General features: G+C 35.0%; 11 protein-coding genes across 13 annotated transcripts in view; 5 read left to right on the top strand and 6 right to left on the bottom strand.

The window, feature by feature from the left end:
• LOC125841564 (nucleolin 1-like) overlaps positions 1–1,453 on the top strand; it is a 4,059-nt gene extending 2,606 nt beyond the window's left edge. The window contains exons 3-4 of one of the 3 annotated variants that reach the window (XM_049520715.1): positions 315–489; positions 729–1,453. In XM_049520715.1, coding sequence (XP_049376672.1) covers positions 315–489; positions 729–1,114 — 561 coding nt within the window. In that variant the 3' untranslated portion in view covers positions 1,115–1,453. Of the gene's footprint in view, positions 1–245; positions 490–728 lie in introns of all 3 variants that reach the window. The other 2 variants (XM_049520716.1, XM_049520714.1) reach the window with 2 other exon arrangements.
• A 7,405-nt stretch (positions 1,454–8,858) lies between these two features.
• On the top strand, positions 8,859–61,181 carry LOC125841559 (protein TIC236, chloroplastic). The gene is made up of 24 exons (XM_049520708.1): positions 8,859–9,023; positions 9,947–12,146; positions 12,561–12,759; positions 12,896–12,955; positions 13,677–13,781; positions 14,120–14,260; positions 14,966–15,028; positions 18,518–18,748; positions 18,825–18,908; positions 21,782–21,939; positions 23,168–23,696; positions 29,288–29,455; positions 29,537–29,596; positions 31,126–31,248; positions 39,315–39,590; positions 39,734–39,799; positions 39,933–40,064; positions 40,660–41,484; positions 41,684–41,964; positions 48,497–48,753; positions 52,097–52,335; positions 52,493–52,684; positions 53,604–53,876; positions 60,777–61,181. The coding sequence occupies exons 2-24, from the start codon at positions 10,054–10,056 to the stop codon at positions 60,921–60,923; spliced, it is 6,702 nt and encodes a 2,233-aa protein (XP_049376665.1). The 5' UTR covers positions 8,859–9,023; positions 9,947–10,053; the 3' UTR covers positions 60,924–61,181.
• Positions 61,182–62,290: 1,109 nt separating this feature from the next.
• Positions 62,291–77,440, bottom strand: LOC125841566 (psbP domain-containing protein 5, chloroplastic). Its single transcript, XM_049520719.1, has 11 exons — positions 77,289–77,440; positions 77,042–77,199; positions 74,438–74,546; positions 68,774–68,823; positions 68,424–68,491; positions 68,237–68,335; positions 67,459–67,518; positions 67,270–67,332; positions 67,134–67,188; positions 63,893–63,942; positions 62,291–62,809 (listed from the first exon to the last, which is right to left on the bottom strand). Exons 1-11 carry the CDS (start codon positions 77,363–77,365, stop codon positions 62,711–62,713), a joined length of 888 nt encoding a protein of 295 aa, XP_049376676.1. The 5' UTR covers positions 77,366–77,440; the 3' UTR covers positions 62,291–62,710.
• On the bottom strand, positions 65,144–66,602 carry LOC125841567 (uncharacterized). Its single transcript, XM_049520720.1, has one exon. It carries the CDS (start codon positions 66,226–66,228, stop codon positions 65,542–65,544), a length of 687 nt encoding a protein of 228 aa, XP_049376677.1. The 5' UTR covers positions 66,229–66,602; the 3' UTR covers positions 65,144–65,541.
• A 2,974-nt stretch (positions 77,441–80,414) lies between the features above and the next one.
• LOC125841568 (uncharacterized) lies at positions 80,415–84,703 on the top strand. Its single transcript, XM_049520721.1, has 4 exons — positions 80,415–80,659; positions 82,571–82,676; positions 84,027–84,175; positions 84,267–84,703. Exons 1-4 carry the CDS (start codon positions 80,519–80,521, stop codon positions 84,360–84,362), a joined length of 492 nt encoding a protein of 163 aa, XP_049376678.1. The 5' UTR covers positions 80,415–80,518; the 3' UTR covers positions 84,363–84,703.
• A 925-nt stretch (positions 84,704–85,628) lies between these two features.
• Positions 85,629–90,198, bottom strand: LOC125842446 (uncharacterized). Its single transcript, XM_049521742.1, has 8 exons — positions 90,072–90,198; positions 89,886–89,969; positions 88,624–88,704; positions 88,197–88,336; positions 87,976–88,090; positions 87,825–87,900; positions 86,414–86,476; positions 85,629–86,325 (listed from the first exon to the last, which is right to left on the bottom strand). Exons 1-8 carry the CDS (start codon positions 90,131–90,133, stop codon positions 86,254–86,256), a joined length of 693 nt encoding a protein of 230 aa, XP_049377699.1. The 5' UTR covers positions 90,134–90,198; the 3' UTR covers positions 85,629–86,253.
• A 3,863-nt stretch (positions 90,199–94,061) lies between these two features.
• On the top strand, positions 94,062–101,875 carry LOC125842337 (polyadenylate-binding protein-interacting protein 6-like). Its single transcript, XM_049521615.1, has 3 exons — positions 94,062–94,209; positions 99,473–99,897; positions 101,377–101,875. Exons 2-3 carry the CDS (start codon positions 99,496–99,498, stop codon positions 101,545–101,547), a joined length of 573 nt encoding a protein of 190 aa, XP_049377572.1. The 5' UTR covers positions 94,062–94,209; positions 99,473–99,495; the 3' UTR covers positions 101,548–101,875.
• A 3,760-nt stretch (positions 101,876–105,635) lies between these two features.
• LOC125841832 (acetyltransferase At1g77540) lies at positions 105,636–113,071 on the top strand. The gene is made up of 3 exons (XM_049521014.1): positions 105,636–105,851; positions 106,334–106,701; positions 113,036–113,071. The coding sequence occupies exon 2, from the start codon at positions 106,357–106,359 to the stop codon at positions 106,669–106,671; it is 315 nt and encodes a 104-aa protein (XP_049376971.1). The 5' UTR covers positions 105,636–105,851; positions 106,334–106,356; the 3' UTR covers positions 106,672–106,701; positions 113,036–113,071.
• On the bottom strand, positions 109,365–112,327 carry LOC125843015 (receptor-like protein Cf-9 homolog). The gene is made up of 2 exons (XM_049522267.1): positions 110,343–112,327; positions 109,365–109,918 (listed from the first exon to the last, which is right to left on the bottom strand). The coding sequence occupies exons 1-2, from the start codon at positions 112,030–112,032 to the stop codon at positions 109,365–109,367; spliced, it is 2,244 nt and encodes a 747-aa protein (XP_049378224.1). The 5' UTR covers positions 112,033–112,327.
• Positions 113,072–114,350: 1,279 nt separating the features above from the next.
• On the bottom strand, positions 114,351–117,369 carry LOC125841830 (receptor-like protein Cf-9). The gene has a single exon (XM_049521013.1). The coding sequence runs from the start codon at positions 117,352–117,354 to the stop codon at positions 114,535–114,537; it is 2,820 nt and encodes a 939-aa protein (XP_049376970.1). The 5' UTR covers positions 117,355–117,369; the 3' UTR covers positions 114,351–114,534.
• Positions 117,370–135,330: 17,961 nt separating this feature from the next.
• Positions 135,331–135,843, bottom strand: LOC125843016 (uncharacterized). Its single transcript, XM_049522268.1, has one exon. The coding sequence runs from the start codon at positions 135,841–135,843 to the stop codon at positions 135,331–135,333; it is 513 nt and encodes a 170-aa protein (XP_049378225.1).
• Between the last annotated feature and the right edge of the window lie 2,911 nt (positions 135,844–138,754).

The following is a 138,754-nucleotide window of genomic DNA, read 5'->3' on the forward strand; positions in this document are numbered from 1 at the left end:
TGTCTGTTCATTTTGCTTAATGATTTATTGTTCTGTTGACTCCCTACTCTCATGTCTATGTTTTCTGTGCTGTTTGTTCTTCAAAATTTAGGGATTAATTTTCTTTCACGAGGGAATAGAAAGTTCAAAAAGAAGGAAAAGGAAGTAAATAACACAAATTATTGCAATATTTGGCAGCCATAAAAGTTGGAACGTTTATTCGAGTTGGTACTGTGCATATACTAAATTTGTAATCGGGTTTGCAGGAAACAGAAAGTGAGGACGACCTTCTTGATGAAGATGAAGATGTGGAGGATAATGACCATGAATCTGAGGTTCCAGAACATGCTGAGCCAGTAGGCCAAAAGATAGAAGCTTCACCAGCTCCTAAAGAAGCTGAGAGACAACTATCGAAGAAAGAGAGAAGGAAAAAGGAGCTTGCTGAATTGGAGGCACTTTTAGCTGATTTTGGGGTGGAACAAAAGGAGAACGGTCCGGAAGACTTACCTGGTAATTCTTTTGCCTCGTGTACTGATAAGTGATAATGGTGTTTCCCTTAGTAAATAGTTATTGAAATTGTGATGAACTTGATGGCCCACCTCCTTAAGACTGATATCATATTCTCTTTCATTTTATGGACTACTTTTTCTTTTGGTTAGCACTTGCTGTCATTATGTGGTTAAGATGCCTAGTTTGACTCGATGGGTATCTGAAGGTGGATTTTCCTAAATGTTTCTCTATAATTACAGATGTTGCTAATGAGAAGAAAGAGGGTCAGCCATCAGAAGATGTAGAAAAGAAAAATAGTGGGGCCACAGAGCCTAAAAGTGCAAAGAAGAAGAAAAAGAAGGACAAAGCATCCAAGGAGGTGAAGGAATCGGAGGATCAGCCCAACAATGTAGATGCCACTACTGGACCCGAGGAAACTAGAGGAGCTGGACCAGTAGAAGATGTGTCAACAGTGGATATGAAGGAGAGGCTGAAAAGGGTGGCTTCGGCAAAGAAAAAGAAATCTGGGAAAGAGACAGATGCTGCTGCAAGAGCAGCCGCAATAGAGGCTGCTGCACGGAATTCCAAGCTTGCTGCAGCAAAGAAGAAAGAGAAGAGCCATTACAACCAGCAGCCGACGCGATAAATTCTACCACAGCTTGGAATGATTAAGCATCAATGGTCCGAGTTCCAAACAGCTTGGTACACAAAATCGTGTTTTTGCTGATGTAGAATAAGATTAGGGCTCTAGGTTTGGTCTTTGAGACACAAAAACTATGGACTAGTTCTTGGAGCCTTGGCTTAAAAAGTGAAGAGAAATGAGAAAAAAGAAAGTGACTGGCTGGACAATTTTACTGTATGAGAATGGTATTTGGAGATGTAGAGAGTAGCTTATGTTTTAAAGTGTTGCATATTGGTGCTAGTACTTATTGAACTAAGGTTTTGGTGAATGAGAATGTTATTTGTTGTAGTATTGCTGTTTTATTGAAACATTGGGGCGATTGTGTTTGAAGAATGTGATTTGTCTCACGTTTGGTGCACATAACTACTTGGTATTTGTGTGGTAGAAAGTGGTACGTACTTGAGATGTGTGCAAATTGTTTCTTGTATAAAAATATATATACTGAATTAGTTGAGATGTGCCCAAATTGCTTGGAGCAAAGAATTGTTTGTTTAAATTTGTTCATCTTCCACAAACGTTTAGTAAAGAGATTTCAAGGAGTTGAACCACCAAGTACAAGGACTCCTTAATCTTACTTGGAGGAGAGAAGACGCATATCCTCATTACAAAGAGAGGTGATCTAATCATTCAAGATGTGGAAAAACACCAAAAATAGTTTTACAGCTGTACAAAGATTTAGCATTCAAGGGAGCTGAAATGTGATCTTTGAATTTTTTGTTTTTGCTTGAGATCTTTGTTGTTGGCGGATGTTGAGTGAATTTACAGTTGGTCATGTTTTTTTTATCTACATTTGAGCATTGTTCCAAGTAATTTCTAGCTTGATACTCCTTGTTTTCATTCGATCACATAATTTTGAGTTTATGAAAGGTGTTTTATGCTTTGAAGGTGAAAAGAACTTAATTGGACTAATTATGAAGTAAAAAGTGGGCAAACTCGCAAAGGCAAGAATATTTATCATTATTCTAGAATTACTTTTAAATCTTATTTTCATTATTGTTTATGAATTCTTCTACGTGTAATCAGATAATGAGTGGCTAAAAGTTTTCATTATAGGGTTATGGACATTATATGAACTTCTTCCTCTAATTGTATGATTGTTTTCAAATTCTACCATACATATGTTGTTCTCTTAATCTAATACTCGTATATTTTGTTGCTTCACAAGGCATAATGTAAACAAATAGTTGTTAGTGAAATCGGACACAAAAAAACTAAGAATAAAACGTGGATTAAGGAAAGTATAGTTCATATGTAGTTGGATTAACGGCTAAGACAGAAACACACATAGTTTGTCCTGTTATGGTCAAACACAAGAATATATATAAAATCATTTGGATTGGTTTACCACATCCTCACTCAATAATGTGGAGGTCAATCTGAATAGGTGTAATTATACAGCTCAAAAGACCATGATCAAATTATAGAAGATATCTTAAACATGCTTAACAACTATAATCGAAGAGGATGAAACTACTCAAGGGTCATAACTCTAGGTCTTTAATCCCTATGTGCTCAATGAGAGCTAAAATAAAGTATGGTATAATTTTTACACTGAAACATACAATTTAATGATTAATTATTTCATGAGGACCCGTAATACATTTTCAATTTTTTTTAAAGATTGATGACATGACTTATATTAAGAAAGGAGTCTCCACAAACTATGTGAGACTTACCATTTTTCACTCTCATCACAGGAAAGCCAAATTATGGTTACTATTGTACAATTCTTCATTGAGGGTGTTGTATCTTTTATTAATGCAGACTCAGGTAAGCAAACATGAGATCAAGCAACACACTATATTCTACATTATTCTGTGCTTTTAGTGATCCCCTTTCTGTTTTCAGTGACTTAATCTACAATTTTAGTATTTCATATTAATTTACTTGAGGTATGATCCCGATAGACATTACTAAGTCATGTTAGAGGCTTTACAAATTGACAGTCAATTATGTATTTTAGTTTTAACCTTTGTTTATAAAAAAGAATACTTCTTTTATAAGACTAGTTTCTTAAATTCCTTTTAAACTATGTTCCCACTTTTGTCTAGTGTATGCTCATGTTTTATGTCATGTTATGAGTATGCTAAGGCTAGTAATGTCATTGAGTGTCGATCACGCTCAAGGTGTAGACTTGAGAGTCACACAATCTTAATTGTAGAAATATTGTCTTCGTAAGTTGCGTAAATGAAACAACGAATGAAACAAAGTCTTATGTTCCCAATGTAATTACAAAATTCACTCATACGATAATTATTTTTCTCAAAATTAATTTTTTTTGAAAAAACCACAAAATTGTCCAGAGCAATCAGTTCTTCAAGATTTACTTTAGGATGAGGGCTAAAAAACCCTTCCCTAAAAAAATATAAGAAGCAACTTTTGCGTCTTATAAAACAATGGACTTCTAGAAATATATATTAAGCAAGGAAATAATAGAAGAAGAGCGCGCTTTCTTCATGCAGCATGACACGTCTATCTTTGACTTGTGAATTGGGATCGCACACCAGCTAGGTCAATGCCAAAATTTGAAGGACGTTCTAAAGAGTTGAAGGATGGATTGTAAATAGATAAAGCGATACTATATTAAAAAAAAGCACCTTTTAACAACTTTCAATTTATCAAGGTAGATAATTGAGAAAACAAAAATTTTGCTGACTAATGCATGAATTCATTCTTAATTTACTAAATGATTATGTTGAGAAGAGAACTCTACATAGGTATTTTCTTATTATATTAGAGAGAATTAAGGATGAAGCAAGCACCTCTCTATCAACGCGCCTGGTTTAGTAATAATATTTTTGAAAAGAATTAAAAACATAAAAAAATTATTTTACTTTAATTTAATTACTGTATTTTTAAAAAAAATTGTGGGATCCACCTTAGCTATACTTTAAATTCATATCCGTTAGTTATAAGTTCTAATAACTTTATTACTTTTAACATCGGTAATTTTTGTGTAAATTTTATAACTATTTTGAGAAAAAAAAATTAAATGTCAATGAAAAAAAAACTTTAATTATGGACATCCCAATGAGACTCGTCATGTTAGATTTGCGAGAAAAAAATGAGTTGATTTACTACCACACAAATATATATTAAAGCATTTACCTTCTTTTTTTAAAGGCCTAATAATATAGACATGCATCACGTATAATCTCAATTAGTGTTAGCCTAGTGAAAGTACCTGATTCCAACTCCATCTCACTAAATAATGTTCTTTTAATCCTTTGTCGGCTTTCCCCATTGATATATAAGGTTGGGTTTGTTATTAAGGAAATTATGAAAATTAAGCGATTTTTTAATATTATTAAATATTTAATAAATAAATAAAAAATATTTATATATAATCCAATTTCCAAAACAGAAACTAGAATATGAGATTTATAGTACTTATAAGTTGATAAAAAGAGTTTTCTTTTCTCAATACAACAATTCCTGATTCTACGTTAGATTTTTTTTCCCTTCATTTGATTTGATGTCCGATATTCGTATTGGAGTACAAATTTAGTACCTTCAATTATTCTACCACAATCCATGTTGGTGATCGATCCCACGTTAGTTGAAGAGACTGAATTACTTATCATCTTGTGAGGTTTGTTTTCAGTTGAAAAATCTCCACATCTTTTGTGACTTCCTCCCACAATCTAAGAGGGCTAAGAAAATCATCTACTTCAGAAGTAGTTCGAAATAGAAATTTTGTCATTATTTAATTTAATTTATTCAGCTTAATGTATATTATTTATACTTTTATTGAAGTTTTTAAATACGTATAAAAAGTATAAGTCAAAGCTTATTGAAGGTTTGTGTGCAACACAAAAACATCTTAACTTGTTACATACTCAAAAAGGGTACATGAAGGAGAAAATTAAGACCAAATATCTTTTCCCATTTAGGGCAATAAAAATGAACCAAAATTAAACACATATTTTATTGAAAGAAAATGGTAATATAAGTGATAGGGATGTCAATAGGACCAAAAAAAATATTGGCCCTACCCTATCTTATTATGCCCGGCCTGCCCCATTTATATTAATTTCTCCTTTTCATTTTTCACCTTACAATGTGATATTTAATTTAAAACCTTACCTAGTATATTTCTAGGCTCATTCTTGAATTTACATGAGTCAAATGATACTTCTAATACAATCATTCATATTCTTCTAAAAAATATTATGTAGTAATTCGACTTTTGATCTGTCTTGTCTTGTCCTGTCCTACCCTAATTCACTAAAAACTATAACAATAATATTTTATCATGCTTCACCCTACCTTACCCTAATAAAATTAAGTGATGAATGATGACAATTGCAAAGACACAATCACCCACTACTATAATACTTTAAACACTGCTCCCACAACCCATAACGCATAACCCCACCAAATTTGGTATGTGGAATCCTATGTGGCACTAACTCATTGGTCCATTTTGTAGACCCCCTATATATTTTTGTTCTCATATTAGAAGAATCTTTAACAATAGCCCAGCCTCAAAAAGAATCTACAATTGAATCTAACAAAAAGTACCCACCACTCAATCATGCAAAGTGATGAATAGTGTAATGCATTATTATTATTATTATTATTTTACCAAATACTTTTAACATTTCATCAAGAAAAAAGAAATGGGAAACAGATCGATTGCAACCTAATGTTTTCTTCTGCCCCACTTGCAAAATTTTCTTAACGCCAAGGTTTGGTTATTACATTAATTTTAGTCAAAAGTTGTGAAAATTTCCCTGACTAGATTTAGAATTTGAAGTTTATCATATAAATTTATATTATTCCTAAATTATAATTTCAAGTTTAAAATTGTTAAAATTTTAATGAATTTGCACACATACATATATGTTCTACATTATAAATAATGAGTTTGGATGAATCTACTGTTTGGAAGAGCCCCTATTGATGCAGGACCGTCTCAATAAGGTTGGAAGTCTAAAATCAAACTTCATAAATAAATTTTAATTTTTTTTCAAGTTGCCATATAAATTGAATAATAATAATAATAATATACTCCGTGTAATTCGAAAGTGATTTAAAAAAAGGATAGGATATACGCAAATTTTATAAAGTAAGAAGATAAACAATGTAAATTTTCAATGAGAAAATGTAAATATAAAGTTAGAATAATAACATGACTCAAGAATTGAAAAGGTTGATACAACGATATCGAAATAGTATTGCGATGAATTTTATAAGTTGATATAATGATATTTAATTGACTTGTTATAATGCTTGAAATTTGAAGAAGACACCAAAAGGCAAATTGATTTTTTGTGAACAAACAACAATATATTTTCAATAATACAAAAGATTTGATTGTTTAGGAGACTTCAGAATATTTAATAATAAGAGAATAAAAATAGTGAAAGGGGATAGAAAATAAAATTGTGGGTTCATGTCAATCATGAGTATATAAATGAGAAAACAACTTAGATAGCCACATAAGAAAAGATATAAAATTACCTAAAAAGTATTTTATTTCTCAATTATTACAATAATCTCCACATTAAATAAGACAAAAAGTTATTATTTTTCTACCCAAGAATTTCTTTTTAAATGAGATTTTATACGGAGAGAGAAAGAAAGAGAGAGAACACAACTTTAAAGAAAAATTTGGCCATAAGTCATTGCTTTAATGGCCTTATAATCGAGTTGGTCCTGCCTCGGTGTACTTCACCCCTTGACACCTTGCAGAAGAAAAAAAAACCATGGAGCTCGAAATCCATGTTATACTATTGATCAATGAATTCACTCACGGTTTATGAACTGATACACCAACTTCATCCACCATATGATGCTTGCTTCTAGCTACTTAACTATTTTCATTTTTGTGTTTAGTAAATATTGACAAGAAATTAATTACTACTCTTTCTGTCTCTAATTATTTGTTCTTTTTTGAATTGACATACTTATTGAGAAAACAATTATTGACATAGTGAATTTACCATTTTAACCCTATTAATTATGAAGTGGATGAATTAAAAATTTAAGATTTTTATGAAGTTCTACCTTTTTCAAAGTAATTAACCGAGGGTATAATAGATAAGAAAAAAATATCCTTTATTAATTTGTCAAAATAGACAAGTAAAAAAATAAACAAGCAATTAGGGACATGCAGGAAATACATTCGTCATTTTTCACTTTCAAAAAGGTCTAATAAACCAATATTGGACTAATAACTTTGAGTGTTTCCTATTCCGGCGACTAAGACACGTACGGTTCCCCTTATTCACTTCTTCTTTAAGCAAAAAAATATTTAAAAAAAAAAGAAAAAGAAAAGAAAGGGAAAACCACTCTTTCTCCTTGATAATATTTAAGAAAATAAACTAAACATTAACTTACTATTTATTCATCTTCTCCAAAACATTACATTTGATCTGAGGGAGTTTTGCATAATTATCAAACCCCTTCTTCATATTTGAAGAATGGAAACCATTCCTTGATATATTATGAATAGAGATGAAGAAAATGAGCAGTATGTAAGTCATATTGTATGAGGGATAGTAATATAGTATTCCTCCAAAAATAATTAAGCCCCTACACTATACAACAATACAACACGTTTGGGTGGGACGCAGTGGTGAGATTGTTCTATCCTTAATCAGAGGTCTCAAGTTTGAATCCTAAATATGAAGAAAATCTTGTTCGAAGTGTCACCCTCAAATGGACCCTGCAGTATGCGATCTAAATTTAATCGAAACTCCAAATCAAATTCCAAACACCAAATGAGAAAAATATATATATGTTTGGGTGGGTGGGGGTTGAAATGTGTAGTCAGACTTCTTCCTGTAAGCTATACAAATTAAATATATGAGAAACAACATCATAAATAATATCTCATCCTTCTTAATCCCCTGAAATATCCTTCCATTGCTTCCAAATGGACTCATTCTTAGAATAATCAAAGAAACTCCATTTAATCCAGTTGTAATTTTATACCGATTCTCCTAATTATGGCTTATAAATGATAGCTTTGTCAGCAATAATTAATTCCAGTTTTATGTGTCACATACATCTATAATATATCTGACAACTTCAATTCATGGAAAGACAATAACAGAGAGATCATCAATAAGAAAACCATAAAAAGAGCACATAGAATTGAATAACTGCCTGCACACATAATAATATATATATATATACTATTCAAATATACAATTGAGGAGGACATCAAAAGAATATGGAATATCTATTCTCACGAGAAAAAGCTCATTAGAGTGAAGGAAAAAATTGAGACAAATTAACTTTTTTACTATCAAAAAATTGAATGAACAAAAAGAAGTGAGGTATGTCCATTAATTCTTTTTTGGTGAATAAATTATTTTAGTAAGAAAAACTTGAATGCCATTGAAAACAGGTGGAAGGAAACACGGCTTGAATGAGCGCATCTTTTAGATATTCCGTCTATTTTGATGGCAAAAAAAAGAATATGTTAATTTTAGGGTTTAGGACCAAAGTGATCACATTTTATGATACATAAAGGACTATTTCCATCAAGTTCATATATTAAGGACCAAGTGAAATTAACGCCCATACATTAAGGATTATTTTGATCATTTTCTCAAAAAATGAAACCTGGTTGAGTAAATTGATTAGTTATAGGATTAGCTTTGCACTTTCCAAATAGTTCAAAGGACTTGCCATGTAATTTTGCAATTTCATTCCATTCAGAAATTAGAACTGAGTCCTGCCGAACTCTCTCAAGCAAAATCCCTTCGAAAAAGTATACTGAAAAATGATAGCCACACGCAATCTCAAAGATTCAACAAAATTTGAATTATAGCAAATAAAGAGTTTCCTCTTCTTGATTCTGCGCTCCTTGAATCTGTTTAGTGAAGTTTTTACGACATATTTTATGTGCTTATATACAGTAAGACTCATGAACATTTAGTTGAATTCATGTTAGTTTTGTTTATAACTGTTTTTCTTCATCTGGGTGTCTCTGTTTATAGTCTTTTTCTGCTTCTCAACCTTTTTTTTTTCAATTCTGAACTAGTTAAGGTTTTTTGGGTTTTTGTTGGTTATGTGTAAATATCAGAGCTTGACTTATGGGAACACTAGAATTGTTGTTAAATGACCTATTTCATTTTGTTTTTTTTTTTCTGAAATGTGAAGCTCTCTCTTTATTTGACTGCAGGGTTTATCGGAAACAACCTCTCTACTACTGTAAGGTCTATGTACACTCTACCCTCCACAAAGCCGACTTGTGGGATTACATTAGGTATGTTGTTGTTGTTGAAATGTGAAGCTCTTAATTTTTGGTAATATTTGTTTGTTCTATAAGGAGAACTCATAAAACAGGGTGGTTCAGTAAAAAGAGGTTTTGTGAATAAAAATTGTAATCTCTCTTTCTCTCCCATTTTGATGGACCTAATTTGATTTTATTTTCTGCAAGATTGTAGACTATTGTAAATTAATGTAAATAAATATACTACAACTATGCCATTAAATTTTGATATGACCACTTATCAACTAGCTTCCTATTTTTCACATCTTGAATTTCGATTGCAAGTTCAATAAAAATACATAGCTACAATGCTCTGCAGATATAAGAAACAATAAAAGATAAAATCAATGCAAGCATCTTAGTCTTAAGATCTTTGGAAATCAACTCAGGTCGATTAGAGGGGGATGAATTTAGGCACTTTTAAAATCTTGTTGTAATTCCTTACCATGTTTTTTGAGCTTGTGAAGGTCGTCTCCTACTCTCCGCGTGATATGTTAAATATTAATACTTCTGCATTTTAATGACGAGAAGAATGTTAATGGTTCATTAATGCTTAACCGTATCAGGCATTGAATGTTTGGGAACTGCTTTGTAACTTGAAGCTTTTAGGGGGACTAAGAGTAGGCTCTTGGTCCCCTGCAATTATGTTGAATATCAAGTGAAGACTCATAATATGGAGATAATGCCTGCTAAGCTTTATAGCCCCTTTCTGGGGCTTCCACTTCAATGCAATCTGAACAGAAGGAGAAGGGGAAATTATATTAGTGGAGTAAGATCATTAAGAAGAGATGTTTGCAAGTGCAAATATTCAAAGAAAGGTGACTGGATAACTCAAGGGGTCAAATTTACCCATTTTTGTGGAAGAAATGTGGAGCTGTTATGGAAGAGTTTTGCATTGAGAAGTGGCACATTAATATGCTCTGTGAGAGAGCCACTAGCTCGAAGTAAGGGCTTGGTGAAATCACTAGTTCCAGTTTGGGAAGAAGGGTTATTCTTTTTCCGTTGTTCAGTCTTTTGTGCTGTAATATCTGGGGTGTGTTTACTTCTATGGTATGGCCAGTTGAAAGCAAAGAGTTATATTGAAGCAAAGCTTTTGCCTTCCGTATGTGCATTATTGAGTGATTATGTTCAACGCGAACTTGATTTTGGTAGGGTTCGAAGAATATCACCTTTAAGTATTACATTAGAGTCATGCTCTATTGGTCCTCATAGTGAAGAGTTCTCCTGTGGGGAATTACCAACTGTTAAGCTGCGAATTCTTCCTTTTTCGAGTCTGAGTAGGGGAAAGATTGTGATTGATGCGGTCCTGTCAAATCCAAGTATTCTGGTAGCGCAAAAGCAAAACTATACATGGCTTGGGCTTCCCTTTTCTGAAGACAATCCGCTGAGCCGCTTGTCAGCTGAAGAAGGCATTGATTTGCGGACAAAAATAAGGAGGATTGCCAGAGAGGAAGCAGCTACTCGCTGGGCCAGGGAGAGAGATGTTGCAGCAAGGGAAGCAGCAGAGAGGGGTTATGTTCTTCCTGAAGGAAATTCTTTTCTGTTAGATGACGACTTCTCAAAGAATGCTGCAAGTTCTCTTGCAAGGATAGTCACTTCAGAGTCCTTCTTTTGTATGGATGAGAAACTGCACTGGAGAGATCAGCATCACATGGATTTAGGAGGGGAGTATGATTTGAAGCATGCAGATTTAGAGAAAACATTTGGTGCCAAAGTTTCTTCTTCGGGGACTAAGTTTTGGTCTAAAATCATACCAGGCTCGTTAAGACAGAGATTCAAGAAGGCTAATGACAGAGATTTATCTGCAGCTGGTATTGCATCTAGAAGAAGAATTCTTGAGCGTAGTGCATCAGCAGCCTGTTTGTATTTCAAGGAAATTGCAAATCTCAGTGTCTGTCGTCCACCATCTGAGGCTTATGATATTGCAAATCCTGCTGTTTTTCCAGTCAAAAGCGAGGTTGATACCTTACCCTCTGTTTCTTCACCAACAATATCTGAAGAAGTTGTAAACTCTGTAGATAATTCTGAGGGGAACTTATTTACCAGCAATGCAAAATCTAAGGTGTCCGATTGTGGTTCTTCTACTGAAGGAATCTCAGACCTAGTAGAAAGATGCCAGCTTGATCTTATGTGTAAGAAAATGTTGGGTACATATCCATTGCCTGTAGATAAATGTGATAATGATTGCATCAAAAGTTTAAACGTTATACGTGATCCATTTCTGTTTACTTTGGTTAGACTTCGTAAAGCTTTAAGTCTCAGTGAAAAAATATCCTCCACGAATGTCCTGGGGATTAGAACAACTGATGGGCCTGGAGTAAGTAGTGAAGAAATTGCAGCTGATGTCATGAGTACAGGTGCCAATAGCAGAGATGATTCACATAGATTTGAGCAGCAGGCTCAACAGTCTCATTGGGGGATTTCAGATATTAGACAAGGCCATACCTCTTTTGGTTCTGGAGTTACAGTGCTTGAGCCATTGCCTTTGCACCATCCATCAAAAACTCTACAGTCCTGGAGCCCAAAGTCAGCTTTATGTTCTTTTGTGAAGGATCTAGGTCAGCTCGGGGCTGATTCAATTGCAAAGCTGAAAAGGTTGAAGCTCGAGATGAGTCCAACAGTGGAGGATATTGTTGCTGAACTTGTTGATGGGGATGAAGGAAACCATGTCTCCAGTATTGAAAAGATGGTTCCGGTAATCCTGGATTCTGTACATTTCAGTGGAGGCTCATTGATGTTGCTTGCATATGGTGATTCAGAGCCAAGGTAAACTTCAAACCAGCTAAAAAGTTTTCGAACCTGTCCAAAAAATAATTTTCTTGAAAATTCCTTTTAATTTTAAAATTCGTCCTTTTAATAATTCCTTCTCATTCTCGCTCTCTCTCTCTCTCTTACTCATTCTCCACCAAGTATAGTTGGTTGATATGGATGTTTATCCTCATCTGTCTTGATTTGTTTGCACAGAATTTTTTTTTTGTTAATGGGAAATATTAGATAGCTTTTAGTTACCTTTTTTTAAATTGCCAAATGGCCTTGTTGAAATGCTGTGGTGAGGGGAGATACATTCTTGATTGTGCATGTTCTGCTACTGGAGTTATCTTAATCCCAATCTTTTCCTCGTTCTTAGGTTTATTTCATGCTGGTCTATGCATTTAGTATTATCTTTGTCTGTCTTTATAGAGAGATGGAAAATGTCACGGGGCATGTTAAGTTTCAAAACCACTATGGACGCGTGCATGTACAGCTAGATGGTAATTGTAAGATGTGGCGATCGGACATCAGATCTGACAATGGTGGCTGGTTATCAACAGATGTTTATGTTGATATTACTGAGCAGAAATGGCATGCGAATCTGAAGATTGTGAACCTCTTTGTTCCGGTAAGGTGCATTGCCATGTTACTTGATTTGTGAAATTTGAAAGATCCAAAAGAGTTATTCCACAACGAGACTGCAAAAAGGCTTGATACTTTTTACTGTTTTATGCGTCATGTATTGCTTTATTTCTTGGATGCAGCTTTTTGAGAGGATTTTGGAAATTCCAATCATATGGTCCAAAGGAAGAGCTACTGGCGAGGTGCTGCCCTAACTCTGCATGTGTTCTGTAAACCTTTTCAGTTCTTTAACAGTTCATGTTATCTCAATTGTTGGATGAGTTGATTATGTTAGGTTAGTGGTTAGATTGGAACTAGCCACACTAGCGACATGTGTATGCATCACTGCATCGCTCAAAGAGTGAATTGTGTATACTATTTGAAGTATCTATAAATTAACGTAGATGTAAAACACTTGTTTTGATGCTTCTCTCAATTTCTTCTCTCATTTCTCACAAAAAATGTAATAAAAAAAAATCCAGTAATGAAGGTTCTCAATAGTGCATGCCAGTCACGTAAAGATTAATTAACACTATTGTAAAGCATTTGACCATTGATATAGGAGTGGAACTTTTCTTCACTAAACTAAAACTGGATGCATATGTCACGTATCCCATAAAACTCAAGCCGGCCACATACTTCACATATCCCAAAATACTAAAGCTGGACGCATACTGTTGTCCTGATATTCCTCGTGTTATTATAATGCTAAATTTTGAATCTGTATATTGGGGTTGTTTTTGTTGATTTCTTCCATCAGATCCAAATATTTGCATGTGCAATTATTTGTAAATTCTGTATATTTCCTTTTGCATGTTAACATTGGATATGGTTGACATTTATCCTCTGCAGAAGATCATATGTTCTACTAATTTTATGTCAGAACAACTACTTAGTATTGACTTTGCAAACACTTGTTGAAAGGTGCACATGTGCATGGAAAAGGGGGAAAGTTTTCCAAATCTTCATGGACAGCTTGATGTAACAGGGTTGGCATTTCAAATATATGATGCTCCTTCTGGATTTTGGGTAAGCTGTCTTTCGGCATTGGAGTCATTGAACCAAGCAATTTTTATGATCTCCCTCACAGTTCATACTCTTATCCGTCTATTATTTGTGCTGAGTTGTCTGCTACTGCACTTACAAGTAGCATAAGTAATTTTAGGTATTTTCTTCTTGTAATTTGTGAATCGTGTGGATCTTTTTGTTCTTGAGTAGCTTTATAGAAGTGTCGAGTTTTCATAGCCCTACATGCTCTAAGACAAACACATATGTTTGGTGAGGTGTGTTGAACTGTTGATGACCCATTTAAAGTTCTGACGGTTGATGCCCTTGTGCATTTTTATCACTTTCCTTCTCTTTTGTAGGACATGTCTGCCAGTTTATGTTTTCGTGCTCAACGTATATTCTTGCACAATACCAGTGGTTGGTTTGGTGATGTTCCTTTAGAAGCTTCTGGAGATTTTGGCATCAATCCAGAGGAAGGAGAATTCCATCTTATGTGTCAGGTATACTATCTGGGCTTCTTTTGCAAATAGCTACTAGGAACCATGTCTAGTTTAATTTTGAACAATATTGAGGTTTTTAAGTAGATAAATCCAAGTGGTGTTTGAATTATCTTCTGTCGCCAAGTTTAAATGTTAGATCTATTTATATGAGATACTATGAGAATCTTTGACATCCATCCTGTTTAGCAGGGGAGGAAATTTGGTCTTTTTGTTTCCAGGTGGGCTTAATAGTATGGGTGGACCCATGTTGAGCAATGGGTTTAGCTGAATCGTTGTTTCAAAAGAAGAAAAGAAAAGAGTTTTAGGAATGTTCAGCTTTATTTTTTTATTTTTTTTCAATTTTTTTTAAAAAAGGTTTAAATAGTTTTTAGACATGTAGGAAAGGATGTATAGTTGCTGGAATGGAATCTCCATACTTATCCTAATTGATACAAATAATATTCTCCTATAGATGCCATGATAGATTTTTTGGGCTCTTTACACTTACAGCAGTGATGATCTGCTCCCTTTGTATGTAAGATGTTCTTTCCCAAGCAGTCATGTAGTGTTCACAAATGTTTGTCTTAGCTTTAGAAGTGTTACCAATAAGTATTTGTAACAGTTGTGACGGGAATATGAAAGGTGGGTAATGGCTTGACTGGTAGTCTTTCTCTTCTCTTCTTCAACTTTCATATAGTTCTGATTTTGTATTGTCACTTTTTTCAGGTTCCATCTGTTGAAGTGAATGCCTTAATGAAAACATTCAAGATGAAGCCCTTATTGTTTCCGGTTTGTTTTTATTCACCTTCCACGGTTGCATATTTGCATCTATATTGAGCCCTTGAAGCCTAAATTTTTTTGGGCCGCAATTCTTCTTATAAATTTACATTTTATATCTCTAGGCTAGTAACCCTGGTATTGGGTTGCCTAGGTATTAATTACGAGCCCCTTCCTATTCCAAACTTCATTGTCTGAACTAGAGATTGATCTTCGTTTGTCGTCATCCAATTAATATCTACTCTAGTAACAGGCAGCAAATAAATTAAATGTCATTCATTGCCCACCGCAAGTTAAATTTCACAGTACTTTTCTCTACTGTCATGAATACTCCAAAAATGAAAGGAACTGTGATCTGACTAGCCATTATATTCTTTGCAAAATAAAGAGCAATATGGAGCTCCACAGTTATATATATTTTACCTTACATAAACTGTACTTTTTAGCCATGTCTAATTCCTATATTTATAGAACTTGTTCTCTTAAAAAACCCAAAAATATCCCTTCTTTATAAGTATCTCCAGTGTTTGATTAAGGAGTAATAATCTCTCATCTGGGGCTTTTGCGTTGTAAAATGCAATGTGCTTCAAAGATGTTCTGTCTTTGTAGACTTGGTGTATTTGGGTTGGAACCTAAAACAACTATTATCTGGGATGTGCTTTTAGTGTTGCAGGCTGAACTGAGAAATGTACTAGAGAGTAACTTAATGCTTAATGTGCCATGACAGAATGAAGCTATTAATAGACCTTTGTTTATCAGAATGTTTCTCCTAATCCAAGGAATTTTAACAGGGTATGAAATTGTATTGAGGGAAAGAAAATCCTTTGAAGTTACTGGTGGGGTTTATAGTATGCACACTCTTTTAGATGGTCCAACACTTGATCATGTTTTAGTTAATGACATGTTACTTGTTAGAATATAAATAGGATTGTATAAACCTATTCCTATTCTAATAAGATTGTGTAAACCTATTCCTATTCTTATAGGATTGTATAAACCTATTTATATTCTAACACTCCCCCTCAATCTAGTGCATACAATTCATGTACCTAGCTTGTTAGATATGTAATTAATACGAGGACCAATGAGGGGCTTGGTGAGATATCTGCAAGTTGATCAGTCGACTTCACAAAATTGACCGTCAATCTCAATGTGTACTGAATTTGATGCATAATGTCGATAAAACACAGAGTGATAAAATTACAGTGTTGAACTTCCCAAACCAAACTTGCAAAGACTGTTTCAGACCATAGAGTGACTCACATAATCGACATACAAGGCTACTAAACTCCCCCTGAGCAACAAAGTGCTCAAAATCTAGTATAAAGTATATGGATCATGTTGGAATCAATAGATGAGTCGATATTAAACAAGTCACCGAAAAACTGGCTGGAACATGCTCATATGCCGGAGTATTAGATTTAATGGCTAAAAGTGGTCACAATCTAAGAAATAAAATTATATAGGTAGGGTCGGAATGATGTCACGACCCAACTAGAAAATAGAAATTATATAGTTCGAATTGATGGAACGACCCCATTGAAAAAGAGAAATAATATGGGTAGGGTCGGAATGATGGCACGACCCTACTGGAAAAGAAAAATTATATAGGAAAGGTCGCATTGATGGAACGACCCCATTGAAAAAGAGAAATTATATGGGTAGGGTTGGAATGATGGCACAACCCTACGCAAATCAAATTTGAGGAGTCACCGGAAAGACGAATGGAACTATGCAAATCAAATCTGAGGAGTCACTGGGACAAATGATGCTATGCAACTCAAATATGAGAAAATAGTTCGGAAAAATCCACGGTACTACACAAATTAATATGAAAAGTAGTCCGGAGAGATGCATGGTGCTATGCAAATCAGATATGAGAAAATAGTCACATGAAAGATACATGGTGACCCAACTTTTGCTAACATAATCATTGGCTAGACGGGCAGCATATATGGGTGCCACCCGCCGGCAGCGGAAGCTCTTTGATTTTCTACCAAGATCGTAGAGGCTCTGATACCATGTTAGGACCGAAATAAGCAGGTGTAATGCAGAAGCTAGCAAAACAAACCTCGAAAGACCATGAGTAAAAAGTCAAACGAGAAACACACCAAAAGAGACAAAGATTTAACGTGGTTCGGTCAATCGACCTACGTCCACAAAGGAGATGAACAATCCACTATAAATATGAGAGTACAAATTATAGAGAGAAACAACCTCAATCAATTCACGCGGAATACAAGGAGGTACACGAAATTCTCCCCCATAACCGCAACTCTCAAAACCCTAGGAACAAGTCTATATTTATAGAGTCCTAAAACCTTTTCTACAAGAAAAGGACTAGTTAAAATATTAAAACCTTTTCCTAAAAGGAAAACCTATTTATGGTAATAAATCAGGGCAAATAAAACCCAACAAATCTCCCCCTTGGTCTGAATTTCTGACAAAATATATTTGTCCACCTTCTTCACACAATCTTTAGGATCTTGCATCTCTTCTCCATAATCTCCTCCATCAAATCTACGTCTCGACATAGAGAACCTCTTTGAAACAATTTCTTCAACAAAGATCTTAATTACTGTAAAAAAGGTTGCAGCTAGAACTATACCCGCCAAGATGAACACCCATCTCTAACATGGTTCCATCCTTGAACCATGGCTCTGATACCACTTGTTAGATATAGGAGAAGAATATTATTGAAATTGTTGTTGTGTCTACATTGTTACATAGAGACCCTTATTTATAGACACTAGAATACAGTCATTTACCAAATAGGAGGAATATGAATAGTAAATAGTATCCTACTTGGTTAAGGATTGTATTCTAGTGTCTATAAATAAGGGTCTCTATGTAACAATGTAGACACAACAACAATTTCAATAATATTCTTCTCCTATATTTCTCACATTACTCATTTATCAAAACACTATTTTGACTGAAGCTCTGCTCAACTAAATACAGAGCTTCATATTTGTCTGGTGAAACCCCTAGCCGATTTCATTATTTGCGACATTGGTTAGGGTTTTCACCATTAGTATGATAAATATGTGGCTGTGTCCACGTTTTCTGTTGCCAAATAATGTGCTTCATTACTCTATTAAGAGGACTACAAACATTCTTACAGGTCCTTTCCTACTGTAATGAAGCGGTCAACCATTTGTGATCAAATTATGAACTGTGTTATTGTTCTCTGTACCTGTTGCTTCATTTGCTCGGAGAATCTTTCTATTGTCTGCTGTTTTTTTCCTTTCAATCCTTCTTTGATTACACTTCTTTTGAGCCGAGGGTCTACTGGAAACAACCTCTCTACCCCACAAAGGTAGGGGTAAGGTCTGCATACATGCTACCCTCCCCAGACCCCACTTATGGAGTTACACTGGGTATGTTGTTATTATCGTTCTCTGTGATTTGTTGTTTCGTTTAAGATGGCACAATGATTCTGGCTACCCTTTGGCCTCTCTCTCCTTATTGATCTCAAAATCCGCTGATGATTTATTTCAGTTGGCTGGCTCGGTAACAGCTGTATTCAATTGTCAAGGTCCCTTGGATATGCCCATATTTGTGGGGAGTGCATTGGTGTCAAGGAAGATAGCCAATTTGGCCAATGAGTTCCCTAAATCTGCGGCATATGAAGCTGTGATTAATAACAAAGAGGCTGGTGCAGTGGCAGCAATTGATCGTGTTCCATTCTCCTACATTTCAGCCAACTTTACTTTCAACACGGATAACTGTGTAAGTAAAATCAGCTATAAATATTTCCGGTTTTTGAAATGTTTCTGTACTATGAATTTCATCATGTCTGCGGCAGGTGGCTGACTTGTACGGCATTAGAGCTAGCCTTATTGATGGCGGTGAAATTCGTGGTGCAGGAAATGCATGGATTTGCCCTGAGGTACGTGTATATAACTGAGATTATTCTTTGGCTTGAAGATCAAGTAAATATGATTATGTAATGGACCAAATATTCACAAAAATTGTCAAGTCACTAGATAAGAGATACACCATAATGAGTGTCTAAAGGAGAGAATTACTTGTCTCCAGAATATTTCAATTTTTAGGCTGCAAATATTAAACCAAAAAATTAGCCTGAACTTGCCACATGTAACTTTGGCCAGCTGCAGATGAATTTCTAAGGGATGTCTGCATTCAAGTCAAGTCTACAATTTTTAATCCAATAAGGTACCTAGTTATGCAGGTGTTGTGTTGATAGAATTGTCAGATGACTTTATTGTCAAGGAGGTGCTACATGATTCTTTTATATGGTCTTGGGCAATCCTGTTTTGGGTCCTGTAACTGTCTTTGTGAAAGATACTTGGTATCAGGTGGGATGATCAATCCTAGAGGATTTCAGAAAGAGATCCTTTTCTCATGTTATAGTCGGAGACTCAGAGTCTCAGCCCAGTAGATAATCAGTGGTTTTCAGATCACTTTACCTTTTTCGTCTTGAGAACATGGAAGAGTTACTTAGCATTCTAGGTTGGAAGTATATGCCAAGACCTTTAGGGGTCGTTTGGTTGGAAACAAGTTATCCCAGGATAAGTTATCCTGGAGTTAGCTATCCTGGGATAACTTATCCCACCATGTATATGGGATAACTTATCCCATCACTATGATAGAAATGGTGGGATAAGTTATCCCAAACATGACAACCAAACAAGATAAATTTTTTTTATCATCACTATTATTTTTAATCCCTCACACCAAACGACCCCTTAGAGTAAAACAAGTACTTGAGAGAAGTTTTGTGACAGATTATGACCATACTCATGATAGGTTCACACTTGCAATGATGGGTGAGCAAATCACACTGTCGGTAGGTAGTTTGGGTGGGAAGAAAGAAGTAGGAAAATGCTAGGATGTCTGGATCAGAGAATTTAGGGTTGATTCCCTTAGGCAGCCTTTTTCTTTTTGAAATTGGTAACATGTTTCATATATGTATGAACAACAGCACAGATATTATGCTGGCCACCAGTGTACATCCTTCGGAATAGCAAAATAAGTTCCTCCTAGACAAAAACTTACAGGGATTTTATGACCACTAACAGAATTTTCTTTCTACCAAAAAGAAAAAGCAATATACAATTCATCTTTATCTTCTGTATGGAGTTACCTGTACTCTCGGAACATCTGGAATTTCTTTCCTTTCGGCTTACAAACTGTTCATCCGATGAATGCTGAGATTTTTCTCCACCATTTCTTCTGCTAACATGCTGACACCACCTAAAACAGCCCTTCTTGATAAAGTAATAGTTTCATTCATAAGAAAGGGACAACCCTGTATACAATGTCTACAATCATAGAGGATTTTGGATAAAAATATAAGTTAGTCATCTATACTTGATAGGGGGCGCTCCAATGATGTTCAGGAAACAACCAGGTCTCACCAAGGCAGCTTCCTCATAGTAAGGATAGAAGTGTGAAACCGAGAACTCCTGTCGAATTGATCAAAAAGTTAATCTATGAAAGGTCTAAGAAGGAGACTGTTGATTTTGTAATAGCATAAAACAATAGGAGCTTTCTGAATAGGTCAAGAAGAAGTTCCAACAAATCCCTGACCAAACTAGTTTTCAAAGCAGATCGAAGGGTAGAATTAGTTATGGTAGAACAGGAATAAGAGTTAGAACATGAATAGGATTGTACATGGTATTTCTACATGGAAAAGGATTGTAATGTAGTGTCTATAAATAGGACTCAATGTAATAATGTATCTTAATAATATTTTGCCATGCTTTCTCACATCCCATGATAAAGAAATGAACCTTGTGCCTAATTCAACCCCAAAAACTAGCTCACTAGGGATGGATTTCCCAAGATCACAAGGAAACTTAAGTCCCATTATGCCATTGATGTGGGACTCGAACATCTCTACACGCTCATGATTGGACATCTGGAGGTGGACAATATAAATAGGGGGCTCAACATCGGGAACAATGAATTGGGATTGGCCTGGCTCTCATACCATGATAAAGAACTGAATCTTCGGCCTAACTCAACCCCAAAACCTAGCCATGAGGGGAGGAAAGACCATATAAGGAGGCCAAATTCCCATTATCCCACTGATGTGGGACACAAACAAGTTAGATAAAGTAAAAATGAGAATTGGTATATCATATATCCTCTTAATAACTAGATTATCCGTGAAAGACATGAATCGATCTCCATTTATCTATCTTCCGAGAGTGTGAATATGTGCATGTAGGAATCTGTCTTTCTTGGATGATGATTAATTTGCGAAGATATATGTTGATAAATAATAAATAGTTAAGTTGAGGGGATGCTATTGAGAATTGCAGTAAATTGTCTACTCTTTCCAAGTCAATATTTATTGATAAATCTTTTCAATATCCTCAACTGAATTTAACTAGTTACATGTTGTGTTATTTATTATCAAGGTTGTATTTGAGAAGTATCTTTACTTGCTTTCTGATCAGCTTGCCCCCAAAAAGTTCTCTTATCTGTTCACTCCATTCTTTTTAATGTTTAGTGTTTACACGGACCAAAGCTTTTGCTTTTTGGGATCAATGTTGAAAAATATAAGATCAACTAATTTAATATCTGAACTTGTAGTTTCCTGACAAATGCACAGAAGACAAGTATGAAGAAGGGCCCTTTTTTTATCGTTCAAATTATACAACACAAAAACATGCTTTGGACTGCCTTTGTACACCATATTAAATCTTAGAGAGCAGTAAATTACCTTGGATGTCCAACTTGTCAAATTCTATCATGTCCGTAGCCTTGGTGTTGACATTTTCAATTTTGCAGGGAGAGGCTGATGACACCGCAATGGATGTGAACTTCTCTGGTAATTTAAGCTTTGATAAGATCATGGATCGTTATCTACCTGGTTTGCTTCAGCTGATGCCTCTTAAATTGGGTCATTTAAATGGAGATACGAAGATTTCTGGGTCATTATTGAAACCGTAAGATTTCTAGACACATCTTTTCATGTGAAGATAGACGTAGCTCAATACAGAGGATCAAGAGTTGTATTTTGTCTTTGCATTTTTGGTGTAAAGAAAATTATGTAGATGAATAACTGTTGCCTTTCTGAAAATAGGGGATTTCTAGACACATCTTTCTTAATGGTGGTGTCTTAAGTCTTTAGATAGACAGTTCTGTGTTTACTTTCTGAATGGTAATAGTTTGTATTCTTAGCACATCTAGTATCTAGATTCTGCTGAGACCTTCAGATAAAAATCTCTCTCGCACCCAAGGGTGTGTCCTAGTGGTCATTGAAGTGGGTTGAGCATCATGAGGTTTCAGGTAAAAACACTAGGTGATTTCTTCCCTTCTATTCTAGTCTTGGTGGACAAAGTTACATGATATCTGTTGATAGTGGGAGGTGGCGGGTATCTTGTGGAATTATTCATGGTGCGCACAAGCTGATCCGGACACCACGGTTAATTAAAAAAAACTCTCCTGTCGTGCACCCGCAATCTTCAAGGAGTCCTCCTCTGGCTTCTTTTATTTTCCTGTCATTGAACCAAGGCTTAGTCTTTGCTCCATAAAGAAAATGATCAGCACCAATGGCATTTTACAGTTGAGCATAATCTGGAGAACCACAAGTGAAGTTTGGTGCATTATGTGCAAGAACAATTATGTCTATTCTCCATTTGCTCGTTTGCAAAAGAATTGTGAGGAAGATGATTTGGGCTGTTTGGTGTATCTTTTGTGATTTCAACATTCAGTCTGTGAATTTTTAAATGTTAATTGGGTCTATTGCAGAGGGGAAAGTTTGTCTAGCAAGGCGTTTCACTGCCTATTATGTGGTTGGGTAGCTAGCATTTTTGATTGGTTTCTCAGACTACATCATGGTTACCGAAGATTGGTTTCCGGGATAATAGCTTCCTTGTGGTGGGATTTTAGTGTCCCAAAAATGCAATGTCGTTTTCATGTTTTATCCCCTGCATTCTTCACACGTAAGCTGAGGATCCCGGCTCTGTTTATCTGATGTTAACATTTTTTCAGAGATGAGGATATCTAGTTTTCTGTACAACCTCTCTAGTTAATAAACTTTCTTTTCTTGGGAAAGAGTAGGTAATTTTCCCCTATCTGATGCTTTTATGTTTTTTAAGGAGGTTTCATTCCCCAGTAGTTCGACAAAATTTTATCATGATATTGGCTGATAGACCAATTTTCTGTTTGCAGACGGTTTGATATCAAATGGACTGCGCCCAAAGCTGAAGGATCACTCACAGATGCTCGTGGAGATATCATAATTTCGCATGATCAGATAACTGTTAATTCTTCATCAGTTGCTTTTGATTTGTATTCAAAAGTTCTGACCTCCTATCGTGATGATTACTTGTTAAACCTGAGAGATTATCACATGAACGCTCCCCTACCCTTTACTGTGGAAGGAGTTGAACTCGATCTGAGAATGCGCAGTTTTGAGTTTTTCAGTTCAGTCTCTTCATATGCTTTGGATTCTCCAAGACCCGTGCACCTGAAAGCTACTGGAAAGATAAAGTTTCAAGGAAAGGTTGTTAAAGCTTCTGGCATCACTGACCAGCATTTTGTGGATTCTGAAAAGACATCAGAAGATGCTCCAGTTGAATGTAATGAACCTACAGATACTCTTTCTGGTGATGTTTCAATCTCAGGCCTCAAACTCAATCAACTGATGCTGGCACCTCAGCTGGCTGGAGCATTGAGCATCACACCGGAGGGTCTTAAGGTATGCCCCACAAGTTTTCTCCTTATCATTTATACCCCAAGTTTATATTTGAAACTACATTTGAATATTCCTTGCTAACTTAGGCCTTAGCTCTTGTCTAAAGTTTTACCTACCTATATTATTGGCAGACAAGGTTGTTTTCATCTAAAGAATACATGGGATCTTTTAAATACCTGAGTTCATGGTTGAAAAGAGAATGCGTCCATTCAAAGAGGATGCAACCAAATAAGAAATTGTTACAAAAAGTGTACATCTTTCTATACACCTGTCCCTTTTTTCTTTTGGTTCCAAGGTTTTGTGTCTGGGGATTCTGTTAAAGAATCCTTCTCCTTGCTTGGTCGAATTTTGACTTGTCGGCTTGGCGTGCTTTAGTCTAGTTGTTTATTTGCTCATAATATTGTTCTCTTTTCCAACTTAATTGTCATCTCTACGAAAGGATATTATGGCATACATGCAGAATGACTGGCGTGAACCTTTTGTGACCACATGAATTCTTTGCATGCCACAAAATTTTCTATTGAATTCTTATTCCATCATCGCAGTGAAAGCAGTAGAGCTTTCTGTCCTTAAATTTACTAGAGTCGGAAGTCCTTTCCCACTCTGTTGAATGGTCTCACTCCTATTTTGTCCTTCTGTCAGCTACTTGTTAGTCTGTCAACTCTCCTCCTTCAAAAGTGTTGAGAATATAATTATATAATAAAAGTGTGCTCTCTCTAACAGCTTAAGCTTTTAGATGAGATGGTCACACACTTCAATATGGTATCAGAGCAGACAAAAGAGATCGAATCTCACCGCTACCCATATCAAAAAGAATTTCCATGTGCTTGGATAATGAAGAAAAAGAAAATCAGTTCTGCACGTGATGTGGCGTGTTGAGAATATAATTAAATAACAAAAGTGTGCTCTCTCTAACAACTTAAGTTTTTAGATGAGATGGTCACACACTTCAACAAAAAGATTGTTTGATTTCACAGTTATTCATCCATATAAGAGTATATTGTCTAATTTCTATTCATCTATATAAGGGTGATCTCTGGCGTTCAGAGAAAAACAACTTCTATTTTTATTGTTGAAAGGAATGGACACAAAAGTGCATCCTCCAGGGCCGGATGGATTCCCTATGTCCTTTTATTTGACTTTCTGGGAACTTGTAAAGGAGGACATCCTGAAGACTCTCCAATATTTTTATGAATATCAGAAGTTTGAGAAAAGCCTCAATGCAACATTCATAGCCTTAATCCCAAAGAAGGTTGGAGCTTCAGAGTTGAAAGATTTCAGACCTATAAGTCTCATAGGTGGAATATATAAGATTGTGGCAAAGATACTGGCTGAAAGACTCAAGAAGGTGGTCAACAATTTAGTTAACAAGCATCAGATGGCATTTATAAAAGGAAGACAGATCATGGATGCAGCCCTAATTGCTAGTGAGTGTGTGGACTCAAGACTTAAAGGGGTAGAAGCAGGTGTCATGTGTAAGCTAGACATAGAAAAAGCCTATGATCATGTCAACTGGAGATTCTTGTTAAATACTCTCAGTCAAATGGGTTTTGGTGAGAAATGGTTGAAATGGATTGACTTCTGCATTAAAACTGTCAAGTTCTCTGTTCTGGTGAATGGTGAACCTGTAGGTTTTTTTGGTTCTGAAAGGGGTCTTAGACAAGGTGACCCTCTGTCTCCTTTCCTGTTTATACTAGCAATGGAGGGATTTGATAGCATGATGAGGATAGCATTACAAAATAGATGGATTAAAGGGTTTGAGATAGGAAATAGCAGAGGGGAAATAATGGAGGTATGTCACCTACAGTATGCAGATGACACTGTGATATTTTGTGAGCCAAAGGTTGAACAAATAGGTTACATCAGAATGATTTTGACTATTTTTGAAGCTTTTTCTGGCTTGAAAGTTAACTGGGGAAAAACCAATTTGTACCCGATAAAAGAGGCACCAAATATCCAAGATCTGGCAATCATTTTAGGGTGCAAAGTTGAAAATATACCAACTACATACCTTGGTATGCCTCTGGGCAGTGAACACAAAGCAGGGGAAATTTGGGATGGAATATTAGAGAAAACTGAAAAAGGATTGGCTAGGTGGAAGGCACAGTACATATCACTAGGTGGGAGGCTCATCCTTATCAACTCTGTTCTTGATGCACTTCCTACGTATGTAATGTCTCTATTTCCCATACCTCCCAAAGTTGTGAAAAAGTTGGACAAACTTAGGAGGGATTTTCTGTGGCATGGCTGTAAAGAGGGCAAAGGATATAAACTAGTCAATTGGCAAACAACAATGCGCAGTAGAGAACAAGGTGGCTTGGGCATCAGAAATATGAGAGCACAGAACAATAGTTTATTGATGAAATGGCTCTGGAGATACAATAGGGAGGATCATGCATTATGGAGGGAGGTAATTAGACACAAGTTTGGTGAACTCAACCCATGGTGTACCAATGTGAGCACTGATACTTATGGAGTTGGAGTTTGGAAGACCATTAGAGCTCTATGGCCCAAACTGGAAGGGAACTTGCAGAAGAGAGTTGGAGATGGGAAAAGAATAAAGCTCTGGAAGGATGCTTGGAAGGAGCAAAGCCCATTAATGGAGATTTTTCCAGACCTGTTTATTCTAAGCAACAACCCAGATGGCACCATTTATGATATGTGGAGTGCACAGGGATGGAACTTATTCTTCAGGAGATTGCTAAATGACTGGGAGATCGATAGAGTAGCCGATTTGCTAAATAGGATTGAGGATTTCAATGGTACTACTGCTGAACCAGATACATTAAGATGGAAACACAACATCGATGGGCAATTCTCTGTTAAAAGGGTTTATAAAATGGAAGAAAGGGTACAATGTAGAGGGCAACCAAAAATATGGAAAAACTTAAGGAATAGTCCATCCCCAACTAAGGTAAAATGCTTTACTTGGCTGGTGGTTAAAAGAGCATGCCTGACACAAGAAGTTTTGAAGAAGAAAGGGGCCATCATAGTTTCCAGGTGCTTCTTATGCAATGAGACAAATGAAACAAACAATCATCTATTTTTGCACTGCACCTTTACAGCACAACTTTGGTCTCTATTTCTCAACATAACAAAGACAAGCTGGACTATGCCGGAGCATACTGCAGATTTGCTTAGTTGCTGGATGAAGAGAGGAGGCAACAAAAGTCAAAAGAAGTGGTGGAGGATCATCCCACAATGCATTTGGTGGACAGTTTGGAGAGAGAGAAATGGGAGGTGTTATGAAGATAGATCCAATTCCATCCAGAAAGTTAAATGGAATTGTATAATATCTTTCTACTTTTGGTGTAAAGAAGTAGGTTTAGAGGATATAGATCAGTTTGTAGATTTAGTAAGATCTCTGTAAGTATCTTGTTTTTTAGTTGCTGTTTTTTTTTTATCTAACACTTTTTGATGGTGTCCAGCATGTCCTTAATGCTGAGGAATACACATTTACCAGTTTCAAAAAAAAAAAAAAGTGCATCCTATGCCATAATTCTAAGTACCGCAAAAAACTAGTTTCTAGGTCGTGGCCCCCAAGGGTGTGGCCTAGTGGTTTGGAGACAGGTTAGGACAAATTGCAGTGTTGGGGAACTGCAAAGGGACTTTTAAAGTAAGTGCAACATATAGGAAGTTGAACACCTTGAACCACCCAATTATGCAGGCACCTAAATGGCCTTGGAAACACATTTGAAAGGCCAAGATCCCACACAAAGTGACTTGTTTTGTGTGGTTATTGGCTAAGGAAGTTGTGTTGACATAGGATAATTTGATGAAGAGGGGGATTACACTGTGTTGTAGATGTTTTTTTTGTGGGGAAACTGTAGAAACCGTCAATCACTAGTTCATCCAGTGCAAGGTCACTAGCCAATTGTGGAGTCTATTCCTAAGGTTCAAAAACATCTCATGGGCCATGCCTGGTAGAATTACAGAGGCCTTATACAGCTGGGAAGAAGCAGGATCACAAGCAAAGAATTGAAGCAATTGGAGAATCATTCCTGCTACTGTTTGGTGGACTATCTGGAAAGAGAGAACTCTTAGAGGTCATTTGGTGTGAAGGATAACACCAAATAGTCTCGGGATTAAATTATAGTGCCACTTAATTTGTTGTTTGGTTGGCAAGGTCAAGATAACTTTTCTCCGGGATTAATAATTAGTACCTAGAGAAGTTATCCCTGCCCTCGGGTGGTATATTAATCCCGGGATAAAGTAAGTAAATGCCAAAGATATCCCTTTAAACCGTTTTTATACATCATTTTCACATTCATGAAGAATAATTTTGTAAACAAACAACTTGTTCATAAAATTTATATCATTCATATTATTTTTAATACAACAAACCAAACACTCAATAAAAATAATCCCAGCATAACTTATCCCATCATAACTAATCCTAGCATAACTAATCCCATCATAACTTGTATTCAAACCAAACGACTCCTTAGAGTTTTTGAGAATAGGGAGAGTAATATGCAGCAAGTAAAAATGAATTGCATTCTAACTTTGTGTTTTTGGTGTAATTAGATCTACTCTAATGATTGTCTGTATCATTGATGTTTTAGACTCATTATAGGGATAAGATAGTGCCTTTAGAGTTCATTATGTAAATATGGTTTTCAGTACAACCCATGTACTGGTTTACAGAAATAGAAACAGTTACCAATCTCAATAAAAAAGGGTGTGGCCTAGTGGTAAATAAAGTGGATTGAGACTCATGAGGTTTTTGGTTCAATTCCAAGTTGAGGCAAAAATGCTAGGTGATTTTTTCCTGTTTGTCCAATCCTTTTTGGACAGAGTTACCCGGTACTTGTGTTGGTGGTGTAGCAGGTATTCCGTGGACTTATCGAGGTGCACACAAGCTAGCCCGGGCATTACAGTTATAAAAAGAGTTCTAGGCTGTGGTAGGTTGGTATCAATGTCCCAGAAAAATTATGTGTCTCGTGTTCCAATTTGATAATTAAGTCGCGGACTTGACGTATGGGCTCTCATTTTTTTTTATCAGAAATGACCAGTTGATAAGCTTATTTGCTGATGTCTTATTGGCCTTATTATCCCTCTTGTTTGATCAGGCAAAAATTATGGGGTTGTCAAGTTCCTTAGCATGGATGTTACTAATGCATAAAACCTTAGTTACTCCATAATAATGCTGCAGGAACTTTGACAAATGCTAGTCAATTATGATATTCTCTAAATATACAGATATATTGTTACCGTGCTCATAACAGCAAGATATTGGTGGCTAATCATGAGTGATTACCTGAACAAAGTGAGTATGTAGACTTTAAATGCATGAGCTAGTTAGAATGGGCTATGCTCTAGTCATAGACTTTTTTTTTGTGGGTTTGTTGGGGGGTGGGGGTGGGTGGTATTTGGCTCCTCATAGGTTGCTTTAGTTTTGTTAGAGTATCCCACATTGGTTGAGGGAATGGACCATTGTCTCCCTTTATGGTCTTGGACATTCCTCACCTCACGTGTTACCTTTTGAGGTTGAGTTAGTCCACGGTATGTTTTCTTTACAAATTCTAATAATTTGTACTCAATGAGATGAATTTTGTAGTGGGTATAAATTTTGATTCTATTTTTATAATCAGTTGGATGCCATGGGTAGACCAGATGAAAGTCTTAATCTGGAGGTCAGAGGACCATTTCATCCTCTATCTGAAGAGAATATGATCGGCAAAATGTTCTCGTTCTCCTTCCAGAAGGGACACTTAAAAGCTAATGTCTGCTACCGGCCGCTGCACTCAGCTAATTTAGAGGTACTTCCATTTATTCCATGTCTTGAATGATCATATAGATGCTTGATTAAATGACTTATACTGCATTTACTTGCTTACCAGGTGAGACATTTGCCTTTGGATGAATTGGAGCTGGCTTCGCTTCGTGGAACGATTCAAAGGGTAATCTGATTCAGAGGAAATAATTCTTCTTTGATTAACTCCTTGATCAGGAATCTTTGGTTTTCATACATGCATACTAAGGAATTTGAATTATTGCTTTTTATAGGTCTGGAAAAGAGAAGAAAAAGAGTATAAAATTTCTTTTTTCTTTTTGATAACAGTTAAAAAAGGAACTGTAGAAATTAAGCTGCTGAACTTTTGGGTGGAAATTATTTATGTTATGCCGTAGGTGTTGAGGCCTGAGGGATCTAATAGTGTTTGTCTGACTTTTCTGCTCATTGTTCTTCATCTCCTGGATCAGCTATTCTTACAGATTATACTAAGTGATTCAGAAGCCCCTCTATAAAAATTTGAAAAGATTCTTTATCCGAACCCATTTATTCAAATATTTTTCCATCCAATGTTTTCTATAATTATTCTATAGGATATGTTTGGATATTATATATTTATTTATAGAACATTGACTTACCCTATTAGGCATAGAGAAATGATTATTTACCATATTTTTGGTATCCAAAGATTTGTATACAAGGAGCTCATCTTGTATGTCATTTCAACAATAAGTTTGCTCTTCTATTTTCACATGGTATTAGAACCTTTATGATCTTGGTTAAGTCTCAAGTAGCTTTGGCCTACCAGTGGTTGGCCTTACGCCACCTGACAAACCAATTTTTTTCTTCTTTTCTCTTCCTTTTTATGGTACCGACACAACTCCTTGATAGGAGACCTAAGCCTACACCATATCCTTCCTCTATATGGTGACCATTGGGTCCTCTAGACTTGAAATTTTTGTCGTTGTCTTGCCTGTTAGAATAGGAATAAGAACAAGAATACTATATAGAATCCTACTTGGAAAAAAACTGTAATATAATGTCGATAAATAGGGTCTTAGTGTAATAATTCAGATACACAATTCAATAATAGTATTCAATAATAATTTTTTTGTAATAATTCAGATACACAATTCAATAATAGTTTTCTCCTTTATTTCTCACATGGTATCAGAGCTTTGGTGAGAACAATTGGAGAAAGAAAACAAAGTCACAGTCACCGTGCTTCAATTTTCCAGTGACTGTTTCTGTTAGTGTTGTGCGAAAACCAACACCACCGCAGTCTCCCATTCCAAACATGTTATTCAGTTTGGGAAAAGGCTCGTGCTTTCTACATTAATGACATATCTCGTTTCTGTGATGTGATATCTCGGATGACCAACTTAAAGAAATAATAAACCCGATATGTCTACTTACTTGGGACAAGTACAAGCCGTCATGGAGGAATTGGAAACATTGATGGCAGTCATTACGAACGTGGAAAAACAAGAGCATAGACAAGTTACAGTATTCAAAAAAATAAGGACCAAAAGTGATAGCTTATCCAATATTAATCTCCTCCCCCATGTCTTGGCTTCCACACTTCTTCTCTTCCTTCTGCCTAAGTGAATGTTACTGATTTAGTAATTTTTCTTTTATTGTTTATAGAAGCTTCTCCTTTTGAGTAATTATATTGTAAAGTCTTACTTTTACTCTCAGGCAGAAATTCAACTCAACTTTCAAAAAAGAAGAGGTCATGGGGTGTTGTCAGTACTCCGGCCAAAATTCAGTGGCTTGTTGGGTGAAGCTCTTGATGTTGCTGCCAGATGGAGTGGAGATGTTGTGAGTACCTCCTCTCTCTCTCTCTCTTTGTGGATAAGTGGGGATGTTGCAAGTGTATATGTTTTCACCTGTATCTTTGTTAATGTTATTTGGTCTTTTCTTGTGCTCGCATTTTTGCAGTATTAACACTACAATCAACTGAAGCATTTTTGCAGTATTAACACTACAATCAACTTTGAACTACTTTGAATTTTAAAAACCGCTGTTCTTATAACTGAGAAACAAAAAGGTATTTGCAAGAACAGAAAAGTTGTATTTATTGATCGTCCATTAAGCTTAATAGATCAGTTTGCAAAGCTGCTGGCTCTGTGATCCATATCACCCATCACCGACTGAAGTCTTTCCGTCAAAAAGCCCTTAGGTCTTTGATCTATTGGTAAGAGCGCAACAATGATGAGTTAGTTAGATGCACGCCACAGTTTTGAACCCCGGGGCATACAAAGGCCTAGTATTTAAGTGGAGATGGGTACATGGCAAGCCACAGCTTCGAAACATCCGCCGCTAGCATTCAAGGGGTTCTCAGTTATAAAAAAAAAATGTCAGGAAGTGTGGAATGTCAGTGTTAAAATGCGTAAAGTGTGTATTTGACATTAATGTTAAAATGCTAAGAGTGTGTATTTGGCATTAATGTTATAATGCTAAAATTGTGTATTTAACAATTAAATGTATTTGTCACAGTATTCTTGAAATTACCAAGTGTCATGCATATTTGGGAGGATGTTACATGCACTATTCTTTTCTTTGGTCTGTTTGATCGCAATTACCCAGGTGAACACATGCATCTTTAGTTTGTAAGGGTAAATGTGACATTATGACCTCTTATTGAGCAAGAAAAAAGGTATTTTGTGATGTTTGTCCATTCTTTATTTCAAGAAAGATTCCAAAGCTTTATCTTGTTGTGTCTTTTTCTCGATTTCTAAAACCACCTGAAGCACAACTATCTTTTGAAATTAACATTTTCTTATGAAATATAGAAAGAAGTTGATTTTCACTTCTCCGGCTATAATTTCTTGCCAGAGTCTTGGCTTGTCAAATGAGCTTTTTGTTCTTTACAAGTGAAAAATGGTGATATGTATTTTTCCTGGAGGCTTTTTTTACTTTTACTATTGTGGGTATTCCGATGTGATCTGTTGGTTCTTTTATGATACTATGCATTTTCTTATCAGGTTGTCAATAAAAAATCTATGGAAGTCTTGTAATGGTGGAAATGGGTTTCCAGTTTGAAAGAGCTCCAGAACTTCTTAGAGCATTTTCAAAGCTTTGCTTAGAACTTCAAGGAATGGATTTGATCAACCTTGTTCCTGCTTATTGATTCTTTGTTGAACTAATTGCTTGTTTCGAAGTAGGCCTTTGCACTTACCTTTCTCTTCCTCCTGTTCTTTTTATCAAGTAGTAAAATTTTATTAACAATGGGAAATTGTACCCATGTATACCAGGAGTATACCAAAAATTAGAAATCTTACAAAAGGATATGGGTTTCTATGAAGACACTCAATTTTCTATCCCTAGAAGAACCTCGTGGGTACACCAAAAAGAAATAAAGAGATAAGAGGCTATTCAACAAGTATACAAGGTCTTCTCCTTCTCCTATTCCGTAAAAAGCTCTTTTATCTCTATCTCCATACAGTCCATATAAGTGCTAATGAAGCAACATCTCAGCCCTGTGTCTTCTCTTCCATTTTCTACAAATCCAGCTAAAAAATACTCCCTCCGTTTCATAAAGAATGACCTGGTTTGACTTGGCACGGAGTTTAAGTAAATAAAGAAGACTTTTGAATCTTGTGGTCCTAAATTAAAGTTATGTCAAATGTACAAAATTGCCCTTAATCTTGTGGTCTTAAACATGCCACGTGGAAAGCAAAAAGTAAAATGTTACCAAAAAAGGAAAGAGGTCATTCTTTTTTAAACTGACTAAAAAGGAAAGGATGTCATTCTTTGTGAAACGGAGGGAGTACCTTTTTATTGTGCCTGACATCACTTATTGAAGACCAAACCAACATGATTTTCCCACCACAAGCGAAACACTATTTGACAATGTGATAGAAGATGATTCACATTGTCACCTGAACTTTTACGGATGAAGCACCAACTGACGTATGTAATTCTTCTCTTCCTCAAATTATCACCTATCAATATTACCCTTGAAGAAACCAAATGAAAAACCCTTTAAGGTGGCCCAGTGGTTTGGGCTTGGGACTTTCATGTTGGAGGTCTCAAGTTCGAAACCCCTTGCCAGCGAAAGCAAGGGGTTTGCTTTTTGGGTCGAGCTCGTCGCATCAGGCTTGCCTAGCGCGNGGCTTGGGACTTTCATGTTGGAGGTCTCAAGTTCGAAACCCCTTGCCAGCGAAAGCAAGGGGTTTGCTTTTTGGGTCGAGCTCGTCGCATCAGACTTGCCTAGCGCGGGTTACCTCTCCTATGTGGTTTGCGAGCTATTGCATAGGAGCAGGGGTTTTACCCTGTGCGCACCCAAAGGGTAGCGGCTGCAGGTTTCCCTTGTCATTAAAAAAAAAAAAAAAAAGAAACCAAATGAAAAAACACACCTTTCTCAATACCTTAGGGATTCATACCAACAAATATGGAAAAGTGAACTCCTCCCTGACCAAAACGTTTCTTATTATAGGACTTAAATGAAAAAATCCATGTTCCCCGCTCCCTATCTCCATACATCTTGACTAGCTTGTGTAGTAGCTTAATCATTCTTTAAAATTTTGTAACCTCTCAATCTTGCAAGTTCCTTCTAAGTCTCAAATCGCAATGAACTTCTTCACCTTGTAGCCTTTGTATATGTTAAAATGACATCTCGTTTTGGCATGAAATATTGTACGTATTTGGAAATGTGATATTTAAAACCTCAAACCATTGTTCCTGCACTACCTGTGTCTCCAAAAACTTACACTACTCCTGTTGCCCAGCCTGAAAGATAATCCCCGAAAATCTCGCTTCACCCTTTCAAGATATTCTTCCAAAGCTGTGACAACTTTGTCCTCCATCCCTATTCAACACCTGATATTTCTCCGCAATTAACTCCTCTGGAGAACATTCTCCTATACATCCACATTCATAGTAATGCTTTGTTAAAGACTTCTTTATCTCTAATCCCGAGTTCATCCCAACACTTTGCTATTGTGACAGTCTACCTAGTGAAACTTCCTCTCCCCACTTGAAGCATCCTATAAAAGATCCTTTTGAAATTTGTGAAGATATGACATTGAACCTAACTCAACCCCAAAAGTTAGCTCACGGAAAGGGGGGGGGGGTCCAACATCTTATAAGGAAACCACCTATTCGCTCAATCAATGCGGAACTTAACACTCCTCCACACGCCCGGGACTCAACTGAAGTGTGGTTTACGGGGTCCCAACATTGAGAAACATAACAACAAGTGCCAATAGGTCTGGCTCGGATCCCATGTGAAGATGACCCTTGGGCCTAAATCTATCCCGCAAGCTAGCTCATGAGAGGTGGATTGCCTAAGACCATATAAGGATATCACAACTCATTCCCTCAATCAATTTGGTACTTCACAAAACTTTTCCAGCTTTGGTGTAACACTGATTGGAGCATGCATCAAAGACATGAAGTATGCAGGATCCCCAAATGAGTAGTCTTTTTTAACACATCCTTTCTCCATTTGGATAAGTATTTCTTTTGTCAACCTGCAACTGCAAGTTTCTTATTTTTTTTTTTAGAATTGGTAACATACTGCAAGTTTCTTTTCTACCCTCTCAATCACCAGGTTCCATGATGTTGGTCCTTATTAAAAGCTCCTAGTTGCAGACCAAGATAAGTAGTAGGCATGCCCCCACTCTTGTTTTTGATAAAAGTAAATAAACTTTATTAATGTTTGGGCCAAAATGTACCCGTAGACAAGAAGTATACCCAAATGGTATGAAATCTACAAAAAGACATGTTTTTTTTTTATTGAAGACATCCAATCTTTTATATAACAAGGGACTTCATAGGTACACCAAAAGAAAACAAGGTGTAGAAGGCCACTCCTCAACTTAACAAATTCATTTTTAAGATTGATCCTATGCAAGGGATAGAAAGCTGTCACAACCTAGGGGTACCCCCTAGATGTAACATGGCGTACTCAACCCCAAAGGGGTCTCATACAAGCCCTTAGCATATCATAACATAAGATAATAGAAACGATGCGGAATTTAAAACTTTATCTATACAATCGAAGTCTTTTATATAAGCAAGCGGAAGTCTAAACTTGTCTCAATTGGCCATCTACTACAATCGAAGTATCAAATAGGGTCACAGCCTAACTTACAACATAGTTCTCAAATGGAAGTACAAGGAAAGAAACTAGAAAATCATCATCCGTCCTCGAACCATGAGGACTCACCAAAAGCAAGGAGAATGATCAATTCCAAGCTCTAGCCACAATGGGGACCATTTTGAGAACCGGACCCTACACTTGGGAAAAATATAGGAAAATATGGGTTAGTACAAAAATGCACTAAAAATGATAGTCATGCATAAAATCATGAAAACATGATAAAAAGGACATTTTTGTTGAAAAGTATGCCCTTTACCAAGTTTAAGAATCATTGTGAGGATTAGTGTAAAAGCACAAGTCATAAGCATATTCAACATATAGATCATCATAGCATAATGGAGACATACCATAAGTACCCTCAAAGTCTACTTGTGCAATGCATGAGTAAGATCCCATAATCCCACCCATGCTAAGTAAAGCTTCTTGAGTAACCATAGTTAATAATTCATGTTCTTGTCATAAGTGGGAATAAGCCTTAACCGACATAGACCATGTGAGCTAAACATGGAATCCAGTGTCATGCCTCACACCGAAAAGAGGTGTCCTACTTGCCTAAGGTAGAACTAAGGTTTGCTAGCTTAGATGGATCCACTAGCTAAAGACCTATATGGGCACATAGTTATGGGATAGGGAGATTGCTACTAGAAATCCGGACTTAACTGAGGTAGAAGGTTTCCATCTCATGAGATATGTTTTGGGAACCCGGACTTAACAGCCGTAGAAGGAACCTATTTTGGAAAGCCGGACTCACTGAGGTACAAGCTTCCATCTCATACACTCTATCCACTCGGTGCTAAGCATAATTCCCATTAAGTTCGTATTAAGTTTTGACGTTAAGTTCATATTTATGGAAGAATGTCTTAACACTCAATCCAACATAGTTCATGAGATAGCTCATAGATTCAATAGGTGAGAATAACTTTTCAACCTTAGAATCATCATATTGTGAGAAAACCTTTCACATCATGTTCATTATCATACATAAGTGTGTTCATGAGGATCACATTCCAACACAACAACAACTAGATCATAATCATATTCACTTTACTCTCAAAGTGTTCTCATATCATATACAAACCCTCGTAATCATGCATAATTCTCCTATATTGCCCTTCAAGGAACATAAATCATAATTCATCAACACATCTAGAATTACTACATTAGACATGGATGACAACATAATTCAAGTAGTTCAAGTACTACATGCATAATTCCATCATATTCTACTTGCATCAATCAATACTACCCACACTTTAAGATCCAAATTGAGAAAATAGGGGAATTCATCATAAAAACAGTAATAAATCATCAATTTGATCATACTATAAAGCAATTAAATCATTAGAATCGTTGTTAAAGTGAATCCATGACTTGGAGTAAAACCCTAGCTTTTTGGGGAAATTACAAGTTTTGAAATTGAGTTTGGAGGGACTCCATGGATGAAAACTATCCATGGATGAAGGACTACCATACCTTAGCTTTGATTCTCCGAAGAAATCGAGTTAAAAAGCCTTCTTCTTCAAACCCTAGCTTGATTTTCTTTTTCTTCTTCCTTGGAGTTCTAGAGAGAAGCTTTTTGAGGGAAATTGGTTTTGATTTGGGAATTTGGAAATTATGAGGAAGATGATTTAGTTTAGTGACTTAAAAACCTTATATAGGTGTTCTAATAATGTATAAAACGACGTCACTTAACCCCACTTAAAATAGGAAATCCCCATAATACCCCCAAGTGAAATTGCCTTTTGGCAGTTACAGGCCTCATCCACGACTGCACGACCACGGTCCGTGGATGGACTCACGTGGCGTGCTGTTCATCCGTGGTTTGAGGTCCTGTGGCTTGGTTTGCAGGCCTTGACCCACGACTTTCACTGACGGACCATGGTTGGACCCACGACCCGTTCTGGTGAAGTGTGGTCTGGGTTCAGGGGCTTGACCTACGCCCCTCATCCACGAGGCGTGGGCTGACCACTCCGTGGGTCACTTCCAGGCAGCCTCCAAGAGGCTTTTCCTTAAGGACCCATGGTTGGTCCTTGGGGTTTAAACCTTGGCGTTCAAACACGAAAACATAAATTTTAAGGTACGGGGAGGTACGTTCAAGGCTCTAACCCTAATGTCAAGATCTAGTTATTTTCTTCATTACGACAAGAAAATCAACTTTATTGTTGTGGAGTTCATAAGAAGGAAGACCTATAATAAAAGATTTTCAGAGCCATTTAAGATAAACCCAACACTATCACTTTCTAAAATTCTCTAGATGTAGGTATTTGTAACTGGGTGTTTAGGTAACCTTAAAAGCTAATCAAACTGGTTTATAAGCAGTTTTTAACTTATCTACGCGTTTGTCAGTACCAAAATTACTTATAAGCTAAAATCAACCAAAAGTCATAAGTTGGTTAGCCCTAACTAACGGCTTTTCAGCTACTAAGCCATTTTGATCTGACCAAGATTTTTATTGCTTTATCCCTAATATCTTTTAAAAAATTTAAAATACTCTTCCTAAAAAACTCCTAACTCCCTCCCTCATTCCTTTTTTATCGCTTGTTTTTCTCCTTGTGAAGATACTTATAATTTATAATTTTTATAAATAACTTTAATGACATTTATAACAAAACGCATCAGTTGCTTATTATCAATTTTTACACTTCTATTCAAAGATGTAACGGCTTAGTTATAAACCAGTTTTTACACTTGATATTTATCAACTGCTTTTAATCAGCTAATCCAAACAGGCTCTTACTATTCTTCCTCCTTTTTACTGTGGGTATACACGTAATTCTTCTGGTATCAAAATTCAGTCATGCATATTTGCTGCTTTAAATTTTTGTATCCAGTCTTTTTGACTGTTTCTAGTATGCTTATGCATAAGTATCCTTTATTTGCCTGGTAAATAGAACTAAAAGTCAGCTCAATGACTCATGGTCACTTCAGTTTTTTTCTTTAAGAAAGCTATTTCTGTATCAATTAGTAGTCGTGTAACATGAAACAACTTTATTTTAAGAAAGTTGTAAAGCTACTGAATTTCTTGTTAATACTCCACCTTTCATCCACACCATCAAACAGTTTGAATTGTTCCACCGCATAAAAGAATACTTCTCATATGCGCGAATGTGTTTTGATGACATCCATTAAATTCTGGCAAGCTTAGCTTTAGACAAGCTGAAACCACTCAATTGATAGGTCATAGGTGCTAAAGACTTTGAAGTAATCGTTTCATGTGATGTATAAAGCTTGAAGCATAGGAAATGCCTTGAATCATGGTGAGGCATATATTTAAGTGTTAGTTCATTGGGGCACTAACATATTACTCCATTTATCTCACTTTCCTTTTTAATCAGTCGCAAAAGAAAGTGACCTTTTGTATTTAGATACAATTCAACTTTACAAACCCTTAATGTGATGGTTTATAGCACACAAAATGTCTAAGCCTTGTTTTACACCACAAAATTTAAATTTCTTGCTTAATTTCCATGCCCAGTCAAATTGTGTCACATAAATTTGGATGGAGGGAGTACATTTTTTTGTTTTATTGCTCAAAAAAACGTTCAGTGACAACAGTAAATTGTTGGCTTTCTTCTGTTTAATTTATAAGAGGATAAATCTACTCAGTGTTGTAAAGTTGTGCTTTGTGGAATGTGTATTCCTATCTGCGTTTTTATACGGAGGGAAAATGATGAATCCACTATCTATTTCAGTACCATGATTTAGGTTTTCACAGTACCGAATTTTAATAATGTGATTAACATCCTAAACTATTTTCTCATGTTACCTTTTTTCTTAGATCACCATTGAGAAGTCCATTTTGGAGCAAAGCAATAGTAAGTATGAGCTTCAAGGTGAATATGTACTGCCAGGCACACGAGATCGGATGCCATCTGGCCAGGAGAGATGTAGTTTTTTTCACCGGGCAATGACTGGACGTCTGGGAAGTGTTATATCCTCCATGGGTAGATGGAGAATGAGGCTTGAGGTTCCAAGAGCTGAGATTGCTGAGATGCTTCCACTTGCAAGGCTTCTGTCTCGAAGTTCTGACCCTGTTGTTTTATCTAGGTCAAAGGTAGAATAAATAATGAAATAATAGAAGTATCTGTTTCTCATAAAGAAATAATAAAGAAGACAGGATTGGAGGGCGTGGGAATTGATTGTTGCAGAATGATTTCCACTAAATTCAAATTTTAACCCTCTTTTACTTGCTTGCAGGACCTTTTCATGCAAAGTTTGCAGTTAATCGGATTGTATACTGAAAGCCTCCAGAAGCTGCTTGAGGTACTTATTGATAAATTACCATGATAAATTCTGGAAAGTGGAAACCTCTGTTAGTTCTGCTATTCTTTGATTTCCAGTTAATGGAGATTATACTAAGATAAGCTCTACCATTTCTTGATGGCAACAAACATAGGAAATTCGGGGTCATTCTACTCTATCAGATGAAGTTATCCTTGAAGAGTTCAATCTTCCTGGTTTAGCTGAACTTAAGGGTCGCTGGAGTGGCTCTTTAGACGCAAGTGGTGGAGGAAATGGAGACACAATGGTAAAATAAGTCTACATTTCGGTCATGGTACTCCAATATGGAATACTCCTTGTCTTTGCATTGCTATATATTCTTACCCACCTTAATTAACGCCACAAACATCGTGATAATAGGTGCAATTCAGTCTCTTTCGAGAGTAATGTCTGCTAAAAGTTATTATGCTTTAGCATTTGATTTTGTTTTTAATTTTATGTTTGAGCTGGTTGTCTTTGTTGAATATTTTCTGGTCCATCCCTAATTTGCATGCGATTCTTGCTTCTTTATTTTGGTTCTGCACTTGTGACCACACCTCCCTATTTGCTGATTGTATTACATGCAAAGATTCCAACCTAATTGCCTACCACTTGATCTATTATTTACTAGGGTGGCTATGGACTCGATTCTTTGATGTGTCAATTTTTGAACTCATTCTTCTAGAAACAATGTGGGACCTCTGAGATATTTTCTTTAAAGTAGGATTGCAAAATGCAGGACATGTAGTTGATATGTAGCTATAGTTTTTTCAAATGATTTTAATGCCCTCAGATGTTTGTATAATAATCTTCCAGGTTGCTTCTTATTGCCTATTTTTTGTCCTGGTTTCTGTAATTTCTAGGCTGAGTTCGACTTTCATGGGGAGGAATGGGAATGGGGTACTTATAAGACTCAGCGTGTTCTGGCAGCTGGTGCATATAGCAATGATGATGGTTTGCGTCTTGAGAGAATCTTTATCCAAAAGGATAATGCCACAATACATGCAGATGGAACTCTGGTTGAGGCAAAGCCTAATCTACATTTTGCTGTTCTGAACTTTCCTGTTAGTTTAGTTCCTACATTGGTTCAGGTTATTGAATCAACTGCCACTGAAGCAGTTCATTCTTTGCGGCAATTTATGTCTCCAATCAGAGGCATATTGCATATGGAAGGGGATCTTAGAGGAAATCTTGCTAAACCAGAATGTGATGTACAAGTAAGGCTCCTAGATGGTGCCATTGGGGGTATTGACCTTGGTCGAGCTGAAATTGTTGCTTCACTAACTCCAACCAGCCGTTTCCTGTTCAATGCAAAATTTGAACCAATCATCCGAAATGGTCATGTACACATTCAAGGAAGTGTTCCTCTGACCTTTGTCCAAAATAATGTTTTGGAGGAAGATAATTCAGAAAGGGACAAAAGTGAATCATCCTGGATTCGTAGTTGGGGCACGGAGAAGAGCAAGGCACCTGTAGATGAAGCTAGTGATAAAAGAAGCTCCAGAGAGAGAAATGAGGAGGGTTGGGATACTCAGTTGGCTGAAAACCTTAAAGGGTTGAACTGGAACCTACTTGATGCCGGGGAAGTCAGGATCGATGCTGATATTAAAGACGCCGGCATGATGTTGTTGACGGCTTTGTCTCCATATGCAAACTGGCTCCAGGGAAATGCTGAAGTTGTGCTTCAGGTAGGTTCATTTAATTGTAAGATTACATGCAGAATGTCAAAGAAGTGTGAAGCATCCAGAGACTATTTCAAGTTGCGTAAAATTGATTTACAAAAAACAGGGGGAAAGAAAGAGGGAGAAAACAGGGAGTTGGTTTTTGCTTATGTATCTGTTTTCCTTTCTCTTAGTGCTGATGTATATCACTTCTTCAAACATACAGGTTAGAGGTACCGTTGAACAACCGGTACTCGATGGGTCTGCATCGTTCCATAGGGCTACTGTATCTTCACCTGTATTTCGTAAACCTCTAACCAACTTTGGCGGCTCAGTTCTAGTGAACTCAAACAGACTAAGTATTAGTTCCTTGGAAGGTAGAGTTAGCAGAAAAGGGAAACTTTCCGTGAAGGGAAATTTGCCACTCAGAACAGTTGAGGCATCTGATGGTGATAAAATTGATTTGAAATGTGAAGTACTGGAAGTACGAGCAAAGAATATCTTCAGGTATATTTTATATGCATTTATCTATAGAAAATATTTAAATGTGCAACTGTAAAAGATTCTGTGTATTCATCTGTCTCGGTATAATAACAAACATATTGGCAAGATGGAGTTGTTCGGGTGGTAAGCACCCCTCACTTCCAACCCTAAGGTTGTGAGTTCGAGTCACCAAGGGAGAAAAAAGGTGGGAACTCCTAGGGAGGGGTAAACATATCGTTAAAGCTGGTTGAGGCGCTGATTCCTTCTCTGATTTCTAAGACACATGGAGTTCTTTGTTCTTTTCCTGTTTCACCTTGTTAAAGAATACATTTGTCATGTTATGGCGCAAGCCTTGGAGGGGTGGATTGACACCCGGTGCTTTAACTTTGATCAAGCGCGAACCATCCTTAACATAATTTAGTAAACATAGTGCATCCATGAATTAGAAAACATAATGCTTTTCATAGAACACTTTTATTTTCATTAACCTTAAAACTACAACAACATACCAAGTATAATCTGACAAGTGGAGTCTGGGACGGTAGGTTGTATTTAGACCTTACCTCTACCTTTGTGGGGTAGAGAGGTTGTTTGTGATAGACCCTCGGCTACCTATTAACCTTCATAAAGTGCGACAACACCTCGGCTACCTATTAACCTTCTACCCTAATCCTCGTCCTTCAAACCTTCCTATCTAGAGTCATGTCCTCAGTAAGTTGTAGTTGTGTCATGTCCGGTCTAATCATCTCCCCCTAATTCTTTTTCAACCTGCCTCTACCTCTTCTAAGTCTTGCTACAACTAATCTCTTATACCTCTTTACTGTCCCATCCGCACACCTGCTTTTCACATGCCTGAACCATCTCAGCCTCATGTCCTCCTTCTTGTCCACCACAGAGGTCACTCCCACCTTACCCCGTATACCTTCGTTCTTAATCATATCTCTCCTAGTATCATAAACACCAGATGACCTTCATAAAAGGTAGGCAGAACATTGATGCAACACTTATAGCAAGTGAGTGTGTGGACACCAGAGTCAAAGGAGATGATCCAGGAATTATGTGCAAGCTGGACATAGAGAAGGCTTCTGATCATGTCAATTGGGGATTCCGAATTCTAAAACAGATGGGTTTTGGGGAGAAATGGCTGAAGTGGATCGACTATTGCATAAAAACGGTTAGGTTCTCCATGTTAGTGAATAGAGAACCTGCTGATTTTTTCCCATCAGAAAGAGGTCTAAGGCAGGGAGACCCACTCTCTCCTTTCCTTTTCATCCTAGCCATGGAGGGCTATAATAGTATGATGAGAGTAGTTATCCAAAACAATTGGTTAAAAGGCTTCAAGGTCAGCAACTCTTCAGGAAAGGAAATGCAGATAAAGCAGATGACACAATTATTTTCTGTGAAGTCAAGGCTGAATAGGTTGCCTTAATAAGAATGACCGGTGGTTTTTGAAGCAGTCTTTGGTTTATCAGTAAATTGGAGGAAAAACAACATCTTTCCAATTAAAGAAGTCCCTCAACTTCAGTGCCTGGCAAGGATATCGGGGTGTAAAGTAGAACAATTTTCCACTACTTACTTGGGCATGCCATTGGGGCACAAACATAAGGAGCTAGAAATTTGGGATGGCATAATTGAAAAGACAGAAAAAATTGGCCAATTGGAAAGCTCAGTGTATCTCTTTGGGAGGGAGAGTCACTTTAATAAACTTTGTGTTGGACTCTCTTCCAACTTATTTTTTTTTTTTTTTTGATAAGGTAACTTTATATTCACATCAAAACTCATCAGCGAAGCCTGATGAGGTGGGATTTACAGCCCCCAGGGGGTAATTTCAAAAGCCAAAAACTGGGCAAAACTTTACAATTGAGCTTTAAAATCCACTAAGCTATCTACCTCCCCCACCAAATCCTGTTTACACCAAAAATACAGCAGGCCCAAGCTATTCATCTTGATTTCCTGAGTGTTGTTAAGTTTCCCATTATGTCTTTATTCCCTATGCCTACCAAAGTGGAAGAAAGACTTGACAAACTGAGAAGAGATTTCTTGTGGAAAGGGAAGGGTTTGCATATAGTCACATGGCAGAATGCATAGTTACATAAACAATTGGGTGGAGTTGGAACCAGAAACTTGGGGTTGTAGAATAGATGCCTCTTGTCAAAATGGCTATGGAGGTTCAACACTGAGGAACAAACACTGTGGAGGGAGGTGATAGTCAGCAAGTACGGGCTGAATGGAAATTGGGTCTCCTAACTCTGTGAATAGCACTTATTGGGTGTCAGCTGGAGAACAATAAGAAACTTGTGGCCTGATCTAAGTAGAAACATAGTCTACAAGGTGGGAAATGGGACTAAAATCCTATTCTGGAAGGAGAATTGGAGTGGAAATGAGGCATTGATGGTCTTATTTCCAGACCTATTCCCCGTGTGTACCAATCCGGAAGAATCAATGGCTGACGTATGGTCTACTCATGGATGGAATATTGTGTTTAGAAGGCATTTAAATGACTGGGAGATTTGGAGAGTGGCTGAGCTATTACATGTTCTGAACGGGTTCAATGGGTTATCGGCAGAAAAAGATTCTATCATATAGAAACACTCTAGAGATGGAAGCCTTTCTGTTAACAAGCTATATATTAAGGAGGTGAAGGATCATCTATGTGGTAAGCTTGGCCCCTGGAAGCAGATTTGGAGTAACAAGGTGCCAACCAAGATAAAGTGTTTCTCTTGGTTGGTTGCCAGAAGAGCATGCTCCTGACATGAGATATTGAAAAGGAGGGGTTTCTATATTGCCTCTTGGTGCTCTCTCTGTAATGAGACTGAGGAAACCAACAACCACTTGTTCCTCCATTGCAGAGTGACAACACAATTGTGGAACTTTTTTTGGGACTAACACATACATAATGGATTATGTCGGGGGGAGAAAATCTAAGAAAAAGTGGTGGAGTATAATACCATCATGCATTTGGTGGTCTATTTGGAAAGAAAGAAATAGCAGATGTTATGATAACAAGGCTAATTCAATAGAGAAAGTCAAATGGAACTGCTTGACTACTTTTTATTTTTGGTGTAAAGAGGAAGGGATAGAAGAAGCTGCACAAATTTTGGAATTTATAAGCACTTTGTAATCTATTAGCCTTTTTGTTTTTTCTCTTGTTGGAAACCAATTTTTGGAGGTCTCCAGCATATCCTTAATACTGAGGAATACAACATTATCTTTCTCAAAAAAAAAATGAATAAAAGAAATGCCGATGAGAAGGCCCGACTACACCCAAAAGAATTCAAATATTTGTATTATTAAAAGAATTCTCTGAGCATAGAAGGGGCTCACCAAAAGACTGTAGAATGAGGGAGGTGCCTAGCAAAGGTCCATGTCATACCGAGTATCAATACCTGAATCCACGAAAAGATGAAGTGCCTCCGTGAAAAGACGTGAGTAAATAACAAACAAGTACTTGGATGCATCATTGACTCCTTCACATTAAATGGGACAAGATATCAAGAAATTTTCGAGGTCTCTACATGCCTTCTATCAGTTTTCTACGATTTACTAAAGGGTTTTATAATGGTCATGGGCTTCTCTACTTTTTACCTTAAGGATTTAGATTGGACACTTGGATTCTTTCTGTGGGTTCCAGATTCAAGTAGAGGTCCTGTTCCAATCCCGCTGTCACCCCTAGTTAAAAATTAGGTGTGCTTGATCCATGAAAAGTATTAATCCTCACATGAGAAGGTTCATTGAAGAAATATCTTAAAATATTCATGTTAATAAAATACACTGCATACCTAACTCAACCCCAAAAGTTAGTTCACGAAGCGGGGATTGCCCAAGATCATATAAGGAGCCAACAACCGATTCATTCGACTAATGTGGAACACTTACACCTCCCCCTTTGGCACACTAAGACTGAACATCTGGTGGGTGGACAATAAAGCATGGGGGTGCAACATTTGGGTAAATCAAGAATAGGGATGGGTCGTCTCTAATACCATGTTTAGAAATGGATCATGGGCATAACTCGGCTCCAAACATTAGTTCATGAGGTGGGGATTGCCCGAGATCATATAAGAAGACAACAATTCATTCTTGCAATCAACGTGGGCAGTTACTAAATCTATTGCACTGGGCTTCTCATTTTCAACTCAAGTCCATCAAATCACTCTGGACTTCTCTCTCTCAATCTAGCATGTTGAGCCACTGACTTTGCTACAGCTCACTCTTTAACCTGTTGAGCCAACTCTCTACTCTGGGCCCACTGTTGAACCTTTTGAGCCTGCTTTCTCTATGCTTCGGGGAACACTTTGATCTTTTCAAGTCTTTTTTGTTTTTTTTTTGTTTTTGATAAGGTAACATCTTCCAGTGTATATATCAACATCGCACCAAAACAATGTGCTGGTAAGTGGTAACCAAAATATGATGCTTACAAAAGGATTAAAAAAAGAAAAGGGCAGGTAAACTACAACAACTACAGCCTTGTTCATCGTATAAGGTACCTAGTACATATATGATTTCCTTAGAATCATCTATGTATTCAGATTTACACCAAAAACAAAAGAGATGGAAACAAGGCTGCTACTTATGTCTTCAAAACACCTAGAGTTCCTCTCCTTCCGGCTTCCATATTCTCCACCAACTAGTTGGAGGGACAATTTTCCATCTGTCTTTTCTAGTCTTGCAGTTTCACCTTTGTTCCAGCATGCAATAACTTCAAAAGTTCTTTCTGGCATTGTTCAGCTAGAACCTCTGAGATTGATGAATAGATCTTATAGTTGCCTTGTAACGCTGCAGTGTAAAAAGAGATGACTTATTGTCTCTGCCTCTTGCCCACAGAGGTGGCACCTTGAGCATAGTTGTATTCCTCTCTTTCTAAGATTGTCACGAGTCAGTACAGCTTCTCTTACCACCAGCCAGGAGAAGCAGGCCACATTATAGGGGACCTTCACATTCTAGATGTGTTTCCAAGGCCAACATATAACCTGTGGGCTTACTTGATTCAATTCTTTATAAGCTGTACTAACGGTATAAATTCCGCTTGAGTGGTTATGCCATCTCAGTGTATCTTCTCCCTTTTTTCTTAGAAAGGTAACAGGTTTATAGATAAATCTTCAGCACTAAAGGCTGGGATCCCAAATTTACACCATGGAGCTACATACAGTTAAGTAGACTCAACAAATCTTTAAAAAAAAATAGGTCCTACTTCATCTTACAAAGAACCTAGAATATCTATAATAGCTACTTCATCTTCTCCCTTTTGCGGCCCCTTTCCTTGTTCCAAAACTTTGACAAACTCTCTGCAATCCTGGGGACCTCCCAATCATGTAATAGCCTTCGAAAAGTTGGGTTTCACCCATGTCTTGACCAGACCTCCTTTAAGATGTGCCATGTTGGAGACTTAAAAAATACGTCAGGAAAAGTAGTTGGAGTTCATTCAAAGTGGACAAGACCATAAAAAACATCCGGTTAGTGGAGCTATTTTCTGGTGCATTTGGCCAGAGAGAATTAGAAGATGTTTTGATGGAATCTCAATTTCATGTCTCCCTAAAATCCAAGTGCTTGATACAAATTTTTCGCTGGTTCAGGCTGACTCCTCTGTCTAGCTTTGAGCTCTTTTTGGAATGTGTTAGTTCTTTAGTTTTAGTCTCTAGTTGATAGAACTGACTTTATCTCTATTTTTGCGTCTGAGTCCTTGTACTCAGCATTTTAAATTTCTGCATCTTCTTGATGTGATTAATGATATCTGTCCTCCTTCAAAAAGAAAATAGTCAGGGAAAAGCACCTTCAAGCATCCACTGCCCGCCAGTCATCCTCCCAGAACATGATTTTCCGGCCATCCTTCACATTAAATCTCAATCCTCCTTTGAGACAACCATAAGTTTCTGATAGTTCTCCACAGGCTGATTCCATAAGGGGTGGACACCTTTTTTGTCATCCAAAATCCTTCTTTTCCATACTTTGCTTTTATAACTGTGCCCCATAATACATGCTCTTCTTTTGTGAACCTCCATAGAGACTTCATTAGAAGACCTTCTTCTGTTTCTTCAGGTTTCTAATTCCCAGGCGCCCCATCTTTTTTGATGATGATCAAATTTTTCCATTTAACTAGGTGTAATCTAAATTCCTTCTCAGATCATACATCTTCTTTTCCATACTTACTGGAATAGGAAATAAAAAACATCATATATGTAGGGAGTGCATCCAAGACAGAGTTAATCAAGGTCAACCTGCCTCCCAGAGAAAGATACTGAGATTTCCATCTTGCCAATCTTTTCTCACATCTTTCTAAACTACCTGACCAATTTGGATTTACTTTTAGCATCTAAAGGCAAACAACATAGTTTTTTTTTCATTCACTTTAAATTGGAGTTTTTTTTAAAAAAAAACATTGTATTCTGCTTTCCTGATGAATCTATGTAGACATACACTACTTGTACTGCATTCTACACTCTGCTTTTCTTATTTTCTTCAATTATTTTCCTTTTTAAGTTTTTCTAGCTCTAGCAAAAAATATGAATCTTCTCATCTCGTCTTTCCTTCTGAAACTTGATGATGACTGGAACAACAGTGGGCAAGTTGATACTCAATTGCAAGTAAGTGGGTCCATACTGCAACCAAACATTTCTGGGAAGATGAAGCTGAGTCATGGGGAAGCATACCTGCCACATGACAAGGGTAGTGGAACTGCTCCTTTCAGTAGAGAGGCATCTGATCAATCAAGACTTCCAGCAGGTGGTTACAATCGTATAGTTGCATCAAAGTATGTTTCACGCTTCCTCAGTTTAAAGCCTGCTGCTTCAGACATTCAGTTCAATCAATCATCAGGTAATTTGAGTATGATCTCAGTCTATATAGTTGGGTTTCTTCATCAAATGCCTGGTTGAGTTCAGGCCATCTGGTCGAACCAGAGATTTTCTGTTTATGTAGGTTAGCTGTTTCTTTAAGGCTCTGTTTTCTACGTGATAGAACTACTGTCCTCATTACGGATAATAGGGATTCTACAAGAGAAATGTCCAAAATTAACTGTCTGATTCTTTGCAGAAGGAGTCAGGGACTATTAAAAGCGCATTCATTGAACTTAACAGTTGTAGTGCTTCTTAAATACTTGATCTTTGGGTAATGTTATTTTCCACCATTATTTAGCACTTTTGTGAAGTCCAAATTCTTCTCTTTTACTCATGGAGAGCATGTGAATATGCACTTTCTACTATAAAACACACATTAAACCTCTTAGAGACTCTAGTTTTGGAAGCATTGTTTTTTTTTTTTAATGAGGTGCCTAACATAAGAGTGTTAGCAAATATCCTGGGGGGGAGTATAGGGGAGCTCCCCACAGTGTATCTTGGAATGCCTTTGGGGGATAAGAGCAAGTCAAAAGGCATCTGGAACAATGTTTTAGGAAAGTGTGAAAAGAAGTTAGCAAATTGGAAAAGCAAATATTTGTCTCTGGGTGGAAGAGCCACACTCATAAATAGTGTGTTGGATGCCATACCCACATATATGATGTCAGGTTTCCCTGTGCCTGCAAATGTAATCGACAAAATGGATGCCATATGGAGGAATTTTTTGTGGCAAGGAAACTATGATTCTAATGATAAAAAAATTCATCTAGTAAAGTGGGATGAAGTTATCCTCAGCAAAAAGGTAGGGGGTTTGAGGATAAGAAATCTTAAAATTCAGAATCAAAGCCTTCTAATGAAGTGGCTTAGGAGATTTGCATCACAGGAACAAGCTTTGTGGAAGGATACAATCAAGACCAGGTTTGGTATGGAGAATAAGTGGACTACCAACTTGCCAACACAACCCTATGGGACTGGAGTATGGAGGGCTATCAGAAACCGGTGGATCAATTTTGTCAACAAATGCAAAATCAAGGTAGGAAATGGGGGGAAAGACTCTGTTTTGGGAAGAAGTGTGGGTGGGACAGGTAATTCTGAAGAACAAGTTCCCTGATTTGTCCATTTAAGTCTTCAAAAGTTATCCACAATCAGAGAAATGAGAGACAGTCAAGGGTGGGACCTAAGGTTTAGAAGACATCTAAATGCTTGGGAAATCAACAGAGTGGCTGAACTATACAATATTCTAGAATAATTCAAAGAACTAAATTCCAATGAGGACAGTTTATTTTGGAATCCTGACCAGAAAGGAAGATTTACGGTGGGTTCAGCTTACAGAAGGTTACAAAGATAAAACTCACCTGGTGGTAGTTGGCCTTGGAAGATGATCTGGAAAGTCAAGATACCTTTCAAGGTAGCATGTTTTACTTGGCTTTTAGCCAAACAGGTTACTCTCACCCAGGACAATCTAAGGAAAAAAGGTTTTCAAATTTGTTCTAGGTGCTCTTTTTGTGAATGTGAGATTGAGACAATAAACCATCTCTTTCTACATTGTAGAGAGACTGTGAAGTTATGGCAGATTTTAAGGGGCATAAGCTGGACTATGCCAAGGAGTATCAAAGAAGTTTTAGCTTGTTGGAATAGAGAAGGAAATCAGTCAGGACACCGGGAGAGATGGAAGATTGTCCCAGCATGCATTTGGTGGGACTATATGGATGGAAAGAAACTAGAGATGCTACTGAAAATAAGAGCTGCTGACTGCAGAAACTGAAGATGAATTGTCTGGTCCTTGTCTTTTTTTGGTGTAAACATGAATATCCTCAAGAAGAAGAGGATATTCCTAGTTTTCTAGATTATTTGTGATGTAGCAGTAGTTTTCTCTTCCTTGTATTTTGGCTGTAAGTATTACTGGAATACTTCCTGAGTATACCTTTGTTCATAATACAACCTACCCTTCTCAAAAAAAAAAAATGTTGTGTTTGGATTTTCGTGATTAACTTTTTAAAAAATATCACTAAATCCTTAAAATATCATAGACGCTTCTTATTTTAAAAGTTATGAGAATACCAAACTTATATTGAATAGCTGAAAAGGAAAAAGGAGGCATGTTCAGCTATAAAAGAAAATTTAGTTCAGAAATGTGGGGGCCTAAACGTAAAACAGAAAGAGTGCCCGAATTCTAAATTTTTGAAAAAGATTATACCAAGGGGATATGACAATCTATGTTCTAACAAGGAATTGATTGACAAATGGCCATGGAAGCTGGTTTATCAGGACTACCTTGTTGAAGCATGTCTTACTCGAGACAATCTCAGCAAAAGAAAATTCAGATTGTAAATAGATGTTATATGTGCCAGATGGAGTTGGAGAGTGTTAGGCATCTATTTTTGCACTGTGCAGTAGCAGCTGATATATGAAGTATGTTCCTATCAGTTTTTGGACTTGCCTGGATTATGCCAAATACCATTAAAGAAGCCTATGAGAGCTGGTAATGCCATCATGGAGGGATCAGTGTGTAGATGAAACCCATCAAAAAAACATGATGTATGGTGCCTGCTGCTATCTTTTGGTGCATCTGGAATGAAAGGAATCGTAAATTTTTATTATGGGATTTCAACTCCTAACCATAGGCGTTTGGCCATGAAATATTTTTTACTTTTTTCCGGAGTTGAACTCCAGAAAACACGTGGCAACACCGAAAAGCTATTTTCACTTTTTTCACTCCAATTAACTCACAAAAATTCGAACACAACTCCAATTTATATTCATGGCCAAACACAACTGAATTTCAAATATTATTTTTCACTTTGAAAACAAATACTACACTCACAATTTTCATGGACAAACACTTTAAATCCAATTGTTTGGTCAACTTATATAGCTGGTTCAACCTGTCTTTGAACTTTTTTTGGATTATGTCTGTTCTTTAGTTATTCAGTAAGTTCTTGTATAGGAGCCGACACCTTCTTTTGCTGTAATTTTTTGCCTTGCATCTTCTTGATATCTTCTAATGAAATTTCCTTTACTCCATCAAAAAAAGAAAGTCTCACTGACCAACTTGGGTATCCAAGTTGGATTTGAAGTCAAGACCTGTATTTGGTTTTGAAAAATATGTGCCTAGATATACCAGTATCTTAATTTCCCAAGGTTTTGAGTTTGGTGTTGAAACAGACATGGGGATATTTTGAACGTGTTGTGGTTTTAGAACTTGATACCAAATGGTCCAGCAGCTGCCTGAGGCATTTCCTTTTTTTTTTTTTTTGCTTAAGATGAGGTGACATTGCTGGGTTCAGCATTACAAATGTTAAACCTAACTTTTTTGTTATATTCAGGTAAAGATGCTGAAGATATTAAGGAAAGTGTCCAAGTAGAGAGCAAACCTAAACTGGATGTCCGCCTCACTGACCTGAAACTTGTTCTGGGACCAGAACTGAGGATAGTTTATCCTCTGATCCTCAATTTTGCTGTCAGTGGAGAACTTGAGTTAAATGGTGTTGCTCATCCCAAGTCAATAAAGCCTAAAGGCATATTAATGTTTGAGAATGGAGATGTCAATCTTGTTGCAACACAGGTTAAGCTTTTGAATTCTTTTCTATCCTTGGAAGGTTCTGAAATTATTGTCTCTTTTTTAATTTGCTTTTTGTTCTTGGTTGGGTTCTTGGCTCCTTGTGGGAACTCTGAGATTTTATTTTCCCTTCACCTGATATCCTTATTGTCTTCAAGTTCAGGTGAGACTGAAGCGAGATCATCTAAACATAGCCAAATTTGAGCCTGATAATGGACTTGATCCAACGCTAGACTTGGCTTTGGTTGGATCAGAGTGGCAATTCAGGATACAAAGTCGTGCTAGCAAATGGCAGGATAAGTTAGTGGTAACATCAACGCGTTCTGTGGAGCAAGATGTCTTGTCACCTACTGAGGTTGTCACTTAGATTCCAATGTTTTCTTAATGCACAATCAGTTCAATAATTAAGCAGTTAAAATCTAGCAGACTTTTTATGTAAATAATTTAGAAATATATCTTATTGGATGCTGACAATCTTAAATTCTCAAGGTTAAAAGTACACAAGAGCATGCTTCCCACAAGAATGAGTTGAAAAAGGGGTAGTGGGGAGGGAAACAACAAAATTTTTCTAGTGGTATATTTTAATATTACTTTGGCATGCTTCGCCGGTAGACTTTAAGGGGTCGTTTGGTAGAGTGTATAAAAATAATGCTAAATAGAGTGAATTAGTAATGCTTGCATAAGTAATGCTTGTATTAGTTATACATAGAATATTTTTTATGCATTGTTTGGTTTAGTGAATTAAAAAAAAATATGCGTTGTATAAAAAAAATTATTTACAAAAAGTATCCGCCATAATTATGGTTGAAAAGATGTAAAAGTGTTTTTGAGGGGTAATTGGGTCTTTAACCATGCTAATGCATGTATTAAATTCCTTTGCATTACTAATACCTAGAAATCCATGGTATTAGTAATGCACTCCTCAATACACAATAGAGTGTATAACTAATGTAGTTATACATAGCATGAAAAAAGGTACCAAACAAGGTACTACTTATACACAAAGTTAATGCAAACATTATTTTTGTTAATACACTCTACCAAACAACCCATAAATTAATGAACATGCCAATATCCCTCCATTGAGCCATGATTTCTGTTTCCTGCATTGGAAATACTTTAGACTCTGGCATCCTTCCTATCGATGCTTTTGCGAAGGATAAACTGCGTGAATACGAATATCTATATATACAATTACAAATTTCAGTTTAAATGGCTCAAAAAATGTATTGATATATGGCTTAACCAACTTTGAAATGGTTCTGGCTGAACAGGCTGCTAGAGTTTTTGAGAGTCAGTTAGCTGAATCCATTTTAGAAGGTGATGGCCAGCTTGCCTTTAAGAAGCTTGCCACTGCAACGCTTGAAACTTTGATGCCAAGAATAGAGGGAAAAGGAGAGTTTGGACAGGCCAGATGGAGGCTAGTTTATGCACCGCAGATACCCAACTTGCTTTCTGTTGATCCCAGTGTTGATCCTCTAAAGTCACTGGCCAGCAATATTTCATTCGGTACAGAAGTTGAAGTCCAACTAGGGAAGCGCCTCCAGGTTTGAATGATTCTATTTTCTTTCCATTTCTTTGAGTTTGCTGGTCTTTAGATTCTTTGCTAGAACTTTTCATTAATGATTTTTAAAATCTAAGATAAATTACATTAGCTTGAGGATTTTGGAAGATGGACACTATACATCAGGAGTGGAGTCCATTCGTCCAACTAAAGTGATTTTGAGGTGAAAGTAAATGAAACTATAGATGTCCGTTCTGGACATCATAAAAATACTGATTCCTTTGGTTCATTCCTTTTGGGCACAAAACAGAACCTTCAGTAGAACAAATGTCGCCCCTAATTGATGTGCTTATTACAGGACAGAGTAATCATTCACTGTTCATTAAATCTAGTCAAATTGGGTGAGGAAGATGAATTACGCTATATTTTTGGATTTTATTTGGTAAGAAGGTTATCAAATGACTCGTGACCACAATGAAACTTTGGAATATATACCATCACATGTTTCTAGCTGTTCACATGGCAAAAGCAGCACACCCAGTAGTTGTAGGACTATCTATGAAAGATGTCATACTCCTAATACTTAAGCTGAAAGACTATGGGAATCTGAATAGCTAATTCATCTTTCAGTTCTAGTATTTCCTTGTTGAATCACTTGAACTTATTGTTGAGATGATGGGGACATATCTATAGAGTATGTTTGTAATATCTTCGTCACTCTTACCTATCAAATATATATGTCTATATCTATTTATATATACATACACATTTTTTTTTGAAATAGCTACATATACATACATATATACATACACATATATATGGGTTTTGCTACCCTGCTACATGAAAGTGATAGGTTAGCATTGTACCCATTTCTTAATTTCCTAGAATATCCCTAACAACCAAGTAAAAATTAATTGAAACAGGGACCTTTTAGTCTTTCACCTGAAATTTTCAATTTCCCAAGAATGCTAGCAAAGGTCTGAATGTTAGAACACTTCTTTGACAGGATAGTTATTGTTCTTCCTCCCGTTCACTCTTAGCCCAGATACAACTTCAAACACTACTAGCAAGACTCTAATGTAGCAGACTTGTTCCACTCTAGGTTCACAAAATAAAATAGTGTCATTTGCATATAGCAAGTGGCAAATCTCCAGATCCCCTCTCCCACCTCATCTTATGTTGAAGCCGCTCAGCTAGTTTTTTTGTAGTGCTATCCTTATCATACTACTAAGACCTTCCATAGCTAAAATGAGCAGGAAAGGGGATAGAGTGTCCCCTTGTCTTGAGTGAAAAAAAACAGTAGGTTCTCCATTTACCAGAATGGAGAACCTAACAGTTTTGATACAAAAGTATATCCATTTCAACCATTTGTCCCTAATACCCATCTGTTTGAGAGTGTTTAGAAGATTGCCCCAAATCCCAATTAACATGATCATAGGCTTTTTCAATGCCCAATTTGCACATCAGGAGCCACTTCCCCTCTAGATCTTGAGTATATGCATTCACTTGCAATTAAAGTTGCATCCATAGTCTGTCTCCCTTTTGTAAAAGACATTTTCTTTTAACCACACCGTCCATTACTCTCTTCATTCTTTCTGTTAAAACTTTGGCAATTATCTAGTACACCCCAGAGATCAGACTAATAGGCCTAAGTCTCTTAACTCTACTGCATCAGCCTTCTTTGGATTAAGGGCCACAAAGGTGGCATTAAGACTCCTTTCAAACACATGGTGTTCATGGAAAATTGCAATGTTCCCATGATGTCCTCCTTGACCAGATTCCAAAATGTCTGAAAAAAGTTCAGTATGAAGCCATTTGGGCCTGGAGCCTTATCAACTGCACAAGACTTGATGCTCTTCCACACTTCCTTTTCCTCAAAACTCCTTTGTAACCACTCCTGATCTTTTGTAGAGATCACTCTTATTCCTTGGAGATTGAGATCACAGGTCTCTATCCTTTTGTTTCCTTGTCTGGTAGAAACTTTGAATTGCATTTTTAATTGCAGGCATTTTAGTGATGGATTGTCCTTCTACTTCCAATGCATCTATGGAGTTGTACCTTTTATGAGCATCTTCCAAATTGTGGAAGACCTTGGTGTTCTTGTCCCCATCCTTCAACCATTAAACTTTTGACCTTTGTCTCCAGGCAATTTCCTCCTTTATTGCTATTTCTTCAAATTCCATAGCTAAGTGAGTTTTCTGGACCAACTCATCATCGGTGAGGCTCTTGTTCTCCTGTATTGCTTCCTAAGATTTCAACTGTTGTAGGATCACTTCTTTTTTCTGTTTCCAGTCTCCCTTGTTACGTCTTAAGGAGTTTTAATTTGTTTGCTAGAATGAAGGCTTGTCTGCCCCTGTTAGGGAAGGCCAACCACCATGCCTTGACCTTCTCTTTGAATCCTTCTACCTCTAGCTACCAATTTTCAAATTTGAAGTAGTCTTCTTGTAATTCCAGTCTCCACATGTTTTTGTTTTTTTTGAAACTGGTAATGTTGTATTCCTTAGCATTAAGGTATGTGGAGACCTCCAAAAAGGTAGTAACAAGCTAAAACAAGAGACTAATTACAGTAATCCTAAAAGATCTACTAATTGTTCAGCATTTTCTATACAATGTTCTTTACACCAAAAGTAGTAAGTTGCAATGCAGCTCCCTTTGATTTTCTGAATGTTGTTGAATCTATCTTCAAAGTTTCTTCCATTCCTCTCCCTCCAGATAGTCCACCAGATGCAGTGTGGGATTATTCTCCACCACTTCTTCTGTGTCTTGCTTCCCCCTCTCCTAATCCAGCAACTTAACAAGTCTGCTGTATGCTCTGGCACTGACCATTTTGTCTCTGTTAAACTGAGGAACATAGTCCAAAGCTGAGATGTGACTTTACAATGGAGGAGCAGGTGATTATTTGTCTCTCTAGCGTCACTACATAACATGCATCTGGACACAATTAGCAATCCCATTTTTCTGCAGGATCTCATGAGTGAGGCAAGCATTCCTGATTACTAACCAAGCAAAGCACTTGACTTTAGTAGGAGCCATACTTTCCCGCTTCCAAGGACCTATTTTGTTCTCAGGCATCCACGATACCTCTTTCCTATAAATTCTACCTACAGAGAACTTGCCATCCTTATCATGTTTCCATCTAAAAGTGTCATCCTCTACAGTAGTGCCTTTGAAACCATCAATCATCTGCAATAGCTCCCCAAACCTGCCTACTTCCCAGTCATTAAGATGCCTCCTGAAGAAGAAGTTCCATCCCAGCGGAGACCAGCTATCAGCCACTGTAGAAGAACAGGATTATGATTTGATCCAATTCTAGGTAACAAAGACTGCTTGACCAGTAGGAAAGAGTCCTCCTAGTCAGCGGAGTACTATAATCTGTCAATCCTGGAGGCACTTTTANCCCCCCCCCCCCCCCCTCCTCCAAGTGTATGGTCCTCCAAATAAAGGAGGATCAACTAGCTCCAGGTCATTAATAGTCTCAGAGAATTCAGACACTGCTCCTGAGAGTCTATGGTAGTTTGCCCTTGCTGCTGCAAATCTAGTGACATTGAAGGGGCCCTCCCAATTGTTTCTGCTAGCCTCCAGTTCACTCCACGACTCTCTTCTGATCACCCTATTACAACTTGCATATACAGCACTCATAAACCATGTAATATCCTGACAAACACGTGTGAACTTACATGATATCACCTGTCCAGCAGAATCCATCATGAGTGTAGTTGCTTTTCCTCAATGGCCAAAACTGTGTAACGACATCCAATTACACTCAAATCCAATTCCACGTTATCCTTTGAAACGGACCCCAAGTGAAGTAATGCAGTCCATATCTCTCTCCTTTATCCTTCCTTACCTAGGAAAAAACATAGTTCAAAGAATCATCTTCCATTCAGAGCAAATACTATTGCTGGACTGTGAAGTAGATACAACAGGGAGAAACATTCTACACAGTCACAACCCATTTCAGTGTTTGCTTAATGCTCATCACTTCTCATTTTAATGGGTGACATTCGACCCTTAATTCTCAGTCCATAAATTTAATGAATAACAGAAAAAGGATGATTATTGAATATCAAACCTACGATATTATGCCAGAGTTGACTGGCAAATAGACTTGTCATGGGAGATCGTGAATATGCTCAATTTTGTCACAAAAGATGAAGATTTGGAAGAGAATTTTGGTGTGATTTGTTTTCTGTGAAGTGCAGTTGTGTAAGCCCTAGCATAACCTGTCTTGGAAAAACTACAAGTTCTTTTTTCCATTGAGAGAATAATCTTATACTCAACCTTCAAAAAGATGCAATTGAGAAAACCCTGTCTTTGTCCATGTCCTTATCTTTGTTTCTTAGAAATATTTTACCTTAGCTAAAACCATACCATGTCTTGTACTGTATTTTTAAACATAGTACTACATCATCTTTATTAAAAGAAAAACAAGCATATTATACTTCATAGAGAGAGAAAAAATGTGTCAAAGTGGTTAGATTCCATGTCAGTAGATAGGTCAAATAGGTGTTCGTAGCCCTGCCGCTTTTCACCTGCTTGCATAATTTGGTGGGTTATGTTCTTGTACACTTATCAAGAAAAATACGCTACGTGTATTCAGTAAACCTCCTATTGTGTCCTTTACTGGTACTATGGAGCTAGTAAAAGTGAAAAATTATGGTTACTCATAACATAACATCTCAGCACTGTGATAAGGTACGCAACAATCAATCCAGATGCACTTCCCTGTAATGGGTCTAGCTCCTTCTTACTCCGCATCACCCTCCTGCTGATTTCTTCTCCACACCATTACCTTCTTCTGGCCTTTTCTCCAGCATCAAAAGAACTACTGCCAAGTCACCGCCTCCAGCCATGTCATCATGGACTACTACTGGACATCTTTTGCTTTATTCATGTCTAGTAGCCACCTCCTAAAATTTGAACCTGCATGTAAGATTCCACAACCTTAACCTCCCTGCCCGGCACTGATCACCTCTTTTCAGATCTACAAAATGGGAGCATGAGTTCAGGGGCAGGAAGTTAAGGGAGAGGAGGGCATTAGCAGGGGGCTATTGTAATTTGGGCACACAAGTACTAAGAGATGGTCTAGGAAACTGGCATGGGAGGAGGGTTATAAGGAGGAGCTTATGCAGGGTAGATGTTGCGACAAAGCAAGACATGGTTGCGCCAAGGTTAGGGTAAATGGTGCTTGAAAAGGAGAGAGAAAAGCTTCAGGAAGGGATAGTAGTGTTGGAAGTGGCACCTACAAGTGGGTATCTACTGTGGTTGCTTCATTGGGTGTAGAGTGGTGTCCCAGAGGAGATCAGAGAAATCAATGGAGCTTGAAAGTGGAGCCCATGGTGACTTGGGAGATGGTACATCATAACCGTTCAATAATTTGTCATTAGAAGTATGTGGTGTAGATATATACTCCCTATGTCCCAGTTTACATGACTTACTTTCCTTAATCAGTCCCAAAAAGAATGACACATTTCTATATTAAGTAACAATTTAACTTATGGGGTGTCAGCTTGGAGAACAATAAGAAATTTGTGGCCTGATCTAAGTAGAAACATAGTCTACAAGGTGGGAAATGGGACAAAAATCCTATTCTGGAAAGAGAATTGGAATGGAAATGAGGCACTGATGGTCTTATTTCCTGACCTATTCTCCTTGTGTACCAATCCGGAAGAAACAGTGGCTGAGGGATGGTCTATTCATGGATGGAATATTGTGTTTAGAAGGCATTTAAATGACTGGGAGATTGCGAGAGTGGCTGAGCTATTACATGTTCTCAATGGTTCCAATGGGTTATCAGCAGAAAAAGATTCTATCATATGGAAACACTCTAGAGATGGAAGCCTTTCTGTTAACAAGCTATATATTAAGGAGGTGAAGGAGCATCCAGGTGGTAAACTTGGCCCCTGGAAGCAGATTTGGAGTAACAAGGTGCCAACCAAGGTAAAGTGTTTCTCCTGGTTGGTTGCCAGAAGAGCATGCTCCACTCATGAGAAATTGAAAAGGAGGGGTTTCTATATTGCTTCTTGGTGCTCTCTCTGTAATGAGACTGAGGAAACCAACAACCATTTGTTCCTCCATTGCAAAGTGACAACACGATTGTGGAACCTTTTTTTGGGACTAACACATACAAAATGGATTATGTCTGAGCATACAGCAGATTTCCTTAGTTGTTGGATCAGCAGAGGGGAGAGAAAATCTAAGAAAAAGTGGAGTATAATACCATCATGCATTTGGTGGTGTATTTGGAAAGAAAGAAATAGCAGATGCTATGATAACAAAGCTAATTCAATAGAGAAAGTCAAATGGAACTGCTTGACTACTTTTTATTTTTGGTGTAAAGAGGAAGGGATAGAAGAAGCTGCACAAATTTTGGATTTTATAGGCACTTTGTAATCTATTAGCCTTTTTGTTTTTTCTCTTGTTGGAAACCAATTTTTGGAGGTCTCCAGCATATCCTTAATCCTGATGAATACAACATTATCTTAATCAAAAAAATATATATATTATTTTACTCTTAATGAAATGATTTATGGCCACACAAATATCTATCACTTATTTTAAACCACAAATTAAAAAAATCTTCCTTTCTTTCTTAAACTCCGTGCCAAATCAAATTAACTCATAAAATGGGACGGAGGGAGTAATAGTTAGAGGCACGGGGCACTGTTAACATGCATAATAGTTTGGTGCAGTATCAAGGCATTCCTACGGATGATGTATCAGAAAATTGTCGGGCCAATGTCATTTCCAGTTGAATTATACCACCTAGTAAATTTTGTTAGTGTTTATTTTACAGAGTAGCGACAAAGGAACAGAGAACAGTATAGCTCATTGCTAGATACGATTTATCTGCAACGTTCTATTTAGTTATACTGCAGTTTTATGTTTGATTATTTCTTGCCCATTTATCAGTAACCAAAGGCTTTTCATCTCTGTTTTCCAGGCCTCTGTCGTAAGGCAGATGAAGGACTCTGAGATGGCAATGCAATGGACCTTGATATATCAGCTGACAAGCCGGCTCCGGGTGCTTTTACAGTCTACTCCATCCAAACGTCTTCTATTCGAATATTCAACAACATCACAAGACTAAGCTAAGGTTTTCGACAGTGTACATATTTTATTCTTTCTATAGGAGCCTAGGTGTCTAGAACAACCCCCCCAAAACCATCCTCTACCTGTCAGCCACCAGAGAACTAGGAAAGGAGACCTCATTGCTGCACCTGGATGGTGTTAATTAGATGTAAATTCCATTATTCTTTGCACAAAAAGAAGGAATAAATGAGCATGTTTATAGGTTATTATTACTCTTGGTTCAAATATATGCAAGATTACTGTTATCTGTTTGTTCTTCACTAGGTATTTTTAGTTGAAGGACGTAAACAGCTGCATCTCTTTACTGATCCCTAAGCAATTTTTCCTTGGTCAATTTTCTGGTGAGGGCAGAACTTTTGGGTTCAAGAAAAGTAATTGCACCCAAGACAATAACCCCCACCCCTCCTCTTCTGTTTTTGCTGTCACTATGAATGAGAACAATTCCCCTGTTTGAATTCAACAGTCATTGAAACCAACACGAATGCTTCATGTAAACTTTAGTATAAATTTTGAAGCATCCATAAAATTAGAATATCCTTCAAATTAAGCTTGTACGTATGCTGATATAATTTGGGCTTGCTAATTATTTTAATAAACAAAGTGATTGAAATTTGAAATCTAGACTAAATTCACATATAAATATTACTAGTATGTATGGAATCAGATGATGTTCAGTTACATTCCGCTTAATTGAAATACTTACTGGCATGATTGGCATACAAAAGTAGTAGCACGTCTGACTTGACTAATCGGAAGTTGCTTATGAAAGAGCATTTTAAGAATAAAAATTAATTTTATGAATAAACAGTAAAAGGTTGAAATGTATAATGATGCAAATTTATTTTAAAATGCTCTTGGAGATATTTATTAGAAAGTATCCTTATAAGAAGAATGGCAAACAATTGAAGTTGAATTGAGGGGCAATGAAAAGTATTTTCAAGATCACAAGATATTAGGGATAAATTAGTGAACTTTTCACAATTTTGGTTATAAGCACTTTTGGTGTCTCGCTTACCGCATAAATGAAGTACTTGTGAATTGATTTAACTAGCTTGTAAACTTATCCAAAACACCTAATTGTCTGTTTCATGATATGCATACATAGTAAACTCAAAAGTAATTTAGATTAGTGCACCATATCAACCACCATCCCAAACTACCAGCTCTCGGCTGAGTTGCAAGAGCAACTTCTAATTTATTATGAGCCCAAACGATGGATTCAATAAGTTCTTGCTAGTTACCACGTCTGTTTAATAGAAACATTAAACCCTTCCCCTAAAAGTTTTTAGTCTATGTGCTACATTTGTTTTGCTGAAACTAATAGCAGGAGTGGCTTTGCCAAAGCGCAGACTGAAGAAAAGTGTATTCAAGCACACAAGCAGTTCATTTTTTTTCAAAATATATTGTCATTTCAGAGAAACATAATGATTACATAGAATAGGTCTTCCCAACCAAACTGCTACTGCATTCTGCAGAAAAATCAAGCCTGGAGATGATCTATTATCAAGCAAAGAGACCCTAAAAGAATTTGTAGTAATCACTGCACCAAAAATTGCAATGTTGTCTCACAAACGTATAGCAGCTGCATTGGCATTTGACACAAGGATCATGTCAAAATTGCTTAGCACACGTCTGGTTGCAAGTTCGGGCTCAGCTTGATACTATTTTCCTTATCAAATAAAAAAGAATTGCAATGTTGTTTCTCATTTGCTAACAACATTTGGATCTCTGACTCCTTGCTATCTGGAGACAAAATGCTAATCCTAACCACACCTTGAAATGCAATCACCAAAACCTCCACGGATCCTTGTAGGGAGGGACATAGCTTTCCGTAGGAGGAAGAAGTCGGAAAGATGCCACTGTCTTTTCTAAGGAGGGTCCCATCTGCATAATAAGGACTATGTAATGAATTTCGCAGCATAGCATAAATATTGGAGGGGAGGGGGGTGGAAAAGAAAAAGGTGAAAGGAGTTTTCTAAGATGGGATTTTAGTTGTTGCATATAGCAAAACCTTGTCATGCCAAAAGTGTGCACCTAAAAAGAAGAAATGTAGAATTTTAATTCAGAAGTCAGAATATATTGCCTTCTCTTTGCGTGTGTGTTAACAAATAGACTTTGAGCCTAACACATCCCCAAATGTTAGCTCACGAGGGGAGAAATGTCCAAGACTATATATAAGGAGACCACAACTCATTCATTCAACCAATGGAAGATTGACACTCCCTCACACACCCAGGACCGGGCAACTCGAGCATGTATAATATAACACAGGGGTCCAACATTGAGAAACACCAACAAGGATCGAAAGGTTTGACATAGATACCATGTTAAGAAATGGAATTTGGAACTAACTCTACCCCAAAAGCTAACTCACGAGGGGAGGACTATGTAAGACTAAATAATGAGGCCACAACCCATTCCTCAACAAATGTGGAACTTGACAGTGTGAACATATGTGCTTTTTTTAGTCAGGTCAAGAAAACATAATCTTATGAACAGGGACCCTTGGCGTAATGGTTAAAGTTGTTTCCGTGTAACACAGGCATTACGAGATTTGCGTCTTGCATAAATACAAGGTAAGGCTATGTATAATAGACTCAATGTGGTTTGGCCCTTGCCCAGATCCCGCGCATATTGGGAGTTTAGTGCACTGAATTGCTGTCTTTATGATAGAATCTTATGCCTCCATGTAAAAAAAAAAAACTTATGCATCCATGTTGTTTAAAAGAAATAATAAATTGATCCCGTAAAACAAGAAGGCTTCAGTGATGTAGATCATCACAAAAAGAAATGTCTTTCATTGAATCTTATAAGGGAACGTACAAACAATATCTATAGATTGCACTGTGCCCTTGATGATGTAAGGGTGATGTTGGAGTACTGTACAACTAAGTAATATAGCCATTATGTGATATTATAAGTTCTTGATAAATTTCTACAGGAAAATCACAAGATAGAACCACTTACTTTTTCCCATTGCTTGCCAAGAGTGGAAGCGCTAAGAGTATACAAATAACCTGAAATGACAAGCATTCTCCAATAAGCTAACCAGCAAACCTACTGAAATGTATTTCAATATAAGCTAGTCAGTTGTCAGGTTACTATGTCAATATATGAATATGCTGATGCGCCCCCAAGAACATGGTTTAAGTGGCAAAGGTTGAGAGACTTGTGACATAGGTCAAGGTTCGATCCCTGCATCATCCAAACTAAGCACAGTATTTAAGTGGAGAAGGGTAGAGAACCGGACCCATTATCGCAAGTTTTGAAGGCTTCAATTGGTTCTAAGGGTTGGGCCCAGACCCATTTCTCAGTCATCAAGAAAAAATGGTAATGCAATTACTAAGACGCGTCTTCTAATTGCTATGTCAATATCTTATGTAGGAATATGCTGATGCAATTACTAAAGCACATCACTTTGGTTAAAGGTACAACATACCTTGAATTTATTACATACATTTATATTTCTGAACTATTCAAAGAAGACTTATTAGCTTTATCAATTGTTTATTAGACAAAGTAAATATAGAAAACAGTTTTAAGACCAGAATGACAATATATTCTTAATTTTTTTAATTCAAGATATAAGATATGCACCTCATAAATTCATGTGTGTGCAGAAATATGTACACCCAAAAGATAGGTCATTGTCCTCAATATGTTTTTACATAGGATTCTTTTATTCTTGGCCAAAGACCAAAAATCTGTAAACATTAAAGCAAGAATAGTCTGTATAGTGCAATGAAGTCATAACTACCCTCGTACCAACCCAACAATATATGCTTGAGGAATAATGATCAGTCATGTCCAAGAAACCAGATCAAACCAGAAACGCCTTTCTACGCCACCTTTTAAAACCCTTCTTGAGTGTCAACTGAAAATCTTAAAGGGTTGTTTGGTTACAAAGATAAGTGATTACAATCTCAGGATAAAATCTGGAATTAATTTATCCCGCATTTAGTAGAACTTCTAATTCCGGGATCGTTTATACCACAATTGTGGTATTATTTATACCCCACTCTATGCGGGATAACATCCCCAAATCAGTAACAATCCCAGGATAAAATAACAAAAGGACACATTTGCCTATCTCCAAAACTGTTCTCCCAAAGTCTGTTAAGAAAACCAAGATTAAAATTGGAAATAAAAGTTTATCCAAGTTTTTTTTGACAAAAAAAGTTTATCCAAGTTGATATAGTTCATACCAAACAATAACAACAACATACTAGTGAAATACCACAAAGTGAGGTCTGGAGAGGGTAGAGTGTACGCAGACCTTACCCCTACCTCATGGAGGTAGAGAGGTTGTTTTCGGAATACCCTCAGCTCAAGTGAAGCAAAACAAAATAGTAATGAAAAGGAAAAACGGCAGTGAAGAAAACATGCCAACTAATAAAACTCAAGACACTGAAAATGTAAAATGAAATAGAGGCATCAACAGTAAGCTAGATACAGTTGAATGAATAATTCCAATTCCTCTATTCGCCAAAGAACAGCCCCTCAAATAGCCGAGCATTCAAAAATAGAGTGTAGTTGCAAGATGCCAGCAGCCACACAACAGAAAAAGAAAAAGAAAAACCTTACATAGCATTGTTTTAGAATTGCAACTACTCAAGCTAATCATCAAGGGTATCGCAATCATCTGCATCTGAAGATTGAGACAAGCATCCTTTTGCTTCTTGTATCCTGTTTTCCCCTGTATCGTCATCTGAAGTATCAGAAACAACTATGGGAGAGAATTTGGAACCAAGCAGATGCTCTTGGTTGTCCAGCCGATTCTTTATCCTACACAAAACCTGGGCAGCTTCGGCCTTAGCTGACAGAGCTTCCTTGACCCTAATGTCGGCATTAAACCTGGCCATAACGGCGGCATTATGGATAGACTCAGAAGCAATGGTAGCAGCAGCAACCAACTGTTTAGACAAATGGGGGTTGGTTTCAATGGTGTTATTAGCGTGATTGGGAGTAACATAGAAGAAAGTGAAATTAGGGTTAGAACAACGAGGGCACACATAACCAGGGGAGGAGGAAGCAACATCAGGGACACAAGAGAGGTGTGAGATAGAGGGGCATTTTAAGCATAGAAAACGGAGGTGAGGCGGAGGAGGTTTGTGGAGGAAGACATCGAAACAGATGGGACAGAAGGAACCAGGGTGGGTGTCCAGTACACAGGCGGTGCAAAGATGGCGAGGGAGACCTCTGTAGGGGAGAAGATGGAGGGTAAAGGGGCGAGTGGCGGCACAAACCGCACATTGGCGGACGGAAACACCATGAGATGGCTGCTTCTCCTCCTGGTGCAACATCAGAACATCTATCCCTAGGGCCTATAGGGATCTCACATTTATTTATACTGATAGATTTAGGAAACTTGTTGAGATTCTAAGTATCCAACCCCCTCCTTTGCTCTCTAATGTTCTCTGCATGCATTCATGACTGATTGAAATAAATACATATTTCCTTTTTTACTTGGAAATTCTGAAATATCGCACAAATTTGTTCCTATTATCTGCACCAACCACTTCTCTTCTCTCTACCTATCTTGTCCCCTATTGTAGATTCTATCAATAAAAGTATATTCACTAGGAATCCCATCATTATTTAATCCTCATATTATAATCCCAGTATAACTTGCTTACAAACCAAACCAAAAGGAATAGATTTTTAGTACCCATTGTTCCCTTTTTTTTTTTTGAGAAAGGTAACATCCATTGTTCCCTTTTATGTGACACTCTTTTTTATATTCTCTTTTTAGTATGTTTCCAGAAGAATGACACTTTTATATATTTAGAAACAACATAACTTTTAACTTGTTAGTTTACCCTTAAAACATGATTTAATGGCCATAAAAATGCCATGGAATGTATAAGACCACAAGTTCAAAAGTATGTCTTTCTTTCCATAAACTCCGCCTAGTCAAATAGGTTTACATGAAATAAAACGGAGGGAGTACTCTAAATCATGAGTAATAAGTCAGCACATAAGATGACCTTTTCCACCTGAAGAATGCTAAGTTAATGAAACAATTATTTCATAAATATTGCATTAACTAGCTAAAGGAGAAACTAGCAAGTTTATGGTAATAAATACCACAGTTACATCCCAAAAAGGAAAAGTACCTCCTATTAACAAAATACACTTCTATTTTCACCAAAAGATTATGCGTGCGAAAAGTAAAATAAGATAATCACTAACTAAAAGTCAATTTTACCATCTCGTTCAGCTGTTGAAGCAACATAGTGGCGGAAAAGATTCGGTTCTTGAGCCTGCATATTACAACATGAAATATGAGAATCGTAGAAAGTCATTCAGGATATAGATTTTTTTAAATTAAAGAGGAAACTTACTGCTGCTTTCGTTGGTGATTTCCGAACAAGGTAGTCATAGTACCAATAGGACTCACCATCAATCTAATTTGTTATAAAAAGAGAACAGCTGACTGAGTGCATGTCGAACACAAAGTGGGCCCAAGAACTCATAAATAATAATTCATGAAAATGTATAACACAGTTACACACAAGTGAAAAGATACTCACTACAGAAGCATGTGCATCAAGAAGTGAACTTTCTGCCAATCGCTGTGTTGAGGTTACACGCTGTAGAAACATATGAAAATGTTACCTCACACAGATATCATGTTGGATTTATCTTGAAAATCATGCAAAAGAAAAGGATAAAGAATGGCTGTGCACTTCAGGAAGTTTTATAAGGCAGTCGGTGGAAGAATATATGCAATGATCCAACCAATGTGCCATCTGCATAAGAGTTTATGTAACCGAATCTCTCACAAGAAATTTTGGGATACATGAACAACTTAATTGGTTTCGCTAGGTGATCAGTTCAAAATTGCTACTCCCTCCCGTCCCAATTTATATGAGTTAGTTTGACTTGGCACGGAGTTTAAGAAAGAAAGAAATACTTTTGAAACATGTGGTCTAAAATAAGTGATAGATGTTTGTGCGGCTATAAATCATTTCATTAAGGGTAAAATGGCATTTTAAAGTTAAATTATTACGAACTATAGAAATGTGTCACTCTTTCTGGGACCGACTAAAAAGGAAAGTGAGTCATATAAATTGGGACAGAGAGAGTATCATTTATTCTCAAACCGAACAATCTATAAGTTACACATTGTATTGGCAAAGAAGAAGAAGAAGCTGAAAATCTGATGAACTAGTAAAGCATATTCTAACAAACAGCTGGGGGTTGATATGCAAACCAAAAACCACATCATATACTGCTAGACTCAATTATGTATTTGCTGCCTCTAGAGACACAGAGTCAAATTTGGAGAAGGAATATAGAGTAAATTACCAAAGCAGATTTATCCGACAAAACAGAATCAGCAACATCCTTTGCACTCCATGTACTTTTCTCCTTTGACTTCAAGAACTGTGAGTTGGGAGGACCTATCTGAACAAATATATTGCATTAAGTCTCAAAGAAAGAACGGAAACATGGTCAAAATTAGCAAGAACCAATTCAGGAGCAGACCAATTACCGAAACAGAAATGATGAGATTATCAATGATGTCAACTCGTTCAGACACAATGCGAAGGCGTGCATCAGCTGCATGATATGTCAACACATGAAAAAAAATCATTAAATCAAAAATAAAAAGCATATTTTTAAAGGTTGTGACTCAAGTGTTGTTTTTTTCCTTTTTTGGGATAACTGAAGTATGTATAAGTAGACTATAATAGGGCAACGGTGCTCAGAGACACTTGCCGCGCGGTTGGGACTTTTACCTAGTTTAGTGACTTCCCTAACATCCAACCAGAATACCAAATGATTATAGTATATTTTTAGTATCTCCTCCTTTGAAACGGGAGACAGGATACACCGACTTACGTGATAGTGGCGCAGCTGATGAATAACGCTCCGGTTTTCTGGTTTCCACCCTTCAAATAGATAAAAGAGTGAGGTTCCTACAATTAAGGATGCAGTGCATGAAAATAGAGGTTTTCTTTCATATGGTGAAAACTACATGGACAATTCATTTGCATAGTACTAAATAAAACTGTTAGAATAGAATAGGTAAACACAATCCTACACAAAATAGGAATAGTTTATAGTCTCCTATTTGGTAAGGAGTTGTATTATATAATGTCTATAATTAGGGTTCTCTATGTAATAATTAGAACAACAATTCAATAATATTTTTCCTATATATTTCTCACATGGTATCAGAGCATTGGTGAGAAACTTACCCAAAAATAATAATAATAAAAAAAAAGGGTCAGAATCCGGTGACTGTCAACGGCTGGTTTGCATTGTTGTCTTGTTTTACAAGTGTTGTGCGAAAACCCACACCACCACAAGGTGTGGAACACTCAGGCGAGCAAACCCCAGTGGGCTCCTTTGAGATTCACCGTGTCACGCGCCCTCATGCGCCACCGGCAGTTCCAGCTTCGCGTCACCACGTGCGTCACGCGCCGGTGCGTGCGACACTTTCCGGCCAATTTTTTCGACCAATTTTTTTTTTCATTGAGGTTGCCTCTCCATTCCGAGGCAGACTGTATATCTATATTATTATTCCGACCAGTTTCGGGCAGTCAGACCTAATTTTCGGCGACTGCACCTTTTTTTTTCCAGATTCCGACCATCCTTGTCTTTTTATTTTTTTCCCTCTCTCGAAATTCATAATGTCTTTAGGGATTTGGCTCCAAGAATATAGGTAGTTCAAGTGCTATGATCACTTCAGAACCATTAATGGGAAGCTCAAACTATTTAGCCTGGGCTTCCTCGGTTGAGTTATGGTGCAAGGGGCAAGGCGTTCATGATCACTTAACCAACAATACTTGTGTGGTAGATGAAAAGGCAAAGGCTAGTGAGACTGAGACAAATAATAAAGTCATAGCACAATGGGAGAAGGTTGATGTTCAATTATGTAGTCTCCTATGGCGATCTATCGATTCCAAGTTGATGCCCTTGTTTCGCTCATCCCAAACATGTTATTCAGTTTGGGAAAAGGCTCGTGCTTTATATACTAATGATATATCTCGATTCTATGATGTGATATCTAGAATGACTAGCTTAAAGAAACAAGAATCTGATATGTCTACTTACTTGGGTCAAGTACAAGCAGTCATGGAGGAATTTGACACGTTGATGCCAATCTCTACAAATGTGGACAAACAACAAGAACACACACAAACGTTGTTTCTAGTTCTTACACTTGTTGGACTTTCTACTGACCATGATTCAGTGCATGATCAGATTTTAGCTAGTCCTACTATTCCTACTGTTGATGAATTATTCTCTCGTCTACTTCGTCTTGCCGCGCCTCCCAGCCACAAAGTAGTTTCATCACCGACCATTGACTCATTTGCTCTCGCATATCAAACCATAGAAAAACGAGCATATCAATCTATGGAGAATCGATGAGGAGGAGGTCGTCTTGGAAAACCTCGATCCAAGTGTAGTTATTGTCACAAGTCTGGACACACTCATGACATATGTCATAATTTGCATGGTCCACCACCCAGTTATGATCCTGCTACTCTAAAGGAATATAATGAGTTCCTTCGTAATCGTGCAAGTAAGCATACATCTTCACAAGAAGCATTTGTTGCTCCACCTGATCGACCATCCCATAATGCTCATATTGCTCAATAAGAATATGATGAGTTCCTTCAATATCGAGCAAGTAAGCAAACGTCTCCACAAGTAGCTTCGGTTGTTCAACATGATGTTGCTGTTGCGGGTAATTCTTTTGTTTGTGTTTCACAGTCTAATACTCATGGATCATGGGTCATGGACTCAGGCGCTTCTGATCATGTTTCTGGTAACAAATCACTTCTGTTAGATATTGTTTATTTACAATCTCTTCCTGCTATTACTTTGGCCAATGGGATACAAACAAAACCAAAAGGGGTTGGAAAAGTCACACCCCTATCTTCTGTCACTCTAGACTCTGTTCTTTATGTCCCTAGTTCTCCTTTTAATTTGGCATTTGTTAGTCGTTTGACACGTGCCCTACATTGTGGCATAACCTTTTTTGATGATTTTTTTCTCATGCAGGACCGCAATACGGGACAGACGATTGGCACAGGACATGAATCGCAAGGCCTTTACTATCTTACCTCTTCAAATTCTTTCACAGCAAGCTCTGTTACAGATCCTCGGGACCTCATTCACAAACGTTTGGGACATCCGAGTCTATCTAAACTGCAACAGATGGTGCCTAGTTTATCTAGTTTATCCAAATTAGATTATGAGTCCTGTCAACTTGGGAAAACACTCGTGCCACATTTCCACGTGGTACTGAGGGTCGTTCAGAGTCTATTTTTTTATTAGTTCATTATGATGTTTGGGGCCCTAGTAGAGTCAGCTCCACCTTAGGATTTCGTTATTTTGTTAGTTTCATTGATGATTATTCGAGATGTACTTGGGTTTTCTTAATGAAAGGTCCTTCTGAGTTATTTTCTATATTCAAAAGTTTCTTTGTTGAAAAAAAAATCAGTTTGGTGTTTCTATTCGTACTTTTTGTAGTGATACTGCCTTAGAATACTTATCATCCCAGTTTCAGTAGTTTATGTCTGACCAAGGAATTATTCACCAAACATCTTGTCCATACACTCCTCAGCAAAATGGTGTAGCGGAAAGAAAGAATAGGCTTCTCATTAAGACTACTCGCACTCTCCTCATTGAATCCCACGTTCCGTTGCGTTTTTGGGGGGATGCAGTCCTTTCATCTTGTTATTTAATTAATAGAATGCCCTCATCTTCTATTCAGAATCAGGTTCCACATTTCATACTATACCCTCAGTCACATCTCAATTCTATCCCTCCTCGTGTATTTGGGAGCACATGCTTTGTTCATAACTTAGCCCCAGGAAAAGATAAATTAGCCCCTCGTGCTCTTAAATGTGTCTTTCTTGGTTACTCTCGAGTTCAAAAAAGGTATCGTTGCTATTCACATGATCTCCGCCGATATCTTATGTCTGCCGATGTAACATCCTTTGAATCTCAACCTTACTACACATCTTCTGATCATCCTGATATCTCTGAGGTCTTACCTATACCTCAGGTCTTGCCTGTACCGACTTTTGAGAGACCTACGGTATCTTCTCCATCTCCAGTTGTTGTGCCACCACTCCTAACTTACCATCGGCGTCCACGTCCAGCAATAGTCTAAAATGATTCATGTCATGCGCCGGACCCTGCTCCCACTGCGGCCTTGCCTCCTGCTAGTCAATCGATTGCACTTCAAAAAGGTATACGACCTACTCGAAACACTAATCCACATTATACTTCTTGAGCTATCATCGTTTATCTTCACCCCATTATGCCTTTGTATCATCTTTGTCCTCTATTTCCATCCCTAAGACTACAGGAGAAGCACTTTCTCATTCTGGATGGAGGCAGGCTATGATTGATGAGATGTCTGCTTTACATTCAAGTGGTACTTGGGAGCTTGTCTCCCTTCCTACTGGTAAGTCTACCGTTGGTTGTCGTTGGGTTTATGCGGTCAAAATTGGTCTAGATGGTCAAGTCGATCGACTTAAGGCTCACCTTGTTGCTAAAGGGTATACTCAGATATTTGGGCTAGATTATAGTGACACTTTCGCTCCTGTGGCCAAAATAGCATCAATCCGTCTTTTTCTATCTATGGTTGTCGTTCGTCATTGGCCTCTTTATCAGTTGGACATTAAGAATGCTTTTTTGCATGGTGATCTAGAGGAAGAAGTCTATATGGAGCAACCACCTAGTTTTGTTGCTCAGGGGGAGTCTAGTAGCCTTGTACTTCGATTATGTCGGTCACTCTATGGTCTGAAACAGTCTCCTCGAGCTTGGTTTGGAAAGTTCAGCACAGTAATTCAAGAGTTTGGCATGACTCGTAGTGGCGCTGATCACTCTGTGTTTTATCGGCATTCAGAACCAAATCTGTGTATTTATTTGATTGTTTACGTTAATGATATCGTTATCACCGGTAATGATCAAGTTGGTATTGCTAATTTGAAGCAGTGTCTTTTTCAGCATTTCCAAACTAAAGACCTCGGTAGACTGAAGTATTTTCGGTATAGAGGTTGCTCAGTCTAGATCAGGTATTGTTATTTCTCAACGCAAATATGCTTTAGACATTCTTGAGGAGACAGGAATGATGGGATGTAAACCCATTGACACTCCTATGGATCCGAATGTTAAACTCCTTCCGGGACAGGGGGAGCAACTCAATAATCCTGAAAGGTATAGACGGTTAGTTGGAAAGTTGAATTATCTCACGGTGACTAGATCGGACATCTCTTTTCCTGTGAGTGTTGCAAGTCAGTTTATGACTTCTCCTTGTGATAGTCATTGGGATGCAGTTGTTCGTATTCTGCGATATATAAAGTCAGCTCCTGGTAAAGGACTACTCTTTGAGGATCAAGGCCATGAGCATATCACCGGATATGCAGACACTAATTGGGCAGGATCACCCTTTGATAGACGTTCTACATCCGGATATTGTGTTTTAGTTGGAGGTAATTTGGTGTCATGGAAGAGTAAGAAACAAAGTGTGGTTGCTCGATCCAGTGCAGAAGCAGAATATCGAGCAATGGTTGTAGCAACTTGTGAGCTAGTTTGGATCAAACAGTTGCTTGGACAACTGAAGTTTGGAGAAACCGGTCATATGGAACTTGTGTGTGATAATCAAGCGGCCCTTCATATTGCATCAAATCCAGTGTTTCATGAGAGGACTAAGCACATTGAGATTGATTGTCACTTTGTAAGAGAAAAGATACTCTCAGGTGATAGTGTTACCAAATTTATGAAGTCAAATGATCAACTTGCAGATATCTTCACCAAGTCCCTCACCGGTCCTCGTATTAATTACATTTGTAACAAGCTAGGTACATATAATTTGTATGCACCAGCTTGAGGGGGAGTGTTAGAATAGAATAGGTCAACACAATCCTACACAAAATAGGAATAGTTTATAGTCTCCTATTTGGTAAGGAATTGTATTATATAGTGTCTATAAATAGGGTTCTCTATGTAATAATTAGAACAACAATTCAATAATATTTTTCTTATATAGTTCACACAAAAACCACAAGAAAAAACAAATCCACAATGGTTGTTAAGTGAGCTGCAGATACTGTGTCCATGGAAGCCGTACTATACAGAACAGAAGTGGATTTGGACATCAAATGGATACAGATTTTTTGGCAAGTGAAAAACAACTGGAAGTTCTCACTTGCGTGATTAGATCTTAAAAGCTGAATACAGGGATAGGATTTCAGTAGAGTGTATCCCTGAAGTCCCCTGGGACCATCCAAATGTACAGAAGGATTTGAATGTGTACTTCAGCAACTTGTTTTTTTCTTCCAAAGTTTGATGACAAATACATTAGAATTTCAAAGGTCTAGGCTTCTTTGGTCTAAAATTATCACGCCCATTGTTTCTGAGTATGAAATTACATAAGAAACCAACAACTCCAACTAAATGATTTTCTTTTCTTTTTTCAATTTCAAAGAAACATGACAAATGGAAAGAAGACAAGGACCTAGTAACAAAGCTATTGCTTACCATTTGAAGACGAACTTCTTAGATGGCATTTCAATAGGATACAAGTAGGAATAGGCATTTATGTCATCGACAGACGAACCCATTTTCAACTCTTCTTCAGCAGTTAAACCTGCATATAGCCAAGAAAATCTCTCTTCACTAAACCTAAAAACGATTAGAAAGCTGCAATACAATATTACAATATTTTCCCTTGAAACAGGGATCTCTACATTAAGCTAAGTATATGGATAAAAATTCAACTATGTTCATACACAAAATCATGCTGCCCCAAACCAACCTATGTAATACACTTCAATCCCAGATGAATTCAGTTGCCAAAGACATGTATTTAACTATCTACTTAAATTTTCAAGTTTTAACCATCCGAAGGTTCCACTTTCAGCAACGACAATCTATACGACGCAACTATTGAATATACTTCTGGAAAAAGCAGTAGCTACTGCTTTGCAATTCACAAGTATTTAAACTTAGAGGACAAATGGAAGGAAGTACCTAATTGCACCAATTTGAGAGTTCACGGGGCCGATGAGTCCAAAATGTTTAATTGGGCTAACTTGTATTTAAAAATTTAAGACAGTGGGGCATAATTTTCAGAACGATATCTTGTTAAATGATGTGCTTAATCCATATCACTGAGAAAGCAGCAAGGAGCCCTCCCCAGCAAGTTCTTTCACTTAGTTTTTAAGTGGAAGAAAGACAATATACCCTTCAGCTAAGCTGCTCGGACTCTCCAAAAATGTTGCCACACCCGTGTCGGATCCTCCAAAAATGCACTACTTTTTCAAGGATCCGACACTTACCTGGGACATTTTTGAAGAGTCTGAGCAACCTAGCCCTTCAGCATCACTATTGCTTCACCTGTTGCTGTTAAAAAGACTCATCATTCTTCCATTTACCAGAAAAAGAAATTATATATAATTTCAATCAACTAGGAGAGGACCTAGTGNTATTGAATATACTTCTGGAAAAAGCAGTAGCTACTGCTTTGCAATTCACAAGTATTTAAACTTAGAGGACAAATGGAAGGAAGTACCTAATTGCACCAATTTGAGAGTTCACGGGGCCGATGAGTCCAAAATGTTTAATTGGGCTAACTTGTATTTAAAAATTTAAGACAGTGGGGCATAATTTTCAGAACAATATCCTGTTAAATGATGTACTTAATCCATATCACTGAGAAAGCGGCAAGGAGCCCTCCCCAGCAAGTTCTTTCACTTAGTTTTAAAGTGGAAGGAAGACAATATACCCTTCAGCTAAGCTGCTCGGACTCTCCAAAAATGTTGCCGCACCCGTGTCGGATCCTCCAAAAATGCACTACTTTTTCAAGGATCCGACACTTGGGACATTTTTGAAGAGTCTGGGCAACATAGCCCTTCAGCATCACTATTGTTTCACCTGTTGCTGTTAAAAAGACTCATCATTCTTCCATTTACCAGAAAAAGAAATTATATATAATTTCAATCAACTAGGAGATGACCTAGTGTAATTTTCAGCATATGAATGTAACTGTCTGACTTGGATGTCCAGATAACATCCACACACCCAGCATTGATTTTGAATCAGCTGCAATATTTATATCATTCCTTCCTCTCCAACACTCCGCCACCTTTCATCTTGATTCATTTTAAGGTAGTCTATCTAACTAGGAAATGCCAATGCTACACTTTATCACTCATTTCCCTTCCTTTCCATCCATGACATCCAATGATAGACTAAAGGTTTATCTGCAGTAACAAGATCTAGGGTGAAACGCTATTCGCTGAGTCCTAATTACATGACTGACTTTCGTGCTTAGTCCATCCAGATATACTTGACCACTTCCTAAACTAAAAACTATATTGTTTTCTCCTTTATCCAGATTATTCTAATAACTATTCTAAGCATGCATGTTTAAGTTATTATCATAAGACTGTCCCATTATTTAAGGATTTTCTCCCTCCAACTGTTCAAACAAAATTAATCTAGTATAATTGCATACACTTTCAAACATGGTTGACATCTCCTTGACTAACTACTCCACTTTTTAACATTTCAAAATAATATACTAGACACTTTAACATGTAACTAATCTTTATCATTTGTCTGACACTATTACTATATTGGGAGTCAACTACTCGCTCCATCCACTTTTAGTCTTTTACTTGTCCACTATACTAGAAATAGATATCCACTTTTACTTGTCCAGTTTGGAAAACTGCGAGATAATTTATCACTTATTATTAACTATTAGTCAAAGGGTGATATAGTAAAATTGGCATTCCATATATTGTTCCTTGAGGGTTATGTCAAGTTACTCAAGTCAATAGCGGACAAGTAAAAATGGACAGAGAGAGTATATCTTTTGTATGGCCATAATCCATTTTACTTGTAAATCTAGCTACCGCCAAAAGGGTCTAACTTATTGGGACAGGGAGAGAGTTCAATAATGTCAATAACTAATAAGTGACTTCAAATGACAATGCTGATATTCATCTTATCACTAACATTACAAAACTGAAACAGCAGCAGAGATAAGGTAAAAAATAAATTCACAGAAACAATCCCACCCCCAAATTGAAATTATACTCAAAGACACCCAAAAATGCAAACTTTACAGCTTTTTACCTGAAAATGGGAAAATTAGAGAGAGTGAAGAGGAAAGAGCAATGAAGGTCAAGTCCCTTCTGGAAACCCCATATTGGGTAGTGGGTTCTTTGCAAAACTCTGAACATACCCTGAATTTCCCACATTTTTTTTGGTTCCGCAGAATCTTGCTCTGCTTTCTACAAGAAACAAAACAAAAAAAAATGAAATCTTTTTGTTAGAGGTAAATAAGAAATAAAGAAAATAGTATGAAAAGAAAGAGGAATACTTTAAGGGAGTTGAAAGGATAGAAGGATTAGATGAAGAAGGCAATGGAGGAGATGAGAGAAGAGCTGTTGCTGCCATGGTTAGACTCTATTTTGGATTTAGCTCATATCCTCAAATACAAAAAAAAACAAAGTGATCTTTTTCTACTGAGTTTGAGTTGTAATAAATAGAATATAATTTCATTTTTGTTTAGTTGATGGACAACTTATATTCAAAAAAAATTCTTTTATTTTCCACTCAGCATGTGTTAGGAAATATTTTCTTAAATCTGAAAAAAAAAGTTTTTTATTTATTTTATTGTATTTGATAAAAGTAAAAAAAAAACATTATCTTAAAAGAATTTGAGCATAATCTAAACATACTATGATGTAAATGTGAAGAATAAGGAGTGGGAGCGAGTGTGAGCATAAGGTGTTTTAGAAGATGAAGAGGAACCAATAAATATAAAATGTCAATTGTGAAATTAAATTTCTCTATTTTTATTAGAAAAATTATTTTTTTTCCTTTCTAATATACTTATTTTATTAAAAGAAAATATTTTTATTTTATAATTATTCAAGTAAAATATTTACTATTTATTCAAATTTATAAAAATTACATACGTTAATGTATTTTTGGATAATACAATTTGATATATCATGAAGCAATGTATATGTATATTGAGTATTTTATAAATATTATTTTTCTAAATAAGCATGAGCATAATATTTGTTAGATGATATTCTTGAGTGTATATTTTTTTGCTGCTTCTGTATTCTATGTAGTTGTCTGGATTTTTTTTCTTTCACAAAATTCGAAACATAAATACATCTAATTAAGCATAGAAGGATCTAACAATAGCACCAAAAATACTTGGTATTAAATATTAAAGTTTGATTTGTTTCTTTTTAAAATGTTGATTATTCATTATAAATTAGAATTAAAATATGCATGATTTAGAATGATAAATTAGTGTAGTCTACGTCAAGATTGTGATGGATTTATAATAATTATGATCAATTTAATTACCTCGAAAAGGGAAAAAAAACTTGAAGGTAAAGGCATATAATGAAACATGAGAAAAAATATGTTTATTCAAGTTGCTCTAATCCGGAAAATTGTAGTTTAAATTTGAGATAATTAGTTTTTATTCCTACTAGAATTGATTTTAATTTGAGATAATTATATTAATCGAGTAAATTTTGAATTAGACTAATAAATTTATAGTTACTTGTAAGTTAAAACCTTTAAAATTGAATAGACTTTTAGATATCTATTCTTGCAATTATGCAACTCTTATTATCATCATTTTGAAGAATTTCTTTCGATGATAATTTTTTAAAGAAAGAAGAAGAAGTTAACAATATCTAAGCTTGGTTTTAAGATTAAAAGTTAAATGGGATCACTAGTTTTTACTTTATTATCTATATTATATTTAATTTTTTTATAATATTAATTTACACTTAATATTGACAAAGTTCAAATAAAACATTGTTCTCCTCTCCTTCTTGGCTTTCGAAAATAGGGTTTTGGATTATTTTTTTCAAATTTCAAATATTTGAAGTTGTATTTGAATTTTTTCGGATTAAGCACTAATTCTCAAATAAAATGGGGAAAATTATGAAAAAGTGAATAATTCTCATAACAACGAGCTAGAAAATTTGAAAATTTCATTAGTTGGACTAAAAGTGCAGTATTTTTTTTAGGATTAATTACAGAAATTCACCTTTTAGTTTACTTATTACCATTATCCCCTATAAGTTTTACAAATCTTCAAAATTTCTCATTTTCACGCATTAGATTAGTGTATCTCACGCATCAGATTAATGTATCAGCGCATCAGATTAGTGTATCTCGCGTATCAGATTAGTGTATCATGTATAAAGTGTACATCTGATTAGTGTATCATGTATAAAATGTAATGTATCTTACTTAACGATTAATGTATCNCGATGATAATTTTTTAAAGAAAGAAGAAGAAGTTAACAATATCTAAGCTTGGTTTTAAGATTAAAAGTTAAATGGGATCACTAGTTTTTACTTTATTATCTATATTATATTTAATTTTTTGTAATATTAATTTACACTTAATACTGACAAAGTTCAAATAAAACAGTGTTCTCCTCTCCTTCTTGGCTTTCGAAAATAGGGTTTTGGATTATTTTTTCAAATTTCAAATATTTGAAGTTGTATTTGAATTTTTTCGGATTAAGCACTAATTCTCAAATAAAATGGGGAAAAATATGAAAAAGTGAATAATTCTCATAACAACGAGCTAGAAAATTTGAAATTTTCATTAGTTGGACTAAAAGTGCAGTATTTTTTTAGGATTAATTACAGAAATCCACATTTTAGTTTACTTATTACCATTATCACCTATAAGTTTTACAAATCTCCAAAATTCCTCATTTTCACACATCAAATTAGTGTATCTCGCGCATCAGATTAATGTATCATCGCATCAGATTAGTGTATCTCGCGTATCAGATTAGTGTATCATATATAAAGTGTACATCAGATTAGTGTATCATGTATAAAATGTAATGTATCTTACTTAACGATTAATGTATCAGCGCTTATATTATTGTATCCGTTTGAGGGATTTCTGTAATTATAAACTCTTAAGGGATATATTGTAATTTTGTCTTAAAAGTATGTGATTTCTATTTGTCCTTTTTTTTATAACTAAGAATGAAAGAGTATATATGTATAGACTAATCCAGAAAATTATTTAAATTAAGAAAACTCAACCTCTAAGGGTTCTTTGCAAGAATATTATAGGATTACAATTTGGAATTAAAATCAGAAATATAACCAAATAATTTATTTTATTTTTATATGAGAAAAGTTATAATAAAATTTTAATATAAAACTAATGTCGTTATAACTAATATCTCTAATTTAACATAGAATAAATTCAATACAAAATTTAAACGGGAACAACCGATCTAGTACCTTAAAACAAATAATGACAAAGGTCAAATCAATAACATATCTAGTACATAGACGTTAACCCTACCTTTTTATGGAGAGACTATTCCAAAGGTCAATCAAGTATAATAAAATAAGATATGGGGTTAATTTAAAACTTCCAAAATTAGAGGGGGTGATTTAGCAATAAGAGAGAAAGCTCCACACAAGGAAGTGTAGAATACTCTTAAGCAGCAGAGCTAGTGTCAAGATTTGCGGAAGAGAGAGAGAGAGGCGTCACTTTCTTGATCTCAAAGCAGCAAAGAATTTTGAGAGGCGAAAATGGAGGAATTAAGCAGTGCTTTGAATTCCCATATGGACCAAATGGCAGATCTTGTTGAGAAATTCTCTGCAGAGATGAGGTCTAGTCTTAGACCAGCATATGACAACTTCATAGGATTCTTCCACGCCATTGACTGGACGGTATTGCCAATTCGACCTTTTTTTTTCCCCTTTTCCAGCTTCTGAACTTGGTAAAAATCAGATTTTGTTAGGACCCTGTTATTATTTTTGTGAAATTTTTATACTTCGACCTATCTTGTTGTGCCTTGTACTCTGTTTCTGCAGTATTTTGCATTTTTTTGTGTTGTCCGGTATTGATTTTTATAGCAATGTCTGTGTTGTATGTCATTGTGGTGTTGTTCTTTTCTTTGTTTGTTTGTTTGGGTGGATGGGGGTGTTGTGTTGAGCTTAAATGGTGAAACGTGGTTAGTGGGGATTCATATCCCAACTTGTTTGGGATTGAGGCATAGTAGTTGTTGTTTTGTTTGGGGCAGCTGGAAAGGGAAGGGTTGTGTGTGTGTGTTGAGCTTAACCGGTGAAACATGGTTAGTGAGGATTCATATCCGAGCTTGTTTGGGATTGAGGCTTCATAGTTGTTGTTTTGTTTTGGGAGCAGTGGGGGTGGGGGGTGGCTTGTACTAGGGAAAACGGAGGGTCAGGTCAATTATCTAATTGCAGAACGTATGGTAACATTGAAATGCTGTACATTCTAACATTCATGTCTCCTAGAATTACATATACTTTGGTAGATAAACCATATTTTCTAAGAACTAAGTTATGTAGTTTTATATGTGAAAAATTTTCCGCAGGCATATCTTGCTCTGCTTTGGACTTGGTTCATGTACTGTTTTGCATTTTTTCTGTGAAGTTTCTGCTATTATCGTATATGATTTCTTTTGGGGCAAGAGAGGGATAGCCTAGTGGAATTGGAAATTTCCATCTACCTCCAACCATGAGATTAGAGGCTTGAGTCACCAAAGGAGCTGAATGGGGAAGCCTTTCTTTGGTTCTTAGCCAGAGGTTTTGTGGGTGGGGTTTATTGTATCACAATTCACGAAAAACATCAAGGCGATTTCTTCCTTCTCTCTAAGCCTAGTGTTGTTTTTTACTTTTAAGTAGTAGGTTTCAGCGGAACATTTAGCTCACGATTTTTAAATATATTAGTACCGATTCAATCAAATTGGATCAGTGTTAGAAGGACACCGTCTATATAAGGAGCCTTATCAGTTGAAGAGAGGTAGAACTCTCCTATCCTCGTAAAATTGTGTATTGAAATAAAACATCTTTCTAAATTCCACTTTTCTTTCTTTAATTATGATAGGATGATCTGTAGTTGGTTTAGAATATTAAAAATCCCATCATATGTGATTGCTGAAGTTTAAAGATTTTTCTTGGATAAAGGCCAGGCAAGGCAAATTGTTGGCAAGATGTACTGTGTTAATGCTCGGCTAGGCAAACCTTCTAAAGAAAATTCTTTGGCTGTCGGTTCAATTGTAATTTGCCTAAGTAGTATTTTGCTACCTCGGTATTACAGTCACCCAGAGTTGGTTATATGTTCCTTTCTCTCCGTTGCAATCCTGTTATCTCTTCCTCTACTATATGGTCCTTACTCCTTAGTTCCAATCATGTTATGCCTCTTTGTTTTTTTCATTTTACTCACTTTTTGAATTTGCTTTTCGTCCTCCACTTTTGAAACTAAAGATGAGAAAGACTCTACTTGATCCTTAAGGGGAATGATATCATATGGCATGTGGTTGATGCTGCCAGCTGTCTAATGCAATACTAGGAGAATTTTAGAAAGAAGTTAGAGCTCTATGTTAGCATTTGCTTGCTAATTGAAATTGTAATGTTTAAAGGAGATAATGTATTCATCATTGCATACATCATTCCCTTACCAAAATATATTTGTTATTATTAAAATTTTGAGCAAGAGGTATCATTGGCTAACAAAATATGTGATTTGAGCTTGTCAAATATGAGAGTTTTGCATTTTGACTAAGACAAATTTATTTGGCTGTCTTGCTTATTAATGATTTTCCTTTCTTTATGTAGGAACCTTGGTTGGTAGGTCTTCTTTCATTTCACGCCGTGTTTCTTCTAGTATGTATTGTGTCTCGGAAGAACATCAATTTCCAGATGTTTTTGTTCCTTTTTGCACGTAAGTTCACTGCTATTTACAGTTATCCAGTTTCTGATATTTCTTGATATTTTTTCATGAAGTTAAGTGTTGTATTAAATTGGCATCAGGACATGCAAAGTAAGTACACAATAAATCATGGTCAAACTCCTACTACAACAACTTCCTCTACTAGACCAGGGAGTTTAACCGGAAAGCAAAAGTACGGTTTTAAACCACTGATAGGGAGCTCATGAAATAAGGGGAAATAACATCATTTACAGGGTATAAGATTGCTGAGGTTCAATAGGCAAAAGGATTTTAGTCTACTGTTAGGAGTTGAGATGCCATTAAAAAATCTGAGATTCATCTCTTTCCAAAGACTCCAAAAAATACATGCTGGGTTTTCTTGATGTACTGTCAACTTTCCATAGGCACCAATTTTCAACTGCATCTTTGATGAGCTCCAATTAATTGCAAAAACTGAAGGGACCATGTTGTAAAGATCAGTGACCACTGAAGAATGTAGGATTTAGGAACAAGTGGTTAACTGATTCTAGGCTGTTCTGACACATGTAGCATGCTGGATACAATTTTCTAGATTTGCAGAAGAGTTCAGGTGATAAACGGCCTAAAGAGTTATGCCTGCTCCCATAACAATTTCTTCCTATAAGTGCTTGCCACCAAATGACAAGAAGTAGGATAATTTTGTCTTCATGAAGTGAGAAGGGAAGGGGGTAAATATACCCTTCAACTTTGCAATTTAGAGCAGATATACCCCCTTGTTAAACATGTGGTGCATATATACCTCTGCCGTCTAACAAATGATGCATTATTTACCCTTTTTGTTAACAAACCTATATTTACTGAATTAAAAAAAATTCTAAAGTTGGTTTTTTAATTCCAAAAATGTCACGTGGCTTTAAAAATTACTTTATCCATTTTTTACCCCTTTTTCGTTAGAAATGTCCTCAGTAGACAACTTCAAAAGCTCAATGACATAATACAGTTCCGGAATAACCTGTCTGAACTTTCTACATGGATTGCTAGGCTTCCCCTTTCACAATGACACATAGAACTTATGTTTTAGGTAGAAAGCTAAACTTTCGACATTACTCTATTTTGTCTTCATGGTTTTCTATGTTTTGGGTTTAGCAGACTACATATGTCTTAGTTTTCAGATTGAAAAATTCATATTGTTGAGCTTAATGAAAGCATAAGTTTTTAGGCTGTTAAGTAGCAGGTACTATATTCCGTATGCTAGTAGCTTTGTGTTGTGAAACTGAAGTGATGACATCTTTCTAGCTTGCATGTTAGAAGTTTGATCTTTTCCATTGCAGTGTATGAGAATGTCCCTCTTTCCTCACTTTTTTTAGTTACCTTATGATACAGTGGGAGGAGTGTATGGTGCTGAGAGGCTTAATCGCATATTAGCTGCGAACTGGAAAAGCTTTGCGCGCCAGAATTACTTTGATTCACATGGCATTTTTCTTTCCACACTCTGGTCTGGGCCTCTGTTGGTTATTGCGATAATAATCTTGGTGAGTATCTTTGGTCATTCGGCTCTCTTTGTTTTCGTCATTTCTATTGTTTTTCACTCGCTAATCTGCTTTACACCTTTCTTCTTTGCAGGTTAACACCCTCTTTTCATTATGCTACCTGATTGTGAGGTGGAAAAAAGCTGAACTTAGACACCGGGCAAGACTAGCTAGCAACAAGGAGGATTAACAACATATATATTTGCTGCTCTGCTACGACTAAAGCCGGGGGGGAATGCGGCTTATGCGACATCTTACTACATTCTCTCCCTACACCAACTGGTGAAGAGAATTCCTTAACACTCGGTTACATTAAGGATTTCTTTCACATGAACTTTTTCCCGATGCGTTTAACATAGTTTTTGTTCAAATTATCTATCTTTGTAGAGGTGAAATGAGCATAGCCTTTCTTGCTTTTATACCCCGCCTGAGAAACGTTGCCCAGCTCTCATTTAATCTTGCAATGTTAGATCTTTGAATTTCTTATATCAAGATTCAATTGAGTCTCTGAAAGAAGTCTCGTGTGAAGTATTTGCTCTCTTTTTACCTAGATTATACTGTTGAAACTCATCGTGGTCCACTCTATGTTACAAACTATACATGTTTCTTCCCATTTTCTCACCATCAGTTTAATTCTGTTACTATTTGAAAATACAAGGATAGCGTGTCTATGAAACAGCCTTGGGTCAGTGGATGCACATTTAACGATCAAAGAGTAAACTATTCCAATCTTATAGTTTTCGTTGAGCTTCTCAATTAGTTTTTGTAGGATGTCCCCAGAGGCTGACTTAGGAACATTGTTTGTGATTGTCGCCATTGCAATGTTAGCAGTGGCGGATAGAAAGTAGGAACGCACACTATGTAAATAGCCTGAAAACATTTTTAATGTATAAGTTCTATGCATCTGTCAAACTAATACATAGGAAGGACATTCCTTCCTCATCAAAGTACCCAATATCTGCACTATGGATTGTTGAAATTGCCTTGTGTGCACCCATATTTTCCCTAATTGTCCAGGAGGAAGAGGCTTCAGTTTATCAACTCTGAACTATTTGAGCTTCCATTCCCTGGAACTATAAGTCCCTGCTGATCCTGTGTCTGCAGCCTACATATTGATTCTCTCTGATGAGACAATCTCACAGGTTTCTGTTATACCATATCCGTAAACAACAACAACGCGAGGATATCTTATTGCATTCATCCATCAACTTCCTTCCCTAAAGGTGCAGCACCAGATCCAACATGCTTCAATGAAGTTAAATTATGCTTCACCACAGGATTCTTTGCGAATGCTAAAACATCTGAGAAACAATCCACATATGTGTCACCCTGTACCTCTCAATATAATCATTTCCAAATCGAACTTATCCATAGACACAACAGTATTACCCTTCTGCAACTGTGAATACGTAAAAATAACAGGACCAAACACATGAAACAAAGGCAACACACAGAATGCTGCAATGTCACTTTGCTCTATCCCATAGTTATCGCAATTCATGTACCCTGCTTTATCAACTAGATCATTAAATGTTGCAACACTCAAATTAGAATTTTTCTGGTGACAGAAAAGCAAACTAGGCAATTTAAACCCATTGACCTTATCAAGCAATTCAGGAACAGTGATAATAAGCCTGGGTTTCAATCTTTAACTTGCTTGGAAAAATTTGAAAACTGTATACATAGGATTATCAGTTATAGTGATGGAATCTATGGTATTAACATCGAAGAAACAAAGAAGAAATTGGATAGACTTGGGGGCTAAAATAAGAACGGCATCATTTTTGTTGATACCCAGAGGCCAGTTGGTGAAGAAGTCAGAAGAGATTCTGGATACCATGGACTAGAACCCAGAAAAAGTATTGGTTTACAGATTCAGCATCAAGGGATGATTTTCCAGGAAGAGGTGGTGTTACTGAATGGAAAAGAAACTATAGAAAGATTTTGATATATTCTGGGGGAAACACTAATCCATAGCCATATACTCTTGTCAAAACCTGCATAGGATTTATATCCATCTCCTATTATCAACTCGTTTTCGCTTGGATGGTTCTTCTAAATGGTCCGCACTGGATTGTAATTTATATCCGTCTCCTATTGTCAACTCGTTTTCGCTTGGATGGTTCTTCTAATTGGTCCGCACTGGATTGTATCTAAAGAAGAACAGAACAAATTGTCAAAAAAAATAAACAAGCAAATCTAAAATCCATGATCGCAAGTCAAAAGACTAATGATTGTTACCTTATTTAGTTTATCTCTGACCAGCTTAACAGTTTGATTCATAGATTGTGAAGGAAAGTATTCCTGACATCATTACCAAAATGGAGAAGAAACAGTCATTCTACAGAAATTCAAAACCAAGTGTTGTGAACTTGCATGCAGTAAGCAAAACTCACGCACATAGAGTTCATACAAGAGTTGCAAAGAAAAGTTGAAACCAGGTAAAAAGGTGGTTCTACAACTAGAATTTTAGAATGTGGTGGCCTGACTGAACTGAAGAACGGAATAATCATTTTTAAGAGAATTTCTTATCTCTAACTTCATTCCCCTCTCTTCTCTAAGGGGCTCTTTGTTGTTCCTCCTCGTGTCTAGAAGTAGAATGAGAAAGGAGCAAATACTAAACGGAAAATGTATTATCTCTTAGGTAAATTACCAATTGAGCCTTTCTGCCAATAATTTTTTGCACAAGAACTGGAAGGGGAGAATAAAAGAAAAGAAGATGAGGCAGAACCAGAATAGTTGGCACCGTTCATGCCCCTCACTAGCTAAACAAGCATTAAATTAACCCCAAAATGATGGGATCCAAGCTCCAGCCAGCTAGGCCGGCTTACCCATACTTTTTTGATAACCATGGTGTCCAGCCTAGCTTGCGCACACTACCAATTCCATGGGATACCTGCTACCTACCACTAGGTATCAGGTAATTGTCTACTAAAGGCCAAGACAAATGGAAGAAATCACCTATTGTTTTTGTCTCCACTGAGATTTGAACCTAAAATATGGTTCTCCTCTCACTTCACTGACCATTAGGCATACCCATATAATGCGCAACCACATACCCAATCTAGATAATCCTGAGTCCTCTCCCTGATACCAACTCTGTGAGCCCCAAGGCATAACTCACGGCCGTGAGTTCAGATCAACCAATGAAAGTTCCTAATTTTTGCAATCCCAGCACTCACTACTGACCTCATTTAGTGGTAATTCTCCATCTAGCATTAAAAAAAAATACACAGAGATCTTTTATGTTTATTTGAAGTCATTGCAATCCTTGCCAGAAAATTCTACCCCTTGAAACCTGTCTACAGCTTCCAATTTGCCAAGAACACAACACAAAATTGATTTTTCTCCCTTTCAGCATTCTTCTTGCCTTTGCTAATCCACCAATGACAAGCGAACAAAGGGATGCTAAGTCTCCTAGTTTACCAAAAAATAATGTCTCCTAGTTTCACAACCTAAGGAGATCTGCCAAAAATTTATAGATAACATTTATAACCGTTAGGCACTCAACATTGCAGAGAAATGATTATCTGGCAACCAACCCCCTGCTTCATAATATGACTATTGAATCTGATAATAATGTTAATGTCAGTTGCCAAAAGTCAAAATCATATGAGGTATAAATGCAATACTTTTGTTACCTATGACTAACCTTGTCTGAAGAAACCATTGTTATGGGAGAACACTGCATGTCATGAACAGAATTACCCTGAGAACTCGAGCTCTGCCTACAATGAAAATGTTTTTACTTTATTTTGATAAATAAAATTCAAAAGTCAATTCAGAGCATCTTATTTAACTACCTATGATTAGAGCCAATTGATTGTGCGGTAGAATTCAACTGGGCTGGAGAGGAAGTTATCGAGGGCTCACCAATCATATCTGGCCGATATGTGGCAGATCCTTTTGACCTTCCAGCTGAAAGGACATCAACTCCGAAATAAGAAACTAGGGGTCTACAAAATAAAGGCAGAATTTTTCTCGTTGGACAAGGTAATTTCTAACTTTGTGACAAGGTACTTACGGTTTAATCGTGCTAAAACCTCCTTTCTCCTTGCTTCTAACTTCTCCTTCGTCTCGTGCAGACTCTCAAATTGAGGTGCATAAGAAACCTGTAGCTTTTTTCCTAGGAAAACAGACTCGTCCAGTTTCCTTTTGGCAAATCTGGATAGCGAATATGTAAGCATAACTCATGATGCAATATAAAAACAAAATGTGCATGTATATGGAGAATTGCATGGAAATCATCGTCCAGAAAATAATGCTATGCTGGACCAGTTCCTTCAAAAAATTCTATTGTGTTATAAGGGTATTGGAGTCCTTTTGCAATACACAAATCTTGCCCTTTCCCTTAGCAGTTTAATGAGATCTTTCACAACACTATAAATGAAAATACCAATATTCATTAACATCTCTAGATATAACGGTTATGATCTGAACATTGTAATCACCTGGCATTGTCAACCCGGCAAAACCTGATCCAGAAGACGTCTGTAAATGGCTCACAATCTTCAGCATCCATTGGTTTACATCTAAGAAACCAGAAGAACAGTAATGATGAAGGTAACACACTAGAAGACATTATTGACACTACCAACTTCATCTTTAAATTGTGCATTGCTAAGTACAATCACCATCCTAAGTTTATTTGTAAAGAAAAAAGCCAACAATTACAAGATGCAAGGAACATATAAGTTCAGCAAGCAGATATAGAGGTATCCCCTCTGCCATCCCCCCCTCAGCCCAAATGAAACAAAAAAAAATAGAGAACAAAGAGCAAAATGCAGTATTAGTCCCTCTATTATCTTTGTGTGTACTTTTTCAACTCTTTCATTTTGAAAAGGATTTCTTATTTTTATTCTTAGACCTTCCATTTTTAACCTTCAATTTTCGAATATAGAAAAATTGATCTAAGTTTTAGATGGAACTAGCTGAGCTAACATCATTGTAAAATTTTACATGACATACTCATTTGAAACAAAAGGCACGGTTAAGTTGAGTTATTATGTATATATAGATGAAAACAAGCCAAAAGGTTTTAAAATACGAGTACATCTCCAATTACTTGCAAAAGGTCTAGGGAAGACAAAGATGAAAACATGGAATACTCTAACTACAGTAATATGATGGGCCATTTGGAAGGAAAGGAATGCAAGGATTTTTGTAAGCAAATCAGAATCTGTAGTTTGTTTTTTGGTTTCTCACCCAGTCTCCGGTACCCGCTTTGGGGCCTGACTAATGATTCGCATTGAAAAGTCCCACATAGAGGATAAATCGCTCCCTACCAGAGGCAACTCCAGACACTGGGCTCAAACTCGAAACCCTAGTTCAACCTTTGGTGGTCAGAATTTGTAGTTTGTCCTAAGTAAAGATGTTTATCCTAACTGTTTTTTGGTGTAACATGACAATTGCAAATGATACTGAGGTCATGGTAGATTTTTTTAGCTCACTACACTAAATTCCCCACAGCACCAGAAGGTGCTGCACATTAATACAGTACCCTTTTAACATCAAAAAGAAATACTTAGCTTCATCCATTTTTACTTATTCAATATTGACTTGGCACAGGAAAAACAAATCGAATGACAAATAAAAGTGGATATTTTTTTTTTCAGAGTACAGTGGACAAGTAAAAATGCGGAGAGTAAGTATTTTGAAGAAACCCATGCACAACAATGGATTGTGTTAAGAGAAATTAGGAGAAAAGCCATACTCTTCAATTTCTCCGTAAGTGGAGAATAGTTGAGAGAGCTGATCACCACAACCCAACGCCGGAACATTCCTCACAATCAAATATCTGCAACAACGTTAGTAAAAAACCTAAATCGTGAAATTATCAAATAAATTTGAATTCGTAATTTAGAAGACGGAGATAAAACTGTGGTTGACGAAAACGAACTTGGATTCATCGCAAACAGTGTAAACACGGACTGCAGGAGGCTCGTCTTTGTATCGAGGCATTGCACAATTCACCTTCGCTTTGTGAAACTCAACCTTTGTCCTAATTATGTGTCACATATCCAATCATCCATTTTTTTATATTATAATTTATAATATTTGTTGGTGTAATTTTTAAATAATATGTGTTACTTCTTGATTCAATTTATGTGACATTTATAAAATTTTAAAAGACAATATAAGTTGTTTAATTATTATAATTTATAGTTTTTTTTATGTAATTTTTAAATATTTATCTGAACATGCAAAGTGTGGAGGTTCAAGTCTCATGCAAGGTATCATATTGAAAATAAATTAGCATTCTCAACAAGAGAGCTCAAATTGAATCAATATATGAAATGTTGATTTTAGAACAATCATATTTTGAGTTTAGATCTCTACTATAAATCGACTTGATTATTGTCATTACAAACAAAAGGCAGACATATAATTTTTAGGGGTGAACGTTCAATATTCTCAAAGTTCAATTTCAATAATTAAAAGTGAATATTAAATACCAAACATTCAAAATTCGTTCTGATACAGTAAATTAAATTATCAAACTTCAATACAATGAATTTGAATTCAATTTAATTTTCAATGACATAAACATGTAAAAGGAGAAAAATAACTAATCGTATAGTTTTTGAGTAACTTTCACATATAGCAAACATAAAAATCATATTTGTATGTTATAATTATAGTTTGCATAACTGCGCTCCATATCAAATTTTATGTTTGTTATGGAGCTTTTGATTTGTATAATTCGCTAGATACATCCAATTTTATACAAATTGTTCAGTTTTGTATAAATTCATTTATACATTGTAATTTGTATAATAAGATCTGTATTTATATAATTATAAGTGTATAAAACGAAAATATATGTATTTGTATATATACTTTTCTCTCGCTTTATACAAACACAAACACATTTTATACCGAAATGTACAAAATGACTAATTGTATACCGAAAATGACTAATTGTATACCGAATAAGATGACAAAAAAATGGGATGTTTGCTGCGAATTACAAATAAAATAAACTATGGCTATAACATTTAATTTGAATTACTAATTTGTTATTTCATACAATTTTCCCTTATTTTATTCCTCACTTATTAAGTGATCTTTTGGTCTTTTTTTTATTTTAGTCCAAAATAAATGTTTTTAAAAAAACTTAATTAAGAAGGAATTAACTTTATTTTTCTAAATTTATCCTTAATCACTTGGTTTTTGTGTTACGAAAGGGAACACGTCCTTTTTTGTTGAGAATATCTCATTTTATTGTGCATCAAATCTTGAGTGAGCAACAACAGCTAAAAATATATACAAATTAATGAGATTGATATTTAGATGATCTTTTAAAAAATTTAAAATAAAAAAACCATTAAAATAAATATTTGATAAAAATAGTAACCTTTCGAGATAATGGAAACAATATCAAAGTACTTGTGAACCAAATATATTATATGGAATCAAACCTTTAAAACATCATTGATTGTTGAAATCTAGCACAATCAAATAAATAATTTAAAGGTTAAGCAATTATTGCAATAATTTCAAGAGTAAACTAAACTTCTAATTTCACCTCTTTGATTTATAAAATCAAGAATATGATGAAGATAAAGAGACGTAAAGTTTATTAAAAAAATCCTCATGCTAATAAGCCTAATTATTGTTTTGTGAATGTTATAGAAATATGTTCTCATTTTTTTACGATAAGGTGTGCATTATTATTTAACACATCACATCAATCACAACTCACAAGTAATAAAGGTAATAAAAAAAATATTTTACATGTATATATAAAATTATTTCATTCAAGAAAATTATACCCTCGCTCAATTTTCGATATTTATTTGGCCATAAGGTTGATGCAAACTTAAGAAGTTTATGTATTTTTAGTGTTCTCTCGGAGGTAAGGTCTTCACAACCCCCCACCCCCACCCCACCTCGGTACTTTGTTGAAGATATGGAATAAACAAAGTTTGGATTTTGTTGGAAAAAATAAGTAACTAATAATACTTCCTTCTGGAAACAATGTCAATAGAAGGGTAAAATGTAAATTCAATAAATAATTGTATACACGTTAACATAATAATTGTACTCTAATTTCCTTTGTATATTTTCCATTTCCATTTGTATTTAGTGAACCATTAATTACTTATTTGTATAAAGATTAATATTAAACTATTAAAGTGTGTAAATTACTCTACTTTAATTAACTCCATATATTTTTCATTTTTCATTTGAATCTCGTGAAGGATAATTACTTCTTCATGCCCAGATATATCTAAAGTGTGTTATCTGAGTACACATGCTATACACTCCTTTATTCTTTTTTACTTAACGACCATTTTCCTTTTTACTTGTTTATTAAGAAACAAATTATAAGAGATTTGTTATTTTCTTTCAATATATTTTACTATTATATAATTACATAAATTATTAATAGTTAAATTTATATTTTCAAAATATAATTAATAAGATTAATCTATTAAAATAAACTACTCATAATGTGTTTTTGATTTAAAAAAATAACTAATTTAATATTAGAAAATAAGGAATTAGCAACAAACGAAATTTCATAGCAAAACAATAAAAATTTCATGCTAATCCCATTTGGCTTACAAATTAGGGACGAAATATTAGGAAATTTAGTTTGCTAGGATTTTTTTAGTGACGAATTATGTAGTGATTACCGATAAATTTTGTAGCTAATTTCATATTTTCTTATAGAGTAAGAACATATATATATTTTTGATAAACAGGATAATATATTAATAACTAGTATGCGTCATTACATGGTAGAGGCAGACCAGCTTGCCTGCTGTTACAGTTTAGGGGAGGGGCGTTACTAGTATTATTACACTTATACAAAATAGATATTGGCCGTTTAGGCCTAACAAACGAGTCTCAGCCTTATCTGCTTCAACTTTCTTCAAAACAAACAGGGGTGGAACTTCCCAAAAAGAGTTGGAATTAGTTGATTGCATAATGACACCCTCCTTCACAAGCGTGTCTGCTACACTGTTAGTTTTCCGATAGCTATAGAGTATGGGGGAGGGGGGGGGGGGCCCAGCTGCTGAAGAAGAGCCCTGCAATCAGGTAGAATATTTGAATATTTAGGATGATTATTAGCAATAACATTATACCATTAACAATGGCAAATATTTAGGATGATCATTGCCATCGCCACTCTAATTTCTGTAGCTGCTACCACCTCCACAATCACTACTACCACTACAGTCAATTCCCACTACCCAACAAACTATCTGCTATCACAACTAGCATCGCCGCCAACTACCACCATACATTCTTCGGTCATCACCATGACCGCCCTGCCCTCACCTCCACCATTACTATTAGTCATTATCATCATTGTGATCAATTTCTACTACCAACAACCTACATCATCATAATTAGAACCACCACAAACTACCACAAACACATTATTAACCCATCACACATTTTTCGATCATCACCAACAACAACATCAACTACTAAATTGAAAAAAAAAAGGTGATTTTGATTAGATAAAAGAAGAAGAAAAGAAAACAAATGACATGAAGAAAAAAAAGAATGAAGTTGGAAGGGTTGTCTATGGAAAATGAGTTGATGCTTTTTTAATTTTTAAAAAAAGTGATTCTTTTACACGTTTTTTTTTTTTGAATTTTACTTTCAATTCTTATGACATATCAACTTTTACGGTGAAAATAAATTCACTTCTAAGTAATATATGAATATGTAATAGATCGCTATAATAATTTAAGAGTGCATTCGACTTTTCGAGAAAGTTGAGGTTATTCTATGCCATTTCCATTAATTTACTAAGATAGATTTATTTTTTAAGGGCCAAATTACCATTTCTCTAAACCCGAGGGACCGAGTATTAAGTGACCAAATAACCGGTCTCTTCCCTCTCTCTCACACATATATATTTATTGAACGACAGTAGACCTTTTTCTCATTCTCTCTCTATTTTCTCAAGTTTTTTCAGAGAGAAGGAGATTCCCTTGTAATCTTTCATCGATCTTTCTTCGTTTTCTCGGCGAAATTTAGGGTTTGAATCTCGCTGTTCGATCGCTATTCCGAAGGTCAATCCCTTTCTCTTTCTCTTTTATCTTTTCTTCGATCCATTGATTGATCGCTAGCATCTTTGCTTGCCTACACTCGCGTAAAAATTCTGTTTTGATTATTGCTTCATGTTTTGTTGATTTTTCGTATCGTTTTATTTGTGTTTATCTGCTTTTTCTCGAATGATTTGATTAGATTTTGTGGTCTGTGTCTGTTCTTTGGTTGTTGCGGATGATCATCTTGTGTTCGCAGTTGTTTCAGTGTATATGTATTTAGTATGTCTAGGGTTGGAATTTTTGGCTGGTTTGTTTCTGGTTGTCTGAAGGTTGGCAAAGTTAGGCCGTGAAAATTTTCTAGTAATATTTTTTTTACCCTTCCTAGGAGCTCCCACCTTTTTTCGCTCCTGTGGTGACTCAGACTACAACGTTAGGGTTGGAGGTGGATGGTGTTTACCATCTAAGCACTGCTTTTGTTGAATATTTCCTGTTGGTTGTTACCACATGAGGTTTTCTGGACAAAATGTTGTTTTATTGCTGATTTGCCTCTGTTGGTTGTGTTGTGCGGATGGTACATGGGATCTATTCCTTATGTTGGTTTGAATGGATGTCTATGATACAAAGTTCTTTGAGCAATTTTGTTATTTCAAAAGTCACAACATCCTCTTGGTTCAAGTCTTTGCTTACAAATCCAAATCAGAGCATCTTTGTCGGTCCATTATTAGCTAGGACTTAGGAGCATTGTATAGTATTTTTGGGCAAACTTAAAGAAAGTTGTGTATTGGTGATAGGGATGAACTTGTATGACATCTTCAAGCTCTTGCCTTGTATGAATACTAATTGAAGTTGAACCTCTTCTCTAGGTTTCTCCGTAGCTAGGCACATAACTTTTTTTTTGGAAACTTTGAGGAAGTTATGTGTTGGTGATATTTTGAGAAACAATAGACAATGGTTGATGCCAACTACGTAAAGGAACCTACATATGTGACCTTTTCATGTTAGAGACTGACATCTAACTTGCAAACCATTTACTTTAGAATTGTTTTTTTCTTCTACGGTTTTCTTAGTTTGCAAAGTGGTGGTTAGATCAACTACAATGTTGTATGCGGTGGAGTGTTGGCCAATTAAGAATTCTCATGTTTAGAAGATGAAAGTTGTGGAAATCAGGATGTTGCAGTGGATGTGTGAGCATATTAGGAGAGATAGGATTAGAAATGAAGATACTCAAGACACGGTTAGAGTGGTCTCGATGGAGGACAATATGCGGGAAGCGAGACTGAGATAGTTTGGGCATGTGAAAAGGAGATGTATGGATGCACGCTCTAGTGTGGACTTGTGAGTGGTTGGATGTGGATGGTTTCAGGAGAGGTAGATGTGGGCTGAAGAAATATTGAGGAGAGGTGATTAGATAAGACATGATGTAGTTACACCTTACCGAGGACATGACTTTAGATAAGAGGTTGTGGAGGACACAAATTAAGGTAGAAGGTTAGTTGGTAGTTTAGCATTGCCCCCCTTATCCTTCCATACTAGTAGTTGTAGTACTTTGTCTGTAGTTTCTTGTTCTTCGATTTTTGTGGCTTTCTATTGTCTCTTGTGCTTCAATTATCACACTCTTTTATTGTAGTTGTTCCTTTTTTCCTTTTCATCATGCTTTGCTTTGTCATGTTTTCTATAATATTTGCTTTGATATTTTTTTTCTTGAGCCGAGGGTGTATCGGAAACAACCTCTCTACCTCCCAAAGTAGGGGTAAGGTCTATGTACACTCGACTCTCCCCATACTCCACTTGTGGGATTACACTGGGTATCTTGTTGTTTTCTCAATCTATAAGAAATGTAAGTAATTCGCTACAGTTTGTCTAATAGTTTATTGGTTTATCACATGAAAAATTAATATTATCTCTCTTGGCCAATAGCTATCTCTTGAAGCTGTTTGAGGTGGACTTGCTGCTTACACGTGTGATTGCCAACATATAGTGTGCCTTTTTTGGGGGGTGGGGAAATAAGGAACAAAGTTTTGACCAAAATTCTGTCTGTGAATTTTAGGTTATGTGCAAACTTCTGAACATGACAAAGTTTCTGCGTGCAGGGACTAACTCTGTGTTGTATTTTTATTATTTGATCCATTTTCTTTTCAGAGTAAGTGTTTTTCTCTGAATTAGATGCATTATTTATCGGCGAAGCTTTTCAGTGAGAATGTATAAGTTCTTTTTCTGAATTGGATGCACCGGTCATTTATTGCTCAAGTTTTCCAATGTGGAATTATGGAGTTACTGCTTTTTTCAGATTTAGATGGATTGCACATTCATTGCTTCTCATCGAGATAGTTGGTGTAATTGATAACCTTGTTGATTTAGATACATCATAATTTAAGAAGCTATAATGCACAAGTTACACCCCAACAAAAGAACCCACCCCCTGGAACAAAAAAAGAGAGACCAAAAAGAAACCAAAACAAATGCCACCCTAAAATAGGATCCTATGTTTCTCCTACTCCAAGTGGTTTTTTATCATCTGAATTAGCCTGATTTTCTTTCTTTGGTGAGTTGAACCCAAAGAAATACTTGTAACTGCTTACCTAATAAAAAATATGGTAACAATCTTTCTACCTTCACAAGGTAGGGGTAAGGCTGCGTACACACTACCCTCCCCAAACCTGACTTGTGAGATTACACTAGGTATGTTGTTGTTATCTAAGAATTAAATACTCGTAAGTGCTTTTGTCTAGAGAAAGTACAGTTAAGTTTGTTGAGCGAACTCCACAAAAGCATCTGAAAAACTTGGATAGGCTACAAATTTCCCAAAATAAACAGATAAATAAGTTTTGTTTTCCTTTTTCTTTTTTGAGTTCTGCCAATAAATGGTTGCGTGATGACCATCATCAGTTTTAGTAACTGTGCTGGTAAAATTTCTTTGAAGTATCTACTTCCTAACCTGGACTATGTCTATTACAGCATAAGATTGCAGTTCTCTTCTTTTGCGTTTCTTAACTCTGCACTCATTTTAATTCTGTCACCTTTAAACCTTACACGATGAGACATGATTTTTCAAACTTAAATAATGATTGAGAAGGTGAACGAGTCTATGTATCTTCCTATATAGTTCCTATATCTTCCTGAAGTATTAATTGTTATTATGGCTCTACAACTGTAATCCCCATTACAAAGGATTCAGTAATAACACTTATTTTCTTGGAAACAAGCAAACAAGTAATACCCACCCCACCCCCACCACCTTGGAGGACCTATGCCCCTTATTATGCCTCTAATTCCTTATCAGAATAGTATCCTCCCCCAGGATAATTGAATGAAATGATTTTGTTAATTACCTCCTATTTAATTTGACTTTCACCTAGTTGGTTCAACTTGCTGTGTCCAGGCTATCTCTTGTATAACTAGTCAACTTTTTGCAGATTTTTTTGATAAGATAAGTAATAACTAGTCAACAATTGCACATTGGAGAGTAAATGGCCAAAACATCCCTTAATTATAACCCAAACTTAAACTACATCCTTATATTATAACAATGAATAAATAACATCCTTGAACTATCCTAGAAGTTACAAGTTACATCCCTCTCTTAGTTTTCTGTCAAACACTAACAGCTTCCAACAGAAAATATGCCATGCACGTGACTTATCCCTACAAATCTACCGTTTTTGCCCCCTCTCCCTAGCTTCTTCAGTGAGGAGTGAAAACATAAGTTGACTAGCTATTGACGTTTCTTTCATTTTCATCTTTTGGAAAAATATAGGCAGGAAGAAGTGGAAGATAAATACTCCAGGCCTATGCCATATCTGCCTTTCCAATAGCACTAACGTATATGGCTACAAGGAATAGATATTTGGTGAGATTAATTAAAGAAATGTGTAGAATAACATGAAAAATAGTTTCTTCTCTTTAAAATAGGAAGATCTTTATATAGCTTTTCTCATCTATATTATTCCAACATTTTTTTTGGTAAATTATATTATTCCAACTTTAATGTTTAGTTAAAGTAAATGTAATATCGTGTGTAAATGAGATACATAATTTGTTTTTTAATAACAATAACGTAATTCTATAAGTGGGTATGAGAAGGGTAGTGTGTATGTAGTCTTACTCTTATATTGTGAAGATTTTTATAGTTAATAGTTTACATCGTGTATAAATGAGATACATAATTCGGCTTTTACCTTTATAACTTGAAGACCTTTATATATAATTATTGATAGTTACTCACTTGGAATTCATAAAACAATTTAAAAGTTTACTAATAAAGCAATTATTTACATGTTGAAAATAACAAACATATATATATATCCTTATCATTTTTTGGTAAGAATGTTATTGCATTAATGTTTTGTTTCTAAACTGAACAACAATGTATTGATTTCATATTAAGATTTGCTGAATCTTTTTTGCATTAAGAGTCCGAATGGCATACCGTATGAGAAGGGGACAAAAGTGTTGATTTGTGGGATAGTCATGTGCTTCTGGTTAAAGCTGTTATTTCTTAACATAAAACTAATGGAGGGACGTATCTTGTAAGTTTTTGGATAGTTTAGGGATGCTTTTTGTTTATTATGATAGAGCAAGGATGTAGCTTAAGAGTTGGATATAAGTGAGGGATGTTTTTGGCCATTTACTCCACATTGGATCCTGCTGTCTTAAATTTTTGGTATTCTTATCTGCTTGAGTTTTTTTCCCTCTGTATTTGGGTCTGAAAGGTGGATAGGGGATACTGGGTGAAGTTCTTGGACTTGTTTGAAGATTTTGCGTTTATAACTTTGGCTTGAGCTAGGAATAAGGAATAATGTTGATGGCCACTAGTCTGTCTGATTATAAAAGGCCCGTGTATTATTTTTACAGAAAGTATATTCAAATTCTTAGAAATAAAACAACAAAAGATTTCTGAAGTATTCTGTTAAAGAGATCCTCCGTGAAGTAGAGTGTTGCAGATATTCCAAGTGAAGTGTAACCATAACTCTATGGGTTTGTAACATTTTTCAGTGACCAACAGACATATTTCTGTTATGCGGTTAAAACAGTGAAGAGGCGAAGAGGCAGAGATAATGTTTTTCTTTTAATTGCATGTCTCTTGGATCTTGTTTAATTTTTATCTGGATATTGTTTGGACGAAGGGTGAAGGGAGTTTTGCTCTGCTATTAGAGTAAAACAAGTAAAAAATTATGAATGTCTGAGTTAATTTTGATGTCTAATAAAAAGTTAATATCTAATCTGCACAATATGTATGGGACATCTGTAACTCTTACTATTGTTGACTGTTCTTACTGTTTCGCAACAGTGAACTCTATATGCACAGCACCAATGAAGACAGGAACATCAACTTTGAACCCCTATGCAGAATCATATGTGCCTATCTCGAAAAGAGGGGCACCTGATGGAAACAAAGAAGCTAGATCTCCAAAAGAGTTCAAGAGTGGAAGTGAGGCTGTTTGGTTGGCACCTGGTGTGACAGCTGTACGAAATCAGCAGCAGACTCCCCAAATTGCTGACCAGTATAAACTGAAAGACTTCTCAACTTATGGCTCGCCATCACATAGTCCAGTAGGATATATGGGTAAAGAAGTTCTGGGTGAGGAATCTTTCATGGATTTGGCTTATCTTCAGATGACTTTTCCTGGAATGTCAGATGAATCACTTTCTGAGGTGTATTTAGCAAACAGTTGTGACCTTGATGCTGCAGTTGACATGCTGAATCAGCTTGAGGTGAATTTTCTGTTTTGAAGTTTATTCTCATCCTAAATTAGTTTCACTATGAATGCATACCTTGATCTATCTACCACACTCAGAGTTCTGCATGTCTTCATCATAACTGCTGCATCTTGCCAATAAAATTATTAACAATATTCAGCATCAAAATTGCGCGGCCTTTAAAAAGTGGAACATAATTTGAGAGACTTGGAGAAGCTTTGTGTTGTTGAAAATAACTAATGTTAGTGTAAATTATCTTCATCCAACTCTCCTCCCTTAACATGCTGATTTGCTTCATCACATAGTAGGCCCCATGATTTATATATGGATGGAAATTGCTGCTAATAGTACTGAAGTTGTTTTTCTCACGACATCTCATTGTGGAAAGAGGGAAAATAGCTCCTTTGTACGTTAAAGTGTACCACATCGGCTTAGGGAATAGGTTGTTTTCTCCTTATGGATTCTTGGATAGTTCTCATTTTTGAGTTTGCTCAAGATCCATTTGCATAGCATGATATTAGAGCTAGACTTATCCTCATTCTGGATTTTTACCCAATGTTAGTCCCCATATTATGTTGTCCACGATCTAGCTGTCCAATCCTGGAAGTAGGGGATGTTAAAGTATCCATTATTGGTTCAGAGAATGGGTTTTTGTCTCCTTATTCGGTCTTTGGGCAATCTCATCTCATGAGCTAGCTTTTGAGTTCAGTTAGGCCCAAGGTCTAATTTCTTAATAGGAACTATTACTGGCCAAAGGAAGTATGGGATTGCATATATTGTTTTATCTTATAGTTTAAGCTTATGTTGCGAGTTTATTGTCTTAAATATTAGTAGGGCCTTGGGAATCCCTATCTGTTGCAAAGTCTGTGCCAATAAGTTGCACCCTTTACCGTATTACCAGTCCCTCCCCCCAAAAAAAGAAGAAGACATTAGTAGGGATTATTGCGAAGTCTGTGCCAATAAGTGCACCCTTTACCATATCACCCTACTCCCCTGGCACTCTTTCTTTTGTTTGGTTTTCTTTTTTTTCCTATTTGGAGGCAAAAGAGTGAAGCATGTAAAATGTGAACATGCCAATGACACGAGTTAGTTTGTGTTTTGTTTTTTTGAGAGAAGGTAACTTAACTTTGTGGTTTTCATTGCCTGATTTCCCATAGTTAGGGTAGTAAGTGCTCTTTTAGCTGTATTGTTGACACATCTATTAAACTGTGGGGTGTTAATGCAAGAAGGACCATATCTTTCCTGTTCGCTTAGTGATGCTCTGAAGGAAAATAACGCTAGTTTAGTGTCAAGCCATGGTCTTATTTCTTTAAAGCAATTCTGAATTTGTAAATTATTTATTATGTAAGGCAGTGTAGGTGGAAAAGGTGCCATTTTCAAGGTTGCGCCCCCTTAATTTCCATATATTGAATATTCCATCGTGCCAAAATATAATTGATTTTTGCTTTGCTTTAACTCTCTGGATCTGATGGAGATGCTTCTCTTTTTTTGAAGCTCTACTCTGGTGATGATTTTGAAAAGCTTCCAGACAGCCTTGACATTGGTGATGTGTCAGACTCCGGGTTCTCAGGCGATAATTCATCTCAGAAATTGAAGACAGTGATAGGCGAAACTGCTACAGTTGCTTCGTCATCTGGTTTATCAGACCCACGTCCAGGCAGTTAAAGATGGTTGTGCTGATGTTTTTGTTATGGTTGTGTAGATATGGAAGGTGTGGATACTAAAGGATGTTTTTTTTTGGTTGAAATTCTCCATAGATACAATACATACATCTTTCCCTATCATTGTATAGGTTGGCTCCTTATACTTGTGTCTTTCAGCAGTGAATTCAAGCTCTCTCTTCACTAGATAAACTAGTGAACAAATTTTTTTACTTGACAGACTAAATATCTGCAATACAGGAGAAGAATGGTTTCCCGTCAAAGAGATGTTTATTTCTTGTGCAAATGAAATCTCTATCGACATACATAGATATGTTTAAACTGTTGATACCTTTAGTGGGCAATTGTCAGATTTTGATGAGAAAAGACTTGTTTTTTGATTATCTTCTTTGGAATATGCGATGAGTTGATGGTGCAATCCTGCAACAATGTCTGATTGCAGGTATATGTTGCCAGCGTAAACAATTGACAAGGGATCGTAGGTACCAACTGCAAATCTATGAAATTGCCCTTTTACTCATGTTCGTTGGTATGTGGTGGCAATTTGAATCTTTCAATCATGTAAGTAGAGTGAAGTTGATTGGAGAACACTATAATAATTTTGGGATAAAGTGTAGGATCATCTTATCTTGAGATGATTAATTATTGGATAACTTGTTTCCAATCAAACAACAGGGTTCATCTGTGTTGCCTGTAGCAACTTGGCAAGACACAACTGAGGCCATTTTCTTAAAAGACGAGGCTGGTTGAAATTTTTTTGGGATGAGCTTGTTTTATAAATTGGACCGGATTTAATTGTGATCAGACCTAATTCGGGAAAGATAAATATTCACATAGGAAAATCAAAACAAACAATTTAAGAGTAAATATGTTTTCAAAATTGAATGATGAGCATAAATATATTAAAACAGTAAAAAATATATTATTATATCCGTGTGATGCGCAAAAAGTGCTAAAAAGATATTAAAAATTATTATCTTACTAGAGAATTTATCCGCGCTTCGCGCGGTTATAAAAAATGGTAGGATATCAAATACTTCTTCCGTCCATTTTTATTTGCCTACAGTACTAAAAATAGATGTTAAACAATACTTATCCAATTTGAAAATCAATGAATTATTTATCTATTTGTGTCTATTTTACCTGACTATTAGATACTATTCAATATTTAATATATTTTCCAAAGCATTAAATTTAATATATTTAAAATGTAATGTAATATTACCCTATTATTTATTGTTTCTTAAGGCGTTTGTTTAATAGTGGATAACTACCGTAGAATTTAGCTCATCTCATTATAATCGCCAAAAACTTGAAGTTATTTAAACTCCCTCTAACTTCTGAAATATGATACTTGCACCCCTGGGAGGTTTACTTCATCAAGTTTCGCCGCGAATTAATTAGTGGTGTTTGTTTAGACACTTTAGAGGGGAAAATGACATTATTTTGATATAATCTGGACATAAAATATTTTGTTAGTAGTTAGCAGACTTCGCCAACGAAGCATAAGTTATTATTTTGACAAAAAAAACGTATAAATATAAAATTAAAAATAAAAAATAAAAAATAAAAGAAAAATCATAGAAAGAAAATGTAAAAAAGTGCACTAATTTTTTTACAATCTTAATCATTAAAAATAGAAGGAAACAATACGAAATCAATGCACAATCTTGCGAGCTCTTGTCGATTTCCACTCCCACAAATTGATCATCATTCAATAGCCTTCATCTTATTCTTCAAGTCAAACTAAAGCATGTAAACACCAAAAACATAACAACTTAAAGAGCTAATAATGTGATCATTTCTACAAATTCTTACAGTGTCCTTATTTATAGTACTACAATATTAAATATCAAATAATGTCATGTCTATTAATTATTTTAGGGTTTATGATAATAAAAATGTGAGAGTAATGAAAATAAAGATCATTAAATTACATTAACTGCTTGTTTGGATGGTTGGCTTGTTTTGATTGTTAATCTAATTTTATTGTATTGTATCGTTGAACTAACCGTAATAACAAAAATTCTCTATAAGAAATGAGTTTTTAACATTACACATTTAATATTACTAAGAGAATAAAATGTGTGAATTTTCAAAAAAAAATAATGTAATATAGCATATAAAGTAGGAAAAAATAAAGAAAATCTCCAAAAAGAGAAAGATATCGCAAATTTAACCTTTGTGAAATTTCTCAACATCATACTAAATCCCAATAAAATGTAAGCATATCTAAAAATAAAAATAATTTAATAGAAAAATATATTAGTAATTTCTTCAGAATCAATCAATTATATATGTTTATAAGTACAAATATTTATATCAATACATCTATTTTCAAGTTAATAAAATCATAACATTTATAAGTTCCTTTGTAATAATTTTCTTTAGTACTTAATTGTGAATGAATTAGAAATTATTTTTTGGTCAAGGATGATTAGATTGCTTGAATTGTAAAATGATGTTTTCTTTTTGGATTTTACGTAAGTAATTATTATTTTATATTATTTTTCACTTTCCTAAGTTATGACGCTATAATGAATAGTGTAATTTTGATTAAATAATACTCCAACAATATACTTGTATTAAAATGAAACAAAAAGTAAGAGATAAAAAAAAGTGCATACACCATCTTTCCTGAGATTATCTATATGCATTTTGAATGATCATAATTCTATTTTAATACCTTTCAAGTGTGACACGACCATTTCATCCTCAATAACATAAAATGTTGTATTCATTCAATAATTTTAACGTCTATATTCCTTCGACGCCATCCCTCACTCCTCCATTTTCTTGTCCTTTCTGTTATTAGATAATACTTTAATATTGCTTTTCATTGAAAAATAAATAAAAGAGGAAAACAGAGAAAAACTTATTACATCAAAATTTGTTGTCATATTGAAGCTCTTTTACATATTGAAGTTTAATTAATTTGTGTTACATAGATTCAATATTCCTTAACATGGGTCATTAAGAAATTAGGCTTAGATTCAATATTCCTTAAGATTGGTCATCAATAAATTAGTTAGGCTCGCGTACATATAAATTTTTTAAATAATCTGTATTGTACAAATTCAATATTCCTCAAGATTGGTGATAAAAAAAAATAGTTAAATTTTGATACATTTGAATTAGAAATGAAACACATAAAATTCAAATTCAAAATTAATGATATTATAATCTATATACAGTTTTTAAAAGAAGATAATTGATCTTACCTTGATGAGAGCAAACCTATTTAAATATATATAGAGAAATTTTTTTTTTTATCATACATGAGGAAAGAGAAAAAAAAAGATGAAATTTTTTTTTACAAAGCTTATTATTCACAAACGACAAAGTGGATTGTTGAACTTATATTTAAAAGAAGAAGAGAGAATTGTTGAACTTACCAAATTTTAATGGAGATATTACAAAGAGAATGAAAGTGAAATCAATTTGTGCCAGAAGGAATATGACATTTTCAGTTTGTATTTGTAAGTAAAAATTGGCAGATTTTTTCTCATACATTAATCCTCATAATGATGATATATAATTTATCCAATCAAAAAGAAAAAGAGAAGAAAACCAAAGTAACACAAGGAAAATGGAGAGATTCTAAGAAAGATTAATATTATATTAATAAGGAAAGAAACAAATGAGATATAATTCATCTAATTAAAACGAAAAACTTTTGTAACATAAAGAATATAGAGAGATTCTAGGAAATTAATAGTATTTTATTGATAAGGAAAGGAATAAATGAAATAACGTTATTAGTTAACATATATGATTAGTAGGAGTGATTTCAATAAATGCTAATAATAATTAATAAGGAAATATATAGTTTTTCATGAAGGTTTTAGAATAGAAAATAAACAAAAAATTCAAAATTTTGACAAAATAGCTAAATAGTCATTCTGGCCATTGAGGCATGCCACATCATGCTTACATTCAGCTTTATATTATTATATAGATTTGCTTGATTATATTAATATGTTGATTGTTTTATCATTTGATCCACGGGATTGTTTAATAGAAAGCCATTAGAGAAGAAAAATGATTTCCTCGATTTTATGGACCTTGTAATTTTTTCATACATCTATTAAATATGTAAATTTTATTTTAAAAAAATTTAAAAATTCAATGCTCAAAATTAGTATGAAAATTGAAGTAGTAGAAGCAACCCATTGACAAAGCGAAAGGCGCTTGAGGATCGGGCAAAGTGGATTTATATTGGTCCTTCTTCCATTCTCTAAACAAGATAAAGCTTAGCCTCCCAATTCGAACGGGCAGCTCAGCTTGCGGTGTTTTTGCTGATTTTAGGTAAGTATTCTATCGTCTGACCAATATTCTCAATTTTTAATCTTTTTTTGTGTTGAAGATTATGGGTTTTCAATACCAGTTTTATGGGAATTGGGTTTATTGCTTTTCAGATTTTCTCATCTGGGGTAGGTAGATCAAGTTTGGACATAGTGACAATAACTCAGATTTTAAAGACACTTACTTGTTTGACCATAGATTTTAAATTTTGAAAACTTGTCTTCAAATATTTGTTTGGGGTAGATTTTGTATTCCAAAACTAGAGAAATTTCACTTTTTACTCACAAAAGTTCAATTTTTTTAGAAATAAAATGCATGTCCAAATACAACGTTCAGGTTTCAAAAACTAAAAGTTTCAACTTCAAAATCTATGGCCAAACGGGAGCTAATACAGTGTCTACCTACTTCCTTGAGGTTGAAATTTTTGTCCCTCAATTGTATTTTTGAGTTAGTACTAAGAACTAGAAGGGTCATCTCGTTTGCAGATTAGACAACAGGGGCAAGTGAGATGATGGCTAGTGAGGCGCCAAAGATAGTATGGAGCGAGAGAGTAGGGAGGTTCGAAACAGAGGACAAGGAAGCCTATTTGGAGTATGAGCTGAGAGATGGAGGCAGAGTGATGGACATTCTCCACACCTATGTCCCTCGTACCAAGCGTGGATTAGGGCTGGCTTCTCATCTCTGTATTGCTGCCTTTTCACACGCTCAATCACATTCCCTTTCTGTCATTCCCTCATGCTCTTACGTCTCGGACACATTCCTTCCGCGCAATCCATCTTGGAATTCCATTGTGCACAAACAAGACCTCAAATCTCACATTTGAAGCAGCATATGCCAATCTACTCCTTGGAAGGTTAGGCAAGCAAATTCACTTTGGATTCTGTTTTTTTTCTCGTATATGTACAGTTGAGAGTGTATTGCTATTTGTTACATGTGACATCTTTCCTAGAAATTATATCTGTTTCGCATGAAAAAGAATCCAAAATATTTAACAAGGAACTGATTGCTATGTAGTTCTCTCCACTTTCCACTGACACCAGTTCACTACAAGGCTTCATCTCTAGGATTACTTGGTCGTATCATTGTGATCCAGATTTGTTCAAGAACATACACCATAGTACATATATAGTTGCCTCGGACGGTTAGCCACACAAGTGAAGTGTGAATTAGGTGCGTTTAAAATGGCACGAACACTACATCATAAAAATCAAAAACAGAGTGCAGCCAAGTAGAACTGATGCAATATAAAGGCTTTCCCACAGTCACATACAAAGTTTATTGGGATGGACTCATATATATGAGCTTCCATAGATCATTTTTCTTTCTTACGATATTTTAGTAAGCAAAATTAGAAACTCTCATTATCACAAGTGGTAAGAGTGCAGCGTGTTTGAAGTGTGAAACTGAAGAATGAGTCTCGATTCATTGATCCAAATACATAAGATTACATTTGTATTTATACACAAGAGAATAAGAGACGGAAGGAAGTAAATTATTCTACACTTGATGTAAATCCTACAAAATATATTATTCATAATATTCTACAACTAATGCCACACTAAGGGGTTGTTTGGTAGAGTGTATAAGAATAATACAAAATATAGTGTATTAGTTATGCTTGCATTAGTTATGATGAGATTTTTTTTATGCAATGTTTGATTTGGTGTACTAAAAATATTATGCATTACATAGTTTTTTTTTAAAAAATATTTGTTTACAAAAACACCCTCCACAAACATAGTGGAAAGGATGTAAAAAAAGTTTTTGAGGGCAATTCTGTCTTTAATAATGTTAATGCATGCATTAGAACCCATTGCATTACTAATGCATAGAAATAGATGGTATTAATAATACACTCTTCAATACACAATAGAGTGCATTACTAATACAAGAATTAGTTATGCATAAGTTAGAAAAATGTACCAAACAAGGTACTAATAATACATCAAACTAATGCAAGCATTATTTTCTCCAATACACTCTACCAAACGACCCCTAAATGTAAAATATCTCTAAGTATATTTTATATAACTAGAATATCTCGAGGAAATGACTTGCAAATCAAATATAAGAATATAACCTTTTTAGATTATTTTTTTCTTATATGCAAGAATGAAGATGTTTTGTATAAAGGACATAAACTAAAAACAAATTTGTAAAGAGCTACAAAATCAAATCTCTAATATCTCTTACATATTTACAATATCGAGAATATCTTAATGCAAATTCTACTAGATATTTTACGACTGGTGCATCATGGACATCAGTTAATAACTCAATTTTAAGCATTCCCCGTCAATTTTCTAATGGCCGCATTCTCCTTTAATTTTTCAATCAAAAGCCCTTGATTTGAGTTAAATTGTAGGCAACCAACAATTTTCACTTGAGCCTCAATAGCATTTATGAGTTCTGGAAATCAGTTGTTGTTGAGTCCCACATCGATGGGCATAGGGAAATTTGGTCTCCTTATATGGTCTTACGCAATCCTTCCTTCATGAGCTAACTCTTAGGGTTGAGCTAGGCCCAAAATTCATTTAATTATCATGGTATCAAAGCCAAGCCCAACCTAATTCATTGTTGCTTAAGTCCCACATCGATGGGCATAGGGAAATTTAGTTTCCAATACCTGGGAACTAAAATCCGGAGATAGATGATTTCCATCTGATATTCTTTTTTACAGTATCTCCTTTTGATTTGTTTTGAAATGGCTCACATAATAAACATATCCGAATAAGGGTATTTCTGAGAGCGAAACAAATTGCTTTTGTGTTCCTTTTAGTATTATGTAATTAGACATTCAAAGTTGAAAAGATGAACCTGAATTTTTTCATTAAGCTACTAAAGCTCAAGTATATTAACACAAACTTTCTTTTTCTGACAATGATAACAATTATTTTAATACAAAATCTTGTCAAGTCACATAAAGAAGAAAAACAAATGTGTAAACACGAATGAGATACATGATACAATATTAAAGCTTAAAAGTGAACATAGGGATAACCGAATCATTGTGCCAATGTCTTCCCATCCTTGACATCTGAAATTTTGAAACATATTTTAGTGGAACACTTGGAAATAATTTATCAAAATACAGAGAATTGTATAGGTGGACCATGCTAAAATCAAATTATACATTGGTTCCACTTGAAACTAGGACATGCTAAACAATCCATTAACTAAATCATTTGATCATCGATATACTATTAGTCCCAGTAATGATTACTTCCAACTAATTATGTTATAGATTTTAAAATTTTATTTACATGAATCCCTCTATCGGATGTTATAGTTGAACTTTTACTAGTTCAAACATAAACAAGCTAACCCTTTTCAATATCTTGTAGTACTTGCTAAAATTATTGGAAAGAAAAATATGTTTATCAGAGCATCGGTTAGTTGTTATAACAACTATGAAACTAATATATTAGTAGTTCAAATAAACTAAGAAGATTAGTGTAGAGCTTAGCTTGAATACCTGAAATTATGAAATTAAATCCTTCTCAATTAGTAACTTGGCTATAAGTGATTAGTTCTTCTTCTGTAATTCCTTTGACTTCGCTGCTTCTTGCTCCTTCTCATAATGATCTTTCGTTCCAGTTCTGCAATGATTCTTACAATCCATTTCAGATTTCCAGTTGAAATCATGAAATATACTATGGATAATCCAATACATAGTCCACTTCCATAGCCCATAAGAGCAGCTTTCCAAAAGTCTTTGAGAAATTCAGAATTGCTTTCTTGATCATCTAGTGCAGGCACGGTATAATTTGTCTCTAATACCCCATCATAGCCACAACCTCTCGAAACTGGGAATCCATGTAATCTGTCATTACCTTGATATGAATTGTTCTGAAATGTAGCAAATTGAGGTCCTCTAGGAATGCATCCTTCAAGATAATTGTGGGAGAGATTTAAGAATTCAAGAGACGTCAAAGAAGCAAGTTGTTGTGGTATCTCTCCCGAAAGATGGTTAAATGGAAGGTCTAATGATTCGACTACTGATAAATTTCCAAGTGATGGTGGTATATGGCCTTGCAATCTGTTATGAGATAAATTTAGCACCCTAAGGGGTCGTTTGGTGTGAGGGATAATACCAAATAGTCCCGGGATTAAATTATAGTACCGCTTATTTTGTTGTTTGGTTGGCAAGTTCGGGATAACTTATCCCGGGATTAATAATTAATACCGGGATAAGTTATCCCTCTCTTGGGGTGGTATAGTAATCCCGGGATAACTTATCCCGGGATAAAATAGGTAAATGACAAAAATGTCTCTTTCAACCCTTTTGTTATATCTCTTTTTACATTAATGAAGGGCATTTTTGTAAACAAATAAATTATTCTTAAAATTTATTATTTTGAATACAACAAACCAAACACTCAATAAAAAATAATCCCAACACAACTTATCCCATCATAACTAATCCCAACATAACTTATCCCAACATAATTTATCCCATCATAACTCATTTTCAAACCAAACGACCCCTAAGTGCAATGAGATCTCCCAAAATACTTGGGATATGTCCTTCAAATTTGTTACTTGAAAGATCGATAGCAGTGTAAGCAGTCAAAATTTTAACAAGTTCAAGCTCCAATCCCTTGGTTGCAACTGTTATGGAATCATGGTAATATCCATGTACAAAATAAATATTAACATATGTTGGTGACATCATTGTTTGATCCATTGTCGTCATAGCTTTCAAATGTTGAAACAAACTTGTTGGCAAGTTTCCCGTCAAGGCATTGTAAGATATATCTATAATTCGAAGCTCGGGAAATATGTTTTCGATCCTTGAAGTTCTAATTGATCCATGTAATTTATTTGATCTTAGGCTTAAAACTTTCAACTTTGGAAGAGTTCCTAACCACATCGGGAATGTGTCAATGAGGTGACTATCTCCTAAATCAAGAACTTGCAACTTTTTGCAATTAGCCAAAGATACAGAGATGTTGCCCTCTAGTTCATTGTCGTGTAAGTTGAAGCTTTTGAGTACACTTCCAATGCTAAAAGTTGTTGGAAGAGTCCCTGAAAGATAGTTGTTGTGCATATCCAAAACCTCAAGATGACCACTCATGTTGCCAAAACATTGCGGAATTTTTCCCTTGAGGTTGTTTCTTCCCAAATTTAGATTTCGTAGTGATGTTAAATTGCAAATAGACAAAGGAATGGAGCCAGAAAGTTGATTTCCATAAAGATACAAAAGGGACAAGTTGTTCAAATTCCCCAATGAAGCAGGAATAGAACCATTAAGAAAGTTAGTACTCAAAACTAGCTTGGTAAGAGACCTTAGGAAACCTATTTCTTCAGGAATGGAACCGGAAAGCTGATTTTCATATAGATATAGAGTAGACAAGTTGGTCAAATTCCCAAATGAAGCCGGAATAGAACCACTGAGAGAGTTTTTCCTCAAACTTAGCTCAGTAAGAGACCTTAGGTGACCTATTTCTTTTGGAATAAAGCCAGAAAGCTGATTCTTATAAAGATACAAAAAAGACAAATTGGTCAAGTTCTGCAATGAAATAGGAATAGAACCATTAAGAAAGTTAGAACCCAAAGATAGCTTAGTAAGAGACCTTAGGCAACCTATTTCTCCCGGGATGGGGCCATTTAAATGGTTGTCAAATATGCGGAGAGTCTGAAGCTTTGCTAGTGAGCCAATCTGTGGTGGGATTGTGCCTGAAATTTTATTGTTGGACAATTGGAGATGGACAAGATTAGTGAGATTACCAATCTCAGGTGGGATGGTGCCAGAGAAATTGTTCATGCTAAGATCAAGATACTTGAGAAAAGGGAGAGATGAAAATGGAAAATCATAGAGTGTACCAATTACACTAGCATTTGTAATATTCAACGTGTTTACCCTACCATTAAAGCATTTAACCCCGTACCAGTCCCTACATGCATTAGAACTTAGTGTCCATGAAGCCAATAAGGAATTGTTCTGGTTTTGTAAAGTTGCTTTCCATTTTAAGAGAGCATTTGCTTCCTCAGTAGAAGCAAAAGTAACGGTAAAGAGGTATAAGAGAGTGAAAGACTGAAGTATAGAGAGTATTTTGGGAACCATCCTTGTATATTGCCAAATGATTTTGAATTGGATTGTTTGATTTGATGAAATTGTTGCGGGGTACACTTTTATATCGTAGTATATCATATTAGAAGTCTTGCGTGTAAAATGCGGCATAGAATCTGAATAACTTTGAAGTCAATGAGTCTTTGTCTCTCTACCATGTAAAATCATCTCAAAAACTTGTGGGCAAAAGTTTGGTCATATATGGGATATAGAAGTAATTGGGATGAAATTAAAGAGCAGAGGAAGTTAATTAAAGTCAAGAAAGACGGTGAATGATGAAAAAGGAAGACTAGTTGTTTCTCAAGTCCTTGTGGGAGTCTTGCTGTGCAAATGTCAAATGAAAGCTACAACACATTCAAGTCTTCATTTACTGTTACTACTCATCCAAGTGTTCTTCTACTATTTTGAAATACCCCTTTTGTGACTCTCCCGAAGGAAAGCAGAAAGCTAAACAGAAATTTCAATTTAATTTATTGGAACACAAATTCTTTACAGATTACTGACTCTACTGTGACTTACGGGTCCTGAGAAGTGAGTGGTTTAACGTGAATAAGTGGCCTTATTGTCAAAGAAATGGGTGAAAACCACAGGAGTATAAGGCTTAAATCTCACCCAAGACAACTGTACATTGATAATATATTATGTATGTTAGAGTCTCATATTGATTGGGACAGAAGCCATAGATAGTGGAAAGGTACAAGGCCTGCTAGTCCAACAAGATGGTACAATAACACGGTTTCAACTCATTGAAATAAACCTTCATTTTATCAACGCTTATAATTTTATCCTACAATGTCATTATTTCCAAGTTCCACTTTTGACCAATTGTAATTTTTAATGGAAATAGGGAAACTAATGTTTGTTATTCTCAAGTCAATGCATAAGTCTTGCTAAGTAAATTTCAAAAGAAGCATATACTAGCCAAAAAAGTAGAGAAATGTCATCCTCAAAAATTAGACATGATTAAGATGAACAAAGTTCCGTGGATCTTTCTTTTTTTGTGTATAATTATAAGATATTGAGTTATTGATGGACCTAATTGGACATGATATTTAGAATGAGATGTGACTTCTTTTCTTTTAGTTTCTTATTCGGTTTTCGATATTCATATTAGGGACCTGATTAATCTGGATTCTTGCCGCGTCAAACTTATCAAAGGGGAAAGCATCAAGTTTGTGCTCAAAATGTCAGTCATTGTGGTTGGTCTTCATATATTGTTTTTTTAAAACTTTTTTGGAAATTTGAAGTTCGTTTTTATAGTAAAAACTGTACAACTGTTGATTATTTATGCGTAAATCTTTAGTTCAAATACTCATTTATTGATTTGCTTGAAGAATCTCAAAACTCCATTGTGATGGTTGCATTGGTTGTGTTTTAATCACACAACTTTAATACATGTTAGTGTGTATTTGTACAATCAAAAGAAAAGAGGAAAGGGGAAATGTAGAGGGAAAAGTCAGCAAGAACTGCTGCATTTATATGAAATAATCAATCAATTCAAAGTTTGGAAAATGTTGTTATCCTCAAGTCTATGCCCAACCTTGAGTCTTGTCCATGGAAATGTTGAATGATTGTGTTCATTTGTCGGAGAATATAATCTTTTCAGTTTTTCTTTTCCATAATCAAGTTCATGCACTCAAAAAAGAATCTTGTACACCAACTATCAAAGTTCATAATTAAGTAATTTGTGCAACAATCAAATGAAGTGGTTGAAAACCATATGTGGTCTACAGGGTTCAAATCTAGTAGAGACGAGAAACACTAGTGATTTTTGAGATGTTGAAATTGGGCTTTTGGTAGTTGAATATTAGCAACATGGTCATGAGTGCTAAGGTAACGAATAACCAAGTTCACCTTTTTCAACATTCTTACTGATGTCAAATGCCAATCTCATGTCAAACTTAAAGTGGATCTCCTTGAATTACCACTGACAGGCGAAGCCAGGATTTGAATATGGCTAATTTGATTTATAAAAACTGAGATATTCAAGTTGTGTTAACTTTTCAATATCTTCTTGGATGACATTGTTGCTCAGGTCCAAGAAAGATAGTGGAAAGGTACAAGGCCTGCTAGTCATTAAAATAAATTTGATTTTGTCAATTCTAACAATTTTATTCCACAATGTAATTATTTCCAAAATCCACCTTCACCAATTGTAAATTTAAAAAGAAAGAGGGAAATTAAAGTTAGTTATTCTCAAGTCAATGCACAAGTCTTGATATGGAAATTTCAAAAGAAATCAATCATTGTTTGAGGGGTAACAATTTTTTTTTAAAAGTAAGTACAGGGTGTAATTAGGACTAGGTATAGTTCATGTGGGATTTGGATAAAACACGTCAAGTTTAGGGGATATTCTGCCTTATAATTATAATAAGATATTGAGTTGTTGATAGACCTTATTAGACATGATATTTAGAAGGAGACATGATTTTTTTTATTTTTTTTGGTTTTTCATTTAGTTTCTGATAGTCACATTAGAGACTTGACTAATCTGAATTCGCGCAATGTAAAAAAAACTACAACATTCATTGAATACATTGAAATTCATAATCCACCATCACCCAAACAAGCATCATATTGCATCTCCAATGGGGCATTTCACCAACTGGATTCTTAGTGCCGCCTTTGACGGCCTCGCTGCTGCTTCTTTTTTCGCCTTCTCATAACGATTCTGTATTCTAGTTCTTCAGTGATCCTAGAAAGCCAATTGGAATTTCGACTCAAAAGCATGAAATATGCTATGAAGAGTCCAATGATAAGTCCACTCCCATATCCCATAGGAATTGTCTTCCTAAATTCACTTAGAAAGGTGGAGTTGCTTTCTTGATTCAACTCTTGTGTTGTGTTGTTTCTCTTTGGCATCTCGCGACTTCCACAATCTTCTGAAACAGGGAATCCACGCAATCCATAATTACCATCATATGAATTGTTCTGAAATGTAGCAAATTGACGTCCTATAGGGATGCATCCTACAAGATGATTGTGGGAGAGCTTTAAGAATTCGAGATATGTAAGAGAAGCGAGTTGTTCTGGTATCTCTCCTAAAAGTTGGTTGAATGAAAGGTCCAATGATTCAACTACTGATAAATTTCCAAGTGATGATGGAATATGACCTTGCAATCTATTATGAGACAAATTCATCACCCGAAGTGCAATGTGATCTCCTAGAACACTAGGGATATGTCCTTCAAATTTGTTGCTAGAAAGATCGATAGTAGTGTACAAAAACAAGATTCTCACAACTTCAAGTTCCAATCCCTTTGTTACTACAACGACTGAGTCTTGGTAATATCCATCTCTTTCATTACTTGGTGACTTTGTCAATGGATCAATCGTCCTCATGGCTTTCAGATGTTGAAATAGACTCGTAGGTAAGTTTCCTGAGAAGGCATTGTAAGAGAGATCTATTATTCGAAGCTGGGGAAACAAACTTGCAACCCTTGAAGGTTGAATCGACCCATGTAATTTGTTGGATCGCAAGCTTAAAACTTGAAGCTCAGGCAAAGTCCCCAACCACATTGGGAATGTGTCGTTGAGGTGATTATCTCCTAAATCAAGAACTTGCAACCTTTTGTAATTAACCAAAGATCGGGGGATTTTCCCCTGTAGTTTATTACCATGCAAGTTGAGGCTTCTGAGTGAACTTTCAATGCTAAAAGTCGTTGGAAGAGTCCCCGAAAGATTGTTGTGGTGCATATCCAAAACCTCAAGATCGTAACTCATGTTACCCAAACATTGTGGAATTGTTCCCCTCAAGTTATTTTTTCCCAAAACGAGCATTTTTAGTGACATCAAATTGCAAAGAGACGAAGGAATTTCCCCACTAAGATTATTTTCTGATATGAAGAAGTATCTCGTGGAAATAGCTGGAATAGGTAGTGACCCTTGGAGAAAATTGGACCGCAAATCAATAGTATCTAGAGATTGAAGAGGAATCGAGTCCATGCTTGTCAACATATTGTGAGATAAATTAAGAGTTGACACTGAAAATTCCCAATTAGACCATGCCCAATCAGGAATCCTTCCTTGAATCTTATTATTTGAAAGATCCAACTCCTTGAGATTCTTCGCGGATCTTAGAAACTCCAATTCTTTCACTTCACACGCGGCCAATCCTAACTTCTCAAGAGATTCAGGCAAAGTTGATTTAACTTTATCCTCACTGGTCAATGTGATACGATTATATGAAAGACCAAGATCTAAAAGATACTTGAGGTTCGAAAAGAAGCTAACATCCACACTACCACTAAAATTATTCGATGAAAGATCAAGAGTTGTTAGGTTCACGAGGTTTTGCATTGACGTGGGAAGATGGCCTTGCAGCTGATTGTCTTGTAAGTAAATCCAGACAAGTGAATTAGACTTGAAATCCTCAAGCTGACCGGAAAACTGGTTATTACTCAAGTATATTAAACTTAGTGATGGAAGGGAGAATATCCATGACGGAATTGTTCCATTCAGGGAGTTAACTCCAAGGTACAAAGACTCTATGTGGGTGAGATTTGAAAGAGATTTGGGAATAGGCCCTCTAAGGTTGCAATTTTGAAGAGACAAAGACTGCAACGAAGTTAGATAGCCAAGAGACTCGGGTAAAGTATCAGAAAAATTCACGTTAGTAAGATCTAACTCTATGAGAGATGCACTACTATTCCATTTGGTCTTTGGAAAATAACCACTGAGCTGATCATTGTGATGTAAGTCAAGTCTTTCTAAGTTGGGCAAGTGGAAAATACTCTCGGGTATTATCCCGTACAATCCCGTCCACCCCAACCTCAAAGTTGTTAAATGAGAAGAAAAAATCGGAGGAATGGTGGAAGAGATGTTTATGGATCTAAGATTAAGCTCTCTTAATTGGGTCAAATTCCCAAGGAGTGATTTAAAATCATGACTTGCGAGTCTTAGCTTATTGAGATAAAGTGTGGAGAGAAGAAGAGAATGTAACTTGGAAAGATGAGAGATTTCAGAAGGAATTTGACCTGAGAAATATGATCGGGAAAGATCAAGATGAGTCATGCTTGAAAACCTGCCAAATGTAGGCGAGATTTGAGAACCGTCAAAGTTATTCATAGAAAGGTTGAGTCTTTGGAGATGAGAGAGTTGGAATAGGCTGCTATTGGAATCAATCACCCCAACAAGCAGGCTGCAACCGAGGTCAAGTTCAATGACATGACCACTCATCTTGTCACACTTCACTCCATCCCATAAACAACAATCTTTGCTTAAGTTCCATGAGCTCGTCTTTGGATAAGACTCCTGGCCAAGCATAAGTCCACACATATCAAATGTATCTATCGTAAACGTTTGCTTGAATTTTAGAAGGGCGGTACTTTGATGTTTGGGACACAAATGAGACCGTAATATGGAAGAAGAGAAAACAAGTTCGTGACGGAGAAAGACAAGTAAGAGCACAACTGAGAGTTGCTTGTAGTCCATGTTTGAATGAAAGAGTTCAAATTTTGGTAGTGAAAAATATGAAGAACCAATGCAAATATATATAATAAGGCAAAGACTATGATTGATAGTGAAATATTTGTTGTTTTTCAAGTCAATGCATAGCAAGTCTTGCCATGGAAATTTCATAAGAAAGTGCAACACTATTTTCTACTCTAATTGTAGTGGATTAAGGGGCCCATTCTCCACTATTGTTGTTATTGGACATACGCGCCTAGTGTTGAGAGAATTGTTGGCACGATTGATTGCTCATAACTTGAATTTTATTATTGCAAACTATACAAGAAAGCTTTGGTCTTACAACTCTTTACACTCAATTGGTCGAATTTGTTGCATTTGGGTTGGATCCATTTCCAATGACTTGCATAAATGAATAAAGATCTACGACTTTACAACAATTCTTACGCCCTCAGTCTCATAAAAGTTGGATCGGCTATTTTATTCTAACTGATTACGTTATTTAATTTAAATCATCCCATGCTTATAAGTAAGGGTTTATCGTGAAATTGGCGAAGCTACTTGGAATGTGAGAAATCTATGTTTCATGTTCCAAAAGAAAAGAGTATAGTCAAACCTGTTGTTTATGGGTTGCATAGGCATCTAAAACAAATAAAGAGATGATGAAATTAAGTCAAGAAATATAATGAATTGTGAGTGGAAATTTCAAATGAAAGTTACTTAACACACAAATTCAAAATTTCAAATGAAAGCTACCTAACACACAAACATTTGACTTTGATTTTCCATTTTGATGTGATAACAACATTAAGACAAAGCAAGATAATTACAAAACAAGAACAAATTTCGATTTCTCAATCCAAATTTAACAGCATAGCGTAACGTAATTGTTATTCTGATGTATTAATGTTAATTGATAGTATATATAATGTTAATTAAAACACAAACTACATAACATGTAATTTAACTCAAATACATTAGTTAATAGGATCTCACTCAAGATCTGTTGTTAAGAATAGAGGGATCTCACCTATTCCATCACATCTTTGGTGTTAAGTGCAATTTCGAAAAAGAAAGAGGTGATTAGACTAGTACGGTAAAGAATTATCGCCATAACCTTCTTAATTTTAGATACATATGTATAAAATCATTTATGTAGCGGAATAAAACACATATTTTACTCTTAAAAAAGAAGAAAAAAGTGTTCAAACAAAGACTTAAATTTTGTCATTCTCAAGTCAATGCACAAAGTCTTGTACATGGAAATCCTAAATTATAACGGGGTCCATCTGTTTTGAGGAGAAAAAAATAATTCCAAACAAAGATCACTCTCATTCTTATTATTTATTACCAACTCTTAGACATCAGTTAGTTCATCAAGGCTCAAAGTGTTCAAGGTTATTATATAGTATCGTCGATCTAATATTGTCACGATCGACTTAGAACCTCGATTGGTTTGGCACTCGCTTAGTAAGACTAAGCCTACCAAGCAAGCGTAAACTCCTTTCTTGTTTTATATTAAATTTTGACAAAAAAAATTTTTATATCAAAAACCATCTATGAATTTATACATGTCAGTCCACTAAAATCTATCATACCACAATATATCAACATGCTAAATGTCATACAAGCCAAAAACAAAATTTACAAGACCGACTTAAGAAGCAAAGCTCTATATTTAAACAAAAATGATATTCTAAAGGCCTTATTAAAATGATGTCATGCATTTTATGAAATCATTAATAGCAATTTATTTAAAACCAATACTATTATATTTCGTGTATGAAAATATTTCTTTGACATATCTAACGATTTCAACGTTAGGTAATAATGATTTGGCAAAGTTGATTTCCAAAACATTTTTGTTGAATTTTTACTTTAGTTACTGTATTAATTTTTAATAATAATAAATTGTCTAAATTTAGGATAAATTTGAAATTTAATCTTTACTAGGTTGTTTTAGTTGTAGAAAAATTCTAGCTTTTTTGAATTTTGAATTACAGATTTTTTGTCTATTATGTGCTCAAATTGGCTATTTAAAATCCTCCTATGCTTAGTAAAATCTACATTTCAATTAATATTTTTTGCTGCCTCGTCTTTAAAAACCAATGATTTTTCTTTATAGCACAATATATTTTACAGTTTCTTTTTAACAAGATTCAAATCCAAAATACATAGGACTGGAAAATAAATTGAGGATTGTAAATAAAAGTCAAGTAGCAATAAGCATCATTTGTCGTATTTCAGCATATCATTTACACTATTACCCGTTCTTATGCAAGTAATATTTTTTTTATTATCAAACTTAATGTTTTTAATTAATATTTTAATGTAGGAAATCGGTTGCAAACATGTTATGGTTGAAAATTAACTAGGAAAGAGTTGCCATGAATTCTCTTGAATGAGAGGGGTTCTTTAGAGAATACAAACCCATGTGGTGTATGATTTTCGTTAGTTTGTGTTGTAAGGTGTTGATTTAAATTTTGTAACGAGTATAACCTCGGTCTAGTTATCTTTATGAGAATATTCATCGTTTGTGACCTTGCTTCACCTTGATTGTTATTTAAACAAGTAAAATTTCATTACAAATAGTAATTTTGTGGAATAATACAAATTTGCTTCCAAACTATCGAATCCTCAAAGCATCAATGTAACATTTGAACATTATTACTTTTATCCCTAAAACTCATGAAATTAAATGTTTCTTTCAATAAAATATATAATTTTCGAATCCATGGAACTGTTAAATCAAGTTTCTCATATCTTCAATAGCGGCTTTATCATTTTAAATTATTTTTTCCAATTCTAAAAATATAACCTTAATAGTGAGTTGTGAGATATTGCTTCAATATAAAAGGGAGTTTTTATTGTGGGAGTAGAGATGTTGTTTTCGCAAAACACTCACACTTCAAAATATAAGTTTTCAAAATGGGTTGAGAAATAAAAATACAATAACTAAATAACAAGATAAAAACACGTGAAATAACAAATAGTAATACACATTGAACATACCGTAAGCGTCTTAGGTTTGGAAAGTTGGCTCTTTGGTTCTTACTTTCCTTTCTTTCTTCTCTTTTGTGTATTATTTTAAGGGTAATTTACCGAAATTTCAGTAATTTAGGAACTAATTACTTATATACATGTTAGTTTGTAATATTATGAATCTCATCTTATTTGGTGTATCCAAATAGAGAAAATGATCAAAATGGTCCTTCATGTATAAGGGTTGAATTATGTTGATCCTTAACGTATATCACTTGATAGAAATAGTCCTTAATATATGTAAAATGGGTATCATTTTGATCCTAAGCCCTAACTTTAGCTTTTCTCTGTTAAAAAATTGACGTCTCCCTCCCAAACTCATCTCTCCCTTCTCTGGTTCTTCCGTAGATGTTCTTTCATATTGAGAATTCTAGTCCACCTCATATATTGATGCTTATTCCAACTCATCCATAACTTTTGCAGCCTAAAAGAAACATTTTTTCTCCTTCTTTTAAGTAAAGTAATTTCTAGCTTCTGGGTCAACTGAAACTGAAAATTCATTTGGATTCGTTGAAAGGGGCAAAAAAAAAGCTCACCTATTAAATTCATGTTTCATTGAATTAACCAATTAGTTCATCCAATCCAAAAATCATCTAATTCATTTAAAAGAGATTACGAATTAACAGTAACAAATAATGGAGAATTTTTGCTATTTTTTTCACTTGTCAACTCTTCATCTTCCTTTAGAAAAATCCAATATTCATTGTGATTGGAGGGGCTTGTAGAAGACTTAATCTTTATTCATGCTCATTGTGGAAACTGTTGGTTGTTAGACATCTACAAGGAGTCAAATTTCAAATAATTTTCGACAGATATGAACTTTTACAAATAGGTGAAAAAAAATAAAATTTCATATATTTTAAGGATCAATGAGCACTACACAAAACATAGTTCAAAAATGAAAAGATAAGTTTTTTTTTAAAAAAGAATCTATTTAAGGTGGCAGTTAAGAGAGAAGTAGAAAGGGAGGAACAATCAAGGAGAAGACAGGGATGAGCTAGACAAATTGACGTTAGTTTTTGACAGAGAAATGTTAAATTTAGGGTTAGGATCAAAATGATACCCATTTTACATACATTAAGGACTATTTCTATCAAGTGATATATATTAAGGATCAGCATAGTCCAACCCTTATACATGAAGGACCATTTTGATCATTTCCTCTATCCAAATACATCCAGATATCTCGGGAAATATGAGATCAAAATTCGGTGAAATTTATTCTAGATACACTGTATTCAAGTGGATTTGCACATATCTGGATACATAGACAAATCTCACTTGATCGCCTCCATTTCATCTCGCTCGCCAATCTGATATCTCGCACACGTATCTAGTGTTTCAGATACATGCAAAGCACACAAGATACATTTATGTAGTATATATTTAGTGTGATTTGTATGTATCTGACTTAAAATCTGATATGAAATTATTAAATAGTAAGATGAAATTTCAATCTTTTCAACAATTATTTTTACCGTCTTAAAGGGGTTAATTGATTTTTCATTCCTACTTCATAATTGACTAACTATATAAGTAAATTTGAAGCTTGTTTCGTTTAGTTCGCTGCACCTTCACATGTTGAAAATTTGTGTGTTTCGAATTTTACAGATTTTTTTTTGTAAAAACATCAAACTTAACTCTGTTTTGTAGTGATTAACAAAGACATAATGTCATATAAAAAGAAAATAAACGAATACCATTTTTGACGATGAACAAAAATTTAGGAAGTACTTTTTTCAGTTTGAGTTCAAATATTATATGTTTAAGTTGTATTCGTAGGGGTTATGTTCCTAATTAAATAATACTATGATTCAATGATTTTTCAGCTGTAAATTTTGAATTTGCATAAGAAATGATTATAATTACTGTTATTTGTGTTCCAAAATATCGTAAATGTTGAAGAAAGACATTAATATTTTATAAGTGAAGTACGTTCCACAATTAAGACAAATAAAATAGTTTTATTTCCTCCAAATTAGCTTAAAGGTTGTAAGCTACTATTTCATTGTCTCACCCTACCCTTTCCTAATTACCATCCCTAAGCCCATGGTCTTGTTTAATTATATTACTTGTACTTTGAAAGTTTTTTCTTCTTGTGAATCTTTTTTTTGTCTTAATTAATGTACTTTGACTTCGAATATAATGTAGCTTAGTAGTATATACTGTACTTTTTAAAAAATGATCATTAGATTACTGGAATTTTTATTTGAATATCGAGTTTTAAATATTAATGTAAAGTACCATGCTTTTATAGAAATATAATTAAATATGGATCAATCCGTCTTTTATCCAATTCATTTTATCATCCATCCTACTTTACTCATACGAAATATTGATGGGTCAAATTATTACTCATTTTATGTTGACTTGTTTTCAATTCACCCATGTACGACCCAACTGACCTACTTGTAAGTCTGGCAGTGAAATCGGGAGGTGCTGGTAACGTTCCGTCCAGATCCGTTACTGGTTTGGTATCGTTCCGTCCCAATCCGCTACCGGTTTGGTACCGTTCCGGTAGGCTCCGGTTTGGTCCGGTTCTTAGGGGAACGGGGAGGGGTAACGGGACGGAAACCGGGTATTACCGTTTAGTTTCGGTCCGGTTAGTGTTGGTTCCGGTTCCGGTCCGACTGTAATTTTTTTTAAAGTAAAGCAAATATAGTTGTTGGGTAACGGGTATTAGACCCCACCCAACGGCTATTTCAGCCTTTAACCTCCTCCCCTCCCCCCCCTAAAAAAAACACCCTCAGCCTGTAATAGGTCGTCATAATAGTTTAAGCATGTAATTGACTTTTTGGAACAAGGGGGAATCTATGCCTCAACTCTCAAGTCTATTTTTACTCACAAATATTCTTCATCTTCTATTCTCTGAACTCTCAAGTTTCTATTCTCTATTAAATTACAAATTATATTAGTTTGAAAGATTTGGTGGATTACTAGTTTAGTCTTTGGAGCAACCTTCAAATTTCAAGATTCAACTTTTTGTTTTGATGACAAGGGAAACTCGCAACCGTTACCCTTTGGGTGCGCACAGGGTAACACCCCCGCTCCTATGCAATAGCTCGCAAATCACATAGGAGAGGTAACCCGCACTAGGCAAGCCCGGTGCGACGATCTCGACCCAGAAGGCAAACCCCTTGCTTTCGCTGGCAAGGGGTTTTGAACTTGAGACCTCCAACATGGAAGCCCCAAGCCCAAACCACTGGGCCACCCCCAAAGGGTCTTCAAGATTCAACTTTCATCTATCAATTTTTGGCTTTCGGTCATACACGTCTACTTTTTTAAGTAGACGTTTGGTTTATTCGTTCCAACTTTCATTTTTGTAGTCTTTACTTATTTAGTTATTTATTTGTTTGCATTTCATTTCCGTATTTTATATAATTTACTCACTTTTCATATTTTAATATGGATTCCGGTAAAAAAAATATTGGCAAAGGTAAAAGAACTTTTATTGGTGCGGTCACTAATGTATTTATCAAAAATTCCGAGAAAAATAAAAAAATCGGTAGTTCTTCTAAATCTAAAACTAGACAAGTAGCACAACTAAGAATAAATACGGAAGATTTTACGCATGTCGATAAAACTGTTTTTAATATTGATAGTAATATTGAATTAGATCATTATCATGAATTTTTACAAGCAAGGTTTGATAATTTTGATGAAGAATTAGAAGAAGAAGTAGAACATGATAATGTTAATGATGATATTAATACTTTTGATGATGATGATGATTGTCACACCACTTCATTTTTTTTTACAATTGTTAAGGATGTGACGGGTTTTTAAAAGAAATAAAGTAAAAGAAAAATATATTTTTTTAGAGTCGCCACTTGAAATTGAGTTTTTTAGGTGTTCCAAGTCACCTGGTAATTCCTAATTTAAAAGGAAATAACTCTTTATTTTTTAGTCTACGAAACTAAGATAGAGTAAGGAATTCTATTGACTGGGGGAAGATGTGAGGCACCCCCCAAGTCTCGTGGTTCTAGCACGGTTGCTTTATTAACTCATTTTTGGCTAAAAATAATTTTTTGGATAAAAATGTAAATTCATGTTAGTTACTATTATTTTTTTAAAAAAAAGTGATTGGCCTAGGAGTGTAACCGCACATAAGACCTCTTTTTTAGAAAAAATACACACCAAGGATCGTAACTGAACACATAGTGGTATTTAAATTTTTTTTTTTTTAAAAAAGACTGATAGTTAATGACTCAAATTTTATTTAATAATGAAAACAAAATATATATATATATATATATATATATATATACTAGACATCGGAGCCCGTGCTAGCACGGGCCCAATATGTATCTTTTTTGTTTCAATTTATGTGACAAAGACAAAATTAAAGAGTTAATCAAACTTTAATATTAATTTAAATAGTTTAAATTTTTAATTATTGTTAACTATGGTAAAAAATTTTTTTTATGTCTTTTAACATTCTAAATTGCTAATTATTGTTGTATGATTTGTAATATCTTTTACGCAATTTTGAAATAATAAAGGTTATTTCTTCTTTCTCAATTTATGTGGTGCTAATAAAATTTTGAGATTCAATCAATTTTTTTGTCTTTAAAATATTCTATTGTTAATTACTGTAAATTATTGTACTTTCTAAGTAATTTTCAAATAATATATATTATTTCATTTGTCCAATTTATGTGTCACCGATAAAATTTGAAGAGTTAATCAGATCTTTTACATAGTTTTATATCTTTTGAATACTTAAGTAAATAATTATTGTGATTTCTACTATTTTATACAATTATTTAAAAAAAATTAAACAACAAACAAAACGAATTCACCATAGGAAAATTACCAAAACATCCTTGAATTCATCAATAATGGGTCCCACTTTTTGTTTAAAAAAATATGCATATTGGGAGGATATTTTTTATCCAAAGTAGAAATATAATAAGTATAAAGCATTAAAGTCTTTTAAAATTTTAAATTGTTAATTCTTATTGTATGATTTGTAATATTTTTACGTCATTTTCAAATAATAGAGGTCATTTCTTCTTTCTCAATTTATGTAGTATTAAAAAAAAATTTGAGATTCAATCAATTTTTTTTGTCTTTGAAATAGTTCTAGCTGTTAATTACTGTAATTTATAGTACTTTCTAAGAAATTTTCAAATAATATATATTATTTCATTTGTCCCAATTTATGTGTCACCGGTAAAATTTGAAGAGTCAATCAGATCTTTTATATATTTTTATATCTTTTAAATATTTAAGTAATTAATTATCGCGATTCATAATATTTTATACAATTATTTAGTATAGTAAAATAAATTTAAAAGAAACAAACAAAATGATTTCATCATAGGAAATGACCAAAGCATCCTCCAATACATCAATAATGGGTCCGACTTTTTGTTTTTAAGAAATTGCACATTCGAAGGATATTTTTGTCCAAAGTGGAAATATTGTGTAAAAAATGTGTATTTATTGTGATTTTGAATGTTTTGTGGGGTAATAGGACGCACGCAAAGTTAAGGTGTCTTTTTGAAAATCGGGACAACTTCAAGATTCTTTAATGTTTTTTCTCAAAATCTAATTTACTTTCGTAAATAATGTTTTTTCTCAAAATCTAATTTACTTTCGTAAACTATGTGTCATATCAAAATCAGATTAACAAATTCAAAAGGAATGAGTAATAAATAGCTTATACAATGACGTATTTATTATTTAACTAAATAATAAATATGTAACTAAAAATCTTGTTAGCTTTTGGTTGAAAGCTAACAAGATAGTTACAATGTAACTAAATACTTTATATATATTTGCATTGTGGCTTATTATATATAGATATAAAGGAGGACCATAGACAAGGTGATGTGGCACCTCTCTATGGTCTCCATTTGCATTTAGTTTTTTTCTTCTTTTTTGTTTTTTTTAAAATTAATTATTATATTATAAAAATAAATTACTTAAATTTATTACAATTAATTTTTTTTTTAATGGAGGAACATTTATAACAAAAACTCTTCATATTCTTTTTTTATTATTGTCTCACTTATAATAAAAGGAGAAGCACAATTTATTTATTTTTGACGTTTATTTAATTCAAATTAATTATAGTCTTGTAAAAATATATTACTTAATTTATTACAAATAAATATTTTATTAATGTAGGAACATTTACAACAAAAAACTCTCCATATTCTTTTCTCTATTTGTTTATCTCACAACTATTCATGAAATGTTTTTACATTTTAAGTATTTTTATCTTTATTTTTTAATTTATTCACAAAGAGTTATTATCCATGACTTGCCCCTCTTTCATTTTTACTTTTAATAATATTCATAACTCTCATAATTTTTATGTCCATAACCTTCAAACTTAAATTTGTAAGTTAATGATGTCTTATGGTATTCCTTTATTTTTCCTATAAATTCATCTTAGTTTCATGAAGATTCACATTCACAATTATCCTTTCTCTTTTCATCATATTGGTTTGGTTTGTAACAAAAAAGAAGTATATGAAGGTAAGAAATATTTCATTGCAAATTTTTATTTTTTATTTCCTCTATTTTTGTCTATATAAATTCGTAGTTGGTTTGTGAATGAAACTAACATGTAACAAAAAAAAAGTATATGAAGTTAATAAATATATCGGTCATATTTATTTTCATGAAGATTCACATACAAAGCTATAATTTCTCTGCTTCATCATAGTTGTTTGTGAATTAACTAAAGTGTAACAAAAAAAAGTATATGAAGGTAAGATATATTTCATTCTCAAGTCTTTCTTTTTATTTTTATGTACTTAGACATGATTTCTTAATATTTTTTATGTTTGTATGTATTATCATTCATCAAGCAAGTATGACTTAAAAAAATCTATGAAATTCTTAACAATGTGTTGTCTGTTTGCAATTTCTCTTTCTAATAGTTAGTTTTCTGGATATAATATAGTTTGATTATAATATTTGTTAAATTTCAAGAAATAATTATTATTTAGTATTGTTAGCACTATTGAAAAGATAATATACAAAGATATTACATATAGTTTAAATTTCGTTCTTTCTTTTGACATAATTATTTTTAATTGGTATATGATTTTTTTTTTATTCAGTTGATTGCATAATAATGAAGAGTTTGACATATTGATCAAAACATGATGGTGGATCTACTTGCAAAGAAAGATGGTAGAAGGACAAAAAAAATGAAGCATAATTAGAGATTATTTTTTCACTTTGAATTGTATTAGCAACTTAGTTACTTTACAAGAATTTTTTAAATTTTGATTTGTATAAATAATTTAGCTAAATGTATGATATTGTCAATGCTAATCATTTGATCCTTTATTATTCTACTTTTTCTTTGTTATGAAGCAAAATTAATATAATTATCTCATTTTAACAATAACAAAAAAAATTATGACGATTAGGAGTTTCATTTTTATTATAATTATAAAAAAGTAATTGAAAAATAAAATATTATTTTCATGATGCCATTTTTTGCGTATGTAACAATCTGTTTTCGTCACCATTCTTTTTGCTTTGAAATGTATTTATAATTTTTATGTAGTCGCCAATTATTATATTTTCTCTGTTCATTTTTTGTATTTTCACCCTTTATTTTTATTTATTTATTTTACAAATAAAATCAATGCATAATTAGTAATACATTTAATGTCTAATAAAGTTATACATTTGAANTCAGATTAACAAATTCAAAAGGAAAGAGTAATAAATAGTTCATACAATGACATATTTATTATTTAACTAAATAATAAATATGTAACTAAAAATCTTGTTAGCTTTTGGTTGAAAGCTAACAAGATAGTTACAAAATATTGTGTAAAAATGTGTATTTATTGTGATTTTGAATGTTTTGTGGGGTAATAGGACGCACGCAAAGTTAATGTGTCTTTTTGAAAATCTGGGACAACTTCAAGTATCACTTAATGTTTTTTCTCAAAATCTAATTTACTTTCGTAAATAATGTTTTTTCTCAAAATCTAATTTACTTTCGTAAACTATGTGTCATATCAAAATCAGATTAACAAATTCAAAAGGAATGAGTAATAAATAGCTCATACAATGACATATTTATTATTTAACTAAATAATAAATATGTAACTAAAAATCTTGTTAGCTTTTGGTTGAAAGCTAACAAGATAGTTACAATGTAACTAAATACTTTATATATATTTGCATTGTGGCTTATTATATATAGATATAAAGGAGGACCATAGACAAGGTGATGTGGCACCTCTCTATGGCCTCCATTTGCATTTAGTTTTTTTCTTCTTTATTTGTTTTTTTTTTAAAAAAAATTAATTATTATATTATAAAAATAAATTACTTAAATTTATTACAAATAAATACTTTATTAATGGAGGAACATTTATAACAAAAACTCTTCATATTTTTTTTTTAATTATTGTCTCACTATTTTGACTTTTATTTAATTCAAATTAATTATTGTCTTGTAAAAATATATTACTTAATTTATTACAAATAAATATTTTATTAATGTAGGAACATTTACAACAAAAAACTCTCCATATTCTTTTCTCTATTTGTTTATCTCACAACTATTCATGAAATGTTTTTACATTTTAAGTATTTTTATCTTTATTTTTTAATTTATTCACAGAGAGTTATTATCCATGACTTGCCCCTCTTTCATTTTTACTTTTAATAATATTCATAACTCTCATAATTTTTATGTCCATAACCTTCAAACTTAAATTTCTAAGTTAATGATGTCTTATGGTATTCCTTTATTTTTCCTATAAATTCATCTTAGTTTCATGAAGATTCACATTCACAATTATCCTTTCTCTTTTCATCATATTGGTTTGGTTTGTAACAAAAAAGAAGTACATGAAGGTAAGAAATATTTCATTGCAAATTTTTATTTTTTATTTCCTCTATTTTTGTCTATATAAATTCGTAGTTGGTTTGTGAATGAAACTAACATGTAACAAAAAAAAAGTACATGAAGGTAATAAATATATCGGTCATATTTATTTTCATGAAGATTCACATACAAAGTTATAATTTCTCTTCTTCATCATAGTTGTTTGTGAATTAACTAACATGTAACAAAAAAAAGTATATGAAGATAAGATATATTTCATTCTCAAGTCTTTCTTTTTATTTTTATGTACTTAGACATGATTTCTTAATATTTTTTATGTTTGTATGTATTATCATTCATCAAGCAAGTATGATTTAAAAAAATCTATGAAATTCTTAACAATGTGTTGTCTGTTTGCAATTGCTCATTCTAATAGTTAGTTTTCTGGATATAATATAGTTTAATTATAATATTTGTTAAATTTCAAGAAATAATTATTATTTAGTATTGTTAGCACTATTGAAAAGATAATATACAAAGATATTACATATAGTTTAAATTTCGTTCTTTCTTTTGACATACTTATTTTTAATTGGTATATGATTTTTTTTTAATTCAGTTGGTTGCATAATAATGAAGAGTTTGACATATGGATCAAAACATGATGACGGATCTATTTGCAAAGGAAGATGGTAGAAGGGAAAAAAAATGAAGCATAATTAGAGATTATTTTTTCACTTTGAATTGTATTAGCAACTTAGTTACTTTACAAGAATTTTTTAAATTTTGATTTGTATAAATAATTTAGCTAAATGTATGATATTGTCAATGCTAATCATTTGATCCTTTATTATTCTACTTTTTCTTTGTTATGAAGCAAAATTAATATAATTATCTCATTTTAATAATAACAAAAAAAATTATGAAGATTAGGAGTTTCATTTTTATTATAATTATAAAAAAGTAATTGAAAAATAAACTATTATTTTCATGATGCCATTTTTTGCGTATGTAACAATCTGTTTTCGTTACCGTTCTTTTTGCTTTGAAATGTATTTATAATTTTTATGTAGTCACCAATTATTATATTTTCTCTGTTCATTTTTTGTATTTTCACCCCTTATTTTTATTTATTTATTTTACAAATAAAATCAATGCATAATTAGTAATACATTTAATGTCTAATAAAGTTATACATTTGAATTATTTATAAGTCATGTCTCTTCATCTTACTTGTAACTTTTAATATTAAATATTATTCATAACTTTTGTATGTTTCATTTTTTATAAATCTTATAAAATATTTATTTAATGTTTAAAAAATTATAATAAGCAAATATAATAATAAGGACATAATAAAAAAATCAATTTTGTTTTGACGAAATCAGAGTTTGAATAGAAAATTAGTACTCCTACAAAAGGTAGAAAAAATTAAAACATACAAAATATTTTCAACGTAATACAATATATTGTTATTTCAACATATTATCTCTTTATTCTATTTACTTTACCACGGTGAATATTTTGCTCTACTATATACATATACAAAAAAAATATTATATTTTATATGTTAAAAAAAAATGAAAAAACCTATGATATCGCAGATGAAGAGAAATATAAATATTATCTATATATTCGATACTAACCTAAATATTTTATATTTCATATTATTATCTTATAAATATTTCATATAGCCGCGCGAAGCGCGGATAGTTTCACTAGTTAATGAATAAATGAACTTGTTGCAACATATAGACATGAAAATGATCTTTTATTTTTGTTTTTTGCAAATTGCTAATTAACATTTTTTTTAAAAACAAATATATATATATATATATTAAGTATCACTATTTGACAATAACAACAAAAGAAAAAAATATATATTTTTTTCATATTGATACAATTTCAGAAATGACCATTTTAGTGAAATTTTCAGTTTTGCACAAAATGGGCACATTGTTCCCTTTTGAAAGAAAATTGCAATTATAGTCATTTTTATTTAATAGTTAAATTACTAACCAAAAGTAGCCAATTTTGCATTTTTGTTTCAATAACTCATTTCATAAATTTATTTTAAGAGAGAATTTTTTTTTTCTATATATTCTTTTTTTAAAAAAAAAAGATTTAAAAAATTTCCAGATTTATATTTTTTTTGCAAAAATGACCAATTTTATATTTTATTTTTGCAAAAAGAACCTCTTTTTTTCTTTTCTTAAAATGACCAGAAATTAAAAATAAAAAAACGAAGACTTTGAGATTGTTATTTTTTTTCTTTAGCAAAACATGAGCTTACTTATCAATCCTACGATAAAGTAAAATTAAACTAAACACCACATTAGTAATAAACATATGTGTACATAATAATAAAACATAATCATATAAAATTCACAATAGACTTAACTAAATCAAAACAAACTTAATATAAACAACTTAATCAAAATATAAAAAGAACATGAAACATTAATTTAATATTACATTGTGAAATGTAAAAAGAAATACCTAAAGGTGATGACAAGCAAATAGTGAAAGCAAATTAGTTGAACCACAAACTCACACAATGATGAAATATTTTTTTTCTTTTTTAGAAGAAGACTTTCTACTCTCTATTCTTATGGTTTTTCATCTTCTAATTTTTCCTCATCTCTTATTTTTTCTTTTTTTCTTTTTTTGTTCTTTTTGAAATGAAAGAAGAATGAGTTTAAATAGATGGTGATTATTAACACCTACTCTACATGAAAACTTAAGAGTCAATGCATGCATTGGACGCTTTGCCTTCCCAATGTGCCACCCAAGATGACCAATAATTTTTTTTCCAAGACAAGATTAATTAAAAAGACTGCATTCCCCTTTTAGATGACCCATTTCTTTTATTCATTAATTGAATAATAGCTAAATGGGTCATCTGAAAATTTAAAATATGCCCAAAATGTAGACCAATTTGACCAAGACCCAAAATTCAAAAGGAAAACCAACCCACTAACACAAAATTCAAACTTCTAACTTATCTTAAAGATCAAACACAATAAATAAGGCAGAAAAATAAAACAAAAAATAAAAAATAAAATTCAAGCAAAAACTTTAACATGATAAAAGTTAAAAGAACACTAACAAAATAATACAAAATTCGGCACCAAAATGACTTACATGGTTAAAAAAGAATGTGATAGTGACGGATTTGAATAGAGGTGGAGAGGGGAAAAAGATTGACATAAATTTTCGAATGAATGGGGTCGCCGGAAAACTTCGCCGGAAATTTTTTTGACGAAATTTTGACATAAAATTTATATCAAAAGATAGCCCTTAAAGATCTCTACACATTTATGTAAATGGTATAGAATGGGGATGACCGGAACTTCATAAATCTAAAAAAAAAGTGAAGATTTGTGTTTGATTTTTCTTAGATCTACGGAGTTTGGCTATGGATAAGGATGAATGGTTTGCGAATTTGTGTAGATGAGGGTGAAAGGAAGAAATGGTAAAAAATTTGGAGATTTTTCCGGTCAAGGGGTGGTGGCGGCCGGCGGCGGTGGCGGTGGCCGGCCGGTGGTGATGGTGTTAAGTGGAAGCAAGGGGAGAAGAAAATAAAATCAAAATAAAGCCAAAATTATGATTTTTGGAGTTTTGTATTTTTTGGTAGGGTCCCATAAGAGTCATTGGATCAAAATGTTTTGAATGGTTGAGATTCAATCTTGACCATTGCTATTGGACCGAGTCTAAAATGGATTGAGCTATCAGAATTGGGTCTAAATTAGCCCGATTCAATCAAAATTGAGTCATTTGGGCAAAAAAAAAGAAGAAACAAAGACCAAAATATAAAAAAACAAAATATAAGAAAAGACCTTACTATATTGTAGGAGTAAATTAAACACGTCAAAAATTAGGTGTTCACAGCATGCCCCTCTTTGCTTGGAAACATGAAGAGTTTTCAAGCAAAGAAAGTGAACGAAGTGGCTAATTTTTTACTATTTCAAACTCCGTTGAAGCCATTTTGAGAAAGATGACCAAACCTTGCTTCAGAGGTTGCCTACATATCCTTGATTAAAAGAAAATCAGGTCAATGTAGTTCGAGAAAATTTGATAGCCGAAACTATCGGACATTGTGGTCAAAAGATTGCTTTTTATTGCTTGTCATCATCTACTGTCTATAGTTACATAAAAAAAAGCTAGAGAACTTTGTTTCTCTACAATATAGGAGTTACAAGATCCATACTTGATGTGTTTTCTTAGGATCTTGTCTTGATCTTCAACTTGCTCTGTGCGTTATCTCTGAGATTGATCTTGATGCTCTCTTGGCGGCTTGTGGATCATTCTCAGGTGCATGTTTTGACTTGAGTTGGCAATTGATACTCAAAACTCAAGATCACAAAATGAAGAACTTGAATAAGATGTATTTCTTTCAGGAAAAGAAAGAGATGAGAATCTTGGGCTAAGACGTATAATCCTAGAAAGAAAGGAGAAATGAGGTGTATTTCCTTGAGCGATTCAAAAGGGACATATTGTCTCAGTAAGTTGACATAAAATTGGGTGTATTACCCAAAATATGAACATGGTGCGTATTACACTTGAATGTTGGGAGCGTATTGCCCAGGAAGGTATGATTGGTGCGCATTGCGCATGGAAGAAAGATTAGTGCGTATTGCACATGAATGAAATATAGATATGTATTGCATGGGATTTAGATTGGTGTGTCTTGCACATGAAAGAAAGACTGATGCATTTTGTGCATGAATAAAGGATGAGTGCATGTTGCACGAAATTCAGACTGGTGCGTATTGCACGTGAATAAAGGATGGGTGTGTATTGCATGAAATTCAGGCTGATGTGTATCGCACCTGAATGAAAGACAGGTGCATATTGCACGAAGCTCTTAAATTGAGAGGTAAGAATGCAAATAGCATGAGATGAAACAACAATCATGTGAAGACTTTGGAAAACTTTTTTTTGTGATGCTTCATTTTTTACTTGTAGTCTTGCATTTTCTTTTGTTCCTGTGCTAAGCAAAAGAAAGAGAAAATCGTTAGTTTAAAGTGGTGGTTGGTTTGTGGCCTTGATGTTCTGATGACTTGACCATACTCTCGACTGATTTCTCAAACTCTACTCCAAATCCTTGGCTGAACAACCTCTTGAAGCTTCCTCTTTATCGATCCAGGGACCTTGATCTTCTTGGTACTACCAAATATCATGGTGCGACTGATTTTCCAAAGAACGAATTTTTCTTTTGCATTTTTTTCATGACTTAAGAGATTATATCGTGTTCCTTCATGAGTTTTTAGTGAAGATTTGAGACGTTTTTAGTCCTTGCTTGATGGCATGCCAATTCAGATACTCAACTTTATTTTGGGAAAATCGAAGTAAACTTTGCAATTTTTTACCTTATTTTGTCAAGAGACTATACCGAAAAGACTAGAAAAATATCACACTTAAGAGTGTGAAACTTGAATCAAGAAAGACTTATACTTAACGAAAGAAAACTTATTTGGAGGCATATGTCGACTTTGAGAGTGAACCATGACATGCACTTTGGACTTGACCCCTGATCCGTTTGAGTTGTCTAGTTCTCAAAATTTGAATCATTATCAATTTAAAATTGATCTATGTATCCTTCATGCAGAGGTGTTGAAAGATGGTGATCTTTGCAGATTTCTTACAGTTAGTCATTTTCATAATGTTCTCTCCTTTTATCTTAAGGTGCACGCAAGGGTTTTCATCGATAAAATCTTCTCTCTTGTCGTCTTATGGTGCCTATAAAGGTTTTCACCGATGAGACTCTTTTTTTTTTTACTCAACAATGTTGTCTCTAATTATCAATTGTCCGTGCAAAACACATTAAATCTATCATTCTTAGAGTTGGTCAAAATGTCAGCTGCTAGAATGGAATCATAAATTGAATTACAATTTGACACTATTCTACAAAATAAAATTTTAAAAAAAAATGCCCCAGTTTTCTATAAATACTGGAATATTGACTTTTTTTGGTATGACCGAACCTCAAAGGGTTGCCTATGTATCCTTTTGGAATCAGGTCAAACGTAGTTCAAAATTTCAAAGAGAGGATTTTTGGTTATTTTTTTGTTTTGTTTTTTTTAAAAAAGAAGTGCATTTGTTCTACCAATCATAAACTTTTCACAGTATCTTAGAACACATTAGATGTAATATCTTTTGATTGCGTCCGCATTAACAATTATGCATGTGATTTTTTCCTCCACATCAGTAAGGTGCAAGACTCCTTTGGACAACACTTCCTTGATAAGATATGGACCTTGCCAATTTGGGGAAAATTTTCCCTTGGCTTCTTCTTGGTGCGGGAGACTGCGCTTTAAGACCAATTGACCTACTTCAAAGTGTCTTGGGTGCACCTTTTTGTTGTATGCACGAGCTATCATTTGCTGATAAAGCTGACCAAAACAGACGATCGTCAATCGTTTCTCATCTATTAATGTGAGTTGCTCTAGTCGGATTTTGACCCATTCAGTATCCTCAATTCTAGCCTCAACAATAATTCGAAGAGATGGAATTTTAACTTCTGCTGGTATCACAACCTCAATCCCATACACCAACAAATAAAAAGTTGCACCAATCAAGGTGCGCACTGTTGTGCGATATTCCAAAAGTACAAACGGCAGCTTCTCATGCCATTGTCTGATGCCTTGAACCATTATCCTGAGAATTTTTTTGATCTTCTTGTTGGCAGCCTCCACAACTCTGTTGGCTTTTGGTCAGTATGGAGTAGAATTGTGATGTACAATTTTGAACTGATCACATACCTCCTTCATCAAATTGCTATTAAGGTTTGCAACATTATCTGTGATGATAGTTCTTTGGATACCAAATCGACAAATGATGTTCGAATGAACAAAATCCACGACCGCCTTCTTAGTGACTGCCAAAGCGATTGCCTCCATCCATTTGGTAAAGTAATCAATTGCGACCAAAATGAATCGATGTCCATTAGAAATTTTTGGCTCAATTGGTCCGATGATATCCATTCCCCATGCAACAAAGGGCCAATGAGCGGCCATGAGGTGGTGGATGAAATTTTTTCACAAAGCGAAAGCCATCTCGTTTCATGGTAAGCCAGTAATATCCTTCTCTAAGTATTTTTTTTTTGCAATGATATATCCATTCATGTGTGGTCCACATACCCCAGCATGAACTTCATTCATGATCTTCTCGGCTTCTTCAGCATCCACGCATCTTAACAAGTTCAGATCCAGGGTTCATTTATATAAAATTTCCCCGCTAAAAAAGAAACCACTAGCCAGACGTCTAATAGTTCTTTTTTGGCTTCNAGCTTCTTATGCCATTGTCTGATGCCTTGAACCATTATCCTGAGAATCTTTTTGCTATTCTTGTTGGCAGCCTCCACAGCTCTGTTGGCTTTTGGTCGGTATGGAGTAGAATTGTGATGCACAATTTTGAACTGATCACATACCTCCTTCATCAAATTGCTATTAAGGTTTGCAACATTATCTGTGATGATAGTTCTTTGGATACCAAATCGACAAATGATGTTCGAATGAACAAATTCCACGACCGCCTTCTTAGTGACTGCCTTGAAAGTGATTGCCTCCACCCATTTAGTAAAGTAATCAATTGCGACCAAAATGATCAATCGATGTCCATTAGAAATTTTTGGCTCAATTGGTCCGATAATATCCATTCCCCATGCAACAAAGGGCCAATGAGCAGCCATGGGGTGCAACTCTGAAGGAGGTGGATGACATTTTTTCACAAAGCGAAAGCCATCTCGTTTCATGGTAAGCCAGTAATATCCTGCTCTAAGTATTTTTTTTGCAATGACATATCCATTCATGTGTGGTCCATATACCCCAGCATGAACTTCATTCATGATCTTCTCGGCTTCTTCAGCATCCACGCAGATCCAGGGTTCATTTATATAAAATTTCCCCGCTAAAAAAGAAACCACTAGCCAGGCGTCTAATAGTTCTTTTTTGGCTTCTATTAGCATGCTCGGGACATCTCTCTGTCTTCAAAAATTGTTTGATGTCTAGGTATCACGGCTCACCATCTGGTTCTGCTTTTACTGTGTTACAATAGCCATATTGATCCCGAACTTGAATCTCCAAGGGAGTGATGTAAGTGTTTCCAGGATATGGAAACATTAAGGCCAAAGTAGCCAATGCATCTACCAATTCATTATGAAATCTGGGGATGTATCTAAACTCGAAGGACCTGAATCTTTTGCTAAGATCTTCCACACATTGTCTGAATCTCGAGTTTTCCATTCGCCTTGAGCTTGTTGAATAAGCAAATCAGAATCTCCCAACACAATCAATTCTTGTACACCCAAATCTATTGACATATTTAGACCCATGATGCAAGATTCATACTCTGTTGTGTTATTTGTATAGAAGAAACGAAGGCAAGCTGTTGCCGGGTAATGTTTCCCTGTGGGTGATATGAGAATTGCCCCAATCTATGTGCCTTTTGCATTGATTTCTCCATCCAAGTATAATTGCCAGACCTGATTTTCATCTGGATCTGCTTCTTCAACTGAGTTAATCTCTTCATCTGGAAAATATGTATCAAATAGTTCACCGTCGCCATCGACTGGATTTTCTTCCAAGTGGTCTGCCAAAGCTTGAGCTTCCATTGCAGTTCGAGTGACATATATAATGTCAAATTCAGTGAGCAAGATTTGCCATTTCGCGAGTCTGCCAGTTGGCATTGGCTTCTGAAAGATGTACTTCAAAGGATCCATCCTAGATATGAGGTAAGTTGTGTAGGACAAAAGGTAATGCCTTAACTTTTGAGCTACCCAAGATAGGGAGCAATGTGTCATATCCAAGAGTGTGTACTTGACCTCATAACTAGTGAATTTTTTGCTCAAGTAGTAGATATCTTGTTCCTTTCTGTCTGTGGAATTGTGTTGACCAAGAACACAACTAACAGAATTATTTGTCACTGAAAGATATAAAAAGAGAGGCTTATCAGGTTCAGGCGGGACCAATACGGGAGGGTTGGACAAATACTACTTGATTTTTTCAAAAGCTTGTTGACAATCCTCCGTCCATATGACAGCAGCATCCTTTTTCAAAAGTCTGAAAATGGGCTCACAAGTGGTTGTGAGTTGAGCAATAAACCTGCTAATGTAGTTCAACCTCCCAAGTAGACTCATGACTTCGGTCTTATTTTTCGGGGGTGGCACATCTCGAATGACTTTTATTTTGGAAGGATCCAATTCGATTCCCCTTCTACTAACAATAAAACCCAGAAGTTTTTCAAATGAAACTCCAAATGCACATTTTGCTGGATTAGGCTTGAGATCATATCTTCACACTCTTTCAAAGAATTTTCTCAGATCTTGCACATGGTGAGCTTGTGTTTTATAGTATTATTAGTATAATAAACTAGAATAGAAGAATTATTATTATAAGACGATTAAAGTGTAGAGGAAGTGTAGTTGTAGGTTTGAGGCTCTCTCTTTGTATTTTTCCAAAGGAGAAGGCTTCAATACTTTTGGATTCATTGAATCAAGACCAAACATATATTGATGAAGGTGTTCATTATTAATTTAATTAATGCCAGGTATTATCATACAGTGTA

Source organism: Solanum stenotomum, chromosome 10 (genome assembly GCF_019186545.1).
Source record: "Solanum stenotomum isolate F172 chromosome 10, ASM1918654v1, whole genome shotgun sequence".
Lineage (NCBI taxonomy): Eukaryota > Viridiplantae > Streptophyta > Magnoliopsida > Solanales > Solanaceae > Solanum > Solanum stenotomum.

Bases quoted from the DNA above. Each gene is read 5' to 3' on its own strand.
- LOC125841559 (XM_049520708.1), top strand. From the start codon at position 10,054: ATGGAGATAATGCCTGCTAAGCTTTATAGCCCCTTTCTGGGGCTTCCA. The intron at 31,249-39,314 runs GTGAGTACCTCC...CTTTTTTCTTAG, and splicing joins CCAGATGGAGTGGAGATGTT to ATCACCATTGAGAAGTCCAT. The intron at 53,877-60,776 runs GTTTGAATGATT...TCTGTTTTCCAG, and splicing joins AACTAGGGAAGCGCCTCCAG to GCCTCTGTCGTAAGGCAGAT.
- LOC125841567 (XM_049520720.1), bottom strand. From the start codon at position 66,228: ATGTTGCACCAGGAGGAGAAGCAGCCATCTCATGGTGTTTCCGTCCGC.
- LOC125841566 (XM_049520719.1), bottom strand. From the start codon at position 77,365: ATGGCAGCAACAGCTCTTCTCTCATCTCCTCCATTGCCTTCTTCATCT. The intron at 67,333-67,458 runs GTGAGTATCTTT...ATAACAAATTAG, and splicing joins TTGATGCACATGCTTCTGTA to ATTGATGGTGAGTCCTATTG. The intron at 67,189-67,269 runs GTAAGTTTCCTC...TGTAATATGCAG, and splicing joins AATCACCAACGAAAGCAGCA to GCTCAAGAACCGAATCTTTT.
- LOC125841568 (XM_049520721.1), top strand. From the start codon at position 80,519: ATGGAGGAATTAAGCAGTGCTTTGAATTCCCATATGGACCAAATGGCA. The intron at 80,660-82,570 runs GTATTGCCAATT...TTCTTTATGTAG, and splicing joins TCCACGCCATTGACTGGACG to GAACCTTGGTTGGTAGGTCT. The intron at 84,176-84,266 runs GTGAGTATCTTT...TCTTCTTTGCAG, and splicing joins TTATTGCGATAATAATCTTG to GTTAACACCCTCTTTTCATT.
- LOC125842446 (XM_049521742.1), bottom strand. From the start codon at position 90,133: ATGCCTCGATACAAAGACGAGCCTCCTGCAGTCCGTGTTTACACTGTT. The intron at 89,970-90,071 runs GTTCGTTTTCGT...ACGTTGTTGCAG, and splicing joins ACTGTTTGCGATGAATCCAA to ATATTTGATTGTGAGGAATG. The intron at 86,326-86,413 runs GTAACAATCATT...GTTCTTCTTTAG, and splicing joins TCAGAGATAAACTAAATAAG to ATACAATCCAGTGCGGACCA.
- LOC125842337 (XM_049521615.1), top strand. From the start codon at position 99,496: ATGAAGACAGGAACATCAACTTTGAACCCCTATGCAGAATCATATGTG. The intron at 99,898-101,376 runs GTGAATTTTCTG...CTTTTTTTGAAG, and splicing joins ACATGCTGAATCAGCTTGAG to CTCTACTCTGGTGATGATTT.
- LOC125841832 (XM_049521014.1), top strand. From the start codon at position 106,357: ATGATGGCTAGTGAGGCGCCAAAGATAGTATGGAGCGAGAGAGTAGGG.
- LOC125843015 (XM_049522267.1), bottom strand. From the start codon at position 112,032: ATGCCGCATTTTACACGCAAGACTTCTAATATGATATACTACGATATA. The intron at 109,919-110,342 runs CACTTAGGGGTC...ACACCAAACGAC, and splicing joins TATTTTGGGAGATCTCATTG to CCCTTAGGGTGCTAAATTTA.
- LOC125841830 (XM_049521013.1), bottom strand. From the start codon at position 117,354: ATGGACTACAAGCAACTCTCAGTTGTGCTCTTACTTGTCTTTCTCCGT.
- LOC125843016 (XM_049522268.1), bottom strand. From the start codon at position 135,843: ATGGTTCAAGGCATCAGACAATGGCATGAGAAGCTGCCGTTTGTACTT.